This window comes from Rhinolophus sinicus, linkage group LG01 (assembly GCF_036562045.2).
Source record: "Rhinolophus sinicus isolate RSC01 linkage group LG01, ASM3656204v1, whole genome shotgun sequence".
Lineage (NCBI taxonomy): Eukaryota > Metazoa > Chordata > Mammalia > Chiroptera > Rhinolophidae > Rhinolophus > Rhinolophus sinicus.
The window spans coordinates 121744282-121888460 of NC_133751.1; positions in this window are offsets into that span (position 1 = coordinate 121744282).

Sequence of the window (144179 nt, forward strand, 5' to 3'; positions counted from 1 at the left end):
TTAAAATTCCTTATCTCATGCCTTCTCTATGGTAAGCCTACTACTGCCATCTTCATTTTCAGAAGCTATAGCTAATTCATGAACAGCTCCTCTTTCTCCTCACTCCAACCTCAATTTTCACTGACCGCAGTGATCTGCATACCTGGGCATTTTTAACAACAAGTAATTGCCGTGAAAAAAAACTGTTTGAGTTTAATTGAGTCTAAGAATGTCTAGGCTTTCAAAGTCATCTATGAGATTCATCAAGATGGAGGGACTATGAAATAGCATGAATATGAAGGGCATATAGGTGACAATTGTTAATATTAGGATGATTGATTTCATATCCTTGAAATGCACCACACTTTAACTCTAGGTTCACCAACTCCATAATTTACATAAGTACAGTCTGTGTCAGTTCATTAACAGGTCATTAGGAAGTCTGGGGAAGATGCTCTAAAATGTTCTCAGGAAAATCATGAGGGCATACACCACAAAATAAATAAGATTATGCTGAAAGCTTACCTTGAGAGAAAGGTATTCATCTGTGAGTGTGTGTGTGTGTGTGTGTGTGTGTGTGTGTGTGTGTTTTCTTTTGCATTTAATCTACCTTCAATTTTAGGCAGTGGTTCTGGTCAGGTGTACATGGATCATTTATCTTGGAGGCAAATAAAGATTAAATTCTGAAAACTGATTTGCACACACAGTGGGGTTCTTGTCTTCTTGTGCATAACCTGCATCTTATTAAGTGTCTGTTTAATCGTTATGCATTTTTTACATAATTTGATAGTACATGATTGTACTTTATAAACTTGATGTTCAAGTTCAGTTTCTTTCATTTTGGGCAAACACGAAAGGTAGAAGCCTTTTTGTGAATGATCTTCTGCCCTAGACAGAGTCTTTCCTTGAAGTTCAAGTTGCTAGATATGGAGAGGGCATCTGCCCCTGGTCCAGGTCTTTGCATTTAAATGCATCAAGTACACAGGTAACAGGCGAGTAGAGGAAAAAATAAACGAGGTGTTTACCTGTGGCTGTTCAAGTTCAGCTGTGGAAGCCAAGAACAAATTAACGGACTGAGACATTAAAGGAGAGTGTTGAGGGAAAAAGAAGCAGAACTCTTAATATCTCCGTAACAAAATGCCATAAATAAGTAGTGGCACTTTTTAAATTTCTCCTTCACAGATTGGAAGTGCTTAGAAAACCCTGTAAAAGGAAACAGGCTTCTTTCTTCTTACCAGTTTGGGAATGATCATATGGACTTTTCCTGTGGTATCTACTTTGGCTGCAACACAGAGAGGGAAAATGTCCAAGGTACAGTGTGAGAGAGGAGGTATACATTTGAGGGCATGTAAAAGTCAGAAACTTCCAGAAGTCCTGGTCAGTATGTGCAGGGCTTGGCTTCGCCCTACCTACAGCACAGCCTTGACTCTCCCCACCCCCCAACAGGCCACAAGGAATACAAACCTTGGATTCAGCATCAGAGGTCACAGCCTTGTTATTTATCTTTTTTTCTTTTAATTGAAGTGTATTGGGGTGAAAATTACTAGTAATACATCATCTATAAATCCCATTGTGTGTTAATCACCCAGAGGCAGTTCTCCTTCCATCACCATATATTTGACTCTCTTTACCCTAATCTATCTCCCTACTCCCTTCTTACCCTTTGGTAACCACTAAACTATTGTCTGCATCTATGAGTTTTTGTTTCTACATGTGTTTGTCTTGTTCTTTTGTTGTTTTCAGTTTTATATCCCACATATCAGTGAAATCGTATCATTTTCAACTTTTTCTGTCTGACTTATTTCGCTCTGCCTAATAATCTCAAGATCCATCCATGTTGTCACAAATGGCAGTATTTCATCTTTTCTTATGGCAGAATAGTATTCCATTGTGTATATATATATCACAACTTCTTTGTCCATTTGTCTATCTAAGGACACTTTGTTTGCAGGCTTTTGGTGACTTTATGGGCACTGGATGTTTCCACCAGGCCTAGACTCATAGTTTCTTCAGCCTTATACCAAAATACTGAACTAAGATTACCGAACCCATGTTAACTGTAGCACTTATATTTTTAAAAGTTTCTAAGGCTTTGCATCCTAAGGATGTGGGTCCTTAGTACTCATGCACTTTTCTCTATTCAAAGTGACTGGCTATTTGTTCATTACTAGCCACACTCTGGGGGCATGAGCCTCCATTGGTTCTATTTGCTCTCTTGGGTCAGGGGTCTCGTGTTCTGCCTGTTATCAGCCTGCAGAGGCAGCACCTCACTCATGCTGCCTGAGTTCAGTCTTTATGTCTTCCATGAATATTTGTTGTATGATTGTATAAACCATGGTGAAAGGCCAGGGAAGGTCTGATGGCGAATAAAATTGGGATTTTTAGCAAGCCAAAAATATATGTATGCAAGCATTCCTAAGCAGTTATTATTTTTCTTGTAACTTTCCAAAAGCATATATACTTTGCTAATTAAATGTATTTAAATGTAACTGTTTTCATACAGAGAGAGGAGATATCCAGATTAAGGTCATCCACGCCAACTTGCTTTCCAAAGCAGAAATCCTTTTATAAATTCCACATCAGGTGGTTACTCAGCCTGAATTGGAACACTTTCAGTCTCTCACATCATCTTCTCTTCACCCAAACTTTCTAATCTCCCTTTGACTTTCAAAGCTGCCCTCAGATCTGCCTACTAGTGAAACAATTCAATTCTGTTCCCAGTGCATGTGAGAGAAACTGGTGGGTTTTTACATATATTAGGTTGGTGCAAAGGTAATTGTGGTTTAAAAGGTTAAAAATAATTGCAAAAACCACAGTTATTTTTGCACCAACCTAATACTTTCAGAGCTTCAATTCTTAAATATTTGATTTGAAAACTACTGTTAAATGTGATGAGCTTGAGTGCAGAATTCTTTTTGGACTTTTTCAAATGTAGCTCCAACAGTCAAATTTTAATGATTTAGATCAAATATCCACTGTCCTAAAATGAAGTTTCAATCTGTTAAGATTTGGTATGATAGTGCTCTTTTCATCCACCATAAGTGAGCATTTATTAAACACAAACACTATTATATTGAAGTTAGAGAATTAAAAAATAAAAATAAATTGCAAAAGGAGATTTTATAGGAGGTTGGAAGAAGAGGATCGGCCTAAGAACAGATGCTTTACCAGACAAGATAAAGGGCGCTGGTGAAACTGTAAGTGATTACAGAGTAGGTGAGGTAAAGAAGAACTGAAAATATTCTTGTCTGCCTCCTGGCTTTCAGGTGGGTTAGTCCTATTTGGAATCTCAGCTTTGAGGGGGAAAAACAAAAACAAAAAACCTATGGTACTATCTTTGTGTGTAATACCTTTTTTTCTGATGAAGGAACAACATTTTATATGGTGACTCTTGCCTTTCTTCTATAAATATCCATAAAGCCCCCATTGTGTCTCTGCCTTAGGGCTTAGTACAGTGTTTCTCTCCTGGCGCTTGCCTTTCCTGGGGCTCTCCCAAGAGTGGATCTGAGAGCACTGTCCTCACAGGAATCTGATACATGCTCCTGCCTTAGATTAGCTTCCAAGGGGACCAATTCAATAAATGTCTGCAACTTCCTATTGTGACTTTTTTTTTTTTCTGGCGAAGACTTACAAGTGTGTAAGCAGCTTGCAATTACATGTGAACAATTCTAACCAAACTGTGTCTACAAGATTTTTCTTTGTTTGCTCATTAAAGTATATTTCTTTCTTCTAGATGTTTATGGGATAGAACCACTAGCTAAGAATGCCTTGTAATTCCTTATTTTTCAAATACTGTGCCATAAGGTAAACATGGCAATAAGGGCATATTTACTAGTGTTATTTATTCTGATTCTAATAAAAAATGCTTTTACTTGTTAGTGAGTTAGAAATGAACTAATTGAATGAATGCCACTTTTAGACACATGAGAATATCTGGTGAAAATTTCAAGTTTATGCAGTTCCACCTTGTTTTGCAACTGTAGGAAGTGTCATATGCTATGTGAAGGCTACTCCTAGGCACCACTTGAGTGGATGGTGTTAACACAGGATCTCATACAAATGCTTTTACCCTATGTTGTTCTAAACTGCAGGAGTTTATGTTATGGGCAGAGATAGTTCGATACTGATTAAGAGAAGAGGTGATAGCCTTGGTTAGGGCACTGTCTGACACCTATAGGTTATCTGAGATAACTGACCTAATTTCCCTAAGCCCTCTCCTCTAAGCATAACAAGGATTAATAATATTGTTTTCCTCTTAATATATTTGTGAACATCAAATGACATAATTTATCTTAAGCCTTTAGAGTATTGATTTACATAAAAATATTATCATTATCATTAACAGTATTTATCTGAGAAAAACCACTCTTTATGGCAGTGCATGGTTTGCTCATTGAAATTAATCATATGGGGATAGTCTTCTAAAAGTCAGCATGTTACATAGACACAAACTAAATTCCAACATCAGCCAGAAAGAGAAATCTGGAAAAGGGATCGGTTTTGTTGTTGTCTTTTTAACCCATGAAAATATTGTGACATTACCACTCATTGCATGACCTTAAATTAATAATTAATTATTTGCCATTTTGAAAATGCAAATAATGGTCACAGTTCTCAACAGGGAACCATCCCTGAGTTTTATTTCATTTCTGGCAATTCCATCCTTTAAACGTGGTTGTGGATTTCAGTTTTATTCTCATTAATTGGCAAGATATATGCCTTGAAATTATTATAGAATAAATGAGTACATAATGTCCTCAAAGTTCATCTATGAAAGAAGTAACATTTGTCAGCTAAGAGCAGCGTTGTGGTGTTAACGTTGCAGGGTTTGAATCCTGATTTTCCCGTTAAAATTATGTGAATTAGGCAAATCATTTAATCTCAAAGTAGCTCAGTTTGTCATTTATAAAATGTGTAAACAGTATGCATTATATTGTTGTGAGCCTAAAATGAGGTAATACATATAAACATTTGTAATTGCTTACTTTATACAATGTATTTCTAAGTAGCAGTACAGAACTTCTGCTACTGTAATACAGTGATTTCTTAATCTGAAACACTGAATTCTGTTTTATTAGGATTTAGTTCAAGTTGATTGCAATTGGACAAGGTACTGTCAATCAACATAAATAACAAAAAAATAAAGTCCTGAATCTAAGCATCTATATCAATCTAATCCTAAATTTAAATCAATATGGGTCTATAATAAATTTTGATAATAGCTAATTGACAATAATATAATTGACACTGGAAACACATTTGAAATGGAGGAAATTAAGCATGGAATAAGGGCCATATAGTTGGGAAAGATAGCAAAGATAGGGTGAGAATGAAGGAAATGGTTTTTGTGTGTCTTGACGTATGCCTTATAATAAACTTACTGGAGACGCAATTAAAGAATAACATCAATTGCCCATTGTTTAAAATGATAATACCTAAGTAGTTCATTATACTAGTCTAGTCAGTATGTACAATAGTGACTGTTTAGACCATGCAAAAGTGTGTTCTTGGAACAGTTCAGAAAAGCTTTAGTGACAACAAAAATTAATCTAAGAACTATTACAGTCAATAACTTGCTCTGAGACTAGCATGAATCACAGGGCTTGGCTCCAAGTTCTAAGATTAGGTGTAGGACCCCCAAGTTACGTCTTCCTTGGATCAGTGAGGAACTTCTCATGGAACAAGAGGAGTGAACAGAAACATGCAATGTCACTTAGGGCCTTTGCTTTCAACTGGCACATTGTCCAAACAAGATCAAAATCAAAGGGGCAGGCAAACAGGCTCTGCTTCTAGTGATGGGAACTGTCAGATCATGTGACTAAGGGTGCAGCTATATTGAGGAACAAAAATGAAATCTGTCACACATAACGAGAGCTGAATGTTACTACTTCCACACAACTGTTGAGGTTCTTACTTGTGACGCAGAACTGGACAGGCACATTGGCAGCCATTCAAATGTTAGAAGATGATTGCTATAATTACTTGAGTCTTTTCTAAGCTAGATATTACAAGCTTTTAAGTTTTATTTTTTCCTTAGTGTGCTTCCTGCTGTAATGACTAGATCCCTTCATCATCATGTACACTCTCCTCAGACTTTGTAAATATAGTCTAGTTTGACATGTTTGCTGTTAATACTTCACCCCTGCTATCGAACAGAAATGTTTAATTAATATGGGTGCTCTAGAGCTTGAGTTTCCTTAATGAAGATAAGGATATTGCCAGCCATTTACAAGCCATCATATGATGCTATCACTTGTTCAGACTTATCTTAAATTCATTGAAAATCTCAAACCTTTTTTTATAAGATGTGTTGTCAAAGCGAGTTTCCTTCAAGTAGTATTTGACAGGTTGATACTGCTTTCACATCTGTTGAAATTATGTTGTGATTCTTGTGAGCATACCTAGAATATAAGAGAAAATAGGAAAATACAATAATGTGAATAACAAGGAAAGCCTTCCTTTGTATTTCATTCTAAAGGTATGTTTTTTTAATCATTGTAATTTGATGAGACATCTTAACCTATTCATGCTTCATTCCTGCTGTCTATGATTTAAACTTTGAATCATTTCACTTTAATAAAATCTGCTGAACTTTTTCCTTTTGATATGTTATGAAAGTTACATTTATTATTTAAACTCCAGTTTTATGTTATCCTGAAAAATTACATTTTTAAAAAGGTTATACAATTTATATTGAATTAGACTTTATTTGGTTAGAGTATAAAAGCAGATCTATAATCAATCCAGATTACTGGAAACTGCTATTAATACAGATTTGTACTACATATTTTATTCACCACATACTTTTAAAATATATAGGTATATTAATAAGGACCTGTAGATTCATTGACTAAATATGGTTATATCAAATCCAGTGCATAGAGCTAGGTAAATTCTAAAGTTTAATACAAAAATCAAAACTCAGGATATAATATAACTACCATTTTTTATGAATTAAAACCCCTGGATATCAATAAGAAGCATTTTATAATTCATCATGTGGAAAAAGAAACCTGAAATAAATTAAGTTGCAACAATATGTTTTATTATTTTTTAGTAATGTTGAATACTTATAAATTATTTACCTTAAATATTCATTCAGTAATGTCTTTATTGCCACTTTATATTTTTTCAATGAAAATGATATATGTTTTATAGGAAAAAAATCAGTTAATACATTTTGAAAAATATCAGCACTACATTGACTTGATATTACCTTTAAAGTGAGTTTTTAACTTGAAAATGTTGTCTACGATATTCTTTATTTATTTGTAAATGTTTGTGTGACCCACCATATACCCAGTACAGTCATGTGACACATAATGATGTTTCAATCAAGGGTGAACCACATATACTATGGTGGTCTTATAAGATTACAATGGAGCTAAAAAATTCCTACGCCTAGTGACATTTTAGCCATCCTAATGTTGTATCGCAAAAGCATTACTCATGGGTTTGTAGTGATACTGGTATAAACAAATGTACTGCCAGTCATCTAAAAGCATAGCACATACAATGACAGTCCTAGGCTACACCTTCTAGCTTGTGTAAGCACACTCTGTGACGTTCACACAATGATGAAATTGCCTAACATTGAATTTCTCAAACGGTATCCCTGAAGTTAAGCAGTGCATGACTGTATTATGCAAAACACTAAGTAACAGAGCTGGCCATGCATTCGGAAGTCACAATCTTTGTATTAAACTGCATATAGTATCAGTGGCACTTTCTTCACCTCAACTCTTCAATGAGATTGCTTAAAATGTAATTTTTTATGACTTGATAATTTATATTAAAAAATTTCAGACACACATTTAAGTGATAAAATACAATAAATGATCAGGTGCCTATCATCTACCATCAAAAAAGAAATCATATTTGAGGATGCCCACGTACCAGAGTTTTGTTGATTTCCCATCCTTGTCCTTTTTCCAGAGGAAACATTAATCTATGCAGAAAAGAGAAGGGGTGGGGAGAGAGAGAGAATATATGAGGTCGGACAATTAAGTTCTCAAACTCACCCTAGAAAAAGTGCTGAATATCACTATGGTCACCTTCCAAGTACTTCCCTTGGGATGCTATGTACTGACACAAGCGCCTAGTCCACCCTTCAAAGCACTTTTGGAACTCTTTATCTGGAATGGCCATCAGAGTTGTCGTCATATTACCCTTGATGTCCTGAATGTCATCAAAATGTCTTCCTTTCAATATTTCCTTTATCTTTGGGTAAAGAAAGAAGTCATTGGGGGCCAGATCAGGTGAGTAAGGAAGATGTTCCAATGCAGTTATTTGTTTATTAAATAACTAAAAACTCCCTCACAGTGCCCTGTGAGCTAGTGTATTGTCATGATGCAAGAGCCATGAATTGTTGGCAAAAAGTTCAGGTCATATAAGTATTTCATGCAGCCTTTTCAGCACTTCCAAATAGTAAACTTGGTTAACTGTTTGTCCAGTTGGTACAAATTCATAATAAACAATCCCTCTGATATAAAAAAACGGTTGGCAACATCGTTGCAACAAGTTGGTGAACTTAATTGTTACACCTCGTATATACTATAAAGATTATGAAAAACATACAAAACAATATAATATCTGATTAGAGTCTGAATTTTTGTGTATGATAAAATATATAGTTTCTATCATATTATATACTATTTTACATGTTTTTAAACTTTACATAAAATTAACTTTTTAACCTGTTTTTCTATTTCACTATTATATGTGTGAGTCATCTATTTTGATATTTGTGCTTTATTTCATTTATTTCACCTCTGCTTGGTATTCCATTATGTGAATATATTACAATTATCCTTTCACTTGTTTATTGGCAACCAGATCACTTCCAACTTCTGGCTATTACAAAAATAGTTCCTTGAATGTTTTAATATAGGACTTCCATTGAATGTGTGTGTATAAGAATTTCTTCAGGGTATTCGAGTAGGAGTGGAATTCCTGGATCATAGGATATACTATACATACTTAAAATTCAAAGCCTCTTAAAGTGAAAGTATGTTAAGCTGGCATCTAGTATTTGAATATGTGCCTAATATTTAAATAATAATATGATTGGCTTTATCATGTCCTTTTTGCATCTGGAATTTAATTGGGTAAAAATTAATAAGTTTATCAGATAACTGGCTACCTCAGGGATATGGAATGAAGAGATAGAGAATAAAGAAAAGGACACAGGGTGGAATAGAGTTTCTAAAGCTAATGTTACTTATATAATTTATGATTCATCATGCTCTGGCTTCATTTTTGCCTGAGCTGATAGTTACAATAACTTTCTTATACTTTCAATATGTAAGAATATCCTGATATCAGTCAATTTACCATTGAATGCTTATTGCTTATTTATTGCAGTTGTTCCTCATAGCTCTAGAAACCAATCTCGTTTACCTAATGTTAGCCAACCAAAGATACTTCTTACTGTATTAGAAACTAGTGCAATTACCTGACGTTATCATAAGGGTCACATTAACACATACGCATGATTGTAAGACAATATTTCTGAGAATTACAGAATGTTGGAACTAGAAAAAAATTAGAAATAATTTACAGTTGACCCTTGAACAGCATGGGTTTAAAATGCATGGGTGTACTTATACATGGATTTTTTTTTTCAATAAACACTATAAATGTATTTTCTCTTCCTTATGATTTTCTTAATAACATTTTCTTTTCTCTAGCTTACTTTGTGTTAAGAATACAACATATAATACATATAACATTCAGAATATGCATTAATCATTTGTTTATGCTATTGATAAGGTTTCCAGGCAACAGTAGGCTATTTGTAGTTAGGTTTTGAGGAGTCAAAAGGTATATGCAGATTTTCAGCTGTGCAGGGGTTTGGTGCCCCTATCCTCTGTTGTTCAAGGGTTCAACTGTACTTCAATTCCTCATGTTATAAATGAGAAAAAATAATGCCTAGAGATAATAAATTAATTTGCTCAATAATGTCCTTACAGAGGAAGGACTAGGACTTGAAAGCCAAGGACGAATAAATCAGTCATTCTATTCCTCATTCTACTGGGTTGTATTAAAACTTTCACTCTCTATAGCATGGTGTCCATTATTACTGGATGCTATTTTCCTTGTTCATATTTTTATTTCTCCTCAAATTATTGCAAATGCATAACATGGTATATTTAGTACGTTTAGTGATTTCTTTGTCTTGAAAATTAGATTGTTTTAAATCTATAAAAGATGCTATTGAGGAGACATTTACCAAATGAGCTCTCATAACTTCAATGTGTAAAAAATGAGATGCATCAGGAAAACAGTCAGTTCAATTCATCTTTTGTGATGGAAAAATATATGAAGAATATGCAAGTGACAGGGAAAGAAAAAGTTCGTCAGAACACTTTCTGAGGTCTGACCCCTGCCTTCCCATCCCCCACGAAGGGGTAGAGTAAGGTGCAGGGCTCTCTAAGTGAAGCTGATGACGCTTGCAGACAGAAACACTGTGGAAGTGCAAACTGTCTCCTTGGGAGCACCGTGTAGAAAACCAGGAAAACTGAGCTCTATCATCATGTCTAAGGATAAAAGTGGTGGCAAAAAAGAAGGAAAAACCCACGAGATTCAGGAGGTCAAAACGAGATGGAGTAAAAAGCCAAGGCAGCAATTTTATTTTTGAAATACGGTTGTGTTCATGATAACATGGGGACACTTCAAGCACTCTGAAAATTATCACTGACAGTTATAGCAAAGACAAAACAACAACAAAAACAACAATAAACTCAGCGGTTAGAGAGCTAGAGATGATTTTTGGGGGTTTTCTCCTAATTTGTTTTAACTTGATATACAGGTTGTGGACATTAGTACAAGTTAGGGTCTGCAGGTTTCATTCTGAGAGATTGCATAATTTAAAGATTTTTTTTTTGTAGTATCTAACATAAATCTTAGGGAAATATGATCAACAAATTTTACATTCCAAAACTGGGAGGAGGAGATAGATCATTGTCCTTGTAGGAATATTCCTACTATTTCAAGAGGAAACGGCTCTGTAATGTTGAGATGCATTAAAAACAAGAAAAAAGGACAATGAACTGACATGTTTGGGTGTCAGAAATTATTGTTTTTGAATGATTAAACCACGTTCCAGATAGTAATATTAAGACTGTGCCCTGGAACTTAATAATATTAAGATTGCACCTTGGCACTTAGTAGGATGTCCTGTGAGTAATTGAATTTCCCATAAGTCACTGGTTGTGTTCCACAGGTATTTTTCCCTATAAGAGAACATTTGTAATGATTTCAAAAGAGGAAACTTACCCAAGATGACACTTCTCAAGGTGAAGAGCACATTTTATGCCTGAAATCTGGAGCCATCTGGAATTCTTAATTAAAGTAGTGATTCTAGCAACTTTTAATTAATTAAACTGAAAGTTATGAATTTCCTGCCTGCTATGTCTTTTATTGTTATTAGATATTAAATATTAACAGCTTAATCAACTTGAACCAAAACTGATACTTCTTTGCTAAAGGGGAAGGTTTGGGATTTACTGACTTTTATGGTAAACAATCAAGGTGATCTTAAAAATCACTTTTATTTATATTTTTCTCAAAATGAATTTTGGTTGATTAATATCTTCTTAGAACTTTTCTTAACTAAGTCAGCACTAAATAGTGCTAGCCAATTCTTGTTTTTGTTTTAATCCCTGTAAATAATATACCACAATTACTAGCATTACAATGATTCTAAACATGTACACATACATAGCCAATGAAGTGGTTAAAACATCTAGGTATTTTCAAAATACAGAGGGTGTCAAAAAAAAAAATTAAAAAAAAAAAAAAAAATATATATATATATATATATATACACACACACATTTTAAGAAAGGAAAACTGTATTAAAATTGTCGTACTCAATATATACTGATAACAAAAGATGAATACAAGTCACATTTGACTTCTGCAATTACAAGAGGTGCTCAAAGTGGTTACCATCAGTATCCGACACTTTTGATGATGGCAAAGTACTGCATGAGCAACGTTGACCAAAATGTCCACTTATATACATGTTTTAGGCACCCTTGGTGTGTTATATAAATCAATTAAGTTGGTTTGATCACAATCTTCATTTACAGACCCAAACTCTTAGCAATAGAAAAGCATACTCAGAAACAATAGAACATTTTCGGGACAAATCATCCAATTAAGTTAAAACCTTTGATCTTTTGGTTTTACTTTTGGGATTTGCAACTGCTAATAAATTTGGAGCAAAGAACCTAAAGCTAATAAAAGTGCAGTATTTTCCTAAGCAGAGATTTTATTATACATTATTTTATGGCAAATGATAATCAATTTCCTTAATAATTTGTTGACTTATGTTTACAAAATTTATAATTCATTTGAGTTACTGACTGATTATTTAAAAGTGATTTAAAACCGATTTAAGAGGATAGATTTAGAAGTGTTTGGATCAGTAATCTTGTCATTACACTTTTGTAGCAGCTACAATTCTGGTGCAGGTGAAACTATTTAAATTATTTATCCAATATAACTCTAAGTGAGAAAAAGGTCATATTAGACTATAATTACTAGATTCTCTCAACTTTTAGGATCGTTTTAATGACTTTTTTAACAATTTATTTTATTTAGTTTTTGAAAGATTTTATTAAAATACAGCTAGCATACAATATTGCATTAGTTTCATATGTACACCATAGTTATTCAAAATTTATATACCTAAAGAAGTAATCACCATAAGTCCAGCAACTGTCTGACATCATACCATGTTTTTACAATATTATTGACTATATTCCCTATGCTTTACTTTACATCCCCATGACTATTTTGTAACTATCTGTTTGTGCTTCTTAATCTCTTTACCTTTTTCACCCTGCTTCCTAAGTCCCTGCCATCAATCACCCCAATAAATCTAGTACCCATCTGATACCATACATAGTTATTGCAATATTGTTGACTATATTCTTTATGCTATTATGTGTAACAGATAATTTGTACTTCTTAATCCCTTCCTTTTTTAACTCACCCCAACCCTCTTCCCATCTGGCAACCATCAATATGTTTTCTGTATCTATGAGTTTGTTTCTGTTTTGTTCGTTTATTTTTTTCTTTAGATTCCACATAGAAACAAATCTCATTGCATCTGTCTTTCTCCATCTGACACTCCACTCAGCCCAATGCCTTCCAGGTTCATATACGCCGCTGCAGATGGCAAGAACCCATTCCCTCCCATGGCCAGGCAATATTCCATTTTATATATATATATATATATATATATACACACACACACACACACACACACACACACACACAGATGTGCCATTTCCTCTTTGCCATTCTTCCATTGACAGACAATCAAGCTACCTTCACATCTTGGCCATTGTAAACAATGCAGCAGTAAACATATGGATGCACATGTCCCCTTGAAGTAGTGTTTAGGTTTCTTCAGATTACTGGGTCCTTCTTCATCTCTTGTTATATAGTCTTTGTTTTAAAGTCTATTTTGTCTGGTATAAGTATTGCTATCCCAACTTTTTTTTTTACCCATTTCCATTTTAATGAAACATCTTTTTCCATCCCTTCATTTTCTATCTATGTGTCTTTCAATATGAAATGAGTCTCTTGTAGGCAGCATTTATGCAAAGGTCTTGCTTTTTTATCCATTCATCCCTCCTATGTCTTCTGAGTGGAGCATTTAATCCATTTACATAGAAAGTTATTGTTGGTAGATATGTAGCTATTGCCACTTTATTATTCATAATGTTGATCTTTTTTTTTTTTCTTTTTTTTTTTTTCCTTTTCCATCTTAAAGAAGTCTCTAACATTCTTTGTAATACTGGTTTGGTGATGATGAATTCCTCTAGCTTTTTCTTGTCTGGAAACTTCTTTATCTGTCCTTCAATTCTAAATGATGTGTTTGCTGGGTAGCGTAGTCTTGGTTGTAGGTCCTTGCTTTTCATCATGTTGAATATTTTGTGCCAATCTTTTCTGGCCTGCAAAGTTTTTGTTGAAAAATCAGCTGACAATCTTATGGAAGCTCCTTTCTAGTTGCCTTTCTCCTACTGCTTTTAAAATTCTCTCTTTGTTTTTAACCTTTGCCATTCTAATTATAATGTGTCTAGGTGTGGGCCTATTTGGGTTCATCTTGTCTGGGACTCTCTGCACTTCCTAGACTTGTGTGTCCGTTTCCTTCACCAGGTTAGGAAACCTTTCAGTCATTATTTCTTCAAATAGGTTCGCAATCCCTTGATTTCTCTCTTCTCCTACTGGTACCCCTATGATGTGAATATTATTATGCTTGATGTTGTCCCAGAGGTCTCTTAAACTACCCTCACTTTTTTGCAGCTTTTTTTTCTTTTTGCTGTTCCGATTGGGGGTTTTCTGCTACTTTGTCTTCCAAATCACTTATTCGAGCCTCTGCTTCATCTAGTCTGCTGGTGATTCCTTCTAGTGCATTCTTCATTTCAGTTATTGTATTCTTCACTTCTGATTGCTTCTTTTCTACGGTTTCTATGTCCTTTTTTAAGCTTGCTATCTCTTTGTTGAAGTTCTCACTAAGTTCCTTGAGCATCCTTCTAAACATTGTTTTGAACTCTGTATCTGTTAGGTTGCTTGCCTCCATTTCATTATGTTCTTTTTCTGGAGTTTCCTTCTGTTCTTTCATTTGGGATATGTTTCTTTGTTTCCTCATTTTGTTTGCCTCTCTGTTTGTATCTATGTATTAGGTATATCTGCTATGTCCCCAAGTCTTGGTCAGGTGGCCTTATGTAGTAGGTGCCCTGTGGGGCCCAGTGGAACAATGTCCCTGGTCATCTGCAACGGATGCTCCAGGAGTGTCCCTTGTGTGTGTTGCATGTGCCTTCCTGTTGTAATTGAGCCTTGGTTGCTATTCACATGTCAGGGGGTGAGATTGACCTTCAGGCTGACTGGCTGTGGGGTCTGGCCATATCCACAGCTTACAGGCTGCTGTGAGCAGCTTACCTCACTGAGTGGGATTTGCCCCAATGAGCTCTGATGCCTGTTGAGACCACCCTTTGGGTGTGCCACTTGTGGGGCTAACTGGGTGGTGCTCTGCTGTGGTTTGAAAACATCCTCCAAGTATGTCAGTTCTGGGGCCTCTTGTGTGGGGCTCTGGTTCAGGCCCAGGTCACCCACTGCTTTTGACTGGCTGGGAAATACCTGGTAAGAGCTACAAAGCAATCTGCCATTGTTCACTGCCTGTGATAACCTTGGAGGCATGTGGGAGAGGCCATCTGTGATCAAAGATGTCTGCCAACCAGTACCGGGCCTGGGGTAGCTCCACAAAATGCCAGGACACCCTAAGGCCTGCTGACAACTGTCAGGTCCCTGGAGCTACTGATAAAGCTTTGTGAGGTATGAAAGTTGGGTGAGGCAGGGTCTCAGGGAGTCACTAGAATGGGAAGAGTTGTGGTCACCAGGTTAATGTAAATTTTGGTTTGGTGCCAGTTTTGAGCCTGAAACTACTCAGCAAGCATCTCTGAGCACACTGAGGTCAGTTGCTGCCGCCTACAGTTTGTGTCTGCCAGACTCTGATAGTTTTCCAAGAAAGAGAGCAACGTGAGTGGGACTAGTCCCTCAGTGTTTGGGGAGTTGGGTAGGGTGTGGTCCCAGTGTGTCAGCAGGGCAGAGCTACACAGCTTACCAGACCAATCAGATTCAGATTTGTACATAAGCATAGGGGGATGGCTCAACATAGAAAAGATGGTGCCTGCCTGCCAGATGCATGGGAGAAGAACCTCACTCAGGGAAAATGCCAACTTTTCATCAGCCCTTGTCCAGAAGCCACACAACTCAGTCTGTCTCCCATATATTTCCAACCCCACTCTCCACCCTCACCCCCCCTCACCCCCAGTTACTGTCCCTCCACTGGAGCCAAGGTGAGTGAGAGAGTCTGTGCATGGGCCCTTTAAGTGGACATCTGGGTTTTCTGCCCCCTTCAGTCCCATCCAGATGGTCAGAATCCCCACTGCTTTTCACAGCCAGATATTGTGGGAGCTCCTCTTCCCAGCACCAGTACTCTGGGCTTGGGAGACTGGTGTGCAGCTGGGGTTTTTCACTCTCTAGAGGGAACCTCCATGGCCAATATCCCTCTTGGTTCTCAACTGCCACATGGGGTTAGACAGTTATGTGTCTCCTCCTCTCCTACCAGTCTCGATGTGGCTTCCTCTTTATATTCTTAGTTATAAAACTTTTGTTCAGCCAAACTTCAGATGATTCTCTAGGTTGATTGTTCTATAATTTAGTTGTAATTTTAATTTGTTCACAGAAAGAAGCAGACAGTGTTTATCTACTCTGCCATCCTGGCTCTCCTAGTGACTATTGAACTACCAACTCAGATAAGTGTTTAGCTATAGAACATTTGAAGGAATACTTTACGTGGTAGTTATGAGAGCTGAAAGGTGGAAAGTATCATCAGGTTTTTTTTATCACTCTGGAAATTAAAGTTTGGTATAAAGAAACTAAATTACAGTTTTTAAAGTAAAGTGAATGCATTGATTAGGAACCATTAAAAATGCAGTACTATATAGCATTCCAGAATCAGCTCCTAATTTCTTTTGAATATACAAGCACTTTCCCCTCATATTTGAAATACTGTATAGTTCCAACACAACTGACTTCAAAAAAGTACCTTTGATTACTTCATAAACAGACTAGATTAGAAGCCATACTCATTTTCACAATCCCCTAAAAATATACATTTCATCTTTTCCCCATGTTTTGAAGATATTTTTTCTCCCTTTTATTTATTTATTTTTTAAATATGCAAGTGTTTTATATATTTCACCACAGATTTTTTTTTTTCCCTTGGGATTTGTTGAGAATTTGTGACAATTTTGGCCAATAATTTCTGTCAATGGGTCATCAGTCTGAAACAGAAGGGATCATATCATCAAATTCTTTTTTTGGGGTACTAGTTTATATACCTCCTAGAAACAGAACATCATGACAAGAGTTGTATATGTTTCAGATTCATAGAATGCATATTTTTATTTCTAAGCATCTGATAATTCATCCAAATATATTCTTTTTTTTTTTTTTTTCCTTTCTTGTTTGATCATTTTGTCCAGGCACACTGCTGGAGACTAAGGATATAGTTAAAAAAGGTCTCTGATCTGAAGGATCTCCTGGCTTATTGGGGTTCACAGAGGAATGTTGCTATTCATCAGTGATATCTGTCACAGATAAATAACAAAATAGCATGAGAAGTACTATGACAGAAGTTTGCAAAGTCCTTATGGTATTCAGATTTGAGTGATCAAGGGAAACCATATCATAGAAGGTACTACCTGAGTTGTAACCAAAATGACAATATGGAAAGGTCACATTTCATATTCAAATTGCTCTGAAATTAAGTCTTACCTGTGTCAACTGTGTCAACACAACTTGCTATGTGAACTAATTAGCTTTACTTAAGCTGCCTTAGCCTCAAGTTTCTCTTTTGTAAAATGAGGATAAAATTACCTAAGTCATAGTTTTTTAGGAAGATTTTTTCATATTAAGACACTGTCAAAGATTAAATAAATTGCCTAAATTCACACAACTATTGAGTGGTGGAACAAGAATCTGAATCCAATGAAAACTTGGATTCAAAAACTCTGTTCTCCGAACCATAACTCAATAACTGATCCCCTGACTATGCTCAGAACTTCCCTCCTCACTCTCTTTGAGATGACTTGTTGATTCTTCCAGGACTCTTTACATTGTATCTATAAACTCTTTTATTTAGAGACATTTTTTACCAAACTCTTGAATAATTTCAGCAGTTCAGGTTCAAACTGCTGTAACCTCTGCTTTTCTCTGGTGAATAATGGGCCAGAATGTCTGCTCTGCTTGATAAACACTTCAAAGGACCCATAACCTCTGAATGGAGGGCTGCAGTACTTCATTAGATTGAGGAGTAGAAATTGTGTGGGGATGGACCTACCATTAAAGACTTCATTTATAACCCCAAACTTACTATTCTGTTACTTTAATAGTGTTACTGCTTAGTATCAGTTGCAGCATCACAAGAGAAATAGTCTCAGGAATGGGATAATTAAATCCATTTATCTTTCTTCTTCTCATGCTTTTTATTTATTTTCTTTGCTGAATGACATTTCAAATATACTATTTCATTTATTTACCAACTCTTATTGAATTATAGTATAAATATACAATTTTATAAAAAATGTATACAATGAATTATCACAATGTGAACACATGTATATAATCAACATCCAGGTTAAGAAATAAGCATCCAAAGTCACCCTTGTGCCGTTTCTTAATATTATACTCTCTTTTATCTCCTAATATAATCACTATCTGGATATTTAACACGACTGATTTATTTTGAGTGTTTTTGAGCTTTAAATAAATGGAATCATATAGTATATACTCTCTTGTATTTGGCTTCTTTCACTCACATTTATGGTTGTTTTTGAATGTAGCAATTTTTCATTTAGTTTTATTGTTGAATAGCATTCCATTTTGTGAATATGACACCATTACTTACTCATGAAAATGACTAAATTGTTGTGATTTAAACTTTTATTTATCTTTTATCAATAAGGTATATCTTTTTTCATAAGTGTATTATAATTTATTTGTCAAATATATTGCAAATATCTTCAATCCTAACCCCAACATTTTCACTCTCTTAACAGTGTGCATGAATGAACAGGACTTCTTTATTCTAATGTAGCCCAATTTATCAATCTTTTTATATAGTTAATATATGGTCTTTTTGTTGTTGTTGGGTTTGTTTGTTTTTTTTTGTTTTTTTTTTTGGCTTGTTCAAGAAATTTTTTTTCCAATTCAAGATTTTAAAGATATTTCCTAAGTTATCTTTTAAAAAAATTATTGTTTTATTTTTCACGTTTAGATTTGTATTCTATCTGGCATTAATTTTATTGTATGGTATAGTTAGGAGTCAGTATTAATTTTCTTTCTCATAGGGGTATTCAACCAATTATTTATTTATTTATTTATTTTAGAGGGTGGGGTTCTTTTTCTCCCCTGTCTTCCACCTCCTTCCCCCACTCCGGTTCAAGCCATTGTTTCTCAGTCTAGTTGTGTAGGACACAGCTCCCTGGCCCATGCTGATATTATTATGAACATTGTGTTCCCCCCCGGCTGAGGCAATCTGTCACCAGTCATCCCATAGCATCTCATGCCAACCTCCGGCTGCTCACAGCAGCCCATCTCCAGGGAGGGTTGTTGTTCACAATCTTAGCTGTAGAGGGTGCAGCTCACTGACCCATGTGGGAATCGAACCCGTGAACTTGGCGTTAGGAGCATGGTGCTCCAACCACCTGAGCCACCAGGCGGGTCTCTCCATTATCATTTATTAAAAATATGCTTTGCCCATGCTCCCCAGTGCCATCTTTTTCATAAATCATTCGTTCATACACGTGCGAGTCTGCAGCTATGTCCTCAACTCTACATTTGCATTTCCTCTCATGCTACCCCCCGTGATAATTTCAGTATCACAATTCTATCATCTATCATAGATGACCTGTTCCCATCTAAGCCCCATTTACATCCTCTTTCATCCAATAAGGATAGTATCCTGTATTACTCAAATATATGACTGACACAGCACCAGAATCCAATTTTGAGAGACTCTTTCCTAACACCATTTTAGTACAAATTACTGTGTCAGTCAGGGAGCCAGCAGGAAACAGATGGTATGCTCAAATTAGAATAATTTGAGGAGATTTTATTTACAAAGTGACTAATTACAAAGGTACGGGCAAAGAGGGGGAAACCACAAGAGATAGTTCAAGTATCTGGAGGTAATAACAGCAGCAAAACTGTCACCATTAGCTGTGAAGAGATAAAGGGAGGCAGGGATCTCCAGCCAGCCTGAGGTTACAATAGTTAGAACCAGAAAGATAAATCCCTTAACTCCAATCTCATCTAGCCTAATGATTTCCTCTTGGCCCATTCTCTTCAGGTCTCAGCTTAAAACTCATCTCCTCAAAGACTTTTCCTTGTTCTATGTAATATAGTGGTGCTATCTTCCTCTCCTCAAGTACTCTCTGTCTTTTTTCTTTTCTTTTTTTATGGCATGTATCAGCGTTAGGCATTGTCTTCTGTCCTTCTCCCACTATAATCTCACATTCTAGTGCAATTCCATGACTGCAGGAATCATGTCTATCTTATTCTTTGTTGTTTCCTAACAACCACAAGAGTATCTGGAATATAAAAAACAATAAATATTTGGCAAGTGGTATGAATGAAGAAACAATTAAAATATATTTTAAAAGAGTACTGAGGACTGAGGCCATTGATTAAAAAAGAAAAGGTGAGTTAGAGAAAGTGATTGAAGAGAGAAATTAAATTAGAACTGGGAAAAAGAAAAGGAGAGAAAGATGATACCACAATGTCAAACATAGAATGGAACAATGTGTAATGCTTTCGTAGGTGACTTGAAAATGACATTCTTTTGAGGAGATTATATGTTTAGTCTTGGAAGTCTTTAAAAGCCTTGATTAACACTCCAGGCTTCCAACTGAAAGGTATAAAGGATATATGGAAATAACAAAGTGGGTACCATTAAGGGATTTGTTTAAGCATAAAAGTTATATGAGTAACAATAATCACATATTCTACATGCCTCAAAAGTCTGATGTTTTCTTTAAACCATGCCATATCAATAAACAATTCAATACGTATTCACTGAAATCTTTCTGTAGGCCCAACTTTACTTCACAGGCCACCGCATTTTTTCTCATAATATAATACGAGCAAGTTTACTTTGGACAGTTTTAAGATTTAGCGCATCCACTTAGGAAGACAACAGATTTAATCATTCATTTTCCTGAACCTTGTTCAGATATCAAGCTAGTAAAATACATAAATAAACAAATATGTATTTCAAAAGATAAAATGAAGGAAAAAAATGAGGGAGCAAGGAAAGCAGAAACTGTTGAGGACACATGGCGGCGTTATGCTGGGCTACTTTCATATAGCATCTCTTTGAATCTTCACATAGCTCCTGAGCTAGATTTTATTAACTTCCCAATGTGAAGATTTTTTAAGTGAAAATGAGAAAAGATAGGTACATTTCCTAAAGTCATTTTGCTACTAAAGCTAGAAATGAAATTCTCATTTGACTCCAAATCTCACGGACATCCCACCACTCACTGGTTCTTCCACATGTGAAGAAAAGAGATAAAGAATCATTCATTATGTTTGTACTACATTTGAGGACAGGAGGCTTTTTCTGAAAGAACAGCAGGAGCTGGTACACACCAGGTTATTTTCTTTAAAAAAAAAACAAAAAACAAAACAATTATTTATTTCCATTTGCTTGTCTCCTACAGGGGATATTCTATCATTTTAATAGGATTTAACTGTGTTTTATTTAAATTTCCTTGAACTAATTACCCCAAAGTTTTTCCTTTCTGTCACCTTCCTCCTCCCATCCATTTGTCTTGTTTCTCTTTCCCAAGCCATCATTTCTGTCTTCTGCTTCCCAAGGCGATTTAGGGCAACAGAGGGACTGGAACCAGACCTCTCTTCCTGGATGGCCAAGCAGAAAGATGGGTAGTCAGAGTGAGGTCTAGAACCTGCATAGATCTTGGAGGAACTCTGTCATTCTGACTCAGTTTAAAAAAGCCATGCCCTTAATCACTTGACAACCCACTTGGAATTATACTAATTCTCATTACCTAATAGCTTTTAATTGTTATGTTAACACAGTGTTTGTCAAAGTGTATGGAGGCATTGGACTGATAATGATGATGAATATAGCCATTGTGGTCCTTAAAGAGTAATAGTATTGTGGGAAATATAGACAGAGCTTTGTGTGGGTGGGTGTTACAGAAGCACGGGGAGGTGATGAATTCATCCTGCAGGTGTCAAAGGAAGTCTTCATGGAGGAAATGACGCATGAACTAATTTTTAAAGGATGATTAACATTTGCCAGGCAGTAAAGCAGTGTAAGGAAAAGGTAAAGGGGATGGCAAATTATATAGTAAAGTTAGATTACTGTCTTTGTAGGCAGGCGACATACCAGGGAATGCACTGTAAGAATTACAATTACTGTATCAAATGGCCTCATCAATGTGGTTCTGATTGCAGCCCAATACTCTGAATACTTAATAGATTATGGAATCCATAGATACTCAATTTTGGTAGATCTGGGAACTACCCATATTTTGAAATGTGAAATGTTCTCCAACTTCCTCTTATAGTAAGATGCATTTGGACATTTTTCTGAAAAGTTAACATTTTATTCAAGCCAGATTTTTCTTTTGTTTCTGGATCTGAAATGGAACTTTTGCATCAAGAACTTGAGAAAGATAAAGGTTCTTTGGTGTGAACAAATCACATTGGAATGTACTACAATCTTTGTTGATTTGACCCTAAATCATCCTCTTTCCACTTATTCCCTCATCTACTGACAGTTCCCATTGCCATGGCAAACTAGCTATCTTCTTGTATGATCTTATCACACTTTTTCCACTGTAAGACATATTATGGCATCACTGATATTCTGCCTGAAGTTTTAATGCTCTTGCTTGCCATTACCCCCCAAATGCAGTAGCAATTTGATTACCCTCATAGTGCAAACATTTTCATTGTGTGGAGATAACAGAATAGTTATCCTTCATGTACACTCTCACTGCCATGCTCTACCTTTTACGCTGTAAATGCTGCTAGGAAATATGACTCCAGTGGCTAGTTACTAAAAAATTTACAGCATGCTCTCCAGAAACCTGTAAAAAAGACAAATCTCACTATGGAAAATTTTGGTTCCACTTTTTCTTGGATGTCTGTATTTTATGTTTTATTTTGTACTTTGTGATCCAAAGTATCAGTCAATGTTGTAGCATATTTCACATGATTAAAAATAGCATGGAAAGATAAGAAAATATGTTGATGCTAAGCTAAGCTTCTCTGACATATTCCTTGAGACTGCAAGGAAGTGTGTTTTTCCCTGTCTGAATGAGACACCATTTTGTGAAAGTTGCTCAAGAACCCTATTTCTCTAATATCTAACTTCCTTCAGCACATGTTTTCAGTGCCCAGTTTTTTTCCCTCCAAAAACAAATGATGAAACTTTTAATATCCAATTTGGAATTTCTATTCAAATTCTCAATATTCCAAAAATAAAATTTTAATTATTCATAAAATTTTTGACCGTTTTATCCATCTAAGTATATAGATATAACCACTTCAAGAATTCAAAATGATGTGTCAGATGGGTAGTAGACTTCTTGAGGTTATTACTTTGTGAGGGGTATAAATGTCTAATCACTATGTTGTTTTGTAGACCTGAAACTAATAAAAAATAAAATAAATCATGGGGATGTAATGTACAGCATAGGAAATATAGTCAGTAATACTGTCATAGTGTTTTGCAATCTCAGGTGGTTCCTGGACATATCATGGTGATCACTTCTTTAGGTAGATAAAGGTTGAATAACTATGGTGTACTGCTGAAACTAATATAACATTGTATACTAGCTATATTTTAACAAAAGTCTTAAAAATTCAAACTGATGAAGGTATGATGCAACAGATACCCATGTTAGACACTTTATAATGTGTTTGGTTTAACCTTCATAATAGCCCATTTTGGAAGGTATTATTATCCCCACTTCATGGATGATACAACTGAGATTTATAAAGTTTAATTAAGTTACTTAAGGCTCTATAGCTACTAAATAACAGGTAAAGGGAATATTTAATTTGTAGCCTTTAGATTTTCTCTAATATGTATTGCCTTTCACAGGTGAGGTTTAATTTTGGTATCTTAGAGGATCATTTCCACATATTTAATTTATTTGATGATCTCCAGGAGATTCGGTCTTGCTTGAGTCTTAGACTTATCCTTGTTTCAGGTAGAGGATACGTTAGTGGGTTATGGAGAAGAGTGAGCATTGGCTGGTATCTAATTAGTAAATGGTTCTTAATATTTAATGAAAACTTGTTCTCATAACAACACTTAGCAAACAGTCAATAACATATGGAGTTATTAACCACCAAGGAAAGTACCTCAAGAAACTGTTTGATGTCCCCAGTCACCACTGTTATTCAACACAGTATTGGAAATTCTAGCCAGATCAATCAGGAAAGAGGAAGAAATAAAAGACATCCAAATTGGAAATGAAGATGTTAAATTGTCACTTTTTTCAGGAGACATGATTCTTTATATAGAAAACTCCAAACACTCTACTAAAAAGCTATTAGAAACAATAAACAAATACAGTAAAGTTGCAGAATACAAAAATCAATATACAAAAAATCCATTACATTCCTATATACTAACAATAAAATTTCAGAAAAAGAAATGAAAAAACAAACAAACAATTCCTTTTGCAATTGCAACAAAAAGAATAAATATCTAGGAATAAACTTTAAAACAGATGTGAAGAACCTATACACTAAAAATTATAAGACATTATTAAAAGAAATTGAAGAAGAAGCAAAAAAATGGAAAATTATTCCATGCTCATGGATTGGTAGAATCAACATAGTTAAAATGGCTATATTACCCAAAGAAACATACAGATTTAATGCAATCTCCATCAAAATCCCAATGGAATTTTTTCAAGAAATAGAACAAAAATTCATCATATTTGTATGGAATCACAAAAAAAACCCCAAAAATAGAACAAGGCTGCAGGTATCAACTCACTCCCTAACTTCAACTTATACTACAAAGTGACAATGATCAAAATAGCATGATATTGGCAGAGAAACAGACACACAGACCAATGCAATAGAACCGAGAACCCAGAAATAAACCCACATATATGAGCAGATAATTTTTGACAAAAAAGCCAAAACATACAATGGAGAAAATAAAACTTCAATAAAGAGTGCTGGAAAAATTGGAAAGCCATGAGCAAAAGAATGAAATTAGACTCCTAGGTATCTGTCACCATATACCAAAATTAACTCAAAATGGATCAAAGATCTAAACAAAAGATATGAAACAATAAATTGCATAGAAGAAAGTATAGGTACCAAACTTATGTACCTTGGGTTGAGAGAGGATTTTATGAATTTGACCTGAAAGGCAAGGGAAGTAAATGGATGGGACTATATTAAAGGAAAAGATTCTGCACAGTAAAATAAACTATCAACAAAACAAAGAGGCAACCAACCAAATGAGAGAAGTTATTTGTCAACAACACCTCTGATAAGGGGATAATATAAAAAATATATAAATAACTTGTACAACTCAGCAAGAAAAAAACAAACAATCCAATTAAAAAATGGGCAGAGGACTTGAACAGCCACTTCTTCCAAGAAGACACACAAACAGCCAACAGACATATTAAAACATGTTTACCTTCACTAGCTATTAGGGAAATGCAAAGCAAAACCAAAATGAGATACCATGTCACACCTGTTAGAATGGCTATTATCAACAAGACAAGTAATAACAATTGTTGGAGAGGTTGTGGAGAAAAACGAACCATCATACACTGTTGGTGGGAATATAAATGTAAGCCACAATGTAAATCAGTATGGAGATTCCTCAAAAAATTAAACATAGAATTACCATATGACCTAGAAATCCCTCTTTTGGAAACATCTATAAAGATACACGCATATGTACCCCTGTGTTCATTGCAACATTATTCATGGTCGCCAAGACATGGAAACACCAAAAGTGTCCTTCCATACATGATTGGATAAAGAAGATGTGGCATATATGTATATATGTATACACACACACACATATATACAATGGAATATTACTTGGCCATAAGAGAAGACGAAATAGTGCCATTTGTGCCAACATGGATGGATCTTGAGATTATCATGCTAAACGAAATAAATCAGACAGAAAAAGTCGAGAACCATATGACTTCACTCATACGTGGGATATAAAACTGATAACAACAAATGCACAAAACAAAGAAACAAAACTCATAGACACAGACAACAGTTTAGTGGTTACCAGAGGGTAAGTGGGGTGGGGGATGGTAGAAGAGGGAAAAGGGGGTCAAATACATGGTGATGGAAAGAGAACTGACTCTGGGTGGTGAACATGCTATGTAATATATAGATGATGTATTATAGAAATGTACACTTGAAACCTATATAATTTTACTAACCAATGTCACACCAATAAATTTAATACAATTTTTTTAAAAAGAAATGGTTTGCAAATAAATAAGTGATAAGGATATGGTAAATATTAGTTTTTATTCAGGTCATAAGGATATGTAAAATGTAGCTAAAGAAAGTTGTAGCAAATAAATTGTGTTTGCCTGTATATAAAAAAAAAGGAAAAGAGCAGAGTGGTCTTTATTGAGTCTAAAAATTGGGTAGTCAAAGGAGGATGAAATAATTTATTTTTAAAGACTATCCAATTCTTTTTCTAATACACTTTTAAGCTACAAAATTTATTTAGGTTTGAATGACCATAAATGCTTAACTAAGTTAAAATATAAGTTTTTAAACAATAGAACTGATTTCATTTATCAATTTAATAACATTTTTGTGATCATTATTCCTGTAATTGAAATAATACCCTAACTTCAACAGGTTTAGGAAACATGAATAAGTATACAGACATATAAAAATTTAGTCACTGGCAACATATGTACAGATACTCAGTTGGATTAACATTCTCTACAATTTTGTATATCAGTATTTTTCACTCAAATATATATCATCTTATTTTTCCATATCATTAAATATTTCCCTCAAAAACATGATTATGTTTTCTATGATAATGATATATGTTAACATTGTGTCATTAAGAATACTGATGTGAATACCTCTACCCTAAAAACTTTACGCATATCTTCAATTATTTCCTTAGGAGAAATGCATAGAAATAGAATTACTGGATGAAAATAGATAACCATTTTTAAGGCTTTTTGATAGATTCTGACAAATCAACATCCATGGAATTAGTAATAATTTATTTCCATAAGTAAATATTGATATATTATGTGATTTCTTTTTGAATATATGAGAGACTGAGTGTTTTCATATGCTAGGTAACCATTGTATTTTTTGTTTTTGACTTTCTTGTTCATATTTTTTGAAATTTTTCTCTCAGATGTTTAGTTTTTTATTGTAAATTTTTAAGACTTTCTGTGGACCAGGCTATTAATATTTTTGTATTTTAAACGTGTTGAAAATTGATCCTATTTAAGTTGTTTGTGATATTTAAAGCATTGTATCAAGTTTTTAAAAAGGTGCGCAGATCTACTAGAAATTTCTATTATGTTGTATCCCTGTGTATTTATACTTAGGAAGACATTCCTAGTTTTATTTGTGTTCCTTATGATGTTTTAAGTTTGCATTCAATTCTTTAATCAGTCCATAATTATATTGATTCATGTTAGATTTATCATCTGTTGATATATGTTGACAAGTAGATAAATTAAATCTCCTACTTGGTCTTCCCCACATCCACTTTTGTTCCTTTTCAATCCAATGTCAATCTTTCTACCAGAGAAATGTTATATATATATAGACCTCCATTTTCTTATGTTTAGCATGTGGTCACAAAGAAGTCATAAACATAAACTCTAATTCCTTACATCTTATAATTTCATTTTGAAACCAAGGACAATTTATAAGTACAGTTAAACAAAATTGGAAGATGACAGTTCAAGAAATGCCATTTGGGAATGTTTGGTAAATAGAAAATGAGAGACATCACCAAACTTACATAAGATGCTTAGAACAGAGTGCTTAAGAGAGCTAAGACGCTTAATAGAATACCTAATAAACAAGGAAGAACTTCAGTTACATCTTGAGGAGTGAGTAGAATATACTTAAATCAAATTAAATTATAACAAAAGGAATGGTGATAGAGAGTAGTATATAGTAGTAACATTAGTTGTTTTGGGGAGAAATGAGTATAACAGATCTTGTTTTAGCAAATAACTACTTTGTTATTGCCACATACTTATAAGATATAATCATAGGAATTGATAATATGTAATTGATGGCTTAGTTGTGCTGCAAATTAGTTATATGACCTGTGAAAATTTACTTCACTTTTCTGGGTCTCCATTTTCTCATTGTTAAAATGAAGGGGATGGATTAATGGACTTCTAAGGTCGCTGAACATATCCAATTTTATGAGTGCATGACTCTATAAATGCTTAGAATTTTAATCACCTTGGTGAACTAAAGACGGTTGGAGGAATCCATTTATCAACTCTCAAATTAGTCACATGGTGGATGCCTATTGTTTCCCTAGACAAGATAGGTGAGACATTTTTATTCATTTTACATTCTCCTTTTCTCTCTACTCTAGCCACTTCCTCTCATATGAACTCTTTTTGACTATTCTACACCATGACAACTAATAGTTTTTTATTAAATAAATATTTACTAAGTATTAAGTATTCATTTCAATGATCTGTATTACTTGGATGCAAAATAACTTAAAATGAACCCAAAATATACATATACTGAGGCTCATTGGCCAACATGTTTAAAAAATAGTTCTGTATAGAATTTACCATAAAAATAATTTTCATTAATCATTGATGATCAGGATAATCTCAGATCTGTGTTTCTCTCAGTCAATTTTACTTCCTATACATTTTACTGAGCTGTCATGCCAACCTCCCAATTTTTCTTAATCTGCACATACCTGAATGCTAACCTGGGCATTTGGAAAGATAAGTTGTTAACTTGTAAACAGAGGTGATGATTTAGTATTCATTGATTGAGTTGTCAAATGTCTGTGTTTTTGTCATTTCAATCTTCCCAACTTTATAAATCCTTCAGGTCATGCACTTCTGAGAAAATGAATTTGGCCTTACTACAATGACTGCTCAAAACACTACATATTTTAGTATTTCTCACTGGTAAAAATTCCCAGTGAATTTTTGAAAATCACTAATACAAGCTGCCTGCTAACATTGGAGCGGATTGCTAAGCCATGTTGCTTATCAAGGAAAGAGCCCATAGTTCCCACACTCAGGAATGTTTTAAAGATTTATAATTTTAAAAGGCTATATGTCACAAATTTTTCATGGAATGTCTCAATTTCAGGTATTGCAGTTGTTATTTTCAGCAAACTCATTTATTTTGTAATTAAGAAAATTATTTAAATAAATTAATAAATCAGATTGTCTTAAATTATTCAGATAAAAAGGAGAGAGAGAGAAAGAAAGAGAGAGAGAGAGAGAGAATTTACTTAGTTCAGAAATTACTGGCCACTTTGCAAAAGGAATCAATGAAATACTTCTCTCTCTAGCTTTTCCAAAAGGCATGCTAATATTGTAATAGAAATTAAAATGCATGATAACCTAAACTCATTCAATTAATTCAATCTGCAAGACAATTTCTCTCAATGTTTATTTAGTAATGGATATAATCTTCCAAATTTGGCACTTTTCCACTTATCAATCCACCATCACAACACATGTGCAATGAACCCAAAGCTCGCTTCTGCAGACAAGTCTGTGGAACTTAATTCACCTTGGATTCTCTCACTTGGTTCCTGCTTTTACACATCACTCTCCCACTGCCTTGTCTTTGAGGTTAGTCACCTCCTTATCCACCACTTCTGAGCCCTCGGTTTTTTTAACATTGGACCAACAAGAACTTTTGCTTTCTCGATTTTGGTCCTCATTTACTACTTCTGGATCCTTTGCTCATAGGCTGCTTTTAATCCTTGATGCTCCTCCAACCCTCAGCTAGAAATTACTCAGATGTCAGGTCAGCCAGCATGGCTGGGCCTCTGATTTTGCTTCTGCATCCCCACATGAACTGTTTCTTCTTCCTATAGTTCCAATAGAAGACCATGGCTCTTGGTGGAAATTTCCAGAAAATCTTCATGTAAGGAATTTGTAATGAGACTGCAACTTTGAATCAGAGCTCCATTATTTGCCCGATCAAACTTTTTGAATATTTCACTCAAACCCTCTACAAGTTATTTTATATAAAATTGGGATTTCAAAGTTAGCTTCAATGAGTTGTAGCAGTGATTGAGTAAGATAACATGTGCCGAGTGCCTGGTATTGTGTCTGGTTCATCGCGTGTGTGCCTTAAATGGCAGCATACAACTAGAAACTCTCAACACTGAATCTTTTAATTTTTTTAAGACTGAGATAATTGGGTGTTTCCTTAACACTACTGAGCAGTAACACCGCATTGCATATCACTCCTCACTAAAGAACAGATCAGCCACTAACTATAACTTAAGTACCCCATATCCCATTCTTTGTAAACTTGTGAGAAATGTGATCCTACCCATTAAGCTGGACTCAAAGTTGACTTTACCTTTAAGAGAGCAGACACTATAGTTGCAGCCGGCTTATTCTCTACCAGTGTTAAATCAGTCCTACAGAGAATAGTCCTCTAAATATTAATATTAGGAGACATTATTCAAAGGAACTTTGTTCTCAAAGGACCAATTGATTAAATTATTGCAGATTCTGCATAATAAACCTCATTTTTCCTGAAGTGGTATTTCATACAGAGTTCTATTTTGTAGAAGATAAAATCATAAGGTAAACTTCAGAACCAAAGACGTTTACAGGTTTAATGTTAATTTTTCTCTCTGTTCAACTTCAGTAAACTCAAAATTTTAGAGTAGAAAGTTATGGATTTCAGTCATCAAAGGAATCCAGTCATTTGTTTGTTTTACCAGATTATATTTGTTTAATATGATAAAAAATTAATATTCCTTCTTTATAATTTGGGGAATTTGGTGGGGAAAAGTGTAAAGGCAAATGGAAAAGTTTTTTTTTCTTTCTTTCTTATTTCTAATTCTGCAATAAAATAAACATAAATTGCAGGACTCCTAATAAACATAGTATCAGAATATTTTGGCCCATCTAAAGGGAGAACCCTGAAAACTAAGAGAGAAAATAATATTGTTAACTTTTATGAGAAAATCATGGCAGAAACTCTCAAAAATAGTGGGGAGGAAGGATTGGCAATAGTGACCAGTGTGTACCCCAATGCAATGAAAAAGTACATTCCCGCAGCTGATAAGAAGGTAGACACCTTTACCATTTTTCAGTTGGATGCTGTCAGCTAGCCAAAGTGTCCTTAAATGAACATAAATAACTTTCTTGCAACATAAATAATACCCAGAAAACGTCACTGGGTGATCAGGATTTAACAATATAGAGGACTACTCTATGATAAGATCTGTAGCAATACAGAGAGGAAACTCTGCAACCACAAAGATAATTAAAAATCCTCTCTTTTACATCTAACATGATTCATTACTATTTCTTTATCAATGGCAATTCTAGTCCCTAAATCATCTTTTTGCCTAGTTTTAATTATCAAAATGCTCAGTCATCTATCGGCCTCAGCTTTCTGACAGCACTCAACAACCATAACAACAACAAAATGGCCTCTGCTTTCTAAGTCATCAACAAAGGAGAAATACTCTTGAATGATGGAGGAAAGAACTCTTAAACTATACTCCTCCATAAAAGAAGTAAGCCCACTTGAAAAGATGTATCAAATTTTAATTTTTCAGAGGTCTATGAATTTACCAACAGTAACATTCCAAGGAGTATTTACTTCAGAAAATTGGCTGAGTGTCAGTAAAACTAGGAGCTCACCAAAAGCCAAATATGCAGAGAATTGCCATTACTGACCTGTATGGAAGTTCCCTGGAAACCCCAACTCATTGTGTTTGTCTTTATATAAACTGACTTGGAGCTTGCTCAATATGAACTTCCATTTCTCTGGGGCAGTTTGGAAACAACAATAACAACAGCAAAACAGTGGCAGTTTAATGGCATAGCTATCTGTGGCAGCAACAACAGTGTGGCAAACAAGAGGCAGATCAAAAAACACTTAAAAGGAGAAGCTGGGAATGAGGTGTCTATAGAGGGTTTTGAAATGCTACAATATATACTTGGGGATGTAGAAATTCAAACATATGTGAAGGGCTATGGGCATGTCCAGGAAAATTTGATAAGACCCTACTCTCTCACCTGTGGAAGACCTTGAAGGTCTGCACAAACAGGAAGTGAAGGCTAAGCAGTGCTGTAAAGTGTTGGAGTGTTGATCTTGCGCGTGCGCGCACGCGCACGCGCGGACACACACACACACACACACACACACACACACACAGTCCCTAAATAAAGGCTGGGAGACAATGATTCAAGGCCTTTAAGAAATGCCCTAATTGTTAGCTGACCTACAAAGCAAACTAAAAATGTTTTATTTTATTTTCACCATGGTTTTGATTTTGGCTTCTCAAATAAGCATGCTAATTAATTTTCCTTTTACATTTTTGTTTCCAGTAGGAAATTATGATCAGATTCCCATGTGGCTTTAATTGGAGAGATAGTTATGAATACTCAGATCTACTTTATTTATTCAATTCCTTTGAGTCTGTACTATTTTGGAAAGAGCTTGAAAGTAGTAGTGAGATTTGTAAGATGTCGTATAGTCTACCATTTATTTGTGGTGTGACTCTGAAAAAAAATCACTTAGCTTTTGTAAAGCCAAGGTTTCCTTTATTGTATGATGCTGATGATAATACCGATCTTGAGGGATTAAAGTTAATGAGATAATATGAGTGGAGTGAGGCACATAGAAAACCTTTATCGATGGTAGTTAATGTTTAATGAGTTTTGCTATCATTAATTAATGTCTCTGACGCAGAGTAAAATGAAGGTCTGAAGTATGTCTACTGAAATCAAACGGGCATACTTTGGAGGAAATTAGGCTTTTATTTTGTAGTATGTGAGTTACGTTGCTAATTTTCTACTTTTTGAGGCAACATACATGGAAGAAAAATAGATATTAAATATTTTTCCCTGCATCTCTGTTTTCTCATGGGACTCTCTTCAGAATGATTCTGCTTATAATCAATGCAATATTCATTTTAGCTAGTTCATCATGAAAGCAGCTTTTGGGATGGAAGAATCAGGAAAGCAAACATAGTAGTTAATGATGACTGGGTCCAATTCTGCCGCCGTTTATGTTCTTAGCAAGAAATTGCCAAATTTAAACTTTGGAGTCCCATTAACAACATCCTGTATTTTTTATTTTAATTATTTATTTATTTATTTTTTTTTGAGGAGGGTGCAGCTCACAGTGGCCCATGTGGGCATCAAAACGGCAACCTTGGTGTTATTAGCACCACTCCCTAATCAACTGAGCTAACTGGTCACCCCAACAGCTTGTATTTAAATAGCACCACTTCTTTTGAAACTTTCAAGTTTTCTTGAAGTAGCCAGTATTTAATTTGTTTTCCCAATGACCCTCTGACTTATTTAAAAATAGCTCACACTATTACCATTCCATAACACATACAGAGAAACTAAGGGATGGAAGCACTCAGCTCATGAGACTGCACGTGGGCAAGGCAGTCACACACAGCGTGAAACCCTGGGCTGGTGGTCTCAGGTCTGGAACATTTCCTTACATGGAGGTAGAGCCCTCACAGCCTGATGGGCGTATTGTCTTGTTTGGGAATACATTCCTCTGTTCCAGATCTGATGTGTACTTCCTTCTGCCTAATTGTGTGTTATATGGCCTCTGGCTAACCCATGCTGTGTCCATTCCTGGGGGATAGTGAATGTGGTCCTTTGCCTGCAGCAAAAAATGTGTTCATTGAGACCATCTTTCTGCATTGCCTGCAGGGTGGAACCCTCTGGCTACAAGGACCCAATGCTCACTATAAAAGCTGACCTTGTTGTCTGTTCTCGGAGTAAAGTATTGTTCCATTCAGGGCCTGTGTGAGTTGTGTCTTTTTGGTAACCTCTGAACCTGCAAGCCACGCATTGGGTTGACATTCTGAAACTGCTGCTTCTCTTGGTGGTAGGCCCTGCTATGCTGTTTACTATCCCCCATGCAGTGCAACTCCTCCCCTGAAGGTGCTAACAAGTATCACTTGCTCCACACGATATCAGTGGCTGTGTGAGTGTGAGTGTCAGTGGTCATTCTTCTTGTTCTTGGTGCTGCCATTGCTAAGTGGGGTGTGACTAATAACCTTACTATCTCTCTTATTGTTGTCAATCCACATACTGTTACTTATTGCTAGTAAAAGTGACAGATTCTTTTTGTGGCTGTTGTTCATGTTAAAAGTTGATCTATCCTTTTTAAGCACCGTTCAATATGATTTTCCTTCTTAGGCACGATGTCAAGGCAGTATGTTTAAAGATGCATTTTCACATTCTCGCAGTTATTTTACTCCTTCCTGAAAGTGATTTTGACGATTTAGTCCTGTTTCATTAAGGCAATGATTGCTATTTTATGTTTCGCAGATTCTAGACAATGATTTTTTGTTTGTGTTAATCTTTTTCTGAATTTTATTCATTGTTAACAATTTGAGAAATGGTACCTGAATACCGACTACTCCATTTGTCTATTTGTCAATATGCTCAAGAAATCCTGATGCAATATTGGATTTTAAGTTTTGTGGGCATCTGGCTTAAAGATCTTATTCTTTTTACTTCATCACTTGGAAACTAATTTCAGAAATTCTGTGACATGCCCTTGGAATACATTAACGAGCAATATTGGGAATGACATAGAATTAATTCTAGAGAGCATACAGGATGTGTTTACTTTTCATTTGTGAATATCTTATATCTCGATCAGTGTTGTTCAATAGCATTTTCTAGGATGATATAAAAATCTATAACTATGTAGGCTAACATTGTAATTATGAGTCACATATTGCTATTGAGCATTTGAAACATGGCTAGTGATAAGCAGGAAAAAAATTTTCAATTTTACCAAATTCTCATTAACTTAAATTTAAATCTAAATAGCCTGAAATCTATGTAACTTTACTAACAACTGTGACCCCAATAAACTTTAATTAAAAAAAAATCTAAATAGTTATATACATGGCTAATTTTTACCATATTTAAAGAATAGTTCTAGATCGTATAGCTTATTATGTGTGCTTTATACAATTTTTCCATGTTACTTGTCTGCAGAATTGTTCATCCAAAGACAAAAGAGTTATAGGAAACTAATAAAAAAACAATGTATAATGGACGCAACATGAAATTTGAAGTCATACGGAATTTGGTTTACATTGAAGAAAGCTTCTTCATCTTGCTTAGTCTCTGTAATAGAGGATTGGAATACATTCCTCTATGAATGTGTTGAGTTGTGGACTTAAGTAAAATTAAAAAGACATGTAAACTCCAAGTAACAATAAGAGACTCAGTCAGAATTAGTTTCCTTAAATGTCCACTACTGTGAGTATCTAGAGGTTTATGACAGGGAATTTCCCACCAGTCAGTTCGTAAGTCCTTCTCAAATAGGGATGTGGATACCTTTTGGCAAACACACATTAATGATAATATATGTTTTTAGTAGTGTGCTAAATATTTTGACTAATATTTCTTTTATAAATAAAAGTACATTTTTAATGACAAATTATGACTAATTTTAGTGTTTGCCTCTTACTCAGAGATCTATTTATAAAATTATATGTATTTGGGTTTTGTTTTAATAACAAATGATTGAACTAGCTAGAGAAAGGAACTACCTGCTACACTTGTGCTTTTTTTTTTTCCTTTATTAGTGTCCTGTCAGGAAAACTGAAGCTACTTTAAGAAAACTGGTTGCATGTATTCAAAATGTGGAGAGATAAAGGCAGGCAGCAATTTAAGTCATATATAAGCATCTGCAACAGGCAGCAGCTACCTGTCCCTACAACCCAGCTAGGTGAGTAAAGTGAGGAGCTGTCCAAGGCGGGGAGAGGCCCAGGGCCAGGACCGGAATCATAGGGCTGCATCTACCGCTTTGCTGAAACAAAGCAAGTTAAGTCCTATGGTTAAAATTGGAAATGCTTAACAGATGCACACATCTACAAATGCTGCCAGACACAAAAAGAAAGGAAGAAAATGACATCTCCCATTCTCATGCCATATGATCTCCTCTTATTGGCAGAAGCTAACAAAAAGTCAGCTGTCAAGGGAGCCTGGGAAATGTAATCTGTATGTGGGTTTAGCCAGAGCATTAAAGAGCAAAGAAATTGCATGTGGGGCTGGGGGGCAAAAAAAAGTTTATAATGGGGATATCTTCTGTCAAAATGATATAAACTTACAAAAATCATATAATGGTTACTTTGTTTGTTGATCTTGAAGAGTCTTAGATCTGTCATTTGGTGTCTGGCTACATTTTTAGAACATTTTCCACATTTTTTTCAAATAGTTCTTCTGTTAATTTCTCTATCGTCTCATTTCCAGCATTTAATTTATGAACATATTAGACTATTTGATATTACACTTCAGCTCTAGGATGCTCTCCTGTCTTTTATTTTCTTTGTGTTTCTGTTTGGTTCATTTCTGTTGACCTCTACAAGTTAACATATTCTTTCCTGGTCTGAATTGAGTCCACTTACGAGTCTGTTGAAGGTATTCTGTATCTCCATTGCCATGTTTTTCTTTTCTCATTTCCATTCAATTTTTTTCATATGTTTTGATACCTCTGCTAAAACTTCCCATCTGACCTTGTCTTTCACCTACCTTTCCATTAGTGCCTTTAAACTATTAATCATTTATTTTCAATTTCTTGTCCGATAGTCTCAACATCTGTGTAATATGTGAGTTGTTTAGCTGATTCTTTTGTCTCTTGGCAGTAGTTTCTTTTTTCTTTTTTCTTTTGATTTTTGTCTTTCCATATGCCTTATAATCCTTATTCTTTAAGTCCAGATCTCTTATCTCAGACAGTAGTGACTGAAGTAAATAGATTTTATGCCTGAAAATAGGCATCACTTTCTACCTGCTTTGCCTTTGTTATGGGGGTTTGGTTTGACCTATTCAGGAGTTGAGTTGGTTTTGAGACTCATTGCTATGGTTGCCCTCTGAACCCAACAACCATCACATTTATCCAATGATACCTAATGTTCAGTATGGGAGCTGTATTGCTGGAGGATTATTCTCAATGTGCACTTCACCTTGACTTTTAGGTGTTCCCTTTGCCCTCTGTCTCAGAGCAGTCTTTTTCACTGTTTTGCAACTCTCCCATCTTTCTCTTTCACTTATTCACTCAATAACCATTTAATAACTACATATTCTATATATGAGAAGGCAAAGTGCTCTGTATATTTCAACTTGGGGGAATAATATTTTATTTTACAAACGCTTAGGACTATTTTGACTAGTTACAAAAAGAGGAAAACACTTTTGGGAATTTGATTTCAGTTGAATTTCATTCATTTCATTCATAGGTTAATTTGGTGTGAACATAACATGTTAAACAGTAAATATTCTAATCTAAAAGAAGAGAGTGCTCACTATTTTGTTTTGTTTTATGTTTTTTATTTTGTTCTTTAAATTCCACATAGAAATGAGATTATATGGTATTTATCTTTCTCTATCTGACTTATTTCACTTAGCATAATATGTTCTAGGTTCATCCGTGTTGTTGCAGATAGTAAGATTTAATTTTGTTTATAGCTGAGTAATATTCCATTGTATATATGTACCACATCTTCTTTATCCAATTATCTCTTGATGGACACTTGTAAATACTAGTGCTACAGTGAACATAGGGGTGCATATATCTTTTCAAATTAATACTTTTAATTTCTTTGGATAAATACTTACAAGTGGAATTCCTGCGTCATAAGGTAGTTCTATTTTTAATTTTTTGAGGAACCTCCAAACTATTCTCCACAGTGACTACATCAATTTGCAATCCCACCAACAGTGCACAAGGATTCCCTTTTCTCCACATCCTCACCAAGAATTGTTGTTTTTTGATTTATTGATAATAGCCATTCTGACAGGTATAAGGTGATATCTCATTGTGGTTTTTATTTACATTTGTCTGATAATTAGTGACATTGAGCATTTTTTCATACGTCTATTGGCCATTTGTATTTCCTCTTTGGAGAAATGTCTGTTCAGGTCCTCTGTCCATTTTTTTTAACTGGATTGTTTATGTTTTTCGGTGTTGAGTGATTTGAGTTCTTTATAAATTTTGGATAATCACTTACAAGATGTATCATTGGCAAATATTTTCTCCCATTCTGCAGGTTGTCTTTTTGTTTTATTAATGGTTTCTTTTGTTGTGCAAAATCTTTTATGTTTGATGTAGTCCCATTTGTTTATTTTTTTCATTTGTTTCCCTTGCCCAAGAATATATATATATATATATATTTATATTTGTTTGTGTATATATATATACAAATATATATATAGAACAAATATATATATATATATTTGTTCTTCTATATATGTATATATATGTGTATATATATACATATGTATGTATGTGTGTATAGATATACATATATACATATATATACATATATACATATATATATATATATATATATATATATATATATAACTAAAGGCAATATCAGAGAGTTTACTGCCTATATTTTCTTCCAGAAGTTTTAGGGTTTCCGTTCTTACATTTAAATTTTTTAATCCATTTTGAGTTTCTTCTTGTATATGGAGTAAGAAGGTGGCCCAGTTTCATTTCTTTTGCACGTATCTGTCCAGTTTTCCCAACACCAATTGTTGAACAGACTGTCTTTACCCCATTGTATGTTCTTGTCTCCTTTGTCATCATAGAGTAAAAGATAATATAGTCGTGGATTTATTTCTGGACTCTCTACTCTGTTCTATTAATCAATTTATCTGTTTTTTGTTTGTTTGTTTGTTTGTTTTTGCCAGTACCATGCAGTTTTGATTACTATGGTCTTGTAGTATGGCTTTATATCAGGGAGCATGATACCTCCAGCTTTGTTCCTCTTTCTCAAGACTGCCATGGCTATTCAGGGTCTTTTATAGTCCCATGTAAATTTTAGGTTTATTTGTTTCAGTTATGTGAAAAATAGCATTGGTATTTTCATAGGGATTACATTGAATCTATAGGTTGCTTTGGGTACTATAGGCAGTTTAACTATGTTAAGTCTTTCTATCCATGAGTACAGTACATTCTTCCAATTATTTGTATCTTCTTCGATTTCTTCAATGTCATAATTTTCCTAGTACAGGTCTTTTACCCCTTGGTTAAATTAATTCCTAGGTATTTTATTATTATTTTTTGATGCAGTTGTAAATGGGATTGTTTTCTTAGTATCTCTTCCTGATAGTTCATTATCAGGTGTATAAAAATGAAACTGCTGAGTGTTAATTTTGTATCCTGCTAATTTACTGAACTCATAAGTTCTAACAGTTTTTTAGTGAAATGTAGGGGTTCTCTACATATAGTATCATGTCATCTGCAAATAATGACTGTTTTACTTCTTCCTTTCCAATCCAGGTGGCTTTTATTTCTTTTTTCTTGTCTGATTGTTGTGGCTAGGATTTCCAGCACTATACTAAATAAAAGTGGTGAAAGTGGACATAATTGTCCTGTTCCTAAACTTAGGGAAAATGCTTGTAGCTTTTCACAGTTGAGTATGATGTTAGCTGTGGGTTTGCCATTTATGGTTTTTATTATGTTGAGATATGTTCGCTCTATTCCCAATTTGCTGACAATCTTTATCATAAATGGATTCTGTAATTTTGTCAAACACTGTACTGCATCTATTGATATGAGCATGTGATTTTTCTTTCATTTTGTTTATGCGGTGTATTACATGAATTGATTTGTGGATGTTGAATCAAACTTTCATTCCATGAACAAATCTCACTTAATCATTTTGCATGATCTTTTTAATGTATTGCTGAATTGTGTTTGCTAATATTTGGTTGAGAATTTTTGAATCTATGTTCATCAGGGATATTGGCCTATAATTTTCTATTTTGGTAATGCCTTTGTTTGGTTTTAGGATTAGGGTAATGGTGGCCTCATAAATGAGTTTGGGAGCCTTCCCTGCTCTTGAATTTTTTGGAATATTTTAGAAAATATAGGTTTTAATTCTTTTTTGAATGTTTGGTAAAATTCACCTGTGAAGCCATCCAGTCCAGGGAGTTTTGTTGGGAGGTTTTTTGATTACTCTTTTGATTTCTTTTATTTATGTATTTATTTATTTATTTACTTATCTATTTATTTAGGGGGGAGGGGGGAAGGAGAACAGACTTTATTGGGGAATAGTGTGTACTTTCAGGACTTTTTTCCAAGTCAAGTTGTTGTCCTTTCAATCTAGTTGTGGAGAGCACAGCTCAGCTCCACGTCCATTTGCCATTGTTAGTTGTAGGGGGCGCAGCCCACCATCCCTTGCAGGAATCAAACAGGCAACCTTGTGGTTGAGAGGACATGCTCCAACGAACTGAGCCATCTGGGAGCTTAGCGGCAGTTCAACTCAAGGTGCTGTGTTCAATCTTAGTTGCAGGGGGTGGAGCCCACCATCTCTTATGGGAGTTGAGGAGTTGAACTGGTAACCTTGTGGTTGAGAGCCCACTGGCCCATGTGGGAATCGAACCGGCAGCCTTCGGCGTTAGAAGTACGAAGCTCCAACTGCTTGAGCCACAGGGCTGGCCCTGATTTGATTTCTTTAGTAGTAATCATTCTGTTCAAATTTTCTGTTTCTTCTTGATTCAGTCTTGGAATATCGTATTTTTCTAGGAATGTATCCATTTCTTCCAGATTGTCCAATTTGTGGCATTAATTGCTCATAGGATTTTCTTATAATCCTTCATATTTTTGTGATGACAGTTGTCACTTCCCTTTCATTCCTGATTTTATTTATTTGGGTTCTCTCTCTCTCTCTCTCTGTCTCTCTGTTTCTCTCTCTCTCTCTCTCTCTCTCTCTCTGATTAATTTGGTTAAAGGTTATCAATTTTGTTTATCTTTTCAAAGAATTATCTCTTGGTTTCATTAATCATTTTTATTGTTTTTTAAGACTCTATTTCATTTCTTTTTGCTCTGATATTTATTCTTCCTGTCTTTCTACTCACTTTGTGCTTTGTTTGCTGTTATTTTTCTAGTTGCTTTTAATGGTAAGGTTAGATTGTTTGTTTGAGATTTTTCTTCTTTTGAGGTAGGTCTATATTGCTAGGAATTTCCCTCTTAGGACTGCTTTTGCTGTGTCCCATAGATTTTGGGTCACTGTGTTTTTATTTTCATTTGTCTCAAAGTATCTTTTGATTTCTTCCTTGTTTCAATATTAACCCATTCATTGTTTAGTAGCATGTTATTTATCCTCCATTTATTTGTGTAGTTTTCAGTTTCTTTTTGTTTTTTTTTTCCTTCTTATAATTGATTTCTAGTTTCATACCATTGTGGTTGGAGAAGATGCTTAATAAAATTTCAATCTTCTTAAATTTATCAAGACTTGTTTTGTGGCTTATCTTGGAAAATGTTCCATGTGCACTGAAAAGAATGTGTATTCTCCTGCTTTGAAACGAAATTCTCTAAAAATATCAGTGAAATCCATCCATTGTAGTGTCTTATTTAAGGCCACTCTTTCCTCATTGATTTTTCTGTGTGGAAGATTTGTTCATTGGTGTCAATGGAGTGTTAAAGTCCTCATTATGACTGTATTTCTGTAGATCTCTCCCTTTATAAAGTTGGTGAATATTTGCTTTATATATGTAGGTACTCCTGTGTTGAGTGCATAAATATTTACAAGGGTTATATCTTCTTGTTGGATTAATCCCTTTATCAGTGCATGATGTCCTTTTTTTGTCTTTTAAAAATTTGGATAATTAAGTTTGCAAACTCATCCTAGAAAAAGTGCTCCATACCTCATTGCTGAATATCACTATGGTTACCTTCAAAGTACTCCCCTTGGGAAGCTATGCACTGACACCAGTACCTAGTCCACCCTTCAAAGCAATTTTGGAACTCTTTTTCTGGAATGGCCATCAGACCTGTCATCGTGTTACCCTTGATATCCTGAATGTCATCAAAATATCTTTCTTTCAATATTTATTTTATCTTCAGGTAAAGAAGTTATTGGGGACCAAATAGGTAGGGAGGGTGTTCCAGTACAGTTATTTGTTTACTGGCTAAAAACTCCCTCACAGACAGTGCCCTGAGAGCTGGTGTATTGTCGTGATGCAAGAGCCATGAATTGTTGGTGAAAAGTTCAGGTCGTCTAAGTTTTTCATGCAACTTTTTCAGCACTTCCACTTAGTAAACTTGATTAACTGTTTTTCCAGTTAGTACAAATTCATAATGAATAATCCCTTTTATATCAAGAAAAGGTTAGCAACGTAATTGCAACAAGTTCACAAACTTAATTATCATACCTTGTAGACTTTGTTTTATAGTCTGAAATATAAATATTTCTTCCCCAGCTTTTTTGTTCTTTGTTTCCATTTGCATAAAATACTTTTTTCTTCTCTTTACTTTCAGTCTGTGTGTGTCCTTTGATCTGAAGTGGGTCTCTTGTAGATAGCATATGTATGCATCTTATTTCTTATCTATTCAGCTATCATATTTCTTTTGTTTGGAGTATTTTATCCATTTACATTTAAAGTGATTATTAATAGGTACAGTTATTGTCATTTTAGCATTCATATTTATGTTGTTTTTTTTTTCTTTCTTCTCTTTTTCTTAAAGAAGTCCCTTTAACATTGCCTGTAATACTGACTTGGTGGTGATGAATTTATTTAGTTCTTTCTTGTCTTGGAAGCTCTTTATCTCTCTTTCAGTTTTAAATGATAGCCTTACTGAGTAAAGTAATCTTGGTTTAGGCCCTTGCTTTTCATCACTTTGAAAATTTCATGCAATCCCTTCAGGACTGCAAAGTTTCTGTTGAGAAATCAGTTGACAGTCTCGTGGGAGCTCTCTTGTCAGTAACTCTTTGCCTTTATCTTGCTGCTTCTAGGATTCTCTCTTTGTCTTTAATTTTTGCCACTATTTTTCTTTGTGTGGGCCTGTTCTTGTTCATTCTGTTTGGGACTTTCTGTGCTTCATGGACTTGTGTGTACTTTTTTTTTTTTTTTCCAGATTAGGGAAGTTTTGGTCATCATTTCTTCAAATAGGTTCTTGATCTCTTGCTCCCTCTCTTCATCATGTGGTACTCCTACGATGCCAGTGTTGTTAGCTTGATGTTGTCCCAGTCGTCCCTTAAGCTATCTTCATTGTTGTTGTTTATTTGGGGGGAGGGATTCTTTTTGTTTTTGTTGTTTTAATTGGCTGTTTCTGCTATCTTGTCTTTCAAATCTCTGATTTGATCCTCTGCTTTATCTAATATGATGTTGACTCCTTCCAATGCATTCTTCATTTCAGTTATTGTGTTCTTTATTTCTGACTTTATTTTTTTCAACGGTTTCTATGTCATTTTTTATGCTTACTGTCTCTTTGTTGAAGTGCTTACTAAGTTCCTTTAGCATCCTTATAACTAGAGTTTTGAACTCTCTCTCTGGTAGGTTGCTTGCCTCCATTTTGTTTATTTCTTTTTCTACAGTTTTTTTCCATTTCTTTAACTTGGGACATGTTTCTTTTCCAATCATTTTAGCTGCCTCTTTGTGTTTGTTTCTATGGATCGCCTATTCTCTCAGTATTCACCATGTCGCCTTATGTAGTAAATGTCCTGTATGGTCCAATGGTTCAGTCTTTCTGAACACCTGCACTGTGTGCTCCAGGAGTATAGCTTATGTGGGTCGTGTGTTCCCTACTCTTGAGGTACAGCCTTAATTGCTGTTGGCATGTCAGTGGGTGGCATTGACTCTCGGGCTGACTGGCTGTGAGGACTGGCCATGCCAACAATGTATGAGCTGCTGGGGGGGAGGGGGGAGGCTAACCTCACAAAGGGAGATTTGACCCAGCAGGCTCCTGTGCCTGTAGAGCCCACCCTTTGGGAGTGCTGCTTGTGGGGAGAGAGTGCACTATTTTTAAAGTCACCTTTTTGCCTTGAGGTAGCATTTTATAATATGTGTATGAATTTACCATTGAAAACAATATTATTCCTTAATTTTCTGTAGCATTTCTTATACAAGGGATTAATGGATAAGGACATTTACTGAATAAAGAGGAATTAAGGAATTAAAACAGCACATACTTTGCCTATATATTACACCAAAACAATTTGAATGAAACTAAATCAATGAGCCAAATAACTGGTGATTAGAAATATCAACTGCTATTGTTAAGAGAAAGTTAGTTTTTATTTTTCTCACCTATCCATATTACTTGTTTGGTCTCGACTTGAGCACAAAAAAAAGTAGCAGTTCAAAAATAGCCAAAATGTTTTTAAGTCTACATAATTATAACATGCTTATATATTCTTTATAATATTTTGTCGTACACACATTAAAATATTGATTATTAAAATTAATGCTTGCTAAAATAATCATTTATAAATTTTATTCTAATTTTAATTTTAATTTTATTCTTACAATTTTTTTCTAAATAATTTTTATTATTTAGAAATTTTATTTATGCCTTCAAATCTAATTATTACCTCTTTCCATATGATTCCTAAACCTTGTCGCATACATATATATGTCTAAATATAAGTAAATTTAAATTTGTACATATACTAACCTTTAAATCGAATCTGTAATATCCATATTTATCTCGCTATCTCTATCTATCTATCTATCTATCTATCTATCTATCTATCTATCATCTATCTATCTATCTATCTATCTATCTATCTATCTATCTATCATCTATCATCTATCACTTATCTATCATCTGGAGTTACAGAAATTTGTAAGTTTAAGCTAGATATCTCTGAATCCTCCACTGCATTTTGAACTATTGATTTGGTAGTTTGACATGTGTGATGCTCTGATTGCTAAATTCAACATGTCCTAAACTTAAATTTTCTTCTATGGACTCAAACTTTTCTCCTGACTCCTTGTTTATTCTACTGGTAGCCCCAACCTCAAATCTGGGAGTTATATTTAATTCAATCTCCAGCAACCAAAGGCTCTAAACTTCTTATTCCATAAATAATAGGACTTTGGTCAAATTTTGCTATTCATTGCAAAATTCTTTACTGTATCTCTGCCTTGACTTACGAAAAAAGTGCAGTCTTTAATATTTCATCTTCCATTTGACAGGTGTTATTCAACATGTACTCTATGCCAGGCAATGAGAAAACATGAAGGGATAAGACTAATATTCATCCAGTACTCAAAGATCTTAGAGTCTAACTGAGAATACTGATATTAAGTAATTAAACTGTGATTCTTTGACACCTATACATCCTTAACCTATTTTATTCTACTTACCCTGCAAGAAAAACTGAAATATCACCTTCTCCCTAGGAACTTTTTTTGGACCTACTCTAAAGTCCTTATAGCCTGGTAGTTCACAATGTATCTATAATGCCAACCTTTTAGCCAATTTAAAATTATTCAATATCATTTACTTGATTATAGTCTCATCAAGGATATTCAATTCTGAATATCCACAGTTCCTAGAATTAACATGAATTCAATAAGTTTGGTGAATTTAAATGTGCATAAAATTGTGAACTGCTCATGTTTTAGTAGAAATATTTTCAAGTTATTTTCTGCTTTGTTTTCCTGTTGTTTTCATTGTTTTTATTCTTCATTACCAAGAAATTATAGAGTTGTCATGCTGCCTTGTAATTATTCACTAGCATAATGTGACACATATTGAATTATTTTATTACCTGTGATGAGAATAATGTAAAACTCAAGCAAGACACATTGTAAACAATGAATCCAGAAATTACTCCCAGATAATTCTCGCCATCTTTTTTGTGAATGTATGTAGTAGGTGAACATATAGAATAAGTGGAATCTGCCTAATACATTCTGACACCATTTGTGTGTGTGTGTGTGTGTGTGTGTGTGTGTGTGTGTGTTCAAATTTATGCAAGGTATTTACTAAAATGGAAATAATAATAAATGCAGTGTACATGCTATATAAATGTATACATTTTAAATATGCGAATGGCATTTCATTGCTTGATCATTTTCATATTTATATTCATCACACTGGCATGTGAGTTTAAACTATCCCTCCAAAGCAAATACTACTCAAAGGATGACAATGCACTACCACTGAGGATAAACTAAAGAATATGTTACATAATAAGTAAGGTAGCAGAAATATGACCCTTTTATCTTGGAAATTTAATTTTGATAAATTGATTTTTGAAATTCCCAAGTCTTCAAACTACAAAGGGGTTAAGCTTTATTAGTAGACTGCTAGGTAATGGTGTTGTTATTCTTAAAAAGAGGGGTGTACCAGTGTCACAAATAATATACTTAGAAACTTCCTTAGTCTTAATGGTAGCCCTATTTATTTCCATGGATGAAAACAATATTCAATGAGCAAAGATGTTATATTGGGAAAGATAGTGTTTTTATATAATTAAGAGTAGACTGGTAAAGCAGTTGCTCAGTGGCATGAAGCTAGTGATTCTATTTTTCTCTGGGTTAATTGCTATTGTTTTTCTTTTCCAAATTCATTTAAAGGAAAAGTCACACACTTAAGCCAATCTTGTTTTCATGGAGGTCTTAAAATATAAACACATATTTATCTATCAGCAAAATAGCCCATAAATTAGAAAAATTTTTACTATTATTTCCGGTGTACTCTTCCACCCCTCACCTTACATAGCTTATTAAAGTATCCCTCTACTGAAGTTTCAATATTCAAATAAAGCTTTTGGCCAATTTGCTAAATAACAGTTAACAAGTTAGCCAGATTAGCCACATCTTTGATTGTGTGCTCATGTAGAAGGAACACATCAATTAACATCAATTAAAAATGAACCAAAGCTTGACATTAAAATAGTGCTTGGAGTCACGTTATTTGCTGCCCCTATAATCAGAGTCTGGACGGCAATTGTGACTTGAGAGATACAGACAATGACTGTAAAATGAGGATAAGTGAGTTTCTTTTCCTAGAGAATTGTCCCATGTAACCTGATAACACCAATGTGAAGTGCTCAGCAGTTGACTTAAAATTGACTGTGACTTGTTTGAATCATTTACTTAGGCCATCTTAGCCATAAATACTTTCATAATGCATCAGAGTGTTTGAGTAAGTGAGTAGTTAGGAAATACACAAACCCACAAATGAATGAAAGTTCTATAAAATGTGTAATTTTAGAGTTTTCATCATAGAAACTGACCCTGCAGATACAATGTTATAATTTAGGACACATGAACACATGATTATTTGCATAAATATTATTTTTGAAAAGTTTAATAAAACTAAAATGACTGTTTTAAATAATTACATTGTGACATATGTAGCATGATGAGTAAAAATTAAGAGAGGGGATCAGTTCATAGATTGTGTAGATGCCTGAGCACTGTGCTGTACACCTGAAGCTGAAGTAGAATAATATTGAATGTCAACTATAATTAAATATACATATGTATATATATATATATATATATATATATATACACATATACATATATACACATATGTATATATATACACACACATACATATATATATTTATATTCATGGGATATAAAGTACAGCATAGGGAATATAGTCAATGGTATTGTAATAGATATGTATGGTATCAGACGGGTAGTAGACTTGGTGGGGTTATCACTTTGTGAGGGGTGTAAATGTCTAATCATTATGTTGTTTTGTACACCTGAAACCAACATAAAAATTAAATTTTATTTATTAAATTAAATATAAGAGAGTGTATAAATACCAAACGTTTTGAGGATAGTGAATTTATTTTGAAAGCAGTGTCAATAGTATGGAAACACATTTGCAACCTGGGTATTATTCACAGAACCTGCACATTTTCTGCCATTTGTTCTTAATTCTTACACATATTTCCATGGGATTCAAATAATTTTGTTGAGAAAATATTTACAAACTGTTTCTGAATTTGGCACTATTCATATATTGAAGCATTCCTTTATATTAATAAAATGGCTATCATATGAATTTCTTGTTTGCAACTCTTTCCTTTGTAGCTCTATTTGCTGGCATAGCTGAAAATACTAAGTAAACATCTTCAGTGTAGGCTCCATTAATTTCCCAGTTGGGGAGTGTGTGTGTGTGTGTGTGTGTGTGTGTGTGTGTGTGTGTGTTGATTAAGTCATTTTGTTAGACCGAAGACAGTTTAATCACCCCAAATCCAAAGAGCTGGTTGCCTTTTAAAAAATTACTTTTTTTAACAAGAGAAAATATGCCTCTTCTCACAGGAAAAGGAAAGCATTTTAACTATTAGAATTACTTTGCATATGTGTGCCATCTGTATAGTATGATTGGAAATGGCATATCTGACTAGACTTTCAGGATATAGCAAGAACATGTCATCTTCTGAAACTACAGCTAATAGAACCAGTATAAGAGGGAGCAGAATAGTCACTTTCAGGCATAGATGGTTTCTTAATGTGTTTCAAAGAAACAAGAATTCTAACTGTAATGATTAAATGTGATGTGTAATGTTATAAAAGAGCATGGAAAAGGGAGATGGAAATGCAATAAATATGAGTCTGTCATTTTGCTTTCTGCATTTTTAAAAGAATGGGGTGTACTGAGTAGGCAAAATAATTTCCAGTATCCAGTTTGATTCTTATCAGTTGCTAGGGTGGATGATGAGGGCAAGTGTGAGCAAACCCAGTATACATCATTGCTTAGAGCCATGAGATTGGAATGTGTCCTCAGGTGTGCTCAGGTTGATGCGGTGCTGAGGATAGCAGGAGTGGGGTCAGGAGCACAGATCAAGAAGTGATAAGTATTGACCTTGTTCTGGGTAAGTCAAGGGTCAAGTTCTGCCATAAAACCTTGAGCATAAGCAAGGAATGTTAGACAGAGATATCAGTTGAATAAAGTTGGTAATTGCAAGAATTATGAGCAGGAGTGAAGGAAGATGTCTACATAATTCACAGAGCCTATGAAAATGAAAAATATAGACCCTTATTCATAATTATTAAAAATTTTAAGACTGTGAAAAAGAGTATGGACCCTTCCACGTGCAGGGCCCAGTGCAGTCACATGTAACAGTGGCCTTGAGGGGAAGGGAACAAAGTAAAAAGATCCACATCAAGGCATCCTTTCCTTTAAAAAAAAAAAAGAAAAAAAAAAATGGCCACAAACTATGGGAATCATGTTATTTATATTATTGTCACATTTAAGTAATTTTCCCCCTTTAACTTTATAAAATTTTAGTGTCCTATAGCAAGGAAATGCTCAGACAACTTGATCTCATGTGACCAAGTAGAATTAGCTTTTACATCTCACTGTTTTTGCTTCATTATTATGGGCTCAGTGCGAATTAGTGATTTCATGAGACATTTTACTTTTTTCAAATGAATTAATTATTTTATAATCTGAGCTTGTAGTCTAATTTAGTCCATAGGCCAACTAGTTTCATTATCCAAATTCAGGGTGATTGCATGGTACATAGAAAATTACATTTGGCTTGTATTACTAACACATAGGTTCTGACAATTAAGTACGCGAACTCATCCTAGAAAAAGTGCTGCATACCTCATTGCTGAATATCACTACAGTTAACTTCCAAGTACTCACCTTGGGAAGCTATGCACTGGAGCCAGTACCTAGTCCACCCTTCAGAGCAATTTTGAAACTCTTTTTCTGGAATGGCCATCAGAGCTGTTGTCATATTACCCTTGATGTCCTGAATGTCATCAAAATGTCTTCCTTTCAATATTTCCTTTATCTTCAGGCAAGGAAATAAGTCATTGGGGGCCAGATCAGGTGAGTAGGGAGGATGTTCCAATACAGTTATTTGTTTACTGGCTAAAAACTCCCTTACAGACAGTCCCGTGTGAGCTGGTGCATTGTTGTGATGTAAGAGCCATGAATTATTGGTCAAAAGTTCAGGTTTTTTTCATTTAACTTTTTCACACAGCCTTTTCAGCACTTCCAAATAGTAAGCTTGGTTAACTGTTTGTCCATTTGGTACAAATTCATAATGAATAATCCCTCTGATATCAGAAAGTTAGCAACATCGTTCTGAGTCTTGATTTGGACTGACAAAACATTTTTGGTCATGGAGAATTGGCTGACTTCCATTGAGCATTTTGATGCTTTGTTTCAGGGTCGTACTGGTACACTCATGTTTCATCACCAGTGATAACATGGCCCTAAACATTGTCTTGCCTCTCCAAAAGGTCTTGGCAAACTTGGACTCTCCTTTGCTTTTGTTCATCGGTGAGCTCCTTTGGGACCATTTTTGCGCACACCTTTCTCATGACAAGATTTTTAGTTAAGATTGTCCTGTTTCTGTATCAATGTTTCCTTGGTCTGCTATGCTTCTCACAGTCAGCTGATGATTTTGACACACAATTCGTTGAATTTTTGCAATGTTTTCATCAATTCTGTTTGTTATTGGCCTCCCTGAATTCTTTTCATCAGTGACGCATTCTCTCCCTTCAGAAAAATGTTTAATCCATTTGTAACTGCCATTTTCTTCATGGCATAATCCCCATAAACTTGGACTAACATATCCCTGATTTTGCTTTTACTCTTGCCAAGTTTAACAAGAAATTTAATGTTTGTTCGTTGCTCTAATTCAAGCTCTGACATTCTCAGGATGGCACACAAAAACACACAACAACAATAATGAACACCACTCAGCAAGACACCGCCACATGTTGACATGAACACAGCTGTGAGACACCAATATGCCAAGGTTATGAAACCTTACTGAGCTGTTTGTGCAGTGCTGCCAATATAAGCACATGGTGGCAAGTTCGTGAACTTCATTGTCGGACCTCATATATGTCACTGTCCGTGAATCGGTTATATTATTTAAGTTTAAATTATAAAATTATTGCTATGTATGTAGTTGTAAGTGAATCAAGCAAGCAATTTTAAAAATAATGCATGTTTCTCTCTTTGTAAACCAAGCGTCTCTAAAGTCCCTTTGTAGTAACATTGAGATAATATGTTGTGTGTGTATGTGTGTGTGTGTGTGTGTGTGTGTGTACATATTTGTGCATGTGTTACTATGTTTTCAAGAATTTTGCCAAGTTTGGAAAGATCAGGCAATGAACCTTTGCCTCTTAGAATTGCTATTTGCAACCAAGTGAAAAATTCAACTATCGTTGAGAAACAAAAAATAAAAAAATCTAATTTATTTTTTTTCTAATTCTAAGGCTTTTAAACCATATTTGGCAGCTAGATACTAATATATTTCCAAAATGAGTAAAGGCCTTCCCTGGGGTTAATTACAAAGAAATGAAAGTGGTATCTGTTCTGATCACATTACAGTTGTCATTTTTCTAACAACACATTCCAAATTAGAGGGGACAAAACACCACAGAATTATTGTAAAGGCCAGAACCTTTTTAGATTAAACTTTCTGTGCTTAAGAAATGACTGTTACAGGCAATTTATCCATGAGTTTTAGGATTTGATATAAACACAACTTTTTTCTTCAGGAAAATATTGCAGAAGCCTCTGTGTTTGAAAGTCTAACACTAGATATGTGAAGCCCAGCCACACAGGAGAATTACATGGGGAAGTTTTTTTACAGGGATAAATGTGCAGACCCCACTCCTAAAGATTTTGAATAACTTATATGTAGTTGGGGACAGCTGCTGAAATTATTGTTTAAGTTCCTCAAATAATCTCAACGTTTAGGGTAGTTTTGAAAAATCCCTGGTTCCAGGTCTAGATATGTTCAATTTACACTATTCATTGAGGTAGAAAGGAGAAGGGATTTGTGCTTTGATAGAGAGAGATGAAAGTGCTCCAAACAACTAAACCTTGGTATCCCTTCCCTGTGTGTGATTTGATATCTTAATTCTGGGCACTTCAGAGATGGAGACTGGAGCTTGCTGAATTCCATTTTTCCTGTGGTGCAAAACCCTAGAAAAGGATGATTTATAGGGACTGGGGGTACATCACAAGGTGCTGTGTTTGTGGGTCCTTTGGTGAAGGTACCAGTGAACTTATGACAAATAGAAAAGATGTCATAGAGTTCCCTGAAAGTTGCCAGAAGCTGTTACTTGAAATAGATAATGGTGGTTCCAGAATTTGGATAATGACTGACTCTGAGTTAAATGTGTTTGTGGAATAGAGGAAGTTTCTGTCTTCTCCGTCTATGATTGGTCCTGGTGAGAAGAAAAGTTAGAAAACCTGGGTCCCATAACAAGATCCACAGAATAAATCAGTTTTGTTAACAGAATCCAACATCCACATATGGTGAAAAACAGTCAACAGCCACATACAAGTAAAACACACCACAGGACTTTTATTGTAAATTGCGATGAGGGCGGCTAATAGCATGGATGTTGGAGCAAAAGAGTTTGAGTCCAAATTTTGACCCTACTGCTAATGAGCAGTGGAATACTTGACAAGTCACTTTGGATTTGTGAGGCTCAGTTGCCTCACCTGTAAAATGGGAATAATAACAGTACCTAATTTGAGGGGTTGTTTGGAAGCTTCATTAAGTTAAAACAAGAATAGTGTTTAATATGTAGTACATACTCAATATATGTCAGTGATTATAATTATTTTCAGGTATTGAAATTTGAGAGTCCAAAAATGATAGAGAATATTTCCAGTAATTTAGCACTTACTCTGCTAAATAGCTTATAACTCAGAGCCAGCAGGACAAATCCGCTATCAGGAGTGTGAAGGGGATGACTTAACCACCAGGCGCACATCCATCTGTTACTGTTGATTAAACATGCTGTTGGAATTAAAGTTGTCACACACAAATTAGAAAGCCGGCGATGGGTAATTCATGTGCCTTTGAAATATACTCCCAGAATAGCAGGTTAGCAGTGTCCACAATTATGGCATCTCATTAATTCTGTAAACCATGATAATATTAGCTTGAATTGGGTGGTTAATAGTCCCCTTTTCCAGAAAAAGTGAAAATTGTGTAGGGGTTGAAAAGCTTCTGATCTGCAACCAGATGCAAAATTTAAGTATAAAAAAGAATGCTAGGTTTTGAGGCAGGGGAGTTTTCCTTGGCAAGCCAAACCTGTGCTGAGTTTAGTTTGATAACTCAAATACCACTTGGATAACAGAGAAACTCAGTTTGTTTCAGGTTCCAAAGAAACGATTCCCCAGAGCATCAGACAAATGGAGAAATCTTTTGTACTTTGACATTCACTGTTGCCATTCTGAATGTCACTGGGCTAGTGCTGCAAGCCAACAGCAATTAAGAAATTTCCAGGACTTCAAAGGATATTCAGGCCAGCTGTTCAGTGTGTGTCTCATTGTCTGGGTGATTAATGCACTAGTGGAGACTGGGAAAGACAACAATAAGAGGGTCGAGGAAGATTTTTTCCCTTATTTATTGTCAAACATGCTTCTCATAGTTCTTTTACCATAGGGAGCATTTCTAATTTATTTGACCAATCTGCCACTTTTATTATAAGTATTCTTTCATGTTTACACCAGCAGATTTTAGAATCTTCAAAGTTTGCAGATGGTCACTAAGATCCTTTTTTACTATTTGTTATTGAGAAAAAGAAATGTCTTTTAATTCACTAGAGTATATTTATTTTCCCTAAACATAAACACATGAATTAATAAACTCAACGGCAAGATCTTTTTGTTAACAAAGTAAATTAAAATAAATCTACTCATTGATCCTTTTATTTTTACAAATAATTTATGGTCGCCTTAGACTTGTATTTAATAAAGCCACCAGTGCATCTTTTTTAAGACACTTCATTGATGATTAAAAGAAGAAAGGGAACTAGTATTTATTGAGTATTTCCTACCATCCAGTCTCTTAACTTACATTACTTTATTTAACATTCACCTTTATTTCCCATTTTATAGACAAGTAAAGGGAGGCTCTTAGAAGCTAAGTTGCCCAAGATCACAAAACAAGAAGGTTGACTCCAAAATGAGAAAACCTTCCAGTACATCTTGTTACTTCAGGTCTCTGTTGTTTACATATGTCAACAAACAAATGATAAAATAGAAAGAAATAGAGCTATGAGGTTTGGTGTAATCTAAGCATCCGGTTCTAAACTTGTTTAATCAACAAAATCAGACACTTAAATTTTTGTTTTCTTTTGATTTATTTGTGGGTATTACATTTTTTTATTGGAGAATGCTAAATATGCTTGCTGAAACGAATGTTTTTCTTGGTTTAGGTGACATAAGATGTTAGAGTAAAAATCACTGTGATCATTTGAAAGCACTATGTTGCAATTAAAGGACTACTGAATAAGAAATCTATCTGAGCTTAATTCTTTCTCTGTAAAACGAGGAAAGTAATATTTGGATTTCCAATGCAACCTAATATATTTCCAGTCTATTATGATTTATATAAACCTTCAAACCTGGCCTTGGAGAAAGTATCACATAAATTTCAATTTTCAACACGTTGGTACTGTCTCTAATCTCTCCTAAATTGCTTGTTCAAATCTTCCCTTGATATCCATCTTGTTGTCTCTGCATTTTCCATAGCTTTAACATTCAGTATTAATTTCCTTTAAAATTATTTTGCCTTGCTTGTTGGGACTGAAGTTTGCTAACAATTCCCTGGCTCTCACCTTGTCAACCTGGCTATTTCCTTCAGCACATGGTCTCAAACAATTCAGGGTAAACATATGATCAGTCTGATGACCTTGCTTCTGTAACCCTGTATCGCATTCCAGTTCCCTATTGGTACCATCACCATTTAGGATTTTATTTGTGATACAAGGGCCAGATTTTTCAGATCCTGTAAAAAAATTTAGGAAAACATCAAATGAAATATACATGCTAAATGTGTAGCATTATAGCAACAGCATTTTGATTGACTTCTTAGTAGAAATTGCTATATCCAGATAGTAGGAAACTATACAGGATAAATGACCTGGTTTCTTCCACAAATGTATTGCTTGGGTGAGGGAGACAGGTAATAAAAGCAGAAGTTAAGAATTAAAGGTGTTTAAAAAGACATTAAAAATGTCAGGGAAAGCTAATGAGAGATATTAGATATAAAATAAATATTATTAATGTTGTTTTACCCTTAAATATGAGATTATATAGCGTATTTATATAATATTGATATTCTTCTAAAAATTATTATGATTGAAAACACAAGAAGGATTTTATACTCAGCAGTTTTGGGCTAATAAAATCATATAAGAGTGCAAATGGAGAAAAATCTAATATTAATAATATACGAAAATACTGTGGTTTAGGTAGAATAGCTAGACTGTCTTATTCCCATAACCTTTATTTCTTTATTTTCAAAGAGCTTTTAATGATTAACTGCTTTCACTGTCTTTCTGGAAAGAAAACGCACACACACGCTCACATGCACACACTAAACTTTATGAATTCTCCAGTCTAGGATTCATATCTGCAGTATCTATCAGTTTGCATAGAAGAAATAGAGTTGGTCAATGAAATTCCACCAGATGTTTTTAGGTAAGTGTTGTGGAATCATAGCCTAGGTATTGAAGGACCCTTAGAGATCACGACTGAGTTTCCTTAACTCAATTCGTTTTTTCTCATTTACCATCCACAGTCTCTCAAACTGGTGTACATGTGTAAATATACTCATGGGTTGGGTTCATTCATTACCAAGGTAGATCAGACCCTGATGCCATCTCTGCACTGTGGCATATTCTGAGAAATCTGTGTGACGTGGTGTTTGTCTGGCAGGGTGATTTGCCCACAATGGTAGGGTTCTACCTTACTTAGGAAGCAACAATTTTATTTCAGCATGTACATTGATAAATAAATATAATAACATGATGGAAGTCTTTTACTTTCATAATATGAATCTACTTTGGGAAATTAGAGAATGCTGCAGATTAATGTGTGTGATCAGAAAATGTGACACTGAAATCAGGTATGACTGATATCAGATAAGCTAAGTATTGTTCAAGTCTTCCTTTGCTTTGTATTGAATAGGAAAAACAAAACAAAATATAAGCCTCCCTTCAAAAAAAAACTTCACTTTTTTCCATTAACTTTTAGAAGTGCCCTAATAATATACAAATTTTAAATAATGTATTAAAAATTTTCCACTCACCCCAATTCCCTATTAATAAATATGAGGGGATCCAGGTATCCGAAGTAAAAATGAAGAGTTAAAAAAAGGAAAAGAAAAGAAAAATAACTGTCCAATGTTAGGTCAAAGATGAGACCCATTCATCAGTAGTAATGTTTAGGCAGTAAGCCAGTAGATTAGTTCACCAACTGAAAAAAATAATGAATAAAAAATATTTAAAAAGGAACAGCAGGGGAAAAAGACACTTGTACATCAAAAGGTGAAAAAGAAGCCGAGTAAAGAGTATGGTATCCAGATCTTGGTTTATCTGTTTCTTTTGCTGACATCAGTTTCCTTAAAAATATTTAAATGTTGAATTGCAATATATTGTACCTTGTATTAATCAGTTGCTTTAGTACAAAACATAGGGTCTATTTAAGTTAAAAACAGACATGGGGGCCATTCCTGGATTTAACTATAATTGTGTGTGTGTGTGTGTGTGTGTGTGTGTGTGTTTGCATGTGCGTGTGTATATATGAGAATATTATGTATATATTTTAATGGTGATATTTCACCTGCTTAAAACTCATTAATTTAATAAATAAAGATTAATTCAAGAAAAGAGGATACAAATTGAATTTTATAATTTGTAAGGCTATAAATGTTCATACTTTTTGAAATAAAGAAATCATTGGTATTAGTTAAAGTTGTTTGAAAACTTAAAGATAGTGAATTGACATTTGGTTATTTTAAAATAAGGAATTTTGATTTAAAAAGTGAGATACACAGAAACCTTCCAATGGCACACCATTTTAAAGTTTGGATTTTCCATTAGTTGCTTCCTATTTTTCCACTATTTTCAACAATGTGTGATGGAGGTACACTCAACAAGATATGAGGCAGGCTTTGGGAGTTAGTTTTTGGAGTCATGATTTGGGACTTGGGGAATCATGATAGTCAAAGTGGACAAAGGAATCCATGAGATTTCAATTGCTCATGTGTATCTTCTGACCTGGTAGAAAACTCCCACAAAGCATAATAAAGACAGTCAATGGTACTGTAACAGCTCTCTACAATGTCAGAGGGGAAGTAGATTAGGGGGTGGGGTTATCATTTTGTGAGAGGGGTAAATGTCTAACTATGATGTTGCTTTGTACATCTGAAACTAATTAAAAAAATCATACTTAAAAAATAATAATAATAAAAAGAAAGGCATCATAGCCTTCTCTCAGTAACATGCTCTAGGTCCAAGGAATGGATTGTGATATCTTGGAAAACTGTCCTGTCTTTCCCTAGCAGTCTTATGTCTGTTGCCTTGTAATGTTTGCTTCAGAACACAGTAAGCAGAAGTGTAGCTCTAAGACTGTAAAAATTCACTCCCAGACTCCGTATTAGAACTCATTATAACCACCTACAGACTTCAGTTAATCATACTAACAAGAAGACCAAATGAAAGCTAGACTTATGTTGGGACTTTCACAGCCCTCCTTGTAGATAAAGAGATATTACTCACACTGTAGGGCTCATCAAATTCCACAAATTGCGTGATTTGTCCTTCATCTCTTCAATTGAATGTGGAAATATTTTCAACTCATATCATTGAAAGATAACTCCCTTTAAATTTTATTACTAGAATAGTATCTTCTATAGGGTACATTTTCTTGGTTTCTTCTAAAAGTAGAGGAGAGACTACTACTATGTATTATCATGTAATTGGCTTTCTAAATGTTTTTTTTTTTAGATGACCTCTCTAGACTTAAAATATCTAAAAATAACAACATTTGAAAAAGCATCAATTATATTCACAATCTGAGGACCTATATTCTGCTTCAAATGTCGCACAATAACTTGTATAAACTTGCTCACATAATTGAAATACTCTTTCTATTAGATTGGAAATACGATAATTATTTTAGGCTGAAAATAATTAAGAGTAAAGTTATATATATATATATATATATATATATATATATATATATATATATATATATATATATATATATATATTTTTTTTTTTTTTTTTTTTTTTTTTCCTTTTTGTCTGTTAACTGATTGTAGGAAATGCCCCACAAAGCCTTAGATGCAAGCTGGGAGAGATAAAGCAGAATTGCATGAGTGGGGCTCATGGGCATTTGGGCCACTTCTTCACGTAACTTGTGCATTCAGGGCCTGCTCAGGCCTGATCACTTAGATACCACTTCTATTTGAAGATAGAGTATTGGTATGCATGCCCAACTTTATAGCCTGGTGTGTCGGAAAACATCCACTTCATGATGGACAATTGAGATTGCAATGTGGCCCATTGTCAAGCATTCGGTATCTATAGGCCTAGTAGCAGGCCAAGGGCTGCTTGTCAAAAAGAAAGTAGTGATCTGTAGAGGATGGCGGGACCTTGCTCCAAAACACTAAAGTCCTGCACTGTGAAACACCCCTAGTGGCCTGCCAAAGGCTCCAAACTGCATCCCTATCTGCCATTGATACTTGAGTGACATTGAACATGCTGGATCCTATTGCCCAACGGCACAGCAGTTTGCAAAGCACACTGAACATATTGCAGAGTCTTCCCTTGTTCTGAGCCCCCCTGAAAACAAGCTGTTTTTTTGGTCACTTGATAAATGGACTGGAGTAACACCCAAATAATGAATATGTTACCTCCAAAATCCAAAGCCCCCTAGGTGTTATGCTTTTTTCTTGGTTGCAGAAGAGGCCAGATGAAACAGCTTAGGTTTTACCTTAGAACGGATATCTCAACATGCCCGACACCACTGGTTCCTAAGAAATTTCACTGATGTAGAAGACCCCTCAATTTTAGTAGGATTTATTTCCCACCATTTGATACGCAAATGTCTTACCAATAAGTCTACAGCAGTTACTACTTCTTACTCACTATGTCCATTCAGCATAATGTCACCAATATAATGGACCAGTGTGATACCTGGTGAAGGGGAAAGGACTATTAAGATCTCTGTAAACTAAATTACGACACCGGGCTGGAGAGTTGATATAACCCTGAGGTAGGGCAATTGAAGTGTAATGCTGGCTTTGCCAGCTGAAAGCAGACTGCTTCTGGTGGTCCTATGGACAGGTGTGGGGGAAAAGACACTTGCTAAATCAATAGCTGCATACTAGGTACCAGGGGAAATATTAATTTGCTCAAGCAATAAAACCACATCTGGTACAGCAGCTGCAATTAGAGTCACCACCTGGTTAAATTTATGATAATCTACTGTCATTCTTCAAGACCCATCTGACTTCTGCACAGGCCAAATGGGAGAAGGGAATGGCGATGTGGTGGGAATCACCTGCATCATTCGAGTCCTTGAAGGTGGCACCTTGAAGGTGGCACTCTCTCCAGAAATGCAGTGTTGCTTTTGGTTTACTATTTTACTAGGAAAAGTCAATTCTAATGACTTTCCCACCATAAAGCTCTCATTCCACAGGTCAAGGAATTAATGTGAGGATTCTGCCAGCTGCTAAGTGTGTCTATTCCAATAATTCATTCTGTAACTGCGGAAATAACCACAGGATGGGTTGAGGAACTCATTGTACCCACGGTGACACGGATCTGAGCTAAAACACCTTTGATCACCTGACCCCCGCAAGACCCTACTCTGACTAATGAGCCACAGTGGCATTTTGCGTCTCCTGCAATTATATAAGTTCAGAGCCAGTGTTCAGTAGTCCCAGAAAGGTCTAATTGTTTTCTTTTCCCCAATTGACAGTTACACTGGTAAAAGGTTATACATCTCTTTGGCGAAGGCTGAGAGAAAGAGTGTTGTACATTTTTAGTAGGGTACCGGAGTTTTTCCTCGAGGGAACCTAGCCTCCCCTTTATTTATGGGACTCTGGATCCATAACCTGGCTCAAGTCTGGGAATTGATTGAAAGGCTTTCCTTGACTCTGTTTTTATGATTCGAGTTAGATTTTTGCTCACTTGACATAGAACTTTCCTGCTTATACAGATCAAGTAAACATTTTGTAAGCTTCTTATCTACATCACTTTTAGGAGTATCGTGACCAACTAACAAATGTCATAAGTCTACTTGAGTCAGAATATTCTGATCGCTGCTTTGATTCTGCTGCCTATTATGGTAACCACACCCACCTTACCTTTGGCAGTTGTGTGCTACCACTTGGAGCCTGCCACTCCAGGACCCAATTACTCCCACGGCATTTAGATTTCTCAATTTAGTGACTGCATTTTCCACTGTGAAGTCTAGTCTACAGAGAACAGTAATCAGAGCTTTACAAGGATGCTGGGGTCCCCTTACTTCTTTATCTCTCACAATACTGGTGAATGTATGTCTTCTGTACCTTCCAGGTTTGGATGAGTAAGTCTTAAATGACAAATCTAGTTCAATATGCCAATCTGCCCAAGGCTTTCAATCTCTTCTACATTAAACCAAACCATAGCTGGCATTATCAAATCACTCACAGTGCGCTACCTTTTGGGCTATGATTTAAGCCAGCCAACCAAACAAACTGTTAGATCCCTTTCTAACTTCTCGAGAGGCAACATTAAATGCAGAATCTCTGCTTAGTAAGACCATGGTCAATAAATTCTGCCTGATGCAAATTTGTGTTTCTTCTACCATTAGCACAAACCCTTAGCATCCATTCCCACTCATGTTTCCCAGATTTCTGTCTGTATACATTTGAAAAGTTAAGTAGTTTTTTGGAGTGCAACACACCTTATCATGAGTCACACATGATACATCATATTCAGAAAACTGAAACCTGCTGGGATATATATATATATATATATATATATTATTTTAGAGAAAGAAGCTATCCATCGTGATTACTGCATTTGAAAGTATACTTAAAACTACCCAACTGACATTTCCAGTCTTTAGTTGAGGAAAGCAAGGATCAAAGCAAGGAAGTGACTTTCCCTAAATCTACATAACAGTGAAACCCAGGTTTTCTGATTATATACTAGGCTTCTGTCATGTGGAGTTAATGGATGTGCTCAGAATGTGCTGCATTTTTCTTCTCTGTGGGTATTTAGCTAGTACTCAAATGCTTGCAAAATATTTGTTGAATAAACAAATGAGTGAGTAGATGAATTATTTGTTTGTTAAGAGATAATAGGTATTCTAATAGAATTTAATAGAATATTTATTTTCTTAGCAATGTTACATCTCCTTAAATGTCTTCTGCTTTAGAACGCTTCTGGTAAGAAAACAAATGCACATATCTATGTGGGCTGATAACACCAATTGGAAATAGTATGCATATTGTTTCTCCAGACTTTAAAAATGGCATTTGTTATTTTTCATTGTAATGCTTTTCGTGCTTCCTCCAAGTACTGGAAATTACCTTGACTTAAGAAGGTCATATAATAATAGCCCGGTATATATCAGTAGGTAAACTTACTGGTAAATTTCAGACAGCTACCCCTCTTTTGGGGCTCTACATATAATCAATATATAAAGGAAATTCTAATTCTGACAGTATTCATAGTCCAAGTTATAAACAGTTAAGCTAAAAATGTTAAGTATTTTTTCTTACGTGGCTTTCATCTTTATTATGAAAAATTTATTAAATATTATGTATAAATGCAACAAAGAAAGGGTGAAGGGGTGCAGACAGACTTGAGAGAGACATAATTCTTAAAGGTGCAAGTTGTGGTATGTCATTTCCCCACCCCACCACCACACCCCAAAGAATCAGTAGACTTAATATAGGGAAGGGGAATGAGGACTATTTTTACAGAAGAAGGAACCAGGAGGTTGGATTCCAAGCCTGCTGCCTACCTGCTGTAAGACACAAAACTCTGGCAGACATTAATGAATCACACAGAGATAACTATTGAAAGACTAGAGATTCCATTATGGCCATTCCTATAGTAACTACAAATAAAACACAGGTTGCACCTTTAAAGAGTTAAAAACAAACCTGCCTTTATTCGTCTTGCATCTTACAGAAGTTAAAGATAAATTTACTATTGTTCTTCTTTCCTCCTTTCCCCCACACCAATAAAATTTCCATGGAAATAGAAAACACATATAAACCCTAGCCTGGAGGATGGAGGGAGTCTCTCTTTCACTAGCAATTAGAGACTGCCACTCCATCCGAGAGAGGGCTTTTCTTTTTTTTTTTTTTTTTTTTTTTTTGCTTACTTTCTGCTAAATAAACTTACTTTTACTTTAAACTCTATACCAGCTCAAGTTTGAATTATTTCCAGTGTGAAGCCAAGGACCCTCCTTTCCTGTAACAGATATATAGTTATAATGTATAGTTATTCATTACATGTTAAATATATTCCTGAAGACTCTTGATGATTATGGGTTTATGAGCTGTTCTCAAATACATGGAATATATGGGTATACGAAGTTAACATCACAGACATAATCTAGATCCTTATATGGATCAAGAAAACTTCTTGTTACTTTTTAAAAAATTTTTTCGAGATGAAATTCACATAGCATGGAATTAATTATTTTAAAGTGATAAATCTGTGGTATCTGGTACATTCACAGTGTTGTGCAATTGCCGTGTTTCCCCCAAAATAAGACCTAACTGGAAAATAAGCCCTAGCATAATTTTTCAGGATGACATTCCCTGAACATAAGCCCTAATGAGTCTTTTGGAGCAAAAATTAATATAAGACCCGGTCTTATTTTCTGGGAAACATGGTGCCACCTCTGTTTACTTCCAAAATATTTTCCAAAAGGAAAAACTATATCCAAAAGGATACAATCTCCATTCCCCTCTCCCCCAGTCTCTGGCAATCAACAATCTGCTTTCAATCTCTGATTTATCTATTATGAGTATTTAATATAACTAGAATGTATACAATATGTGTTATATTCTATCTGGCTTCATTCCCTGAAAGAATGTTTTCAATATGCATCCATGTTGTAGCATGTATCAGAACTTTATTCTTTTTATGGCTGAGTAGTATTTTATTGTATGTATACATTACATTTTGGTTATCCATTCATCCACTGATGGACATTTTCTGTGTTTCTACCTTTGGGAAATTGTAAATAGTACTGCTGTTCACATGTGTATACATGTACTTGTTTGAGTTCTTGTTTTCAATTTTATAGAGAACATGCCTAGGGGTAAAATTCTGGAGTTATATGGTAATTCTATGGTTAAATTTTGAGGAAACACTAATTTTCTAAGTTACTGAATCATGTACTTTCCCCTCACTAATATATAAGCATTCAATTTCTCCAAATCCTCAACATTTGTCATTTTGCTTTACATCGTTAAAATTATAGCTAATCTATTGAGAGTGAGGTAATAAAAACCTCATGATTTTGATTTGCTTTTCCCTAATGAGTGATGATACTAAGCAGCTTTTCATGTGTTTATTGGCCATTTGTTTACCTTCTTTTCTAAATATCTACTCAAGTTCTCTGACCATTTTTAATTCTTTTGTGTGTGTGTGGTTGAGTTCTAAAGTTTCTCTCTATACATTCTGGGACTAGACCCTTGTAATATATATGAATGCAAATATTTTCTCCCATTCTGTAGTTTGTCTTTTCACTTTAATAATAATGTTCTTTGATGTGTAACCATTTTAATTTTGATGAAGTCTAATTTATCCATTTTTTTCTTTTGTTACCCATGCTTTTGGTGTCATATTTAAGAACTTATTGCCAAATACAATGATCAAGATTTACCCATATATTTTCTTCTATTGATTTTATGATTTTAGCTCTTATATTTAGGATATTGATCAATTTTGAGATTTGTTTGTTTGTTTATATATACATGCAGAAGGGGTTCAAATTCATTATTTTGCATGTAGATAAACAGATGTTTCAGCCCCATGTTTTGAAGAAACTAGTTTTTAACCATTGAATTGTATAAACATTCTTGTTAACCAGCAATAGATGTATGGGTTTATTTCTGGACACTCAATTCTAAATGATTGATATTTCTATCCTTATGCCATTACCACAATGTATTGAAGCTGCTGCTTTGTAGTTAATTCTCAAATCAGAAACTATGCGTCCTACAACTTTGTTTTCCTATTTCAACATTGTTTTGGCTATTTGAGTTTCTTGCAATTCTGTATGAATATGAGGATAACTTTTGCCATTTCTGCAAACAAAGATGTTGGAATTTTAATGAGGATTGCATTTACATCTTAATAATACGAAATCTTCAGTTTAAGGCTATGCAATATATTTTAATTATTTAGGTCTTTATTTTCTTTCAGGAATGTTTTGAAATTTTTAGTGTACAAGTCATTCTTCTTGATTAAACTTATTCCTAGGTATTTTATTCTGTTTGATGCTGTTATAAATGGAATTGCTTTTTAAATTCTTTTTTAGATTGGTCATTTCTGATTCATAGAAACACAACTAATTTTCGTAGGATGATTTTGCTGAATATGCTTATTAGCTCTAGTAAGTTGTGTGTGTGTGTGTGTGTGTGTGTGTGTGTGAGAGAGAGAGAGAGAGAGAGAGAGAGAGAGATTCTTGGGGATTTTTTCTATTGATAAGGTCATGTTATTTGTCAATAAAAATTATTTAACTCTATTTTTTCTAATTTATTTTTCCTGGCTGGGTGACAATGGTTAATAAATTTTATAGGTTTTAAGTGTACATTTATAATATATATATATCACATTGTGTGTTCATTACCCAGAGTCAGTTCTCCTTCCATCACCAATTATATTTGACCCCCTTTTTTCTACCACCTTTCCTTCCTGCTTCCTCACTGTTAACCACTAAACTCTTGTCTGTGTGTATTGGTTTTTGTTTCTTTGTTTGTTTGCCTTGTTCCTTTGTAGTTTTCAGTTTTATAGCCCACATATGAGTGAAGTCATATGGTTCTTGAATTTTTCTGTCTGACTTATTTTGCTTAGCCTAACAGTCTCAAGATCCATCCATGTTGTTGTAAATGGCAGTATTTCATCTTTTCTTATGGCCAAGTAGTATTCCATTGTGTATATATGCCACATCTTCTTTAGCCAATCCAATTTAAAAATGGGCAGAGGACCTGAACAGACACTTCTCCACGAAGACATACAAACAGCCAACAGATATATGAAAAATATGCTCAACTTCACTAGGGGAAATGCTGATCAAAATGACAATGAGCTATCACCTCCCACCTGTTAGAATGGTTGTCATCAACAAGATAAATAATAACAAGTGTTGGAGAGGCTGTAGAGAAAAAGGAACTGTCATACACTGTTCATGGGAATGTAAATTGGCACAGTCGCTATAGAAAACAGAATGGAGATTCCTCAAAAAATTAAGAATAGAATTACCGTATGATCCAGCAATCCCTCTCCTGGGTATCTACCCAAAATGTGAAAATGTTTATCCATAAAGATTTATGTACCCTAATGTTCATTGCAGCATTATTTACAGTGGCCAAGACATGGAAACTTTATTTTTTCTAATTGGATTTTTTTTGTGTGTGTGCCCAATTGTTCTTGTTAGAGCTTCATACAATGTTAAATACCAATGTTCATAACAGTAATGAAAGCAGATACTTTTGTCTTCTCCTTAATCTTAGAAAGAAAGCCATTAGTGTTTCACCATTGAGTATGATTTTAGATGTGAGTTCTTCATAAATATCTGTTATTATGTCAAGGAAGTTTCCTTCTGTTCTTGGTTTTCAGTGTGTGTGTGTGTGTGTGTGTGTGTGTGTGTGTGTGTGTGTGTGTGTGTTATGGTGAAGTGGTGTTGGAGTTTGTCAAAGACTTTTTATGCATCAACTAAATTGATCACGTGCTCTTTTACCTCCTTTATTTCGTGGATTGATTTTCTTATATCGAAACACTGTTTTCCTGGCATAAGCTCCACTTAGTTATGGTGTATAATCCTTTAAAATATTGCTGTATTCAGTTTTCTATTACTTCATTGAGAACTTTTGCATCTTTACTCATGTGATATTAATCTGCAGTTTTCTTGTGCTTTCATTTTCTGCTTTTGTATCACGATAATATTGGCCTCATAGAATGAGTTAGGAAGTTTTCTCTCTGATCTCTTTTCTTTTTCTTTTTCTTTTTTTTTAAGATGAGTTTAAGGATTAATGTTAACTCTTCTTTAAATGTTTGATAGACTTGACCAGTGAAGTCAACTAGTCCTAGATTTCTGTGGAATTTGTTGATTACTGTCTCAACTGCTTTACTTGTTATATATCTGTTCAAATTTTCTATTTCTTCTTGAATCAGTGTTAGTATGTATAAATTATATAAATTATATCTAATTTGCTGGTTGATTGTCCATAGTGTTCTTTTATAATGTTTTTTGTTTGTTTGTTTGTTTTACTTCTCTAAGGTTGGTATTAATGCCCTCACTTTTATTTCTGATCAGTTATTTGGAATCTTCTTTCATTTTTCTTAATTATTGTACTTAAATGTTTGTTGATTGTGTCCATTTTCTTCAAAGAACAAATATTTTTAATTTTTAAATTGTTTTTATATTGTCTATTTGTTTAACTTCTGCTCTTATATTTATTATTTCAATTCTTTTGATAGTTTGGGGTTTAGTTTTATCTTAATTTTTATTCCTTTAGGTGTAAAGTTAGATTACACTTTTGAGATCTTTTTTCTTTTTTAATTTAGGTTTTAAAAATATGTATAAATCTTTCTCTTAGCACTGATTTCACTGCATCCCATAAGTTTTAACATGTTGTGTTTTAATTTTAATTCCTTAATATTTCCTAAATTTCCTTGAGATTTCTTATTTCACCTATTGTTTAAAAATGTGTTGGTTCATTTCCATGTATTTGTGAATTTTTCAATTTATTTTACTTATTATTGATTTCTAGCTGCATTGAATTATCATCTTAGAAGTCACCTTTTCTTTTTAAGTTTTTATTGGGGAATATTGGGGAACACTGTGTTTCTCCAGGGCCTATCACCTCTAAGTCATTGTCCTTCAATCTAGTTGTGGAGGGCGCAGCTCAGCTCTGAGTCTGGTAGCCATTTTCAATCTTTACTTGCAGGGCCAGCAGCTCACCATCCCATGTGGGAAATGAACCAGCAACTTTGTTGTTGAAAGCTCTCACTCTAACCAACTGAACCATCTGGCTGCCCCTTCGGAAGCTCAGTGACAGCTGATTGTCTACAATCTAGTTGTGGAGGGTGCAGCTCACTGGCCCATGTGGGAATTGAACCGGCAACCCTGTTGTTCAGAGCTCGGGCTCCAACCAAGTTAGTCATCCGGCCGCCCCCTAGAAGTCACTTTTTATCATGTCAGTTGTTTTAAATTTATTTTGACATATTGTGGACTAACATATGTTCTATCCTGTAGGATGTTCCATGTATACTTGAGTAGAATGTGTATTTTGCTGTTGTTTGGTAGAGAGTTTGCTATATATAGTCTGTTAGACCTAGTTGCTTTATAGTGTTTTTCAAGTTCTCTATTTTCTTATCCATCTTATATTTGGTTGTTCTAACCATTATTGTAACAATAATGTTGTAGTGGGGTATTAAAGTCCCCAACTATTACTGTAGAACTGGCTATTTAACGCTACAATTCTGTCAATGTTTGCTTCATATATTTTGAGACTATGTTATTTGGTTCATATATGTTTATAATTATTATATCTTCTTCATGAATTAACCCTTTTATCAATCTATGATGTCCTTATTTTTATTTTTCACTTTAAGGCTATGTTGTCTTATATTAGCATACCAATCTCAGTTTTCTTTTGGTTACAGTTTGCATGGAATATCTTTCAATTCTTTAAACATTCAATCTATTTGTGTCTTTGGTTCTAAAGCAAGTCTCCTATAAATAGCATATAGTGGGAATGAGATTTATTTTTTAAATTCATTCTGTCAATCCACCTTTTGATTAAAAAGTTTAATCCATTTATATTAAAGTAATTACTAATAAGAAAGTACTTATTTCTGACATTTTGCTCTACATTTTCTGTGTGCTTGATAGTAATTTTATTAAACACTGTCCTTTTTTGTTTTTAATTGATTATTTTCTCTGTGTTACTTTGATTTCCTTTCATATAAGTTTATGTATACTGGGAGTGCCAAAAAAAGTATACACATGACTTGTATTCATCTTTTGTTATCAGTATATGTGGAGTATTACAATTTTAATACAGTTTTTCCCTTTCTTAAAATGGGTATACATTTTTTTGGCACCCTATGTGTACGATGGTTAGTGGTTAGTGGTTACCATGGGGATTAACATTAACCTCCTAAATTAACAATAATCCAGTCTGAATTGCTACCATTTAACTTTAATAGCATTCAAATATTCTGTTCCTATATAACATGATTCCGTTTTATGTTGTTATTATCAAAAGTTATATATTTATACACTGTATGCCAATTAACATACATTTATAATTATTTTATTAATTCAACTTTTAAATAATATAGGGAATAAAAAGGAAACAGTTCCTTGAAACTACATTTTTCTTCCCTAGAATCACTCTCTTTTTTCCTTTTTAAAAATATAATAAAGGCCCATTTAACTGATCTTGATAACTTTCTTTTCTTTTGGTCTTGCAGACTCAAAAATCTGATTCCTTTCTGTATACATTTTTAAAAGATATTTAAATAATTTAATTGGATCTAGGTCAAAACAAAGTTTTTTTTTATGTTTATGAGATTTTTTTCTCATCTTAAAAAATACTTTTCAAAATATTTCAGAGAAAAAAAATTTATTTCCTTCTCATTACACATTAGAGTATTTTTTGTTTTAAGCATATCAAAATATATAAGCATATATAGAGTACAATGTCTCCTGATCTACGCTAAGAATGTAAGAGTAGGATACCACCACTTGCTTATGAAGAAAATAGGACAAAAGAAGAAAATCGTGGAAAAGTGGAAAACCAGGATAAGAGTTGCCTCACGGTTTTATGAAGTAGGTGTGGGGTAGAGTACATGCAATTTCTGCCTTATTCTACATGCTATGAGAAACCCAAGCTATGTGGACACATGTGGATGCTTCGGTGAATCTAGATAGTCAGTATGTTCTACCTGCCTCAGACATTCCACTGAAGAAGCATTCATACGATTCCAGTCTTCCCAGCTAAGTCATGAGAAGAGAAGCAAACTACGTCTACTGTCCAAATTCCTGATCCATAGAATCAGTGAGCATCATATAATGGTGGTTACTTTATGCCTCTATATTTGCGTGACTTGTTACTAAGCAAGAGGTAACTGGAGTGGCTGGAAATAAGAGCATTATCTCATAGAGTTCTAAGAGTTGAGTCAGAAAATAAGTGTAAATGATCTGGCATAGTTTCTAACAAATAAAAAGTACTGAACAATGTTAGACCTTCATCCATCATGCCCAGGGAGTTTTGCTCAAATTAATCATACATGAATTGCTGACATTCATGCCCATTTAGCAAAGAAGAAACTCATGTCCTACCAACATCCAGTATCATCCATACCTCCACCAAATGGCTGGCATGCTGTGACTTTGTCTTTAAAAAAAAAAAAAAAGTTTAATATATCAAACAGCTCACATTTACATAAACCTTATTCCCATATAAACATTTCTGACAAATTCTTTTATATGAGCAGGTTGGTTATGCTGAAAAAAGAAAGAAAGAAGGAAAGGAAGGAAGGAAGGAAGGAAGGAAGGAAGGAAGGAAGGAAGGAAGGAAGGAAGGATAAAAGGAAGGAAGGAAAGAAGGAAGGAAGAAAACATACAGAGCAAATACCTCCATTATGGACTTATACTGAATAGCAATGTTTTGATTTTAAGAGAAATGCTAGCTCACTTCTGGAAAATATCAGTTGTTGTTGTTGTTGTTGTTTTTTTCCCCCTCACATTTCATATGTTATTTCAAAGGGAAAAGACTATAATAATAATTTTATATTTTATAACTACCTGACTCTCTCTCAGAGTAATTACAGTATAAGAAGTCTAGCAGAACATTTCTCTGACAGCCCTTAATCATATCCTTTACTCTATAGTAAGTAAAATATAATTTTTATAAGGTCTGAACTTTTATATTCCTATTACTATTTAATGTAGACATAAGAACTGAGATACAGGTAAGTTTGAAATGCATAGATTTGTTAAAGTTCACTTGGACATTATCAGTGAAAAAAACCCTCAAGGAAATAGAGGAATAAGTAATTGAGTCAAAAAAAATTCACTGGGTGCCTATGGTATATGCACTTTTAATAAACAGGACCATGAGACACAAAATATAGACCATTAAAGTGTATCCATCCACTATTTATTGAACATTTCCTAGGTCCATTATATGCAATATTACAGTAGAAGGAGATAAAATAAATTCTACATGTACTTATGCTTTCTAGAAACTTTTAATCTCATTGTAGATAAAGGAGAGATGAAGCAGTTAACATAAATTTACATGCAGCATAGGAATAAGAGATAAAATTCATATGAGCTACTGCAGGCAGGATGTTAATGACTTTGGAAGAAAGAAGTTTGAATTGTAGAAAGAAGTAACCGTATAGATTTCATGGTTAAGGTTGAACTGGATCTACATTTTTAAGTAAGAATCACACTTATATTATAATCTTGAAGAGTTGGATACCAGATATTGTTGAAAAAAAATATATGTAGAAAAAAATCATTATTCTGTGAATTAAGATCCGCACTTATGTAAAGGTGTTTTACTTTGCTTAGAGATATCCTAATACCTACACATACCTTAGAATTTTATTTTCTTAAAATCACCTATTTATGTATGTTTCCCTTTCACTGGACATGGGCCTTCTGAAAGCAAGAACAATATCTGATGCATGTTTGTGTATCTAGTACTTTCTGTGGAATATAATAATTTATGTAAAAAAATTAAATGAATTTTAAATGGTTGTGTAAATTACCCAAAATTATACTGTTAGTAAAAGGCAGAACTAGGACCTAAACTTAAAGTACTTTGGACACTAAAGCTCATGATATTTTCACTAAAATGTGCTGCTACCAATAACACATACTAAAAATATTAATATATAAATAGCTAAAATTCTCTCATTTAGGCCTGTTGCCTAAATCTGATATACTCATCTAAAGATGCATCAAAAAAGTAACTGACTTGAATGATTGCCTCAGTAGAAAGCTGTGGATGATGGAATCAAGCTGTACATGAATAGACAGAGAAGAGGTATCCAGAAGTAGTTTGCCCTCTTGAAAAAGAGTATGACCACAAAGAATGACAGAGATTATAGAAGAGAAAAGATTGTAACTCACTCAGAGTTGCAAAAGGAGAGGACCAATACAGAAATCATAGAGCTGTGAAACTCATGTGCTTCAATGAATCAGCCACATACTGGTGCTTATGTTTACAGTCATTTCTGGCATTGAGCAAGTATTTTTTTAGAACGAAGGAAATATTTGAGTTTTAATCATTTGCAGTATTTTTTTTTGCCTCCCCCAGTCCAACAAGAGAATAGCAGTTAGACTGTGGCTCCTACTATGTGGGTAATGTCTTCAAATGCCCCCTCCTCTTAGATCAGCTTTTTTTGGGTGCTGTTATATGCTACTTCTGGAATCCAAGTTACTACATGCATGAAACCAAGGCAGAGGAGGTCACTTGGTCTGTGTTGTATACTTGGAAATACTGATTTCTAAGGTCCAAGAGTGGAACAATTGTAAATAAAGACACAAGGCAGACACAGAACATAAGTGTATCAGAACCTCCCACCCCCATCCCAACCACTTTTTAAAAAGATAACAAATACAATTTTTTTAAAAGAAAGTGACAAACATAGTTAAAATGACCGTATTACCCAAAGCAATATACAGATTTAATGCAACATCTATCAAAATCCCAATGAGATATTTTTAAGGAAATAGAACAAAAAAATAATCAGATTTGTATGGAATCACAAAAGACCCTGAAAAGCCAAAGCAATCCCGAGAGAAAAGAACAAGGCTGGAGATATCAAACTCCCCGATTTCAATTTATATTACAAAGTGACAATAATCAAAACAGCATGGTATTGGCAGAAAGATAGACACACAGACCAATGAAACAGAATTGAGAACCCAGGAATAAACTCACATACATGTGGGCAAATAATTTTTAACAAAAAGGCCAAAAACATACACTGGAGAAAATAAAACATCTTCAATAAATGGTGCTGGGAAAATAGGAAAGCCACTAATAAAAGAATGAAACTAGACCGCTATCTGTCACCATATGCCAAAATTAACTCAAAATAGATCAAAGACTTAAGCATGAGACCTGAAACAATAAACTGCATAGAAGAAAGCATAGGTACTAAACTTATGGAACTAGGTTCAGAGAGGATTTTATGAATTTGACCTCAAAAGCAAGGGAAGTAAAAGCAAAAAATAAACAAATTGGACTATATCAAACTAAAAAGCTTCTACAAAGCAAAAAAAATCATCAATAAAACAAAGAGGCAACCAACTGAATGGGAGATGTTTGCAAACAACACCTCCAATAAGGGGCTAATATCCAAAATATATAAAGAACTCATACAACTCAACAACAACAAAAAAAACCACAATCCAATTAAAAAACGGGCAGAGGACTGAACAGACAACTCCCAAGAAGACATAAAAATGACCAATAGATATATGAAAAAATACTCAGCTTCACTAGCTATTAGGGAAATGCAAATCAAAACTGCAATGAGACACCATGTCACATCTCAGCTATATCAAACAAGGCAAGAGATAACAAGTGTTGGATAGGTTATGGAGAAAAAGGAATCGTCATACACCACTGGTAGTAATGTAAATTAGTACAGAAACTATGGAAAACAGAATGGCAGTTCCTCGAAAAATTAAGAGTAGAATTACCATGTGACCCAGCAATCCCTCTCCTGGGTATCTACCCAAAAAATCTGAAAATATTTATTTGTAAAGATATATGCAACCCCATGTTCATTGTAGCATTATTCACTGTGGCCAAGACATGGAAACCACCAAAGTGTCCTTTAATAGATGATTAGATAAAAAAGGTGTGGTATATATTTATACAATGGAATATTATTTGGCCATAAGAAAAGATGAAATAGTGCCATTTGCGACAACATGGATGGACCTGGAAATTATCATGCTCAGTGAAATAAGTTAAAAAAAAAGTCGAGAACCATATGACTTCACTCATATTTGGGATATAAAACTGAAAGCAACAAACTAACAAAACACACAGCTAAAAAATTGTAGACACAGACAATAGTTTAGTGGTTACCAGAGAGTAAGGGGGGAGGTGGGTAATAGAAGAGGTTAAAGGGGGTCAAATACATATATATGGTGATGGAAGGAGAATTGACTCTGGGTGGTAACACACAATGCAATATACAGATGATGTATTATAGAATTGTACACTTGAAACATATATAATTTTACTAACCAATATCGTCCCAATAAATTTAATAAAGGTAAAAAGAAAGAAAGAAAGAAAGAAGGAAGGAAGGAAGGAAGGAAGGAAGGAAGGAAGGAAGGAAGGAAGGAAGGAAGGAAGGAAGGAAGAAAGAGAAAGAAAAAGAAAGAAAGAAAGAAAGAAAGAAAGAAAGAAAGAAAGAAAGAAAGAAAGAAAGAAAGAAAAAGAAAACAAAAAAAACAAAGTGAAAACTATCTCTCAGTACTGCTTCTGAATCCGCCAGAGAATTCAGGGAGGCACAGATGATATTTGATTCTTATGCCACAACACCAGGTTTTCCAAAACCATAAGTTGCTCATTGTTAGACTTGCATAGTTTGTTTGATATGTTTGCGTGAGGTTAGACGAAAAGATATGTTATTTGTGGATTTGAAAAGACCTAATCCAGTGTCATATCCTCTTGTTATACAAATAAAATAGGTTAGACACTGAGAATTAAAAAGATGAGAAAAGCCTGCCTCCGTCTTAAAACCTGCATTTTTTGTAGCTGAGCCCGAGGACACAAAAGCCCACATGCTGTTTCCCAATGAATCACAAGTACCCGGTTTGAATGTTTAATAACTATGACCAGAGAGATGCAGTTTGTAGTTTTTTAATCAATATAGTCAAGCTGTAAGTCTAATTGTCATTGAGTTAAAACATCGCGCATATTTCAACGTAAAATGACACCCGGATGTGACTGCTCTTTAAAATGGAATTTTTATACTTGCCTCATTGACATCCGCTGCATGTAGTAGAAGGACATTTACAGATACATTTTGTTCAAAGGACCATAGAATTATAGGCTATCAAAGTCATAGAAACATGATATAATATGTATCCTTAATTCCACTGGCATTTGTTGAACACCAACACTGTGCCAGGCAGTGATCAAAGCACAGGGGAGAGAACTGTGAGCAAGAGAGGCTCCAGCTCTCATCGTACCTGCCTTCCAGTGGGTGGGGGAAAGACAATAAGTATGTTAACAAATGGATGGCTCACATTATTTCAGTCAGTTATCAATTCTATGAAGAAAATGAAAAAGATAAATGGGATAGAGAGGAGTACAGTAAGAGTGGCTACTTCCAACTTTGATTTAATAGTGCTGAAGGCTGATGATCGTTTTGCCTATATATACATACCTTCTTTCCCCTGAAACTTTTCCTCAGTGGGCAAAGCATCCCTACCTCACATCTTTCTCCCAAGTATCATGGGCCTTGCCCAGTTTTGGATTCCAATATTCCCAATCACTAAATATATAGTGCTTGTTTGCAGTTATTTGTCTATATTTTTTTAGTCTCAGAGACTGTGATATCTTTAAAAGTAGAAATCAGCCAAACCTGATTCATTTTTGTATCCTATCTGTCCAATGAAGGCTTAGTAAAAAGTATGCAATCATTTCAAATGTTTAAAGAATGAATGAATAAGAAAATGAGACATCAGTCAGCCATTCTATTTTATGTACAACTCTATTTCTTAAGATATTTGTCTCCTAATAAACTTCAAGTTTTCTCTCTTTATCTTCCCTTTGGGCCTAGTTTTGCTTTCAGAAATCCATGAAGGAATCCTTCTAAAGATGTCAACCTATCTTTCCTTCATGTACTCCCACGCCCAACTACATATAATACCAGAGGTATTACATGTGTACAAGTGGACACTTTGGTTAACGTTGCTCACGCAGTAGTTCGCCATAATCAGAAGTGTCTGGACACTGATGGTAACCACTTCGAGCACCTCTTGCAATTGCAGAAGTCAAACGTGACTTGTATTCATCTTTTGTTATTGGTATATATTGAGTATTACAATTTTGATAGTTTTTTTCCTTTCTTAAAATGTGTATACGTTTTTTTGGAAAACCTCTGTATTTTCAGGCTAAAGAGACTCTATGGCTTTTCTCTGATTATATTTTAAGTTGCCCCATTCTTGCCAACATCCACAAAATTAACTATAGCTTTTTAGTGTTCGTTTCAAAAGGTCTTAAATAATTTAATAATTCAGCTCAGTATTCTGAGCATTCTGAAGTCCAGTGGTACCGTTACCTTTTACTGTAAGTAATAGTGGGCATTTGAAATGCCAAGCTAAGGAATTTGACAATAACATTGTTTAAATACCAAAGTTAAATAAGTCAATATGCAGACACGTTACAACTTGTACATATATATAAACACATATATAGGTTTAATTTAAAACCATTCAATTTTCCTCCTCTATTCTAGGCCCAGACCTCATGTCATCTGCCACTTTTGCTCCAGAAACTTCATCAGATAGTACCTATGGCTATAGATATCATCCCTATTATAAGCTAATGGAGGAGGAGGAGCAATATGCTTGTTTCATGGGTGAGTCAACTTGAATTTGAGGTGTGAGACAGGTGCACTGCCACTAACTGTAGACTCACTCGTGGGTTGTAGAAAGACAGCAGTAAGGGGAAACTGGAAGGAATTTAGTTTGTGTACCTGATATGCTGTTTTCTGTGTAAAAAGAAGTGGCTTGAAGTGTTCTGCATTGTTGTTTTGTTTTGTTTGTGTGTGTGTGTATAAGATATATACACACATGTATACACATATACCCCCCACACACACACATATTCACACACATAGTATTATGGGTTGTGGTGAATGGCTTGGCTGGTTAATCATGGGCATATAAGGAGGTAAGGAGAAAGCTTGAAAAATCAAGGTCAAAGAAGTTTGGGGAAGAAGCATATAATTGGATGGATCTATGGGTATTTGATATGAATGTGTATCACGTTTTAACAAGTACCAAAGAATATCACCCACAGATGAAGTGCTAAACAACCAAGTAAGCAACACAACTTTGCCAGTTGAAACAAGCCAGCCTCTATCATTAACACCCCACTGCTAGAAAAATGGATGCATGAAGAAAGGAACATGGTGCCAGACATGGAAGCCATGCACAGGCCCAACAGCCAGAGCTTCCATTCAGCAAAGTTAATCTAGCTACCGTGTTTCCCCCCAAATAAGACCGGGTTTTATATTAATTTTTGCTCCAAAAGACACATTAGGGCTTATGTTCAGGGGATGTCATCCTGAAATATCATTCTAGGGCTTATTTTCCGGTTAGGTCTTACTTTCGAAAAAACACAGTATTGCTGCTGCCAAAGGTCCAATTCACCAGCCTCAGCGATCTCCCAAGGACACCAACCAGTTATTTGGAAGGAAGTGGATTACACTGGATTCCTTCCACCCTTGAAGAGGCAGTGATTTATCTTGACTGATCAACATGTATTCCAAGTATACGTTTTCCTTTTCTACTTGCATATCCTCAGCCAGCACCAATGTCTAAGGGCTGACAGATCTTTGATTCATTAACACAGGATTCTCAATTATATTGCATGAAGCCATGGGAATACTTTACAGCAAGGAGTTGTGACAGTAGGCTCATGACCATGGCATCCACTGGTCTCACAACACCTTACATTATTCAGAAGCTGCCAGCTTGACAGATAGATGGTATAGCCTGGAGATGATAGCTTACGTAGATATGTTGCCATCCTCTAGGTCTCTAGAAAAGAAACAATCTGTTAGGTACGAGTCAAGGACTGGAAAGCTCTGAAAATGTACGCTTCCCCTTCAGACAACATATTAATAGTAAATTTAAAAATGTATATATACACATATACATATATACATATATATGTGTATATGTGTATATATATATATATACATATACACATATATATTGCTGTGAAAGTGACCTATAGTTCATCCACTAACCTTCTTTTTGTAAGTTTTCTTATGAAATGGCCACCAGACTCCTGAAACAGTTGTTCTTAAAATATTAAGCAATGATAGTGAACCCAAGTAGAGTATGGAGTGGATTACAGAGGATGCTTTTTGTAGCCCACCCAGATCCTCCATCATTACAGGACTGAAGCTTGCATTCAACCTGTATCTGATATTATTGGTGATTGCCAACTCTCAGCTTACCCCCTTCTCTGGAAATTACCCTCAGCTGACTTGAACCACTTAGGCTCCCTTTGTGAGCAGGCACAGCCTGGAAGTGATGACAGTGCAGGGGCACCGGGGTTGGGCCCATTGGTCTCAATGCAGGGCGACTCTGAATAGTCCCTCCAGCCCCAGAGCTCTGTGGAATCAGGTGAAGTCTTTGTTGTGACTGTGTTACAATTTACTACTCTCTACTCAATTCTGTTTCCCCTTGAGGACATGTGTAGATTTTGAGAGTACTTTCCAGGAAATTTCCTATTTATGAATCCCTACCTCAGAGTTTATTTGCCAACAACCTGCAACACTGCCCCATGGAAAATAGGACAAAGGTGACGAAAGAGAGTAAGAGGACATGATGCTTGAAACAATGGGATCAGGAATCAGGCCTGCCTCGTGTTGTTGACTGTTAGCTCCTGAGCAGATGCCGAAGGAGAATTTAACATGTGTGATACTTATTAGGGATCACTGTCTTGGCCAGTTCCATCAGAATGTCTGGAGCATTGTCCAAGTTTTCCTGGAATGGACTATCCCTTATATGCCTCTATCAATTAGTCATTGGATATGGGTGGCTCCAGGAGGCCTGTGCACTTGGGCAAGGCAGTTCAGCAGCTGAAACACTGCCTGGAGATGCTGTCAGCTGGAGGCTGTCTGCTGACAGTACACCCAGTACTTGGGAACAAAAATATTTCTGTGAAGGAGGCTTTGGGGAGCGCCTCTCCATGACTGCCACAGGACACAATGAATTAGGGCTTTAAAATTTATCAGATTTGATCTTGAGCAGATTCTTGATTTCCTGAATTTTACTTCTTCTTCTTCTGTAAAAAAAAAAAAAAAAGGTAATAATAGTACCTAGCCTTTTAGTTGTTGTGAAAATAAAATTAAGTAACGTGATGTATTATCCGTAATTTTGTATAGGTAGGTACTTTATACGGCTTAGGCTATCGTTATTGTTATGCTTATTAATTAATCAATCAATGAGATTGTAACTCATTAGTTAGAAGAATTAAAAGAGAGGAAGAAAGTTGTTTTTGTTTTAACACAATTGTTAACTTAGCAAGAGCATAAGTGACAATCATATTGCAGGGAGCTTTAATGTTTAATTTGGGGGTTCTTAGATAGTTGCATGTCAACATTAACTGAAGGGCTTTTTAAAATACAAAGTTTCAAATTATTTCTGCAGAAACTCTAGCACTGTAGTTCTGGGGAGTTATTTAGAAAATTTTACTTAAAAAAAAATCTTATCAAGTGACTTACCATGTTTAGATACCATTGCCTTAATGGACAAATGTCCTGTCACCAGGTAAGTTTTGACTTCTGCTATTTTCCATATGAATTGCATATTTCATGAGTGGATTGGATCTAGTACTCCTTAAGTTCTCTTCTCATTCTACCATATATACCAGGGGTGCCAAAAATATATACACATTTTAAGAAAGGAAAATTGTATTAACATTGTAACACTCAATATATACCCATACAAAAGATGAATACAAGTCACATTTGACTTCTGCAATTGCAAGAGCTGCTCCAAGTGTTTACCATTAGTGTAATTTTAATACAGTTTTTTCCCTTCTTAAAATGTGTATACATTTTGTTGGCAACCTTTGTATAATACATGAGTAGTCTCTGACCCATATAAGCACCTGAAAACCTTGCAAATATGGGTGCTAGAAGAATCTTTTGTTCTAGCACTTAGTCTTTGATTCCAGTTCCTAGCACAGAACTCCGAAGACTTTTGTCATTTCCTGAGTGGTATGAGCACCTCTTGATCTAATGAAGTGACTTTGGTGGGATCCTGGATGAGGGCTGGTCACCAGAAAGAGCAAGCCATGATTAGAAGCTTGGAATTTCCCCCCAAACTCCCTCTCCTCTGGGAAGAGAAGAGGGGCTGGAAATAGACTTAATAATCAATGATGCCTATATAATGAAGTCTCCATAAAAATCCAAATATGGGCTTCAGGTAGCTTCCAGGCTCTGAAAGTTGCTGAAGGAGGTTCTGGGAGAATGGCACAGCCTGGAGATGGTATGGAAACTCCGTACCCCTCTTCACATATCTTGCCTTATTTATCTCTTCCCTCTGGATGCACATCTGTATCCTCTATCATATCCTTCTATAATAAACTGCTAAGTGTTTCCCTGAGTTCTGTGAGCCATTGTACCAAGTTATCAAACCCAAGGAGGGGTTGGTGGGAATTCGATTTATAGCCCGTTGGTCAGAATTATAGGTAACATTCTGGGACTTGTGAGTGGCATCTGAAGTGGAAAGTGGGGAGAGTCCTGTGGGACTGAGCCCTTAACTTGGGGGTTCCAATGCTAACCCCAGGTAGATATTATCAGAATTGACTTGAACTCTAGGGCATGCACTTGGTGTGGTGAGAAATGCTTGATGTGTTGAAAACCCACACATCTGGTGGTAGAAGTGAAGTGGGGTAGTAGTATGAGATTAAAGGAGAAAAATACAGGAGGGAAGCTTTTCCTTTACACTGGCCACTTAACTAGATAATGTCCCCAAACTCAAACCAGTCCTCTAAAAAGGGCTACCTAATGCTCTAGACTAGCATTAACCATTTTCGACCTGATATCAATTTTCTGCTTTATATCATTGATTGTTTTGCCTTTCTCTTCTGCAGGAACATTCTTTAGACAATGATGACAGTATCTTCTTTTCAAGGAATGGGAACTAATACCTTTCTGCATCTCAGGATCTACTGCTGACTACTTACACTGCTCTGATAGCTCAGTCTCACTAAATAATAAATAGCTAATTTTGAAGAACCACCTTTCTTTATATGAACTATAAACAAAGTATTGAAAATATGTCCCTTGTCTTTTGAAGAGGTCTAGGTAAAAGTGTAAACTAAGGCAAAAGCTCAGTTATTAAATGCCACCTTTCTGAACTTTAAATATTTCATTTAACTATTTTCTAATCCAATCAACCAAACTCAGTTTGTGAATTGATTTTGAGTACTTTTTTGGGGGATAAATGCTGTTGAATAAATACTCGTATACATACAGGGGGAAAACAAGGTAGGACTGCTACACAGAATGGGAAAAACTGTCATCTAAACTTCTTGTGTGCAAATCTTTCCAAACACTATCAAGTCTGAAAATAATACAAACTCAATCTGTGTCTTTGTCAGTGAAGGCAAGACTACCTTTTTACTCAAAAACAATTGCATAAACAAATAGAAGCAATGCAAAAAACTTCAAACATTTTTATCACTTGCACAAGGCACTTTTGAATATGCCAAGTGTATGTAGACTAATAAAAATAAGCATTTGTTTTTTATATTCTTAGTTCTTTTATTGAATGATATGCCCTATGTTCCGTAGCTTGACACTGATACATTTACTGTCACAAATTGTAGGAATGATTCTGAAGAGAGTCCTCAATAGTTTTTGATTCCAAAATCACCTCCAGATATATTTTCTAAGTACAGATTCCTGTGTACCTTATATTGAATGTTCTGATTTAATATAGTTTGAAGTGGTTTAGTGTATGTGGCAACTTCTCAATAATATTAAGATTTCAAAGGGAATTTTGAGTGTGTATTCCTCTATTACCATTTATCAGTTTCTCAGGTTGTCCTAAACTGAGCCAGCAGATTTTAGGCAACTTACTGGTTATGTGAACACACATAAAAATTCTTTGACGAGATCTATTGATTTTTTTCTTGTTTTCAAAAGAACCATACGTTTGAGTTAATCAGCTTTTCCCTCAAAATCAGTTTTTATGTGAAGAGACAAATGTAACTGATGTAATTTTATGAAGGGAAAAGGTAAAACATTGGAAAAAGTAGTGGTTTAAGTGTAGCAACTGTATTAAGTATATTGATATAAGTATTAACTGTATTAATACTTCATCCCACATTAACTAGATGGGTACATTTTGTGCCGCTGACTTAATCTCTGGAACTTATATCTTCATCTTCAAATTGGGTTTGTTAATGTATATCTAACAAAGGTTGTGTTGAGAATTAAATGAGAAACATGTAAAGCATCTAGCACAACTCATGGAAATATAAATGGAAGCTATTAAACTATTATGTAGCATCCATTAGAGGTTCCTGGATGATAAACATTTGCAGGCAATAGATTTAATATCAATTCTCAGCATGAAGAAAGGCAAAGCAACAAAAACCTCACCAAAGGAGCAAACATATTTATAAAGTGAAAGCTCCCAAAGAAAATCTATTTATTTATTCCCAGGAAGATTTGGGATTGACTGGCATTTACACGCTCATTCATACATTCATTTAACCAACAAAATTTTTATTATCTAGAAAGAGAAACTAGAGAAAAGTGGATCTAGGAATAACATTTAAAGAATACCAAAATTTAATGTCTAAACAGAGTGCCTAAATCTTCAAAGTAAATTGAGAAGGAGCAGTCTTTAAAGAGGACAAAAAAACAGGAGCATGCTTATTATGGAAGCAAGTAAAGGGACTATTTCATAAAGTGTGAACAAGAATATTAAATGTGATGAGGGCTATGGGAGTCAAATAATGGCTGAAATATATCCCGCGGGTGCCAAAAAAATGTATACACATTTTATGTGATATTAACACTTTGATCAACGTTGCTCAAGCAGTAGTTCGCCATATTCGGAAGTGTCTGGATGCTGATGGTAACCACTTTGAGCACCTCTTGAAATTGCAGAAGCCAAACGTGTTTTGTATTCATCTTTTGTTATCAGTATATATTAATACAGTTTTTTTTCCTGTCTTAAAATGTGTATACATTTTTTTGGCACCCTCCATATATACAATGACAGAAAAGGAGCAATCTGATTGGAGGAAAAGCCTTTACTACAGTGTATTAAGGGGTGGATGTTCATTGAGGATATGTTCCAATGCTTACGGACAGCATTTAGTTTTGTTTTTTTTTAATTTAAAAATACTTGGCTAAGAAAGGATAAAGAGAGATGGGAAAGAAGCAGAGAATTAAAGACCAGCTGTACTTTGAATTGAGAGGGATATATGAGCCCACTATAAATCCATTCAATTAATGAAAAGAGTATTCTGGAGCTTGTTGGATGACAGGAGAGATGATACAGTAGGAGAGTAGAAGTAAGAGAGATGGTGCCTAAAACCACGACAGACAACATTCATAAAATATTTTCATGTAAACATGTTATGTTGGACACTTTACCTGTACTTTTCTAATTTTTGCAATATTTTAATAAAGCAGACATTTTAAATATCTTCATTGTATAGAGAGGAATCCATGACAATTTCCCCCAAATCACACAGCTGGAAAGAGGAGAAGCCAGAGGAGGAGAACAGGTTATTTTTTAATGGGAAACATGTTTAGAAAGGAATCATTGATTGGGCTGTTGACCATCTGAATAGCACATACACACAATGAAATTTGGAGTAACAGAAATTGGGTAACAAATAACTGTGAATATTCACAAAAAGAAAGAGAACAGTATTGAATTCAAGTTTCTCCATAATTTTAGTGAGCTTCTCATTGTGGGTATGAGCTTTCCTTGGTAATGAATTTTCTTGGCTATCTATCTGCCAGGTATGTTTTCAGGCTCTTCTGCTGGTGTGTGTGTGTGTGTGTGTGTGTGTGTGTGTGTGTGTGTGTGTGTGTGTTTAAATCATTTTGAAAGCTTCAGTAGCCTACTTCACATGAAGGCTTGAGAGAAAGGTATAATCAGTATCAGAATGAGAGTCCACTGGCTCTCCTTGGAAGATACTTTTGGTGAGAATTTGATTATCCCACTACACACACTATAGCATGTTTTACATGGTCTCCGTTTGCTGACATTAGTTCTCCAGTGCTAGTCCACATTTTTCATCTTAAATATTGAATGTAACTTTTTAATTGAAATTTTCTGGCAGGTAACTCAATCCAGTTGGGAAAGAATCTTTTCCCATTTGTTTGAAAGAATGGATTTTTTTGTTAACATACTTGTAGGGAAATGTGTTACATTTCGCAATGTATCAATAAAGTATAATTTGGCTTGTAACCCAATATTTCATACTGACTCATGTTGGAGCAAGAGTGGGGAGAGGTTGTATTAAGACTATTATTAATAGAGAACAGGGACAGAATCACTCATTTTTCATCTTTGTGCCAAAATTGACCTTGCGGCAATAATTAGTCTGCACTTCTGTTAGTTGTACTTGAAGCCAAAGAGATTTCTTCCAAGGTCTGCTGGGGAAGGAAAGAGATCTCAAAATCTAAATCTCACACAGGATTCATAGGGAAAAAATAAATAAAAAAGGAAAACAACAACATCAAGCTAGTCTTAATAAAAATATCTTTTTGTGAACAATCTTTTTTGAAGCTGAATGACTTTAAATTTAATGATATGTTTTATTTTAATCAATTCTGATAACATTACAAACATAATAGCCTCACGGATAATTTCTGTGTTGTATTAATCATAGATTTCTGGAATCTAAAGTAGTAATGAGCTGAGCTCGCTTCTTAGACTTGATGAATAGACACACCAATGAGCAAATGAACAAACTAATAAACAAACAGTAGTATTATATTAATAAGTATTTATACCTATATTTTATATTTAATGTTTAACACAGTAAATGTTGATAGATATTATACACATGAACAGAAAATCTGTTTTTGTTTGTTTTTTACTGATATATAATTGATGTGTAACATTGTTTTAGTTTAGGTGTACAACGTAATTATTTGATATATGTATATATTGAGAAATGTTACCACAATAAGTTTATTTAACAACACATAGTTACAGACATTTTTCCTTATGATGAGAACTTTTAATATCTACTCTTTTAGCAACTTTCAAATATACAATACAGTATTGTTAACCATAGGGATCATGCTGTACATTACACCCTTAATATTTTTTTATTTTTAAATTATAGTTACATACAATATAATATTAGTTTCAAGTGTACAGCATCATGATCAGACATGTGTATACCTTATGAAGGGATCTCCCCTATAAATCTAGTATGCAATTGACGCCAAACATAGTTATTACAATATTATTGACTATATTCATTATGCTATACTTCACAACTCCATGAGTATTTTGCAACTACCAATTTGTACTTCTTAATCCCTTCCCCTTTTGCAGCCAACACCCCAATCCCCGCCCCCCAATCTGGCAACAATCAAAATGTTTTCTGTATCTATGAGTTTGTTTCTGCTTTGTTTATTTTCTTCTTTAAAGTCCACGTATAAGCAAAATGATATTGTATTTGTCTTTCTCTGTCTGATTTATCTCAGTTAACCTAATACTCTCTAGGTCCATCCATGTTGTTGCAGATGGCGAGATTTCATTCTTTTTTATGGCTGATTAATATTCCTTTGCATATGGGTACCATTTTTAATACATTCATCTGTTGGTGGATAGTTAGGTTGCTTCCATATCTTGGCCATTGTAAATAATGCTGCAATGAACATATGGATGCATACGTCTTTTTGAATTAGTGTTTTGGATTTCTTTGGATATATACCCAGAGGTGGGTTTGCTGGGTCCCTCTTCATCTCTCATTATAGCCTTTGTTTTGAAGTCTATTTTGTCTGGTATAAGTATTGTTACTCTAACTTTTTGTTTGCTTCTTTCCACTTTCATGAAATACCTTTTCCCCATCCCTTTATGTTCAGTCTATGTATGTCTTTTAATCTGAAATGGGTCTCTTGTAGGCAGCATATATATGGGGCTTGCTTTCTTATTCATTTAGCTACCCTGTGTCTTTTGATTGGAACATTTATTTACATTTAAAGTGATTATTGATAGGTGCATAGTTATTACCATTTCATTGTTCATATTTATGTTCTTTTTTCTCACTTCTTTATAAAGAATTTCCTTTAACATTTTTTATAATAGTGGTTTGGTGGTAATAAATTATTTTAGCTTTTCTTGTCTGGGTGCTCTTTATGTCCTTTGATTCTAAATGATAGCTTTGCTGGGTAGAGTAATCTTAGTTGTAGGTGCTTGCTTTTCATTACTTTGAATATTTTGTGCCAACTCCTGTCCTGCAAAGTTTCTGTTGAGAAATCAGCTTACAGTCTTATGGGAGCTCCCTTGAAGGTAACTAACTGCTTTTGTCTTGCTGTTCTCAAGACTCTCTTTTTGTCTTAACATTTGGTGTTTTAATTATGATGTGTCTTGTTGTGCAGCTGTTTTGGTTCATCTTTTTTGAGATCCTCTGCACTTTCTGGGCTTGCATGTCTACTTCCTTCATCAGATTAGGTGAGTTTTCTGTCATTTCTTCAAATAGATTTCAATTCCTTGCTCTATCTTCTTCTTCTGGTACTCCTATTATGTAAATATTGGTATGCTTGATATTGTCCCATAGGCCCCTTAAACTGTCCTCAATTTTTAAGATTCTTTTTTTTTTATTTTTGCTGTTATGATTGGGTGTTTCCTACTACCTTATTTTCCAAGTTACTGATTTGATCCTCTGCTTTATCTAATCTGTTATTCCCCCCTAATATATTGTTCATTTTAGTTATTGTATTCTTCATTTCTGACTGGTTCTTTTTTATGTTTTTTATCTCCATTTTTATATTTTCTATCTCTTTGTTGACATTCTCACTGAGATCACTGAATATCCTTATAATCAGTGTTTTGAACTCTATATCTGTAGATTGCTTTTCTCCATCTTGTTTAGTTTATTTTCTGTTTAGTTCTTCTTTCATTTGGGGCATGTTACTTTGCCTCCTTATTTTGACTGCTTCCCTGTGTTTGTTTCTATGTAGTAGATAGAGTTTCTACATCTCCTGGTCTTGGTAGACTGGCTTTATATAGTGGGGCCCAGTGGTGCATTCTTCCTGGTCACCTGAGCCAGGTGCCCCAGGTATGTCCTTTGTGTGGGTTGTGTGTGCCCTCCTGAGCCTTGATTGCTGTTGGCACATGAATGGGCAAGATTGACCCTCAGGCTGGTTGGTTGTGAGCACTGGCTATGACTATAATGGAGGGGCTATAGTGCAGAGGCTGACCCTACAAAGCGGGATTCACTTTAGTGGGGCTCTGGTGTCTGCCCAGTCTGCCCTTTTGGTGTGTCATTTGTGGAGGTGGTTGAGTGGTACTATGGTTTGGTCTGAAGCTGACCACTGGGTGTGTTGGTTCTGGGGCCTCTTGCGATGGGATCTGTTGCAGGCCAAAGTCAGATGCTTCCTGTGCAGTGTCAGGGACCACTTGGTTTGAGCTACAAAGTGATCTTCAGATAGTTGCTACTTGGGCTTGGAGGTGCCTGGGAGAAGCTAATCTGCAAACTAAGGTTGCCTACTGCTAGTGCTGGTCTTGGGTCTGTTTAGCAAGATGTATGGGGTATGCTGAGGTCATATGCTGCTTGTTTTGGGTTTGTGAAATTTGGGTTTCTAAAATTTGAGAGATTTTAGAAAAGTCTGAAGCATTAGCCAAGACAGGCCATTTGTATGGAAAAGTAACGGGAAGTGTCTTGTGTGGGTCCACAATTTGGGTGGGTCAGGGTCTCAGGGGCACACCAGAGTATGGTGAACAGTGTTAAGTAAGTTGATGGAGACTCAGACTTGGTGCCCAACTGCTCGTGGAGGCTGGGTGTGGGGAGGGCTTAACAAAGGAACAGTGGTTCCTGTCAGCATTTCTGTCTGGCAGAAAGCTGCCCCTCCAAACCTTGCTCCTGAGGCCAGATAGTTCAGTTCCTCCCCATATGTCCCTGGCAGCTTTTGAGCTAATACCCCAGCTCTGGAGTTCAGAGTGACTCTTTCAGTGAGTAAGTCCATGTGTAGGCCTTTTAAAAGGAACACTTGGGACTCCAACAGCCCTCCATCCCACTCAGCCATAATCTTTGCTGCTTTTCACAGCCAGAAGTTGTGGGGACCTCTGTTTCCACCACTGGAGCCCTGAGCTGGGGAGCCTTGTATGGGGCTGGGACCCCTCGCTCCTCAGTGGAGACCTCCACAGCCAATATATCCCTTCTGATTTTTAACTGCCACACATGGGTATGGGACCAGCCTGTCTTGCACCTCTGCCCTTCCTACCAGTCTCTACATGGCTCTTTCTGCATGACCTTGGTTGTAGAACTTTTGTTCAGCTAGACTTCAGGTGGTTCTCAAAGATGTTTCTTCTGTAGTTTAGTTGCAATGTTGATGTGATCCTAGGAGGAGGCATAATGTTTACCTACTCTGCCATCTTCATCAGAAATCTGTTTATTCATTTTTAAAATAACAATAAATCCATTGCAAATTAACAAAAAATATTTTTATGACAGATAAGTTTTTCCAAAAAGTAGTGAAAAGACTTGTATTATTTGTATTATAATACTTTTATGTTTAATAGATTCGTGGATATACTTCTGTATTCAATCTGTTATGATATCAGATTGTGATATAACCAGATATGTCATGTCATCTCTGGAAAAGCCAGTATAACAACCAACGGAGAATGAGAATGAAAAAATAATTAATGACTGTATTATTTTGTTAACAGTACTGACCTTACGGATTCCATGAAAGTCTCTTGGGAAGTGTCAGAGATCCTCAGACTAAATTTTGAGAGATGTTGACTATAATGACAGGATAACATTAGCTACAAAATAACTTGTTTTCTGTTGACCCATATTCTACAAGTTATTTGCTTGGTTTTTTGTTTGTTTTATTTTTTATTTATTTTATTTTATTTTAAATCAATATCTGCCTCTTTTGTGAAGAACTCTGTGCCATGAAGGTAATTGTAACAGGCCCAGAGTTGACCTGGATTGTTTGTTTGAAATACCTGCTTCATCAAGGCATGAAATGTACTAATTTATAGTGATGCTTTGTAACAAGGGGTCTGCCAATTTTCTGGGAGGTTTATATCAGCTGGCCAGCATTTATGTTGATGAGAGTGAGATTAATGATTTGCAGTTGGCCTAGATGAGACCCCCAACACCACCCCAGAAGCCAGCAAGGTATAAGAAAAATCAATCAAGATTTATTTTTGAACTCCCTAGGTGTGTGGTTTTCCATACATCTTGGTGATTCCTGATCCAGAGAGAAAGTGTCTGGTATGGCCTTCATAGGGAAGGATAATTGGTGCTCCAGCCTGATCTCTCTGACAACTTGCTGAGAAGCAGACTTGGTGATGCATATCGTTATTTTAGTGATGTTTTATGTTGTATACTTTTTACAGCAAAAATGCAGATTTATAAGCATTGTTTGGGTCCTGTGAGTATTCTTTAGCAATTAAACCCAATCTGATGGCCACCATTAGTGCAACTTCCTTAATCATTACAGCTCATTCTGGTCTCTTTCTTCAATGAGTTCTGGCAGTATGCATTGTGTTGTATGCTTGACATCTAATTGCTCTGTGCATTGTGTTATATTTGAATTGTTTCCTAAGCGCAGGTCATATCTTTCTATTTAATTGTAAGCTCCTTGAAATAAAAACACACGGTTTGTTTTCCTTTTTTTAAACCCTACATTACCTAGCAGAGGTCAGGCTTTCTATCTGTTCAGTCTGCCATAACAAAACACCACAGTAATCATAGCTTACTGGGTGGCTTACACAATGGAAATGCATTTCCTTACAGTCCTGGAGGTTAGAGGTTCAATATAAAAGTGTCGGCAGAATTAGTTCCTGGTGAGGACTCTCTTCCTAGCATGTAGGGGGCCACCTTCCTGCTGTGCATTTACATAGACTGTTCTCTACGCAGACAGAGGAAGAGAGAAAGAGAGAGTGAGGGAGAGAGAGAGAGAGGCAGATAGATAAAAGATAATAAATAGATGATACATAGATAGACAGATGATACACATTTTGTGTCATTTCCTCACCTTTTAAGGGCATCAATCTTGGATTAAGGACACACACTTTTTGACATCATTTAACCTTAATTATCTTCCTAAAGGCCCTCTCTCCAAATACAGTCACATTCCAGGCTCAGTCTTCAACATATGAACTTTGAGGGGGAGGACAAAATTCAGTCCATAGCAAACTTTGAGTAAACTCTTATTGAATAGAATTGATCTTCACGTGTTTTACAAAAATAAATGGTTCATTTACATCCCACAAAACAAAAGGGTCACAGTGACCATGGTGGTTCATAGGTAACAAGTATAACTGTATTTATTAATATTCTAATGCTGCTTCTTTTAGATCATTGAGTTATTGGAATGCTTTAGAAAAATAGGCATCAAAGGAGTTGTGCTTTAATATGCCAGTTTTATTTGTTTTCAATAACTAATTTAGCTCTACTAAGCACTTTAATAACATAAATCACTCATTCTAAGTTTGCTGATGTTCTTACAAAATGAATGACTTATATGCAGGGTATAGCACCTTTGCAAATCAGTTGACAAAATTTTACATAGATCCATAGAGATCTCAATTGTTATCTGCAAAATGAGCTTATCTTATTAACCTCTTTTAAATACTTCATTAGTAATAAATTCTCATTCTCTTCTCTCTTAGATCCTTCAAATATGTAAAATCCTTAGCCATAGTTTGGCTAAATTAGTGGTTCTCAAGGTGTGGTCCCTGGATCAGCAGCCCTCCTGGGGATTCTGATACATTTCAATTTTGAGAATCCCAGCTTGATCAATAGCTCTAAATTCTGCTTTCACAATAAAATCGTTGGGAAAGGTTTGTTTTTTTGTTGTTGTTGTTTTTTAATTCTAGTGTCACCCACAAATATAATTTAATTGTTATAGTGATGGAACTAGGCAATTTGATTTTTAATAGTCCCCAGGTGATTCCAATGTGCAGATGTGGTTGAGAATCACCATCCTAGATCAGATCAATCTGTGTGTCCTTCATAACTGAAGTTTCAAGGCTGTTCTGTAACCCCTGGCACAGTTATAAAGGAGATCGATTATTTTAAGATCAGACTTATTTCTCTTCTCTATCTTCCTTTGACATTTTTTAATACAGTTGCATTGAGGTATCAATAAAATACAATAAAATTTATCCTGTATAGGTGTACACTTCTATGAGTTTTGATAAATGCATACAGTCATGTAAACACAACCTCAGTCAAAACTGAAAGTATTTCCATCATCTTCCAAATGTTCCCTTCTTTTACATTGTTATGATTGCCCTGTCCCCATGCCCAGCACCTGGTGACCACTGATCTGATTTCTTTCTTTACAGTTTTGCCTTTTCCAGGATATCGTAAAAATGGAATCATACAGTACATAGACTTTTGCATTCTTTCTTCTTTTACTTAGCCTAATGACTTTGAGATTTATCCATGTTGTTAAATGTAACAACAGTTCTTTCCTCTTTGTTGCTGAGTGTATCCCTTTACATGAGTGTACCATAGACTTTTGGTATTTTTCATGTTTGGCACTATTAGGAATAAAGATGCCTTAAATATTTGCATGTAGATTTCTGTGTGGCATATGTTTTTGTATCTCGTGGATATGTACCTAGAGTGTGACTCATGAGTTGTAAGGTAAGAGTATGCTTTATATTTTTATTCATAATTTTTCTGCCTTATAAAATCTGTGCCTAAATCAAGGTTACACAAAAATCCATTTTTTCTTTCAGAAGTTTTATAAATTTAGTTTTACATTTAAGTCAGATTCATTTTATTTGATTTTTGTATGTGGTATGAAATATTGAGGGTTTTGTTGTTTTGTTTTGTTTTGTTTGTATATAAAAGCCCAAATGCTCTAAAATATTTTGTTGAATAACTACCTTTCTCTGTTGAATTACCTTGGCATCTTTGTCAAAACTCAATTGAAAACATATATGTGAGATGATTTCTTGATTTTCTATTCTGTTCCTCTGATCTACGTAAGAATTTTGTTTGGCAAAATATGTTTTGGCTTATCAGGTTTTTGTTTTTTGTTTTTTTGTTATTGATATTTCTTTGTAAATTTTGGGTAAAATGTCCTATAAATGTCTGTTATCTCAATTAGTTCTAAGGGCTGATTGGGTCTTTTACATATTCTTACTAATTCGATGTCTATTCTTTCTACTGTTTAACCGGGAAAGAATGCTGAAGTCTCCAGTCATTTCTGGATTTGTCCATTTCTCCTTTCTATTAATCATGATTTGTTTTATGTATCTCAAAGCTCTTTTGTTAGGTGTATACATCTCTAGGATTGTTACATCTCTTGGCAACTGACTTTGTATTAGTGTGTTTTAGCTTTCTTTAACTTTGGTACTTTTCCATGTATTAAAGTCTGTTTTATCTAATATTTAATGCAGCTTTATTTAGAATAGTGTTTCCTGGATATACGGGTATCCATTATTTTATTTTAAACTTGTATTTCCATTTTAAAAGAAGTTTCATGAAAAAGGGATATAATGGGTATTCTTTTTGTCGAATCAGACAATCTCCGATTTTATTTGGAGTATTTAGATCATTTATGTAATTATTGATAGATTTGGATTCAAAACTACTGTCATAGTCAATCCTTCTATTTGTATCATCTATTCTGTTTTCTGTTTTCTGTATTTTTTGACCTTCTTCTGTCTCAAGAAATTGTTATTTACTTCATTTTATCACCATTACTGGCTTATTAATTTTATCTGTTTTGTAATTAATTTTAGTGGTTGCTCTATGCTTTACAACATAGATCTTTCAATTATAACATTCCACCTTTAAATAATATACTTTTTTATTTCCTGTACTTGAAGTATAGTGAAAAAAACCTTAAAATAACATACTTCTATTTGCTCCCTTTTTGTTTGCTATTGGTGCCATACATTTTACATCTACATACATTAGAAATTCCCAATATATTGTTGCTATATTTGCTTTGCAAAGTCTATAAAACAATTAAGCATAATAATATAGAAATAAAAATTTGTGTATTAACCTTTATTTTTTACAGTGTTTGGTGCCATTCATTTCTTTTTGTATAGCCAAATTTCCATTTCGTTTCATATTCCTTCTGCATGAAGTATGTTCTCATAAGACTGAATTCTCTCAGCTTTCCCTGTCTGAAAAAGTCATTATTTTATTTTTGTTTATGAAAGATATTTTTGCCTAGCTTAGAATGTTGAGTTGATTTTTTTTCCTTAATTAAAAGAAGTCACTCTATTTTCTTCTTATAAGAAGTCTTCAATCATTCATACTTTTGTTCTATATGTACTGTTTTTTTTCCCCTACGCATGGCTACATTGAAGATTTTCTCTTTAACTTTGTTTTTTGCCACTTTACTATGATGTTTCTAGGTATATGTGTGTGTTTTTGAGTGTGCTTTTGTATTCATGCTACAGCACTCTTTGAGCTTCTTCAATATGTATTTTGTTGACATCTATTAATTTGGAAAATTCTTAGCAATTATGTCTTTATTTCTTCTTGTCCTGTGTATGAGGATAAAAATCAATTCATGGGTCTCAAATATTTATTAGTGGCTAAAATCTATATTAAACTACATATATTGGTTAAAATACATGTGCAAAATATACAAAAGTAGGGGGAGAGGAGAAATTAAAACTCATTAAGGAAATGTAAAACATGCTCCATTGATAAACCGAAAAAAAACCATCAACAGATATGTTTTCCTCCTTAATTCCAAATCCATAATTTTTTTAAGGTTGTCAGATCTCAGGTTTATTTAATTGCCTAAATTTATCTTTTTCAAATTTTGCTTGTGATGGGGTTCAGGACACACTATCCCAAAAATGGCTCCTTGGCATATTGGATATTTTAAGGAGTTTGAGAAAACAGGAGAAGCAGGAATGTCACTCTGAGTTTCCCCCCATGCTTCTGCTCTGAAACAGGTCATAAAACTTATGTGAAAGATGCCCTCCCTATACTCAGAGGAAAGGAGCTTTATTATTTCGAAGATAAAGGAACGCCGAGAAAAATCTGAACAAACAGGGCTCGCTAAATTTCCCCCAGTTTACTACACTTATCTCACACTCCTTAACTTATCCATGTTCCTGTCAATTTGTCACTTCTTTAGCAAACCTAGCATTAAAAAAACAAAACAAACAAAAAATTCAGATCTAATTATTTCTTCACATCTTCTTTTTATTTTGTATCCTCTGTGTCATGTAAAACATAAATAAATTTATATGTTTTTCTCCTGTTAATCTGTCATTGTCAGTTTAATTTTCAAACCCAAGCAGGTACCCTCAGAGGGTCAAGCAAATCTTTTCCCCCCGCCCTGCACCTGTAATACCCTTGTTTGATAACCCAGATACCTAGTGTAATTCTGTCTTCTAGGTACTTTTGGTATCTTCCTAGAGAGTTCCAGATTAATAAAGGTTAATTTTCAGTTTGGCAAATCCCAGATAATTTAACCGCACACCATGATCCATCTGGACCCCTCCCCCAAAACATCCGACTTTTACCTTGGCCATAGCTTATTTCCTTTTCTTTTCTTCTCTCTTATTATCAGGATCCACAGTTAAATTGCTTTTTAAAATGTAATATAAAGTACCAAATCACCTGCTTTTTCTTTTTACATTTACCACTTTCTCAACTTGAACCACAAATTCATCATACCTATAAAATACATCCAATCAGTTGACTGAAGAGACAATGTGACGGAATATTTATGTCCCTAATTTATTTGTCTCTTTTTAACTCCCAGCAACAAATGAAGTTTGCCCTTTCGTTTGTAATGTAATCATAATTAGGATGTGATAATAAACATTAAGAGTATTTAAAAAATACTCCACGTAATTTTAGCAGTGCTATACTTATTTCAGAGCACTTTCCTGTCAATTTGTCACTCCTTTCTCACAATATACCTTATGATAGGCAGAGGAGGTGTTGTTACCCTTGAGGAAAGTGGCATATATGGCTCAGAGTGTAACAGGAAACTGGGTGTGTCTCAGATGTAGCCCAGCTCAATGGGCTGTGTAAATTCACCAAAGATTTGCTTTTTGGCCTCCTGTGAAAGGAAAACTAAATGGTGCATGCATGAAAAGGGGGAAAAATGTATTTGTGGACTAGGACTCAGGAGAATTAGGATCCCGCATCTATGCAGACATTTTGATGTGACTCAAACAAATCACGTAAGTTTTTGATTTCCACATGGCCATGAGATGATGACAGTGATTACATTGACGGCCTCACAGGAAATGTGGAAAGTACCTTGAAAGGCAGTACAGTCTTCCCTTCCCCCCAAAATGCTGATTTGTAGCATTTTCCAATTCCCACAGTTTAAGTAATACCAGTTCATAGATAATATTGAAATGTAATAAGGGAGTGATGAGTTTTGAGTATTGTTACTTTTGTTTTTATGTATATAAAACAATACTTTTTTGTTTTTAGAAAAGTTTTAGTTTTACAACAAAATTGAGAGGAAGACACAGAGATTCTCCATATACCCCTTACCCCCACAAATACGCATAGCCTCTCCTATTATCAACATCATTCATGGGAATGGTACTTTTGTTACCAAGAATAAACCTACATTGAACATCATTATCATCCAAAATTTACAGTTCACATTAAGCTTCACTCTTCGTGCTGTACATTCTATGGTTTGTACAAATGTATAAATGACATATATCCATCATTATGGTGTCATATGGAAAGATCCTCTGTGCTCTGTCTATTCATCTCTCTCTCCCCCCATTAACTCCCGGCAACCACTGATTTTTTACTCTTTCCATAGTTTCACATTTTCAGAATGACATATAGTTGGAATTATACAGTATGTAGCCTTTTCAGATGGGCTTCCTTCACTTACTAATATGCATTTAATTTTCCTCCATGCCTTTTCATGGCTTGATAGCTCATTTCTTTGTAGTACTGAATAATACTCCCTTGTCTGGATGTACCATAGTTTATTTACCCACTCAGCTACTGAAAAACATCTTAGCTGCTCTAAGTTTTGGAAACGATGACTAAAGCTGCTGTAAACATCCATATGCAGATTTTTGTGCAGACATGTGTGTTCAATCCATTGTGTAAATATCAAGGAGTGTGATTGCTAGATTTTATGCTAAGAGTGTTTAGTTTTGTAAGAAACCACCACACTGGCCTTCCAAAGTAGCTGTATCATTTTGCAGTCTCATCATTCCTGTTGTTCCACATCTTTACCAGCATTTGTAGCTGTGTTCTAATGTATTTTTATTGTAAATTCATAGAATTTAATTCTCAATCTGGCAGATGAAAACACCAGCGACCAAATTCCTAAAAAACTAGCAGTTGGCGCTCACATGCCAATCGTAGCAGCCCCATCCCACCCCCTCCCAGAAGACTAGGACTGCCCTGCTTTTCTCTGATATTCGTGAATGTTTGTCTTGAGCCTGAGTTCTCTGCCTTTCTAGAAGCTCCTTCCCCAAGTTTCCCCAAGTGAAGCGGTAGTCTTCACGTTTTCATTCTGACCTTCCCTGTATATGGGTGTCCTTTGTCGTTAACTCTTTTTGTCTTGAGATTTTGGTTAACACTTCAGAGGCGACACAGAGGAGCCAGGGTTCGAGTCAGTATCCGCAGAGCCTTGACATCCCTTCTCTTGGACTTGATTCTGAATGCACCTGAGTTTAAGTGATGCACTGAGTGTCACAGAACTTAGTGACAAACCTGGGGCCACATTTGTTTTGGCTAATTCCAAGGCCTGCTGCTACTAGGATGATGAGAGCCAGAGCCTTGGGAGAGAATGAGGCATCGCTCCGTCTGTCACCGCTTTCCAATCTGTGGCCGTGCGTTCCTCAAGGTGTCTACTTTAACACCAGTTTGGAGTTATTCCCAGACTCCTGATATCTTTCAGGGCCAAGACTGTACCTTTTTGAGGTGAATAATCCATGGTAATGAATATTGATTTCCAGTAAGTTAGGCCAAGATGAAGTGCATTGCTCTAGATTAGCCATATGTGTCCCCTAATAGCTTGAGAAAAGGCTCCAGAGTATCTAATAAATAAGCACTAGAGAGAAATAAAAAAACAGCACTGTGTTGCTAGGATACCTGGCTGGGCACTTGTTTTATGATCAAGTCAGTAAGTGTAAAACAAACAATGGCAATTGGTACCTCAAAGAAATACAAAATGCTTGCTAGAAAGTGACAGGAAGAAAAATAAATGATCTCTGGAGAAGGGAGACCTTTCTTCTTGCCACACATTAAGTTTGAACAAATGCTTATTCTTTTTCCTTTGCCTCTCAGAGGCTTGAAAAACTAGCAGCAGTCATGACAACATGCAATTACAGCAGTAGATGCAGTATGGTACACAATTATCCTGCCATTGTCTCCTTGTTCTTTGTGTAGAATCAAGAGACAAAGAAGGCTTTTCTATGGCAATGATCCACTAGGTACCAGGGTTCATTTAGATTGTGTCCCCACAAGGCCAAGGCTGCTGATCAATTCAGTCAACTCCACAGAAGAAGGAGGATTCATTAAAACTACTTTTGGAGCCTGGCAAACAAAACTATTTGGTGTCCCTCTTTGCTTCACTGAATTGTAATCACCTAACTAAATGAAAATATTTTTAAATTGTCTTTACATAGCCCAAAATTATGGCTGGCAGCATGAAGGGTAAACATGTAATAGAAGAAAGGCTTTCTGCCACAGATCAAGATGGTTTTGGCAAACAGACTCATTAATTACCCAATCTTGACACTGGCACCTAGAGACCAGGGCCTGATAAGTTAGATGGTAGCCAAGAAAATCAGAACAGTGAAAGATTTCAAAGAAAAACTCCATGTAAGTGGTCAGAGTACATAAGGATAAAACTGGAAAGTTAAATGTTACTGAGTCTAAGTGTTGATTTCATGGGCCTGGGACTTGTGAGTCCGCTAAAAGGTCAAAACCTGTTTAACAGGGACATTGAGATGAAGATGAAAAACAATAAAAATAATGAACAATAGAGCACCATACCTTTTCTCTACGTATTAATTGACACACACATTTTCTTCTCATAGTGCTCTGATTTGCACCTCAGTGAGCTAGACTTAAAAAAAACAAAAGGATAATTTCTTACAATGGCAAAACAGAAAGGCTTACAGAGAAGGCGTGGTTAGAAAAAGATATACATCAAATTCTGGGTAATGCAGTGCAAACTTTAAGTTATTTGGAGAAAGTGAAAACGAGTGAGGGCAGGCACTGATAGGCTTCATGGGAAATAGCATTTTGAACTGGATTTTTTCACAGATTAAAAGTTTTAGATCAGCAAAGAGAGGAATGGAGGACTTTTCAGAAATGACTTTTAAAACCACAGTTTTGTTGTGATAGAGATAAAATTTTTTATCTGTAACAGTAGCTATAATTTTTTTCTTACAAAATAAAACACCAAACAAACCCTAAACACTTCACATTTTTCTAACCACTTTTCCTCTGAGACCTCAATCTTGATTTGAGGAGATGGTAATGAATGCTGAGAGGAAAACTCGACTGCCAAACTCCTTCAGGCTTGATCTTGCCAACTGAATTATTAGCTTAGAGTGGGCCACAGAATTATTTTTTCTCTTCATTAATTTATAGAGCAATATTCTACATGCCTGTCAGCCATGATTTTTTTCTTTTTCCTGGATTGACCTAATAATGTCAGTGTTGAACTATTTTAATTATCTTCACTTACAAGATGCACATTCTTAAAAAAGAATATGTGACAAAATATGAGATCATGATGCAAATGACAGGTTCAAGAGTCAACACAGCTTTCAACTACTAAATCCTGATCTCTCTTAAGCATGCCCCTAAAATATAGGGATTCTGGCCAAAATTCTACCTTCGTAATGTTGAAGTTTTTCCTAAATTGAGTCTATAGGATCAATAACGATTTATCTTCCTTGGCTCCTGCTATAAGAGGAAGAATTGATATCTTCTTTTATTAACGTTCATTCCTCTCCATAAATTTTGATTGAATGCAAATTGCTATAAAGCTTTAAATTCTTCTTTTTCCTTCTGCATTCTTCCCTCTTTTCCTTGATGTTCCCCGGCTCCACTGCTTCACAATATGGGAAGTGGTTGGTAAGGTGGGAGGGAGATTCAGGTCATCTCTCTATCCTGTAGTTTTTCCCAAGAGTCTTTCATTTTCAATAATAACATGCTTTCCCAGGAGCAAATGTTACCACTTCTTGTGCCCAAACCATTTTTCCTACGCAATGCAATTTTCAAACTATCCTGTGACTATTTGAACTCTGTAGGTATATGAGAAGCCAGGACTAGAGAGAGTTTGCAAATGTGAGACATATTAATTTATATTAGGTAGTGTAAAAATAGAGAGAGCTCCTTAGCCTCTTATTGCCTTGGTATAAATATATTGAATTCTGTGAAAACTCAAGAATATATACATATATATTACACACACACACACAGATGACAGATTTATTGAGATATAGTTCACAAAACATATAGTTCACCCATTCTATTTACAGACTTATGCAACTGTCATCAGAATCACATTAAAAGGAAACCCCATACCTTTTAGTTGTCTCCTCTCAGCCTCTCCCTCCATCCTGCTGGTCTTAGGCTAACACTAATACACTTTCTGTCTATTTAGATGTGCCAAACGCAGACATTTTATATAGATGGACTCATAATATTTGGTCTTTTTGTGACCTGCTTATTTTACTTACCCTAATGTCCTCAAGTTTATCCACGTTGTAGCATGTGTCAGAATGTCTTTCCTTTTAAAGGCTGAACGATATTCCATAGTATGTATATAGCACTTTTTTTTTATCATTCATCGGTCAGTGGATACCTGGGTTGCTCTTCCTTTTGGCTACTGTGAATAATGCTGCACGTGAGTATGCAGATATCTGTTGGAGACCCTGTTTTAAGCAACTTGGGGTATATGCTAAAGGGGATCAGGACATGTCACCTCAATATAGTCACTGTGACATAAGGATTTTGAGATTAAGACAATGGAAAGTCAGTCTATGCAAGACAGGTTCTCTGTCTTCCCATTATTTGCCTAAATTGGAGCATGTGCTTCCCTTTGTGAGGTGTCGTGAATTTCTTTTGTGAAGGTGTCCTCCTGTCCTATAGCAGAGGCAGTGACTTTTAAGACCAGAGACAAAATCAGCACCAAGATGAACCTGCATAAATGAACAGCATTAAAATAACTTGCTTCAGTTTCCCCATATTTTTCCTAATCACTTCCCCACAATTTATCCTGCCTCAAAGCCCACACTGTCTTTTCTTTGTTAAAACAGTGTAGAAGCCCCCAAATATAACTGCGTCAGTGAGCTCTACTTCTTTTCTGTTAACTTCCATGCACATAATAATAAAAATAGTATGCCTTTTGTCCTGTTAATCTTTCTTCTGTTAATTTAACTCGCAGGTTCCCAGATAATAAACCGAGAGGGTAGAGGGAAAGCTCTCCTCCCCAAACTACCTAGAAGTGGAATTGCCAAATCACATGCTAATTCTATTTTTAATTTTTTGCAGAAAGTCCATACTATTTTCAACAGTGGCTGCACCATTTTATGTTCTTTCCAGTAATGTACAAGAGTTCCCACTCTTCCATATCCAAGCCAAAACTTAGTTTTCTTTCTTTCTTTTCTTTCTTTTTGCTCCTTTTCTTTCTCTCTCTCTCTTTCTTTCTTTCTTTCTTTGTTTCTTTCTTTCTTTTCTGGTAACCATCCTAATGTGTATGAAATAGTATCTCATTGTGATTTTTATTTGCATTTGATTTTATTTATTTTGAGCATCTTTTCATGTGCTTGCTTATCTGCCATCTGTATATCTTCCTTGGAGAAATGTCCATTCAAATCCTTTGTCCATTATTTTATTTGATGTTTTGTTGAGTTGTAGGTGTTCTTTTTATACTCTGGCTATTAACTCCTTATCCATATATTAATATGATTTGCAAATATTTTCTCCCATCCTGTAAGTTGCCTTTTCATTCTGTTGATAGTGTGCTTTGTTGAAGATATGAAATTATTTTTTTAAATTGTCTTGATTATGCAGATAAAGTTTTATTTCATAATAACTATTGCCCAACAATATACACAGATGAGTTTGGTCATTTCTCCTTAAGTTTAGTACTCCAGGCTATAACCCAGGGGAAAGGGGCCATTGCCATCACCTCCCCTCCTTTCTACCCAAGCACAGTTTACGTTGTGAAAGGAGAATCCTCCTGATTGACTCCTATTTCAAGACTCTTACTAGGTATCAGTTAAGGCAGTCTTTCAGAGTAAACCAGAGGCCCTCATTGGTTCATTAGCAGTTACTCTGTCTTGATTCTGCTTTCAGACTCTGTATTGTGTCAGTTTTGCTTGGCTGCTACTTTGCTGTGACGTCTGCTTTGGACTTTGATTATACATTGTTTAATTTATATATCCTCACTCTACAATAGATTATACCTGACACTGAATCTGTTACTTGCCTCGCATCTGTCTGAAATATGAATATCTACTAAAGGCTTCAAAGTTTCTGCTTAGGAACATTGCCTCACTTATAAATGAGGATCATAATAATAATACTTTTTTTCTTAGAGCTTTTATATTGTTGTTATTAAGATTAATGGATTTAATGTATGTAACATATTTAGGAACTTCCTGTTGAAAAGCATAAATGTTTACTACTGCTGATACTTCTAAAATACAATCCACATTATGTCTCTCAAAGTTAGCTGCTTTATTACACTGCTGCATCACTAATTAGTTATCTCTTGTATTCCTGATATTATGGTTGAGTATTTTCCCTGGTCTTGAGTTGCCTACCTCTAGCTCTAGTTTTTTGGTTATGTAAGAAATTAATAAAAATAAAAGATAATACCAACAACCGAGAAATCCTGCTTGGCCCACTGTTGTTGTGTTTATAGTTTATTTCTAGTTTAATGCTATCTTAATTGGTATAAGAAACAACATACAACTTCAGTAATAGATGAGTATCTGCACCAAATCTATGTAGCTGTTGTAACAAATGGATTATGGAAAGCAGCTTAGTCTGTAAGAATTTTGGCAGCCTCTTGCATCCTACTTTTAAGATTCCTGGGTCTATGGTGATGTATCTGGTTTGATTTATCCACTTAGGGGAAAGTGAACACATGGCAGAAAACAATGTGTAGACTCTACTAATAGGAATAAGTAGCCTAGTCTTCTTACCAATGAGGTCAAGAATCATAAGGAGAAGAACAAGCCTGGGTATGCCCAGGTATAGTTAGCTAAGAGAAGACAAGAAACTAAAGGCAGATTCCCACACCTGGGACATGACCTTGGTCATTGGCCACGTACATAATATCCTGGGGTTTGAAAAATCTGATTGGCAACACCTCCTACTTTAGAGAGTCCTTATTTCAGAAGGTAGCCAAAAAAACAGGAATGTGGCCAGGAAATTTTTTCCTTCATGGGCAGAAGTAAAACCATGGGTGAAAGATCTTTTCATTCTTTAAAAAACAGTAATAAGAAAGCAAACACTGAGGAGAAAATGTTAATGAATATCATAGTTGTTTAGAATCCAGTAAGTATCATAATGGCCCTTCAAATCAAATTCACTATCTTCGGCTTTTTGCAAAGTATAAAATTTCCCCAAATTGTTCAACTCCAAGTGGTTCCTTTTATCAATTCACTCTCTTCTCTCTTGTGCTTATCTGTAAAGTCCATCACAATGTAGAGAAAAAATTACACTTTCCTGTATATTACATCCAACTTTAGTCTAGAAAATGGGACAGAGACTTATTTGGAATGTCCCCCATAGTATATAATTCACATTTGAAATTCAGCCCAAATACTATCCTGAGTTTCTCATAATACAAGTGAGTAAATTAGAAAAATGTGTTTTGTTATTCACACTATGATAAGAAGCTTTAATGTTATGATCAGACTCCATGCAAATATTTTTGTCCATGACAGTATAGACAAATATTTATTTTTTCTATTGGGTCAATACCTATAAAATATATCTAAGTCATCTTATTATTATTATTATTATTATTTATTTATTTTTTTTTTTTTTAATGTGAGGAGGCCATCAGGCAATGGAAGAGAAAAGTAAGGGAAGAGACAGCGGCTAGCTACCAAAGTTTCTAGAACATATCTGAGATCTCAATCTGTTTCCTTTGCAGTTGTGAAACTGAAAGCACAGTTCATTTCCTATCTTGCATCCATTTTTCTCCCCAGATATCATTTATACCACCTGTCTTCAACATATAATCAAAGAGTTACAGTTTTCTTTCCTCTTCACTGTCATTACATGATAGAGTGGTCATTTTATAATGGAAGATCACCGGGGAAATGGCCACAGTTTATGTCAGTCATCACACCTCTAAAATCCCGATGTTGAATATATTCCCATGGCTTTGCTCCTCCAGTCTCTCTTGTTCTTATAATCCAGAGGTCCAATAATTGAACAGAAGGAAAGAATCCCATCTTTCCGTCTTTTTTCTAAAGGTCTTGTTGGGAATGATACTTGTAGGAATAATTTTAGAAGAGCTGGAATTACCAAATAGCCCTGACAGCTTCTAAGACAAACAAAAGAACTCATGCAATGGACTTGTTTGTCAGACATTTTCCCTAAATTAATCAGTGAGTGTGAACTTCAGCCCTGAGAAACCTTAATTACTTACTCAAAACCCTATCTTCAAATACAATCACACTGGGCTTCAACATATGAATTTGGGGGTGGGGGGCCATACTCATAGGAAATAGGGACAAATTGTTAAGTGAAAAACTAATGAAAGCATAGTCACCTCTAATGGGTGAAAAGTGGTCATCAGGCAGTGAGAAGAGTGCAAAAAACTCTTAGATACTATAAAGTATAAAGGCTTGTGGCTTTCCAAAGATCAACTCTACCCAATAAAATCTTATTACTTCGTATTTCATTTCTGTTGCTGGGGTTTCTTCAACTCTTTTGCTGCTTCAGATAAGATTATCCAGGAGATATTCCCACTGGACTTTCTCAGGTGCTGGATGACCTGGAAATCTGTTTGACACAGGAGTTGGAGGTGGAAGAAACTCACCTCAGAAATGAAGAATCTTTAAACTTGTAAGGAAGATTAAGAGGTAAGGAAGGTGTCTCTTACAGAAATGATTGTCATTGACTAATAAATTATATCACATATCCACATGTTCAGTCATTTCAAAGACTTATTCTTGCTATAGTCATGAGTAAATTGATCAAAAGTTCTCGAACTTTTTTCAGGAGTATTAAGTAACATTGTGTTCATTCTATGATAACTACTGTGTTTCCCTGAAAATATGACCTAGCCGGACCATCAGCGCTAATGCGTCTTTTGGAGCAAAATTAATATAAGATCCGGTCTTATTTTAATATAATATAAGACCGGGTCTTTAATATAACATAATATAATATCATACTCGGTCTTATATTAATTTTTGCTCCAAAAGACGCATTAGAGCTGATGGTCCGGCTAGGTCTTATTTTCGGGAAAACACGGTAATACCTTATGGATAACCAAAGTGACCTATCTGACTATGTTTATCTATCACCTTCATCACCATCATTTATCTATATCTATCTAATTAATGTAGCTTCTTATATTTAAATTATTTTTTCTATATAATACCATACACACCCTTATGTTACGCTTAATATAAAATTGTTTACCTTTATATTTAACTTATTATTTTGTGTGATTCATTACATTTTTACTAGAGTGAATTTTTTTGTTGTTATTTATTTTTTTAAAAAGAAACTTCAGGCCTGATTGTGCAAGCAAATTAAAGCAATAGGTACCTCAGCTAAAAAATAAAAAGTATGCAAATTATAATGTCTTTTTGTAAAACAAATAAATAAATAAAAAATACACATAACAAAACTGGAAAGATGTTATGTACATATTAACAGTATAACTTTTTATCTCTGGGTATTTTTCTTCTTTTGTGTTTATCTTTTTGTTTTATAGTTTATTTTATAATCACTGGAAATTGCACATTCTTTTCTTGTTTTTAAAGGATAGGTATCTTTTAACTAACACCTCTTTTTACCTGCTCACTCTTTACTCCTTTAAACCTACCATGTATCTGAAGCCTTCAAGAGGAACACATGACAACTACAAAGGTCAGAAACTTAAGTTCGGGAACTTGTTGTGCAATGTTGCTAAACTTTTTTGATATCAGAGGAACTATTCATTATGAATTTGTACCAACTGGACAAACAGTTAACCAAGTTTACTATTTGGAAGTGCTGAAAAGGCTGCATGAAAAAGTTAGATAAAAACGACCTGAAATTTTCGCCAACAATTCATGGCTCTTGCATCACGACAATGCACCAGCTCACACGGCACTGTCTGTGAGGGAGTTTTCAGCCAGTAAACAAATAACTGTATTGGAACATCCTCCTTACTCACCTGATCTGGACCTCAGTGACTTCTTTCTTTACCCAAAGATAAAGGAAATAGTGAAAGGAAGACAATTTGATAACATTCAGGACTTCAAGCGTAATATGGTGACAGCGCTAATGACCATTCCAGAAAAAGAGTTACAAAATTGCTTTGAAGTGTAGACTAGGTGCTGGCATTGGTGCATAGCTTCCCAAGGGGAGTACTTCGAAGGTGACCGTAGTGATATTCATGAGGTATGTAGCACTTTTTCTAGGATGAGTTTGCAAACTTAATTGTCATACCTTTGTATACTGTGTTTTTTTCTGTCAGCAATGTCTGTGTGTGAATCCCCCCAATAAAGCTATCAGTGATTTTGTGCTCAGTGTTTGATCACTTTATAACCATAATAGTAGTGTTATAATATGGTCCCTGCTAACTACTCAAGATTGATGCCTTCACACTCTGATGTGTGTTTCAAAATATTATAGTTACCCCCCAGATAATCACACAGTACTGCTTCTGGGTCATTGAAAATAAGGTCTTTCTGCCTAGAATTCGGCCTTCTCTCTTGCGTTCTGGAAGACACCATTACTCTATAAGAATAAAGTCAATAATCATCTACTTTCTGTGTCTATGAGTTTAACTTTTATTTTCTTTTTCTTTCTAGAGTCCATACATAAATGATATCACAGTATTTGTCTTTATCTGTCTGGCTTATTCCATTCAACATAATGCAGGCTACTGGGGTAGGGTGTGGGGGAAATAGGGAGATGTTGGTTTAAGGGTATAAACTTTGTTATAAGATAAATGAGTTCTGAGGATCCAATGTATGGATAGTGACTATAGTTAATAATACTGTATTTTACACTTCAGATTTGCTTAGGGAGTAGATCTTAAAGGTTCTCACCACACACACACACACACACACACACACACACACAAAGGTAACTATGTGAGATGATAGATGTGTTAAGTTGATTGATCATTTCATATTGTATATGTTTATGTATATGAAATCATCACATTGAGTACAATATATACAATTTTATTTGTCAGTTATACCTCAATAAATCTGGAAAAATAAAGTCACTAATCATATTTGAAAGTTTTCAATACATGTTCCTCCACCTTTGATGATCTTTCCTACCAAAAGGCCTAGGCCGTTCCAGGCCTTTATTCCTACAAGTGCCTGGAATTTGCCTGTATTCAAGCTCAGACTATATTATTTTGGAATTTTTTATTTTGTTTCCTTATTTCCCAATGTGTTATACTGGAAAATGAGTCACTTGAGTAAAGACAGTTTGTCTTTTGAATATACGAATATGTGTCCCATTTCCTACCATAGTGCTCAGCATGTGCATATATGTAGGATAATAGTATTTGAAAGAATTGATTAATGAATTATTATTGAATAAATGAATATATGCATACAGTTTGTACTATTTTTCACTTAAGAAAACATTTTAATTTACATTATTCCATTATATTTTGAAAAAAATTGTAAAGTGGAGACAGTATTGAATATACATGTACAGTTACAACTATTTGATTTGAATTTTCACTCTCCCTCTACCTGTGAGCCTTGAACAGTCCCATAAACTGCTCTATTTTAAGGATATATTTTAAGCCTACTTATTTTAAATTTTATGTTAAGGGGAAATACTTTTAAAATTTATGTTAGCAGGAAGCAGCTTAAATTAACTCTTCACTTGAATCATATTTAGCATAGATTCAATATTTCTAAAATTCTGTTTCTAACCCTAGCTTTCAAATATTTATTGAATCAATCCTCAAATATACTCTAAAGCTGTTATTATAAAGTCTAGAATAGTTTTGAAGGTAACATAAACTATCTTGTAGCACTTAACACAATACAATAGGCATGCAATATTTTTGTTGAATATAATTTAAGATAAAATTCAAGAGAAACAGTTAGTTTGACATTCCTGTTTTCCATTTGACAAGTGTGAAAACTAAAGCACAGGTAAGTTATTTAACTTGCCAAATTTTTTTTACAGCTACTTAGCTGATTTTCAGTTTAATGTTCTTGAATTAACTACAAAATTACATTTATGAACTACGAGTATAATGCCCTACATGGCAAAAGTGAAAATATGCATCACGTTATTTTTTTCTTTATGTTTTCATTGTAACTCCATCTTTGTGAGAAAGTAAAAGCTATCTGGGCCAACTAGTCAACCCAGTATTGAAATTTTATTTCTACTACCTAGTCCCCAAATGTCTACTTTTTTCTTGTCTTCGTTGTTTTAATTTTTATTCTACATCACTCCAACATAAAGTTAAAGAACAATAAGCCTGAAAAAATTATTCCAATTTTCTTTATGTCACTCCAACATAAAATTAAATAGAAAGTAGGTTGGAGACTATATGCAGGGAGGCCTATATGAGTTCCTTGGGTAGTTTGTCAGCTTTCAACTCTCCCGTTTTCTGGGATCCCCGGTAATTTATTTCGAAAAGATTGTCCTGACGTCTTGGTCTCCAGGCTTTGCCTTTTTTTTTTTTTTTTTCAAACCTGAAACCTCTTTTATTAACTTAGCTAAAATGAATCCCCTTAGAGACCAGTTTTGTAGCCTTATAAAAGTTTGCACTTTCCCCTGAAGTGTCACAAATGTTATCAGAGGAAGCTGTGAAAAGCATATAGCACTGTTATGTTCCATAAAAATTATGTTCCCAAACAATTTCCTCACTGCAAATAAATCTCAGCAAGTGCTGTGGTGGCTGAACATTGAAATTAGAAAGTAGCTTCCCAAATTGTAACAGCAATTGCTGCTTTTCCCTTTGCCAGGGAAACTCATAACAAAGAACTAGATAGAAGAGTAAGAACTGGAAGAAAAAGTAAAAATAAAATTATTATACACCCCTCAGTTTCCAGTTTCTGGTGACCTCTAATCATCCAAGACACACAATTAACCAGCCGAATCTATCGTGAATAATCATGAGTTTTTTTTCATTGAATTTACCACTGACAGTGTTCCTTTGGTATCGAGAATTAAGTATTAGTCATTTTATTCCCAGTGTCTAGTTACTTATGGCAGATAATAAGTGAAACTGAATGGTCATTTTAATATCAGAAAGATGATATGAGGTAATCTTAGAAATTATGCTTAAGCTAATTTTCACTGCACTCTTTTCTTAGTGTTTTGTTGTTATTGGGTGGAAGTGGTACCAAAAGTCTACTTCAACACCCTAGATGAAAAATAGACCATATTATAAAATTGTGTAGATACTGCACCACATTCAAGGTCAGGGAGATCTAGCTATTATTAGAAAGTGAAACCAAAGAGCTACACTTTAGTGTCCCTTTCTCAGGAATTGTGTAGTCCATCATTTCCACTCCTTCCCTGATGTCTCTTCAATGCTCTTTCCCTATAGATCTGTGGCCTTACTTCTTCATACATGTAGTAAAAGATAGCCACCAAATGTTCACAATATGTCAGCTCAAACTATGAAGATGGGGTCAATAGGATCTCTAAATTCCAATTCCTACTATCTGAGACAAACTACCTTCCAAAAATCAAATGGTCCATTCAGTTTGTCCCTAGGAGATCAAGGCATTGGAGTCCCAAGATGGCTGTCAGGGCTTATGGCAAAGCTGATGAAGAGTCATCCAAAATATGTAGCCATGAAGATATCACCCTGAATTCATGACAATGTTATGCATTTACTCATAAAGTAACAATTAATTAAAAAACTTCCATTAACACAATGTTAAAAGCTACCACTTCAAGTGCTTCTCACTTTTCTTCAAGTGCTGCTTCTGTAATAGAAATGTTGATTCATCAGCTCCCTAAGCTTCTTTATATTTGAGCTGCGTGAGTTGACAGTGATATTTTTCCTGGTAAACTAGATTCATCTATGTTTTGTCTCTGTGGAAGCACATATATTAGCCTTGTTACTTTGCCCCATTAAGCACTTTCAAAGACCTGTTGGTCTTTGGCTTTTAATCTGAAGTAATTATCATTTTAGGAGTACTGGGTACCTCAGGACACCAGCCTTAATTAGTCATTTAGAGGGCAGTTCCCTGCAGCTAATGAAAAATGACAAGGGAGTCAACTGAGCAATAGAAATATTTAAGGCAGAGCCTTTATTTTCACCTCTCTGTCACAGAAGTAAAATACCAAGTGACAGATTTTGTTCATCTTTGAAATATCTAGCATTTAATTCACTCAAATTAAATAGCCAATCCAGTCAATAACAAATGGATGTGCTAATATCATAGCCTGAAAAATGAGCAAAGGTTGAACGATTCCACTTATATTTGCACTAATTGTTCTTAACAATATTTTTAAAAATGGAAAGTGCTCAATGTGACCACTGATGTCAAAAGATATCATTGTTGGAGACAATATAACCAACAATTAAGCACAGGAATAAGCAGGAAAATAAATATTCCATTTACCTTAGCTATCAGGCTAGTCTAGACTCTGCTGTAATAACAATCCACTGCTACATCTCAAAGCCTTAACACAACAAAGAGTGTTTGTTTTTTCTTGCTCATGTGACAGTCATTCATGAGGGAACTATCCTCAGTGGTTGTTCTGCAAAGGGTGACTAGTTGGCCCAGCTAGCTTTTACTTTATCATGGCATCATCTGAAACACGTGGCTTCTAAGGTCATGATGGAAGGGAAGATTATTACATGAATAATTTTAAAGGTTGGGAGTGGAAGTAGCTTACAATTATCTTATTCCATCTACTATTGGCCAGAATTCAATCATACACTCCTCCCTCCACCTCAGTGCAGGAAATGTCTTCTTGCATTCTCAAGAAGAGAGAAAGTTGGGGTAAACTTACTGTTATCTCTGCTTTACCAATCAACAAGATATTGGACAAGCAAAAAAACAATATTTTTTGAGGAAGCTACAATTTAAAATATCAATTTTTAACATTTATACATAGGTTCTTAGGCTGGCAAAGCTCAGAATCTAGTATCTTTACATTTCAAAAAAGAGATGTATATAGAAAGAGAGTTGTCAGTTCCATGAGATCGAGGCACTTATCTGTCTTATTTATCAAAGGAACCCTAGTACTTATAAGACTGCCTGTTACATGACGCTTAGCAAATATTGCCTAAATGGATGAATATATAAGATGAATACCAAATTTCTCTTATTTGGCATTACACTCTAGTTCTTAGAGTATGGTTGACTTTCTATATTTTGGGGGAGGAGGGGTGATTTTGTGATTACCACCCAAAGTCTAGTCTCCTTCTAGAATGGATTTATTTTTTTCTCCTTGAATAGCTACTTTACTAAGAAAGAAATAGTTCATTCACACATGTAATACCAACTGATTGAATGTGAGATATATATATATATTATATATATATATATATATATATATATATATATATATATATATGTCTGTGTGTGTGTATATATATATATATATATATATATATATATATATATATATATATATATGTTTTACACTGTTCTGGGTGCAGTGAACAATGCAGATAGAACATTTCCCCTCCTAGAGTTTATACCATAAGGTAACTACATAAAAATAAGATAAATTGGTAAATGTATTTTATTGTATTGTCACCCTGCAAAATCTGAAGGAAACTCCCTCCAAAATTTTGTTGAAATGATGACTGATGACGCCACATATACGTTAAAAAGATATGAAAAAGTCTATTACATGATTGAAATCCCTGAGGAAGGCAGATCAGGACTGTCAAGCAGGTCTTCAGAGAGCAAGGAAAGGAAGCTGGCCTGGGCTTTTATTGTGGTTCGGGGTTGGGGCTGGGTGACAGTTCCCATATTTGGGCAAGGGCTTGCATAGTTTGAATTACCTGCCAACACGGATCACCCAGGCTTTCTCAACAGCTTGCCCAAATGTGGGGCACGAGAGAAAAAGGGAGACTGCGAAATTTTAAAGCTGCTAGCCATCAAACATCAAAAAATGGGGGCAGGTTTCCCATTACATTTGTATTATGGCATGTGCTAAATAGAAAAATGTGGTAAGGCAGGGTAATCACTAGTTTTTCAAAGTTTTTCAAAGTTACAGTTTTGACAGTTTTACAGTTTTCAAAGTTATACCTCTGGTAAGGTGACCAGAGAAGTCATCACTAGTGCCTCATAAGTGCCAATTCCTAGTTTCCTGGGCATATCATATCCCCATGTTCTCACCATGAAGCCATCAAAGTGCTATTTCAGACCAACTGAAATGCTATTGTGGACCAAAGAGCAGTTGGAAATGACTATTCTTGTTTAACTCTCTAACTCCATCTTTGGAATTGATTAACTTTTTCAAGTCTCCAGATTTCTCAAGAAATCCAATTTTTGAGAACTCTCTAGAGTATTATAAAGGAAACAGTCTTGATGGCCTTCTCTAAGTTGGCTCACAGTTGTCTTTTGTAGGCACTGAAGTTATTCACATCCCCAGAATACTCACTTGTTCCAAGGTTAAATTCCATCTCCTTCTGCTTTTCAAAAATTTACACCTTTAAGCTCATCTTTTCTTCCATGAGTATTCAAATGCAAGTTTGTAAGACAAAGCTCAGTTATCAGTTCACAAAGATGGGTTACATATGTAAAATGAGGATCAAGAATTGTCCTCATTATCACATAATTCTACTAAGTGAATTAGTAATAACATTGTTAGCAAAATAATACAAATAATAAATAGTGGATACCATGTGTTGACTGTATTAATTTTCTATTTTTACTGTAATAAATTGCCACACACAGAGGCTTAAAACAATATAAATGTATTATATTACACTTCTAGAGGTCAGATGTCCAGAATGATTGTGCTCCCTTCTGGATGTTTTAGGAGATATTACTTTCCTTATCACTGTCGTTGTTGACAGTTTACTTGCTTTGCTGTTGTAGAAATGAAGTCTCAGATTTCATGCTGGATGTCAGCTAAGGATGTTCCCAGTTTCTAGAAACTTCCCACATTCCTTGGTTTAAGGCAGTCTTCTTCCAACTTAAAACCAACAATGGTGGATTGAACCCTTCTCGCTTTGAATCTCTCCTGCATTTTCTTTCATTGTCACATCTCTCTGATCACAACTGGAAAAGGGTATGTTTTGAAGGACTTATGTGATGACATCGAGCACATCTGGAAAAATCCATGATAATCTCCCCATCTCAAGCCTACAACCTTAACTACACTTTAAAAGTTCTGCTTCTATGTAAAATAGTCACAGATTTAAGGGGTTAGCATGTGACATTTTTCTGGGGCCATCATTCGGCCTCCCATACCAAATATGATAAAGTCCAATCCAAACTTTGCAGATACTTTGAAGCCTTCCTCCATGATAGTTTATGAGACACTCTATACTTTATTATCATTATTTTTGTTTGGAACATTGATAATTAAATTTTGAAGACAAAATGGTGGTACTATTTCTAGTGGCTTTAATAGGAAAAAAAACAGAGATGGAAACTGTGGCAATATATTTGATAACACACCAGATTTCTGGATGAAAACTGAGTAAGTAATTATGATTGACAGAATGTATAATATTGGGAGTGCCAAAGAGTGTATACAAGTGAACATTATGGTCAGCGTGGCTCAAGCAGTAGTTCACAATAATCAGAAGTGTCTGGATGCTGATGGTGACCATTTTGAGCACCTCCTGTAATTGCAGAAGTCAAACGTGACTTGTATTCATCTTTTGTTATCAGTATATATTGAGTATTACAATTTTAGTACAATTTTCCTTTCTTAAAATGTATGTACATTTTTTCGGCACCCTCTGTACTTAGATAATTCCAAAACCATACCCTCTAAATGATTTTTTTTTTTATATGAAGAAGTTGGGCTTAAGAGAAGAAATGAGCGAGCCTTTTTAGTCATGGTGCCTTTGACTTTAAGTCCCATAGATTCAGGACTAAAAGAACAGTATCTTCACCTACATTTATATTATTATTTATGCTTCAATACCTAGTCTCATATATTGTCATATTTTCTTCCCTGCTCCCTCCCCCACCCCAAGAAAAAAGGAGATGTGCATATTAGGCAAGAAGAGCTGTCTTCATAAAACATGTACAAGATTCTAAATAATTATCTGAAAATGCAGTGACTTAGTGATAGAGTGAAGTTCCTGGTAATAAGAGCTAAAATAATTCAGTATTCAGCAAATAAAGCCCTGCTTTAATGGATTTCAATATATGAACTGATTTTAAGTCAAAGTAGGTGCATTATTATTTACCCACTTTATATATATATATATGGCAAAGAGATACTAAATCAATTTCCTAAGGTAATGCGGCTAGAAGGAGGCACGGCTAGAATTTGAACCCTGGCAGTCTGATCTCTTAAACAGTATGCTGCATGTCAACTCCTAGCCAGATTTTCATTCCAGAGTGCAACAGTTTCTGGCATCACCTTTCCTTTATTTCTTTCATCCCTTTGCAGACACATAATGAGGGAAAATGTACATATCACTCACCCAAAAGCCATCCATCTCTCTGCAGATTGCCATTGTATGGGGAGTGTAAAGTGAGAATCTATCTTATCTCACTGGTTACATCACTTATGTCCAGTAGTTAACATCTTTATTTTAGGTTTATTTCCTAGAATAGAGGTGTGGAGTGACTGTGGAACGATATACATGTGACTTCGTAACCACTGTGGATTGACTGACAACAAATCTTTAAGGGCCATATGGCAGTAAAATATTTCAAAGTAACACAAACTGTAAAAACAGATTGTATTCCTCCATCAATATGCCAGCCTTGACATGAATAACTGCCATTAGCATTAAAAAGAATTTTCAGGTTAAATCTCCCAGGAGAAAGGATCCAAACCCTGTCATCTATCTCACAGACATACTAAATTACTTCTTATGGAGCATGCGGAATTGCTCAAATCAAACACCCAAATGGAGGCAGTAGAGTTTTAGTGGTGATGGTTCTTAAGAAGGGGCGGAAGATGTTCTCAAACATTTAACAAATTAATGATGCAATATAACCAGAATCTATTCCTTCTCTATAAACCAGAATAGTGTCAATTACTCCTTCAGTTGTAGGCAAAGTAGTTGGAGGACAGCTGAGCACAAAATCTGGATCATTCCAGAGATATTTTAAGACTTATCAGATGTCACAAGCGGGAAGTATCTTATTCTGTGGAATATGTAGTTTTATTGCTTACATCTTTCCCAAATAAAGAATGCTAAAGATGGCATGTGTTCTTGTTTCTGCTATTTCACTTGTAGTTTACTTGACATGAGTAAGATCCTGTTAGAGCCAGACAGGATGACACATTCGTGGTTCCCATAAAAATAGGGGGGCTTTCAAAGTTCTTTTCATGAATTTGACATCCTCAATGAAAGGGAAGTTACTGAAAACATGGAAGTTTAAAAAAATATATCTGTAAAATTGACAGACTGCATCTCAAGCATGCTTGATAAAAATTAAATTAATTATTTACCTCTAAGATCACTATGCCTAAGAGTATGCCTTCTATTCTATAATTACAGAGACTTTATTTTTCCTGTTCACTTTGATGTTGCAATTATATCCTTCTCCCAATAGCATGAGTTGGGCCTGCCCCATGGTCCCTTGCCCAGCCCAGGTCTCTGTATCTGACAGAGGTCCTTCATCAGTATGTAAAAATAATACTCAATGACTCAAGTATTCGATGATTAGGAATCAGAGGCCCCTCGCCCCATACTTCTGATTCAGGTCTCCAGCATTCATTCAGCTCCCTAAATACTGGGGGTGCCAAATATATATATATATATACAAGTGGACACTTTGGTCAACGTTGCTCAAGCAGAAGTTCGCAATAATCAGAAGTGTCTGGAAACTGATGGTAACCATTTTGAGTACCTCTTGTAATTGCAGAAGTTAAACGTGATTTGTATTCATCTTTTTTTATTGATATACATTGAATATTACAATTTTAATACAGTTTTCCTTTCTTAAAATGTGTATACTTTTTTTTTTGGCTCCTTCTGTATTTTTATGAAACTGAAATGACTACATCTTTCACTGCGTTTATTGATTAGAAACATGTTAAGATTAGAATCAAAGAAGATTCGATTTATAGTGATTTATAGTTTCTTTTGGCTTCATAGAGTCAGGGCCAGCACCTCTGCAGTTCTCCTTACCACAACGTAATGGTAACAAGATGACTGCCTCAGCAATAAGTATCATTTTCTATCTAAGAAGGAAGAAGCAAGGGGGTGCTGATAGGGTGAAAATCAAGAAAACCAAGTGTTACCCAGTTGAATCTTACAGACAACTTAATCCTTTTCTTATAGGCCCAAAGTGAAAGTGCTGACTAAGCAGAGGTATAAGGTATACTAGGAAACATAGTTTTAGGTTTCAGACCTCTGCAGTTAAAGGTAGCAGGGGGGGAGAAGGGTTTAAAATGCCTTTGAGGAAGCAAATCACAGTAGCTGTTTGAAATACGATTTTTTTTTTTTAATATTAAGTTTTTTCTTTTGACACCTAAGAACTCGTTCAAGTGTCCAGAGATTTTGATGAAATAACTTTGCTATTTTACTATCCATACTTTTATTACAGCTTTTTAGCAAATAACGTTTCCTTCTTCCAATCTCCTGAATTAATCTTAGTTATCTTGAGTTTATATGGAAATACACTCTCTCTTTTGTAACTGACCTCTCCGCTCTAAAACTATCTGGAAGCACATCTACATACTCATGGAGTATGGACTGGATAGAAACTGGGTTTCAGATCTACTTTCCCTTTGGAAAAAGCTTTGTAAAATGGGCCTTAAAATTTTATTCTATCCTCTCTGGCACCTGAAATTGTCAACTAGCTGTGAAATGCCTCAGTGCAGAATTTATGCAAATCTGTTTATTTTAAATTAGTTTCGTCACTCCTTCAACTAAAATCTTTCTAGAGGTCTCTTAGTTCTTAACCCACTAAAATTGAAGAGGTAAAGAAATAACAAGGGTAAGAGCAGAAATCAACAAAATGAAAAACATTAGAGAAAAACCTAAACAAAAAGCAGGTCCTTTGAAAAGATGAACAAGATTGATAAAACTTTAGAAAGACTACAAATAAAAGAAACTGATAATATTAGGAATGACAGACAGGATAATCACTGCCAACCTCACAGATATTGAATGGTTAATAGGAGGGTACTATAAAGAACTCAACACACCTAAATGTGACAAATTAGATGAAACATCACAGCTCTCGTTCCGGCTTCTGTAAGTGAGTCTTGAACATTTTAATGTTTTCCGTAACGGGCATGTAGCTCAAGTTTCACCTGGTTCCCACCACTTTTCAGTACATGAGTGGCACAGCCATCATCTCTTTACTGTCTAAAGCTGATCAAGTAACTCCTCTGTTCCTACAAGGTCAAACAATTAAGTTCACAAACTCATCCTAGAAAAAGTGCTACATACCTCCTTGCTGGATATCACTACAGTCACCTTCAAAGTACTCCCCTTGGGAAGCTATGCACTGATGCCAACACATAGTCCACCTTTCAAAGCAACTTTGGAATTCTTCTTCTGGAATGGCCATCAGAGCTATCGTCGTATTACACTTGATGTCCTGAATGTCATTGAAATGTCTTCCGTTCAATAATTCCTTTATCTTCAGGTAAAGAAAGAAGTCATTGGGGGCCAGATCAGGTGAGCAGGGAGGGTGTTCCAATACAGTTATTTGTTTACTGGCTAAAAACTCCCTCACAGACAGTGCTGTGTGAGCTGGTGCATTGTCGTGATGCAAGAGCCATGAGTTGTTGGCGAAAAGTTCAGGTCGTCTAACTTTTTCATGCAGCCTTTTCAGCACTTCCAAATAATAAACTTGGTTAACTGTTTGTCCATTTGGCACAAATTCATGATGAAAATCCCTGTGATATCAAAAAAATTTAGCAATATTGTTGCAACAAGTTCACAAATTTAATTGTCTGACCTGGTATTCTTGAATTCCTTGCAATCATTTATTTTAAAAAAGCACCTTAACATAAAAATTCCTCAAGGATGTAACCCCATCTACATGTCCAGCATTTTTTTGTATGATTCATTCCTTATTTTGAAAAACTACATTGTTTTTACCCTCATACACAGTTATTTCTCACGTATGCCTAAAATGCCCTCTTAAGGTTTATGATTGCAAACTCCCAAGCCCTAGAAATACAATTCACTTTATCTTTCAGGACTTACCTTATTACTCCAAATTAATTTATGTGTTCTTTTTCACATGAATCTATTGCATTTGTTTATGTTTCAGTTATGTCATGAGTTCATGCTTTTGCCATTATTTGAAGGTCGGCTTTCTGAATGTAAAAAACCTTATATGCAGGAACCGGGTCTCTAGATTTGTGTCTTTACTGCCTTGTACATGTCTCACACATAGCAGCCATTCACTAGCTTCAGATGAACAGGCATGCAAATGAGGAAATGGTCAAAATCTAGGAGATTTACAGAAGAGTCCAATAGTTGGTGGTCCATTTGATTAATTGGTACTGTACTTGTCAATGAAATTCCAAAATTAATAATTAGTAAGAGTTAAATATATGGATCACCTCATTCTTTAAATTTTCCAAAGTGATTACTTAAATTTAATTTAATAAATAAAACACTATTGATGTAATGTTGATTTACTAAATTCGACTTTAAGTTATCAACTTGACACAATATCCTCTCCTACCACATGTAATAAAATGTAGCCTAATTTGTAAAAGTATTTTGATATTAACTCCTGCACACACAATTAAGTCTTTTCTCTTTCCATTTGCTACGCATGAGTGAACACAACATATGCTCACAGGCATTCCTTTTATGGGACAGTACATACAAAATATCATTACATAATTATGAAGCATGAAATATCATTAAAGACAAACAGATGAAGTTACCAAAAGATTAACGCCATGCAATATTGCATCTCCATTATTTTAGAGGCTGCAGCTCTCCCAGTGAAGCTGCTATCATTTATAGTTTCCTTCCAACAACCTGTTTTAGCAATAACTTGTCTCACTGGCAACATCTTAAAAAAGAGACCCTCCCTCTTGATATTTGACAAGTTTCTTGAACTGCGTCTTGTGCCATTTTTGCTCTATTTCATGAAACTCAGGGATAAACATTTTGGGAATTGGCAGCCACTTACTTATATTGTAAATGGGTTTATACCACAGTTAGTTTTAGAGTAGACAGAATTTTCTGAATTAGAGACATTGTTCTGCTCCATTAAGTAATGCAAAGTGACGAAGTTACTCATCTGGATGACAGACTATCCGTTCTAAGAAGGAAAAATCAGAAGTGACATTATATTCTGGAAGTCTTTTATTTTTTCTGTCTTTGCTTACCCTCCTAAAAATTAAACTAATGCGGTCACCTCATTTGGTTGCAATGTATTCACTCTGTCAGTGAATCTCTTTTGGATTAGAAAAACGGTGGCTATCTTGGGCAAACTTTAATTTCTCTGAAGGGTAGCAGAGTCATTCTTTTTGTGTGATTTTCCTGCAAAGAAACAGTTCTTCTCTGCAGGATAGGGGTTCTCTCTGTTGAAAGATTAGCCTGCTCTGAATCAGGTCATTCAGGGAGACCCCAGACATGTCTAAACTGAGCTATTTCTATGCAGAGAAAACTGCTTTTGTCAGCAGTTGTCCCCAGGGCTTCCTTTCAGCATTATGACAGCTTTGTGGAGAGAGGTCCTGGAGAGTAAAGGTGGCTGCTTGCTCAGAGGCTTAAAATGAGATTGCTGCTCAAGTTGAGGCACACTCTACTGATGTTATTGATAGGTGTGAGAAGCCCAGACCATCAGGCTTACAAAGCAATAGGTGGACATCCTGGGTTTGAAGTGAGGCGTTGCTTCAAACAACGGGAGAGGTTTCCAGAGGTCAATTCCTCCAATCATGTCTATACTTCCATCATGATAAACATGCAAGGGCCTGCCATTCTTCAGGAAAGAAACAAGGGAAGAAAGAGTTCTCTGAGTAAATGGCTAAGGCTTCTCTTGGTCAGTCATACCCAGGCATTTTGGATGCTGCTCAGGAGCTTTATTCATTATTCTGTTTTTCTCAGAGGAAACTATGTGGCTAGCGTTTCTACATTTGACTAATCTATGAAAACGTGGCTCTTGAATCATTACTTAGCTCAGTCCATTAGAGCTCCACCTACAGGCTTGTTTCTTATTCATGTCTAGCCTGGCATGTGGTTGAAAAAACAAAGATTAACTTTGGGTATCTTTCTGCTTCATTTAGGCTCTTTTCCCAGACTGTCAAAACAGAGCTGTGCTCCTTGCAAATGCCCAGACCCCCTTCCAGAAGGACACTAGGTCTAGACCACCTATGAACTAAATGCTCAGGGCTTTTATCAGTGGCTCCACCTACCACATGATTTTCCACACACTTTTCTCTGATAAAGTCTGAGGCCCATTCCTTTCTCATGGTCCCATGCTTATAATGTTAGTATTCGTGTAAATGACACCAAGTAATCTAATTGCATTTTTCAAGTTAAAGGGAGTATTTCTGAATAGTTTTCTGGAAGGGTCACTTAAATAAGTGTTCCTAGTTCTTTGAAATTTAATTGAGGCAAAATGATTAACATATGAAAAGTTGCTCAACCTCATCAGTAGTTTAGGAAAATAAAAGTTAAAACTGTAGTAAGATATATTGTTGTCTTATAAAATTAGGAGAAAGTAATGGAGCAAAATCTACTATGAGTGAGCAAATTATGAAACAGGTACTTACTTCTAGAGAAAGTATTAACCGTGGACCCCAAGAAGAAAATCCATTTGATGTGATTCCAAAGAAGGAATTTATCTAGAGAGAGACTCCCCATGGTCAACTGAGGCCCAAATTTTATGAATAATAAGAGTCTACTGGCCATTTGTTGACAGGATCTCCTCATCTACTCTGTATACCTTGAAGAACCTGAGACTGAACTCTTGGAATCCCATACTATCCCTGCTGGTTTAAGCCATCAACCATAGCAGGGCAACCCTGGTTTAACCTTCCTACCAATAGACTGAGACTTGCCCTGTCCAATCAGGACGATACAAATTGTAACCTCATTTGAATCTATACCGACCAATCATAACCGCAGAATTTGGATAACTTATTTACATAAAACAGACCTAATTGGGAACCTGGACAGGAACTTTCACTGTAAAGAAGAGCCTCCCATTTGTCTTGATAGATAGAACATAATGCTACCTGAATCTGTGTCTCCCAGGGTGCAAATACTTTTGCTCAAATAAATGCTTTATATTCTTTATTACTGTCTAAAATTGATTTTGATTTACATAACTTTTATTTAAAAACTAACTTGTAAGATCACCATTAAAGTTAAAAATGTAAATGCTCTTTTATTCACATTTTTTGAAAAAACAATCAACATGAAATTAAACATTTGTCTTCAAAAATATATGTGAAAAATTTCATGGTCGCATGGTTTATATTGGTAAAGCATACGAGAAAACCTGAACATCCATTTAGAGTAAAAGAGTAAAATAAGTTGTGTTAAACCCAAATTGTAAAATATTAAAAAGAGTGAGATAAACTGCATTAGTTCATCTGATAACATGGAGGGATACCCATAGGTGCTGTTACTTTAGAAAAACAAGTTGCAACAAAATGTGCATAATACCTTCTTAATTAAAAAACATAACCCCCAAAAAAGAAGAAAAAACATCTTCTAGTGTGTATACGTACTATATGTCAGGCTGTAGTTTTTTTAGGAGATAGAGAAGTGATGGATGGAATTAATTAAATTTTTTTCAGTATGATTTCACTGGTTTTACTGATCATGTGCAACTTAATATGTAGACATGTACTTAACATTCAAAAACAAGAAAAACAGTTTGGGCGAGATAGGCAAGATCCTCAGTACTTCGTATACGTCATCTTGGAAGTAGCTGCCTTTCCGAAGTTCTGTCTTATACCGACAGAGGTCTGTTATTCTACTTTGCCTGACTAGAGAAGGTAAGCTTAGATAAATGTTATTTTACTGTACAATCTACTGAGATTTACAAACTGGAAATACAGTAAGCTCATGAGAAAGGGATTATTTCACTAAAATAATGTGAATTTTGGTGTAGAAGCTGTTACTCTGGTTCACTGTAAGCTTGTAAGTGATGAAGGTTAAGGAGAAGAGTACGTAAAGAGATGACTATGGATGAACATGTATAATACTAATTCAGTTTACTATCTAGCATCACCATGAGTCTATTCTTATACAACAAAGTAATTGTACTTCTTCTGTACTATTTCCCTTTGTATTATTTTGCTACCAAGTAATAATACCAGGTCAGAGAACTAAGTTCGCAAACTCATCCTAGAAAAAGTGCACGTAGCTCATTGCTTAATATCACTATGGTAACCTTGGAAGTACTAGCCATGGGAAGCTGTTCCACCCTTCAAAGCAGTTTTGGAACTCTTTTTCTGGAATGGCCATTAGAGCTGTCGTCGTATTACCCTTGGTGTCCTGAATGTCATCCAAATGTCTTCCTTTCAATATTTCCTTTATCTTCAGGTAAAGAAAGAAGTCATTGGGGGCCAGGTCAGGTGAGTAGGGAGGCTGTTGTCATACAGTTATTTCTTTACAGGCTATAAACTTCCTTACAGACAGTGCCGTGTGAGGTGGTGCATTGTCATGATGAAAGAGCCATGGAATGTTAGAGAAAAGTTCAGGTCATTTTCATCTAACTTTTTCATGCAGCCTTTTCAGCACTTCCAAATAGTAAACTTGGTTAACTGTTTGTCCAGTTGGTACAAATTCATAATGAATAATCCCTCTGATATCAAAAAAGTTTAGCAACATCATTGAAACAAGTTCGTGAACTTGTCAGACTTCATATGCATAAAAACATTAAATAATTGTACAAATACAATTGATATTTATTGAGTGCCTACTATGTGCGGTCACTTTTCTAAATGACATGGTTATATTAATGAACAACTTGACAAAGACTGGTTCCATGAAAATCTCACATTTTGCCTGTACTCAAATAGTCCCATACAGCCAGATTATAGATTCTGCATTTTACACTTATTATAAAGACCCCATTTCTAGGGCTAAAAGTGACTCTAGGTGGTATCAGATGTATTATTTTCAGTTTATAAATGAAAGGCATGGAGCACTGGCTCTCAATCTTTAGTGTAAATAAGAATATTCTAGGGAATATAATGAAAATGCCGATTCCTGCATCCCAACCTTAGGAATCTGGGGTAGAGCCCAGGAATTCACATTTTATAAAGAATCTCTGACAACTCTGCTATAAGATATTTAGGCACCACCATTTCAAGAACCGTAGACAAGAGAGTAGCTGGAATGGTGATCCATCACTGTTTGACTAGAAATTTTCCGTATCCCTATTTACAGAGCAGCAGATGGAAAAGTTGTGTTAGAAATTATTCCTACATGCACACTTATTTTATTCCAAAGGTTAGAATCCACTCAACATTGGTCAATCAAGTTGCTCATCTTTCTGGTTACAATTTACTTTTATAGGTGGGGGCATCCAATATATGTTTGATAAAGAAGTTGACCTGGGGAAAGAGTGTTTTGATAAAACTGCAGCCCCTTATTCTAGCATTTTAATATTTCCACTCGCTCAGCTTTTTCTTTTCTTTTTTTCTTTTTTTAAGGCTCCAAAAGACATACAGCATTATTATACTAAACCCACCTTCAATATTGTGATTTATCCAATATTTGGTCTTCATCTACAGTAGTTTGCTCACAGCTCCCCAAACCCTTAGAATTTCCTAAGTGTAGAGAGTGGTAAAGGTTTCTTTTGTTATGTCCATGAGGTGACTTTTGGACCCCCCAAGGGTGGGGCCTGGTTGCCAGGAGAACAGCCCAAGTGTTTAGAAGTTTGGAACTTTCAGTCCCACCCCCCATCCACCACCCTACCTAGACCTCCAGGGAAGAGAGAGGAATGGGAGGTTGAGTTGAATTGCCAATGGCCAATGACTTAGTCAATCATCAGTATGTAATGAAGCCTTCATAAAACCCAGGAGAATAGCTCATTGGGCATTTTTCCAGAGTGCTTCCACATCAAGGAACCAGAAAGAACAATTCTTCATGCCACCACACCACCAAGCATCCCAAGGACAGAACCTTTTTAGTTAAGGACCTAGCCCTATGTATCTCTTCTTCTAATTGTTGATTCATAGCCTTTAATATTCTTTGTCATAAGTTAGTAATCTCTGAGTAAACAGGATTTCCTGAGTTCTGTGAATTGTTCTAGCAAATTAATTGAAAGCAAGGAGAGGTTGTTGGATCCTCCAAACTATAGCTGATTGGTCAGTAGCGCAGGTAAGATCCTGGGCTTGCTATTGGCATCTGAAGTTGAGGGGTGGGGAGGACAGTCTTGTAGGACTGAACCTTTACTCTGAGGACTATGATGCTATCTCTAGGTAGATAGTGTTTGAATTAAGTTGAATTGGAATTGAATGTTTGAATTGAATTGAATTGAGTTCTTGGAATTGGGGCCAGGAACCTTCCCATTCACCACCATTTTCTCCAAGCTATTTTAATTGATTTTCTGTCTCATGATCCCAGAGCCCTGACTGCACACCAAACACAAGCCCCAAGCCTTGCCTAAAGCTTCCAATGATCAGTAGCAAACAAGGAAGTGACTCCAAATTCAGCATCCTTTCCTCCTTATTGCCATTTCCTACATTATCTTAATTTGATGCCAAATAACCACAGGCAATATGGTTCTTTGAATCTGTTCTTCACCTGTCCATCTCCTTTAGTTACTGTGATTCCTCAGTTATAAGGAATCAAAGTAAATTCTATCTTAGTTTCTGTGAGGATACCTAGCTCTAGTTCCCACCTAAAGTCAGCCCAGATTTTTCTAGCGTTCTCAGTCATGCTGGGGTAAGAGGAAGGAGTGTTTGGGTCATGGTCTGAATGTCTGGGAAAGTGTTAAATGCTCCGGTTTGGCATCTCAATTTTAGTGGATGGTTAAACCTTGGGGGAGAAGAGATCTGCTGCCGCTCCTCAGGGAGTGCCTTTCCATGGGGGGCTAGTGGTTATTCTGCTTGTTGCTTGAGGTTTAAATTTCTTTGTGTGGCTTTCTTTCTCTGTGGGAGGATAGAGGCAGGCTGAATGTCCATCTCACTAAAGAAAAGTAATCCGTATGGTGCCACATGTTTGCTTTGAGTGTCTTCAAAGCTGACCTGCTAGCTTGTCTAATTTACCATCCCTGGGGAGAGAGTTTATAGGAAGAGACAAAACTAACCTATTCTTAGATTCTCCAAGAGCAGTTCCCTTGCCGTAGTTTGGCAGGAGGTTTGGTGATGCATTTTTTTAAGTTTTTATTTTTTTTAGGAAAAGAATAGCAATAGAATAAAGATAAAAAATATGAAACTTCAATAGATGGTCAATTATCCCAGGGAAGTTTGCACCCTTTTCTAAGAATGAGAAAAAACAGCATAAAATGTGTGACACCTTGGGATATAGAGTTTTTGTTGCAAAGCTATTTAATGGGAAAAATACCATGCGGTGTTTTTAAAGTACCAAGCAATGTAAGTTCAGAGAAATACACCTTAGCATCTTATTGTCTGACAGAGAGAACATCTGGTTAGGAATCAGAAAACCCAGAATGATCCTGTTTTGTTTATTTTGTTTTGTTTTTGTATTCAGTGTTTCATTCTTTACCTATGAAATATGAAGAATGATATCTACCAACTAAACTGTCTGAAGTTCAAACTGATAATGTATGAAATGCATGCGCATTGTAAATTGTGAAAGGCTAAACAAATACAAGATTGACTTTTTATTGGGGCATAATTTGCATAGAGTAAAATTCAGTCTTTTCAGTGTGTGGGTTGTTTGACTGTTGTCAATATGTGTCTATCACCACAATCAAGATCTAGAACAATGCCATCAGCCCCATAGTTTTGCCTTGTGTGGGTCTTCTTTAACTTAGCAGAACACAGTTGAGATCATCCATGCTGTTGTGTCAGTAGTCTACTCCCTTTAGGGAAAAAAAAAAAAAAAAAAGCCTTCCACTTTATGGATTTATGACAAAGTTATACATTTACCAGCTGGAGAACATTTGGATCTGTTCTTCTTTCGGTGAATCTGAGTAAATCTGCTATAAACATGAACATACAAGTTATTGTGTGGATATAGTTTTTAGTTTCTCTTGGGTGACTACATGGCAGTGGGATTACTCAGTCATAAGTGTATATTTCAATTTATATAAACTCTTTTCTAAAGCAGGTGTGTAATACTTCAATCCAGTCATTGATGTAGGAGAGTTCTAGTTGCTCTGCATGCCCATCAGCACTTGGTATTGTTAGTTTTGTTTGCTGTGTTTTGGTTTGGTTTTGGCTATTTATAATAGGTGTGTAGTGGTGTTTCACTGCTTAATTTGCATTTCCCTAATAACTAATGATGCTAAGCGTATGGTCAGGGCTTATTTGCTTTCTATAGATCTTTTTTGGTGAAGTGTCTTTTCAAATGTTTTTCCCATATATCATGGAGCTGTTTTTTTAAATACATGATTTCATTTTAATGTTAACATTACTCCAGTAGTAGGATATGTCATTCTCCTATTATATATGACAAAACTGAGTCTCAGTGTGCTTAAAAACATAATACAAAGATACACAGATATTAGGTGTCAGAGCTGGAGTAAAAATATAAATTTGTCTGATTACAAAACTCAAAGGTGGTCACTGCTGCCGTACTAGTTTTACAGAAGCCAGTGTGCTCTTCTGAAATGTAAAAGTATGTCAATTTCTAGTGGGCCTCAGAGAAATTATGTGAATTGAGAGTTATCAGTGGAAATTTTTGAACATGAGGTCAATTTGCTTCTGATTTTCAATTACCCTTAAGAACTAATACAGTTTGCTGTACTCGTCATATTTACTGAGAAAGTGCAAAACAAATCACTCTTTTGAATTAGAAAACACAACTGCTAGAGAAATTGCATGGGATTCAGGCTCAAATGTTAGGTAAATATAATCTTGGGTTACTTACCTCTTTGGCTTATTCATGTCTCTAACCTCTCCAGTTATTCTAGTGAATTGAAATTACTATTTTCCTGATTACTACTCCATAAGGAAAAAAGAAGCGTTTCTTATGACAAATATTTATAAGATAGTGCAGACATTCAGTCTATAGGGAAGAGAAACAGAGCCTCAATCTTCCTCTCCAGAAAATAAAGATTACAAAAATTGCCATACTGAGTACTGTGGATTAAAGGTGATATATGTGACATGCTAGAAAGTTAGTGAATGGTAGTCACCTTGTAATAATATTACCTATTATGTGCCAGATGTTTTGTTAAATGAATTAAACAATTCTAACAACTCCATGAATTAAATATTATTAACTGAATTTTACATATGAAGAAATTGACACGTTAAGAGATTAAATAATTATACAAAATCACCCAAACAGTAAATGAGGACAGGGATTCAAACTAGGTCTATTTGATTCTAAAATCATACTCTTGACTCCTCTATTTAACTTATTGTTTTAATGTAAAATATTTGGAGAACTCCCACTAACAAGCTATTGCTTAATATTCCATTAATACTAGCAATGAAATGTGTTTATGTGCCCATAGATATTACATAAAGTGATAATACTTTGAATCAGAAGTAAAACAAAGAAATAACAGCTATTAGCTATAATTGTAAATAGGAAATAAAGAAATCAAACATTTTTAGGTCAGTTATGATTTGATTAGAGAAGTAGAACCCTTATGATTGTTACAGGATAAGGGTCTGTGGTTGAAACTAGACATAACACAATTGAGAGAGGAGTTGTGAAGTAAAGACCACAAGGAGAGCTGGAGGATCAGATAAAAGTCTCTAACCAGCTCTCCTAAATACTGGTACAGGTGGAAAAGCCAGAGTTTGCAGGGAAGTCTGGTAAGCCAGTCTTGTCTGACTGCCGGGGTGTGACCACGGAAGGGAGCTGATGGAGAGATCTATAGAAAGTTGTGGCCCCGACACTTGGTAGTGCGCTTGGGGTTATTGTTGGTCAACAAAGCCGAAAGTCAGGAAGAGTTGGGCATCCAGGGAAGTGAGCCAGGACAAGCTGGAACTCACTGGTCCCTTTACAGTCCCTCACTGAACGTAACCTTCAGAGAATCATGTCTGCCACTTCATTTCTACCTTCCCAAACTCATGCAAATGTCTCTTTTGGTCATCTCCTACCCAGAAGTAGCTACTGGAGAAATTAGATCCATCTTAGTAAAATATAATTTAAAAAATAAAGCATCAATCGCCGATATTTATTTTACTCTGGAATTGTTTAAAATCCAAGGAGTTCCCAAATTCTTATAAAGAAAGTAGAGTTTGTTTGGAGATGTTTCTCCTACCTTTAATGACTACCCCTGTAGCTATTTTATATGTAGCTGTACATGTCCGGAGGGACCATGTACTGGCTTTATTATTTTCAGTGTTTATTCCCTGAATGTACCACTACTTATTGAATGCACAGTATGCTGGATATCAAAGGGGAGACAACTTAAGTAGGGAAAGGGAGGGGGAATTTCCTGGAAGTAATAACAACATGGGCAGTGAGAACGGGTAAAGGAAGTATGAGAGTGAATCTCAGTTTGGAGTCCAAATTGCAAAACAGGATATATCCGACCAAATGCAAGGTCAGCTAAGAAAAATCTATGTGCATAAGGGGGACCATGTGAATAAGCTGGGTTGGAAAAAGGGTAATGAGACATAGGTAGGTTTTTGAAGTACAGAGCAGAGAAGGTGTGAATGTCAAACAGGTACAGTTCTCTCTGAAATTTTCATCTGACAACATACTAAGAAAGAAGAAAATATGCGATTGACATGAATAAACAAATACTACCACTTGTTTGCACAGGGCAGCATTCTTATTCAAGCTGTATTGTGCTGAGATAAATAAGAAGTGTCAAGCAACCGATCTAGGCAGAAGGGAATTAAGAGGTCACACGGGGAACTCTGGGAGGCTATTCTGAATCTGGAGCTTTCTTGCGGTTTTTGCAGATAACTAACAGCTGTGTTTATTAAATCCATACTGTCTATACCATCTTTTTCCTACATTAATCTTCCAAAACATGGAGGAAAATATTTCCATTTAAAAAATTGGGAAACTGAGGCTCGAGAATCTTACAAAATGTCACATAACTAGTAAGAAATAGATCTTAGAAAACCATGTTCTTTTTACCTACAAAAGCTATGTTCTTTTCACTGCACCATTCTCTCCCTAAAGAGAATACGCTACATACCCATGACCTTGAACAGAAGGTATCATAAATACTGTTTCCAGGCATCACCATGTTATGCACAGCTGGCTACTCACTGAGTCTTGTGAAAGGAAGTCTGGTGTTTGCTGGAGGCATCTGAAAGCCAGAGAAGGAGCAGGGAAGAGAGAAGCTCTGAAAGTGGTATTCTTTTATTCATTCTACAGAGATATTTCAAACTTGAAACTTGAGAGAGCTGCAATAACCACAGGAAGCAAGGTAAACAAAAAAGTAAAAAAGGATTTTATTCCACTTAGAGTTAATAAACCCTTGTGATTCGATAGAAGATGCCCTCTCTGAAGAACAGTGTCAAAAGACTGTCAAAGTACTTAAACCATTACAATTCTATGCTATGTCTTAAAGCAAGTCTTTATTTGTGTCCATATATCTTAAAGGAAAATTAAAAAAAAAACACATGATCTGATGCCTTGTGAGGTTGATTGCACGTATTCATGAAAGCACTGTTGATATGACATTTACTGCCACATCACGTGTCTGCATGTGTAATAATGTGCTAGTATTCAAGATGGACACAAGAAAAATATAGTATACATATAAGCTCAGGAATATTAGTTAAAACATTGTGGAGATACTTTTAGTGTGTTATATGGTGATCAAAACTCATTTTCCCTGTTCTTTCACACTAAATACACTAAATACAATTATACGTTAGAGAAAATTCACAAGGCAGTCAAGAACTCTTAAAGGTGGAAAGTAGAAGGCAAACTGGTTAGTGACCCAGGATTGTGGTAATAACATGGGCAGAAGGTGACTTATAATCTCCTCCAAACAGGAAAAGTAACCAATGCCCAGCCTTTCCTGACTACCAGCTTTGCAATGGAAGGTGGCTTGGGTACTATTTTTCTTCCTCCTGATTCAATGGCATCCTGCCGGTGGCCCCAAGGAAGAAGGTCAGTAGGAAGCCAGGAGAAGCTCTCTCTTTCCCTATAGGGCCCAAGACTCACCTCTTCCATCTAGAGACTGAGTGTCCTGGCAGCATATACAAGAGGAATGGGATTCTAACAAGCACCTGCTTTAGAAGTGCTTCCTGCCCCTCTCACCATGAGGCTCCCTGCACTCCCTGCACTTAGAGACCCAAGTAGCTGGGAGGCACAGCAGGTAAGACCTTGTTACAAGGCCTAGTAATTTGTCCCCACAGACTAAAGATACTCTTCTCCTGTCAAGACGTACCAGACCCACAGTTTTCTAACATAATAGCCACAATGCCCAGGATACTATCAAAATTTGCCCTTCATACTCAAGAGCAGGGAAAATCACAACTTGAATAAGAAAAGACAATGAATTAATGCCAACAATGAGATAAATCAGATTTTGGGACTATCTGACAATGATTATTATTTAGATCTTTTAAACAGGCAGTGTGATGCAAATTCTAGGCAGCTGTTTCTCTTCTGGGAATTTATTAACAAGAAATTATCATAGATACATACATGAGACTATTGTATAGAAATTTTCTCATCACGATGTTACCTGAAAAGTGTAAAAACTGAAAATCCCCAGCTTTAATAAAAAAGAGCGAAGATAAAATCATGAAATATAAATTTTCTTTTACGGAAAATGTGCCCAATGTAATGGAAAATGGAAAAGGCAGGATTTAAAAGAAGCACTACATACTACCAAACTGAATACAACAACATATTTAAAAGATTATGCAACATCATCAAATGGGGTTCTTTCCAGGGACACAAGAATGGTTCAACATATGCAAATCGATAAATGTGATACACCACACAAGCAGAATAAAATACAATTATATGATCATATCATATATGCAGAAAAAACATTTGACAAGATACAACATCCAAATATGATTCAAACACTTAATAAAATGGCTTTAGAAGGAAAGTGTCTCAAAAATAATAAAGTCCATATATGACAAACTCTCAGCTAATAACATACTTAATGGTGAAAAATTGAAAGCTTTCTTCTAAGATCAGGAAACAGACAGGAGTCCCCCATCACCACTGTTATTTAACAGTGTTGGAAGTCCCCGCCAGAGCAATCAGGCAAGAGAAAAAAGCAAAAGGCATCCAAATTGGAATGAAGAAGTTAAATTGTTACTTTTTGCAGGTGACATGATTCTTTATATAGAAAACCCCAAAGACTCCACCAAAAACCTATTAGAAATAATAAATGAATACAGTAAAGCTGCAGGATACATAATCAGTGTACAAAACACATTGCTTTCCTATATACTAACAATGAAATTTCAGAAAAAGAAATGAAAAAAAAATATTTTGCAAATGCAACAAAAGTAACAAAATACCTAGGAATAAAAAAAGGATTCCAATATATGGTGATGGAAAGAGAACTGACTCTGGATGGTGAACACACAATGTGATATATAGATGATGTATTACAGAATTGTACACCTGAAATCTATGTCGCTTTACTAACAATTGTCACTCCAATAAACTTTAATAAAAAACAGAAATGTACACTTGAAAACTATATAATTTTACTAACCAATGTCACCCCAATAAATTTAATAAAAATAAATCAGTAAATAAATTGCTAAAAAATAAAAAAGCACTACATTTAATGTAGTCCTAATTTTGGTTTTAAAGAGTGCTATTGGATATAATTATATAAAATCTCTAAAAGGAAAGTAACAACATTTTCAGACTCTTATTCCTGGACAGGAATAATATTTATTTGAATACTTTTCAGGTTCTGATTTATTTGAATACTTTTCTTTATAATTTATCATATTTTTCAAAGTTTCCGTAATAAACAACTTCACATTTTGTAAGAAAAACTTATGCTTTAAATATGGAAACTAAACCTGCTCACATCTTAGTCTTGGACTACCAGGCCTCAAAATAAAAAAAATAATAATAATAATAATTCTGGTATTTATGTCACAGCATCTGTGGTATTTTGTTATGGTTGCCCACAACAACTAATACACCATACAACTTTTAAGTGATGTTAACTTCCTCTAGTCTCCTCTAGTCTTAATAATGTGCTAACTTTCTTACTAAACCTACATTATTTTTTTGGATTGGAAAAGTAAAACATTTGTCAGTTCTTATATAGTGTAGAAACTAAGTGTTAATTTCCACCTTTGGTGCTGACTGATCAGTTCTATCTTGTGTTCCAAATGAGACACAATATCAACAATTTTTTGCTACATTACAAACATCTGGCTTAGAGTAGTGTAAGAGTTTACTGTAGAATAATGAAACAGATATTTAAGTGAATATGAGTTAACCCTTGATGCTTGATATTTTTACCAAGGACTATTTTGTCTTTTCTTTTATCTTTCTTTTTTCTATGGCTAAATTGAATTATAGTAGAAAAGAAAATAATTCCAGGAATGCAATATGCTTTGAAACTTGGTTTTGCTATTTACATTCAGGAGTAATGTCTTTTTTTTTTTCTTTTCTTTTTTTTTTTTTTTTTTGGAATAACTTTCTTACCCTAAAATACCATATAACTAATTGAAATACATTGAAATAAATCTTTATTCAGTTTGTTTGTTGCAACTAATCTTTTCTTTTCCTTCTTTTCTTTTTCTCTCTTTCTTTCACCTAGATAAGGGCACAATGACTTATTCAGCATGTTTCTAATACCTTAAACCTGAGCTTTTTTACACTCTACTAATGTAAGGCTTTGTGTTTTTGAACAATTTTGCTTTCTTAAATTATTTTTTCCCAAGATAGCAGATAAGAATTATTCCTATTTTCTCCTCTTCTTCTTTCTTTCTTTGCATGTTTGATATATCTTAATAAAGATCATTTTAGAATTATAATTTTGGAAGATTTTTATTTTTTTAAATCATTAATTTCCAATGGACATTAGTAACAATTTTAATGTCAAAACATATCAGAAAAATTAGTATTCTCAATACCCTTGATCAAAAGTTTATGGAAAAATAAAAATAAAACAGTATATATCCCAAATAAATATCTGTTTATATGAAAGAAGTCTTCTTGCAAATATTATATATAATAAACTTCTCAGTATGTTAGATTATGTTCTCAGTTTATTCTCAAAGGAACTTAATTTTTGAGATTTTTGGTGTTCTCTTTGTTTTATATTTTAATTATTATCATGTATATGTACATTATAAGCCATACTATCATATCTCCAAGAAAGAACTTTAAAATAAATTATGTAAACATTATTAAGTTGAATGAGAATGCAAATTAAAAGCAAAAAAACATTTTTCAAAAAATTATGAGTAATATCTTTAGCATATGATTTTATGTTTAGTATACTATGATTTAATATTATATTTTTCAGCAATTTAGGATTATGTATCAAGTGCTTCAAAATGTTAATAACCTTACATTACTTGAAATTTAACTTTTGGAAATATATCTAAGTACAGGAAAATATGTTATCCTTGTGGGATTTGTGCAAATTGGAAAGATTCATAAAATAAGAACTTGGTTAAGTAAATAACGGTACAAACTTCCAATGAAATATTATCCAGCAATTAAAAATATTTGACAAGGTATATTAAGATTGAGAAATGTATTAAGATTATATTGATATTGAGCAGTGCTCAAGGTAAAACTTTACAATGAAAAGAGTAGGATAAAAATTGCAATTATTGTCTCAATTATGCCTATTATTTAAGTAATAGGTCAATATCCCTGTCATTGTTTTAGATATTTGCAATTGTATCTCTTACTTATTTTGCCCTCCTAAATAATACAGACTTTGCATCTGAGAAATTAGTTTGCTTCACTCCCAGAAATAAATATAAAAGGAAAAAAGGATGATATTTGATAACTATTTTCCATACTGTGATATTTTCTCTCAGAAATTAAACTCATAATTAGCCTCTATTTCTGTTTGCCTCTTATATATCTCAGTCAATTAAAATTTGAAAGTTGCAGTTGCAACTTCCTTTTAACTCTTAGAGCTTTTCTGCTTCTGAAAATGTCTGTGATTATCAGAAGAGATATTGGTGGACTTTCCAATTTCTGATGCTGCACATTGATGTAGTCAATGATGAACTTCACTAATTTCTCTCTTGTTGACTACATACAGAAAGAGGACAGTAGCACCTGTCTCAATAAGCAAGGTGAGAATGGCAGAGCTAAAATCAGCAGGGTTGTATAAACCTCACAGTCTATTTTGCGATCTTCAGATGAAATGCATCAGCCCATATGCTACCTAATTAATATAAACCAGTCAAAGTAACAAAGTTCAACGTGCTTAGGAAGCACGTTATTCCAGTGAACATGTTTCTTTTCAATGTTTTAAATTTTTTAAATTACAGTTGATAATATTATTTTTATATTAGTTCAGGTGTACTGCATAGTGGTTAAACATTTATATAATTTATGAAGTGATCCCCCCCATTAGTCTGGAAACCACCTGACACCATACACAGTTGTTACTATATTATTGACTATGTTCTCTGTGCTGTACTTTACACCTCCATGACTATTTTGTAACTGCCAAGCTGCACTTACATGATTAAAAAAATAGCAGGATTACTATTATATTTTTTATTTAATCTAACAAATATTTTCAAATGGTAACAACTTCTATATTTTTTATTGTTCAAAAATCATACATATTCATTTGTGACAATGTCAAATTAAAAATCCATGTTAGTATTTTGTTATGGAGTTGAGAGGTTGAGGGAGGTAACAGTTTAACATTCCTTTCTCTGAGAACCATGTCTCCACAGTTTTTGGTAATCTTGCCTATCCAATGTGTTTTGCCCATTTACCTGGGCCAAGGAGTACACACATTACCTAGGCTTCATCAACAATGGTGGTCCTTTTTTTTTTTTCCTGCCAAATGAGCCCAGATAAGACAATTTGAATAATCTGTACATATTTTTCCAGGTCCATTGGTTGGAAAGCTACTTTCTTCCTCTGTTGTGACTGTATACCATGAGAATCCTGAAATTTAAGACAAGGAATAAAAAGTCTAACATCACTATTTGGCCACCTAGATTCAGCTATGTCCGAAGTAACCTTAATTCTTTCTATTTTTTCAATTAAGTGAACCAATAGTTTATTATTTTTAATAAAATTATCACTTGCTTAAACTACCTTAAGATTTTATTAATGGTAATAAAAAAGTACTAAGGAATATACTAAGCCACAGTCAAAACTCTTAGGATTTTGCTAATGGAAAATCTGTTTGTTTTAGGAAGGTCTGCATAATAAGTCTTTGTTTTTCAAATTTTTATGCAGGAGTTTGTTGTTTTGTATTCCTAAGTCCATAGATATCTGGTTGTCCTGTCTCCTGTGCATGCATTCATTAATTGGGCAAGAACTGGTATTTTCCAATTATCTCACCCAGGTATAATTTAACAAACAATTTAAACTAAAAAAAAAATATGGTTATTTCTAGTTGTCCACTTTATAAAACTTCCAATTAGTACCTTTATAATAAACTATAGTCTATGGCCAAAAATGAAGATTCATGACTTTTTTTTTAAATTCAGATTTTGGAGAAAATAGTTGAGGAAATGGCAGTTGACTAAACATCATATTATGTATAAGTAGAAAAATAATTATTAATCTCTAAACAGAACAATTCCTCAAGTTCCAGCAAGACAAACAAGTGCAGAGAGACAAGTAGGCATGAAAAAAAAAAATTCCTAGAAAAGATAAGAGGTAAAATCAATTCCAGAAAAAATAAAAAAGTTCTACTGATATAAATAAAAAACAACAAAAAAAAAGTAGAAAATATTCTTTAATATATCCCAACACCAGATACAGGGAGAACACAAATTTAAACAACTTAAGAGACAGTCTACCAAAAAAAAAAAAAAAGCTTCTGGAGAGAGAAGAAGGTAAATAAGAGTGACAGTAATCCACCGTCATGAATGTAGGGGGGAAAAAAGGGATTCTATGAACTGTAACCTCACAGGGTTATCTGATCATAAATTCCTAATTGAGCAGGGCTTGATGGGTAGTCAACACCCCAGGCATGTAACTTCTTTTGTAAAAGGTTTATCTTTGCCTTAAGTCAACCCCGTCCATTGTTTTTGTAAATCTAGGATAAACACACCTATGAAATGCCCCCTTGCAGACCTCCCTTTCTAATACTGACCACCCTTTCAGACCCCTCCTTCTAAAGCGTGCAAGAGGTAATCGCATACCCGTTTTACCTTCATGTGCTCTTCCTTACCCTCTCTCTTTAATCTCAAAATCATAAAAGAAACTGCAAACTGTTATTTTCAGAAGTATTTATCTCAGTCTGTTGAGATCTTGCTTCCAGGTGTATCCTCTGTTTGGCTTAAATACACTTTTATAAAAATTCTCTACAGGTTTGGATGTCCTTTTGTCATTAGGAGACTGGTGAAGAAAAAGATGCAGGAAAGAAAGTTTTGGTGTCTTGTAAAGTAAATGAAAAGTAAGACATGACACTCATTGTAATGCATTTAATAGTGTCCCCCAAAAAATTCACCTTTGATTGGTTAGCTTCACAGGCTGTGTTTCATGGCAGGGCAGTGTCATGGGTAGGACTCTGCAATGGGGTGGGTCTGCAGGTCTGGCTCCACAGTCATCCCTGGTCAGGTGCGCATAGATTGTGCTCTGTGGCTCAGTGTTGCTACTGCAGACCCTGGGGTTCAGGTAGGGTTGCAGGCAGGGCCTGATGCTGTGCCTGCATCAGGTGGGACTGCAGCCTCTACTCCAAAGTTGAGCAGCCTGCTCAACAGGCTGCTCTGCAATCAGGCAGTCCCCTGTGCTCCGCTGTTGGAAAGGTCACCGGCTAGGTTCCCTGTTCTGTCAGGACCACGCCTGTATCCCACAGCTGTGTGGGGCTGGAGGCTGTGCTCCATAATTAGGTGGGTCCCTGGCTGTTTTATCTGCTTGGGCGAAGCCTCAAGTCGTGTTTAGCAATTGGGCAGGTCTGTAGGCTGGGCTCCGAGGCTGCTGGAGTCCCCGGTCTGGTGGGGTTGAAGGCTATTCTCAGCAGTTGGGCAGTGCTGCTGACTTATTTCCCAGTCCAGGCAGGACTGTAGAATAGGCTCCATAGCCGGGATGGCCTTTTCGCTGGGGACCCAAACTGGGCAGAACTACCAACTGAGCCTCCTAGCCAGATGAGGTCACTAGCTCAGCTTCACAGAGAGGCAGAGCCACTGGCGGGAATCTCTGCTTGTGCACCACTGCCAATAGGAACACAGTCCACCGAAATCTATGAGTTGGTTGCTGCTAACTCCATTTTCCATTTGTCCATATCTAGCTGATCCCAGGTGGTCTAGGCCTGCTGATTCCTCTAGTGATCAATACCCTGAGATGAGACCCAAGTGGCCTTCCCAGGAATTGTCTGTAATGTTGGGGAAGCTGAATACCCACATTAGGCTCTCTTTTCCTGCTGGAGAAAAGGTAGCCCAGGGGGTCCTCTGAGTCCGCTGCTGTGCTGGTCTGGGGAAGAGGAATGATGAAGTTAAAGTGAAACTGTTCTTTTTACCCTTCTTATGTAGTTTTTGTTTTGTGATCCAAGGGGGTGCTTCAGTGTTATGCCAGGTTCTGGGATTTTTGAAAAGGTGTCTTGTCTATGGATCATTGCTTGTTTTTTTTTTTTTTTTGTGAGTACGAGGTCTGACAATTAAGTTCGCGAACTCATCCTAGAAAAAGTGCTACATACCTCATTCCTGAATATCACTACAGTCACTCGATGTAATCCCCTTGGGACACCACGCACCATCGCCAGAGCCTAGTCCATGCTTCAAAGCAATTTTGGTTCTTTTTCAGGAATGGCCATCAGAGCTGTCGTCGTATTACCCTTTATGTCCTGAATGTCATCAAAATATCTTCCTTTCAATATTTCCTTTCTCTTCAGGTAAAGAAAGAAGTCATTGGGGGCCAGATCAGATGAGTAGGGGGGCTGTTGCAATAGTTATTTGTTTATTGGTTAAAAACTCCCTCACAGACAGTGCCGTGCGAACTGGTGCGTTCTTGTGATGCAGGAGCCATGAATTGTTGGCAAAAAGTTCAGGTTGTTTTCATCTAACTTTTTCACACATCCTTTTCAGCACTTCCAAATAGTAAACTTGGTTAACTGTTTGTCCAGTTGGTACAAATTCATAATGAATAATCCCTCTGATATCAAAAAAGGTTAGCAACATCGTTTTGACTCTTCATTTGAAGTGATGGAAATTTTGGTTGTGGAGAATTGGCTGACTTCCATTGTGCACTTTGATGCTTTGTTTCAGGGTTGTATTGGTACACTCATGTTTCATCACCAGTGATAACATGGCCCAAAACATCGCCTTGCCTCTCTAAATGGTCTTGGCAAACTTTGACTCTCCTTTGCTTTTGTTCGTCGGTGAGCTCCTTTGGGACCATTTTTGTGCACACCTTTCTCATGCCAAGATTTTCAGTTAAGATTTTCCTGTTTCTGTATCAATGTTTCCTTGGTCTGTTATGCTTCTCACAGTCAGCTGATGATTTTGATGCACAATTCGATGAATTTTTGCAATGTTTTTATCAGTTCTGCTCGTTACTGGCCGCCCTGATCTCTCTTCATCTGTGATACGTGCTCTCCCCTCAGAAAAACGTTTAATCCGTGTGTACACTGCTGTTTTCTTCATGGCATTATCCCCATTAACTGGGACTAGCATGTCTCTGATTTCACTTCCACTCTTGCCAAGTTTAACAAGAAATTTAATATTTGTTCATTGCTCTAATTCAAGCTCAGACATTCTCACGACAGTACACAAAAACACGGTATCAACAATAATGAACGTCACTCAGCAAGACACAGCCACACATGGACATGAACACAGCTGGGAGACACTGATAGACCAAGGTTAGGAAACCTTACCGAGCTCTTTGTACAGTGCTGCCAGTGTAAGCAAACGGTGGCAAGTTCGCAAACTTAATTGTCAGATCTTGTATATATATTTTTGAGATATCATTGACATAACTTTATGTCATTTTAAGGAGTACAATGTATTGATTTGATACATTCATATATTGCAATATGATTGCTACAGTAATATTAGCTAATTCATTTATCTTGTCACAGTTATCATTTATTTGGGTGTTGATAAGAGTTAAGACTTAGTTGCTAGCACATTGGGTCCAAGATAAAGAATTAAAGGGCAAGTCATTGGACTTTCTGACCAAAGTATTCTGACATCACAGAAAAGGGACAAAAGAGATAATACAAAAGAAAACATTTTTCTGTTTTTACTAATCTTGTACTTGAATGATCACCTGGTAAATGGTACTGCTTGTCCTTTTTAATCTGGATGGATGATACTACAAGGAAATACAATTATTTTTTCTTTGAAGAATTATCTTGTGAATGCATAGCACATAGAGCTTTCAAGAGCAGAGATCAGAATGACAGAGGTTAAAAGTTAAGTGTTATGTGGAGTATACAGCATATAGTAAATGTACTGTGTGTATTTTTCACACAGCACATGTTTTTCAGTTGGAGCTGTTTCTAAGTACAGATGGTTCTATTCACTGATGAATGTTCTCTAGGTGTCTCTCACATTTAGTAATGTGTTATTACTAAAATAAGTTGAACTTGAAACTGAATGGGATAAAATGAACATTCTTCCTTTGAAGCTAGTACCTAGAAATGTCAAGAAAAAGAAATTCTAAATCTTAACATAGCCATTTCTATTACACAGAAAAGCATTTTACTACAGCAATGTTTAAGACATATCAAGTAGACCCAAATAAGTTAATTCCCTTCTTCCAGCCTCAATTTTCTCATGTGTAAAATAGGAATAATAACACCTGCCAACATTTCTGAAAAAATTAATGTGTTACTCTGTTAACATTTTGTTACAGAACTAATGTAGAGTTATACACATTGAAGGAGAGGCTGAAGGAGAGGCTAAAGTAAGTTCTCTAATCTGAATTACTCTGCCATCTTCTAATTACTCAAATTTAGAGCTAACTTGAATTGTAGAACTTAGTCATACTCACTTTCCTGATCACCATATAATCCCAATGAGGTGCATAAATACAGGCTTGTGAAGATATTCTCAGCCATGAACTAGTGGTATTGCAAATCAAAACACCCTGCCAGGGCTACTGTGTAGTACAATCTCATTACCAACGTAATCCCATGTGCTAGGGGAGAGAGAATGGGGAAAATGCACAGACTTTAGGGAGTACATTGTCACCACCTTTCCTACACCAAAGCATATCTAACACCTACTCAATGAGTAGAGTGTAATTTTTACATTTTTTCTAATGATAGATTACACAGAATTTAATATAGACTATGGCTGAAGGCTAATATAGACATCAGATACATTATCTGTAGTAAGAAACAAGGAAACATCTATTCAGCTAGGCGTCCAAAATGTAAAAAAAAATTCATAGATGATGCTATAAACTGATACATTAATCAGAGCCTCAAATCTTACCTTTTGCATTTGAGGGGACAGAAGTGTCATGTGTGACAATCCACCAGAGGACATTTTCAAGGACAATTCTATAACAAGCCTTCCAAAGTGCTCTCCTGTTGGATTCCCTCAAGAGTGTTCCAAACACTACCTAGTTGTTCTGTATGACTGTATGTGGTAGCCCTTCTCTTTGCTCTCCCTCACTCTTATATTTTGAAGTAACAGTGTTGCTCAAAGGATAATATACCAGTTTTGGAATGAAAGGGTTTATTTTGTAGTTGGCTGGCAATTTCAAATACTAGCAGATGATGTGTATCAGGGACCTCTTGGCTTTGTTCTGGGTGATTTTAACTGTCAGTAACAACTAAAACCGGAAATTTGTTTAAACAGAAAAATGTATATTAAAAACAAACACTGATATGTAAAAATACATATGTACACAAAGAGAAGTGGATGAGAATTAGTCTCAGTGAACTTTGTTTTTCTTTTTCAAATATGTATTTCTTTCTTAATATGAGTATTCAGCTTTTTATAATGATGAAAAATAAATATAATTGAAAACAGCATTTCAAGCTCATGCACTTATTACTCATAGTATTGCTATTTTTTTAGAAACAATTGCATTTAAAAATGTTTAAATGGCTACCTGAATTTATAAGATGATACTCAAGAGTTTCTTATGTTACTGCAAAAAGTCATCTGTATTACCCTTATGGTAGGAACAAATAAAGGTGGGTATTTAAAGACCTTTATTACTAAATTTACTTTGGGAAATGAAAACATTTTAAAAGTCAACTTTATAGAATGTAATTCTATCTGTTTTTTATTCCATTGACCTAAGCTGATTTTAATGATTTATAAGAAGCTTCAGATTAAGAAGGATGCCACCTAGTCTAAAGGAATCAGAGTTCCTTTAACACATTTAACCCAATGTACAGTTTGCAAGGAATACTGCATGTAAGAAGCATTTGGTAAACAAGGTTAAAAAATAATGTCAGGGCATGATCTATAGTGAAATGTAATGAGAAAATAGCATATTACTGTGATGTGATCAAACATTGAAATGTAAACTGCAACAGTATTTATCTAGAATGATTACATTTTAAAGAACATCTGGACTTCAATGCAGTTTGCGGATTGATAAACTATGCAATTAACCAATATCTAATTTAGTAGAGTAGCAAGTCAGGAAATCAGATTAGACTGAGTCAGAAATATGCAATTTATGGGTTTTAAACGTACTTCAGAGATTAAACCAGTCATTCCATTACTTGAAATATTTTTAAAAAGCCTTTTTATTCCTTTATTATTTGCTAAAAACAAACAAACAAACAAACAAACAAAAAAACTCTCAGTCTGTATTTCTTTGACTCTTCCCATTCCTAGCTTCAAGCAGCAGAAAATTTTCTGTGGGATTTTGAATTTATTTCTCTCTGACACTCTGATTTAGTTAACAGCAGGTAATATTTCAAAAGACCCCAAACCTGGAGTATGCCCATGTAAAAATTACTATAACATCTGTGTCATATTGAGTTCTGCACTGCTTCAGAATAGATGCTTGTTAAAAACAATGAATGACTGCCATAACTCCACAATGATCAACATGTATGAAGGTAATGTTTTCCAATAATTTTTAGTTTTTCTTGTTGTGGACTTTGGATGTTTTAGTTATCTCATCTTTAGTAGTCTCATATCTCATGTTAAAAAATATTGAATTCCTATCAAGTGCCATTTATTATGCTAAAAGCTAGGAATGCAAAGTGAGTAAGTCCTCATAAAGACAGATGGAAAAGAGAAAGTGTTAGAGGGATAACTTATACAGTAATGACAAAGAGGTGCCTGGGACACTATACTGAGGGGAGGTATCTATTCTTTTTCTTCTTCTTCTTCTTCTTCTTCTTCTTCTTCTTTTATTTTTTTGTATTTTTTAAAAGATTTTTTTTTTTTTAAATATAGCTAACATACAATATTATATTAGTTTCAGGTGTACATCATAGTTATTCAACAGTACCCACCTACCACTACACAGAGTTATTACCACATTATTGATTTTATTCCCTATGCTAAAGAAGTGATCACCATGAGAAGTCCAGCAAACAGACGAAACAGAAACAAACTCATAGATACAGAGAACATTTTGTTGGTTGCCAAATGGGAGGGCGGTTGCGGAGTTGGTGAAAAGGGGAAGGGATTAAAAAGTAATAATTGGTTGTTACACAGTAGTCATGGGGATGTAGGGTATAGCATAAATAATATAGTCAATAATATTGCAATAAATATATATGGTGTCAGATGGGTACTAGGTCTATTGGGGTGATAGATGGAAGGGGGTGGGGGCAGGGTGCAAAAGGTGAAGGGATTAAGAAGTACAAATTGGTAGTTACAAAATAGTCATGGGGATGTAAAACATAGGGAATATGGTCAATAATATGACAATAACTGTATAGTGCCAGGTGGATACTAGTTAGGGTGATCGCTTCATAAATTATATAAATGTCTAACCACTATGCTGTAGATTTGAAACTAATGTAAAATAACATTGAATGTCAACTCTAATTGAAAAATTTAAAAAGGAGGGAAAGATCAATAATATTGTGATAGCATGGTACAATGTCAGAGAAGCATCTATTATTGGATGAGATGACCGTGAGATGTATTGTTTGGGGCAGGTCAGGATTTACAAGGTCAAGAAAGGAGACTGGGAATGGGGAGTTGAAGGGGTACCCAGGGGGAAGAAACAGAATAAGGAAAGTTATATAGAGAATTAACACTATCAAATTAATTTTCAAAAGTGAATTTTATTGAGGTTTTTTTCTCAATAAAATTGCTAAATTCCTTAGACATATTACTTTGAAACAATTCTGAGAAACAGGTCAATTTTTTTCACTCTGTGTTATGTGTGATGAATACAAGCAGCTCAGTATCTGGTAGAATTTAAGTGTATGGTATACAGTGATATGAACATGAAGCTAGAGCCAGACAGGGAATGATTTAAAGAGGAGCTAATATTTTGAGTTAAGGAATTTAATTTTTGGGTCACAGATGATAAATATTTACACTACGCTGTCATCAGAGAGTTGATATATTTACTGAACATTTGAGATTGGTTACTCTGGCCACTTTGTAGAGGGTAGATTCAAGAGGTACAGGATGAAGGCCACCCACATACTTGGAAGTTAAACTGCAAGGCAAAGGATGCTGGAAAGAAGGTTCTGGAAGAGAGAGAGCAGGGCAGAGAGGAGTCATCCTTACTTTTGTTGGTGGTTTGGTAATGCCCTGCTTCTTCCACTTACTCCATTTTACCTAGGTGAAATATTAATTCTAAGGAATTATCTTACAAGCAAAACAAACAAAAAAAGTGGCAGTTTTGTGTGGAGGCAAGGAGGTCACCATTTTTAAAAGTGACATTTCCCTCTTCAGTCTCCTGAGAAATCAAACAATGAAATGCAAACAGCCTACAAACCATCCTGCACTAATGACATGAAGAAAATATTAGACATTTTAGATTTATAGTATCAGTAGCCACTATGCCTGGATGTTCACAGGTATTCTCTCCACTATTAGATCTGGGTGTCTCAGTTCAGAAAAACAACACAAAACAAGACAAACAAAAACACACACACACAAAAACTGAGTGAAGAACAGGAAACCCTAAAATCTCCACAGCAAAATCAATCATTTCTAACTGTGCTATTGCAATGAACGGTTCCCTTTCATAAAAGCTGTTGTGAAGTCTGATACCAATGCAAATCTGAAGGCATGTGTGATAGCAAGACAGTCAGGAAGCCCAATATTTGGATGGCAGAGATGGAAGACTCATGCAGGAATCATAGACCAAGCAAATAAAAAAAAAACAATAAAAATTTACAAAGTGATAGCAAAAGCTCTTGACATAGAATTGGTAAAATGTAGTTATGACTACCAGCTCTGCCAAGTCTTAGCAAATTATTTTTTTGCTGATCCCAACTTAGTTTCTTCATTAATATAATGAGGTTTAGATTGATAATTTCTAAAGTTTCTGTGTGGTTCTGGCTATGACAGGAGGGCTCCAGTTTGCAGTGGATATATAAGCAGGTACATTGAAAGACAGAAGTCAAGAGAAAACAATTTAAAGATTCTTTCAAGTCCAAGCTGGAGTATTATCCGACTCCCTTCCCAGTCATTCTTGAAAGATTCCTCACATTCTAGCAACAATAAGAAATTCTAAGTGAATGTTGAATAAATCATCTTCAAAAGACCTTTCCATTTTTCAGTAGAGAACACACTTGTTAAAAAAAAAAAAAAAAAATCGTAGGAAAAGATGAATACTGGTGTTAGGAAAATTAAAATTTCATTTAAAGGAAAACGTAAGAAAATATTGTAAACAAAATTTCTCAACTTAAAAAAAGATTTTTTTTTAGGCATTTAGACATTACTTTTAAACTTAGTGAAATCAATTTCTATAAATAATTTAAACTAAAATTTAAATTAAATATTAAGATTCTTTTGAACATTGTAACTGCTTTATATAGCAGACACAAAATATATAAATACATTTATTATAAAACCTATTGCTACACAGATACTTAAAGTCATTTTAAAATCTCAACACCTTGTCACCATAATTTCTATTCTTGTTTCATACCTACCGATATTTATAGTAGATCTTATTTTGATACTTTACTGGGATTATAGAATACCTATAGACTCATTATATATACAATGTTTTCTCAAGCCAAAAGTGATTACAGGCTCTGTGTTTTCAGACAATTGATACTTCTGTTGGGTCATTAGCCCTGATCAGATACTGATCATTAGTTCAAGCTTTGTTTTCAAGTATAATCTTCATTTGTTACATCAATAATTTGTTTAAGCTTTTTTATAATTCTTTTTAAATTTAACTTTTCTCCACCAATTATGCACACTCTAATTTTTTGGTATTACATAATTCAATGTTTTGTCTGTTCTTAGATATTAAAATGTAAGGATGTTTATATATCCATATTCATAGTTGCATTATCCAGAATAGCTACAATGTGGAAGCAACCTAAGTGTCTATTGAAGGATGAATGGATAAGCAAATAGTGGTGTATTCATACAATGGAATATTATTCAACCTTTAAAAAGAAGGGAATTCTGACTTATGTTATAATCTGAATGAAATTTAGGGACATTATGCTAAATTATATAAGCCAGTCTCAACTATACACACAGTATGATTCCACTTATATGAGGTACTTAGAGTAGTCAAAATCATAAAGACAGAAAGTAGAATTGTGTTTGCCCAAGATTGGGGAACATGGGGAAAGAGAGGTTATTATTTAATGTGTATAGAGTTTCAGTTGTTCAAGATGAAAAAAGTTTTGGAAATGGATGGTGATAGTAACATATCATCATGAATGTATTTAATGCCATGAAGTGCATGCTTAAAAATGATCATGATGGTAAATTGTATGTTATGTGTATTTTACTACAATAAAAGATATTGGAAAAACAAGCAACGAAAACATAATGATGTTTCCTCTGTATATAATTTTAATTAGTAGGTCCTTCAAAAGATTTCTTTCATACTAGATAAAAGATCAAATCTACCCGGTAAAGTTTCCTCTAATGAAAATATAGCTAATTCACCAACCTGAAACTCATGTGGAATCCTTTCTGCCTGTATATTTCACATGGCATTGGGACTAATTTTCCCTTTCTATTTTTGGTATAGCCACTAACCTTGTTAGGATTATTTGCATAATTGACAGCAGCCCTCCTGTATTCATCATTCTCTATTTCTCTAATAGAGTAAGCATAACTCTGCAATATAACATATTGCAAACAAACATAT